Below are 114,346 nucleotides of genomic sequence, written 5' to 3' on the forward strand. Positions count from 1 at the left end.
CCCCACCCTTTGAGCAGGACCCTGGGGTAGGGGGGTGGGCGCTGCTGTTTCAAGCTCATTCGCCCAAGTACACCTTTCTACCTACCTTCCCTATCAGCTGAGAGGTGACCTGACCCCAGCACGTGCGAGCTTGTCAGGTTGAGTAAATTCCAGAACCTTTTGGAGCCAGGATTCTCGGATGGGATCTGCGAGGCTCCAAGCGCAGGGGAAATGGGGGCGTGTTCCTTTAAGGCGGAACCAGGCGGGGAGTGGGGCGTCCCCCGCGGGCACAGCCCGAGCCGCACCTGGGGCCCAATTAGCCTGGAGCGCGGCGGGGTGTGTTGAACGTAGCAACCGCGGGCGGCGGGTGGCGGGCGTCTGGGGCGGGCGGCGGCCGCGCCTCCCGGGGCTCCTGGCCCTTCGGCCCTCGGGGGTCTCGCGGCGCTGGGACGAGGCGGCGCTGCTCCCCGCAGCCGGGGCGCTCGGCGGGCGGACCCGGACCGGGGAAGGGCGACCCCAGCGGCGCGGAGCTGAGCGCCCTGGGCGGTTCCTCGGGGAGGAGACGGAGGCGGAGGCCTCCGGGGCTCCGGGTGTGGGGACCCCAGGCTCCTCGCCCCCGCCCGGGCCGCCTCGGCCGGATCCCCGCGGTCTGGACTCTCGGGCGGCGGCGAGGACGGCGTGTCCACTGTCGAGGCATGAAGGCTGCTGTGCTGGACCTTGGGTCTCTCTTGGCCAAACTCTTCGAGACCTCGACGGCGCCCCCCGCAGGCCCCTCCTCCAGACCCTCCGGAGGTGCTGCCGCTGCAAGGTCGGGGGGTTCCAGGGCGGGCACCCCGCTGGGCACCGCCCCGACCCCGACGCTCCTCCGCGCCCTTGCTCCGGACTCCCCCTCGGCCTCGCGGCGGGCGCCCGCCCCGCTGCTCCCCGCCTCCTACTCCCGGGGCTCCACCGCCAGCCGCGCCGCGGGAGCAGTGGGGACCCTGCTCTCGTGGCCCAGTAGCCCCAGAGCGACTAAAGCCCCGCCCCAGCCCCCCACTCCCTCCGGCGAGGTCTGCTCCCCTACACCCCTGGTGGTCCCAGCGCGGCCGACCACGGGCCCCGGCGGGGCCTGGGCCGCGCTCCCGCGGAACCCGCGCCAGCTTGGCCCCGGAGAGCGAGAGCCCAGCGCCTACGTGGCCCCCGGGGCTGGCCCCAGAACCCTGTTCCTTACCCTGCCTGACATCGGCGAGGAGGGGGCCTCGGACGGCGACTCCGGGGATGGCGAAGCGTGAGTAGCAGCGTGGTCCGGGCGCGTATACCTTTTGCTGGGACCCCCGACCCCTTCGCCTGCCGCACTCACCTTCGCAGGTACACTTTAGGAAATGAAATATTTGTAGTAACTTCCATTACCCCCAGGCACCCTCCTTGCACGTTTCCTGGATCCTTACTCCTTGGCTTTGCGGGCTTTCAGACATAAGCTGTGACATGCTTTGTCCAACTTTCTGAGAATGAATCCTAAGGGGGCTTGAAGGAAGGGAAAGAATTTTGTTTCTCTTCTACCAGAAGCATTGCTGCTTAGAGCGTTTGTTTGGTTTTCTTAAGGACTTTTTGAAGTCCCTTTCTTTGTCTCAGAATATAGTAGGTATGCAGGGAAACAGAATACACACGTCTGCAGCAAGTATTTTAAGAAATGGTGAGACCTTGTGCTTTCCTGATTTCCAAGGACCAGCCCCTAGTCTTATCCCAAGTGGGATGGGTCTCCTTTGTGTGACATCTAGTTAATTTATATATGCATAATACCATCTGACACAAGTGGAATTGTAATGGCCAGGACATGTCTGATTATTACGTTAGAGCTCCTGAGAACTTGCCACAATGCCCTGAGTTACTGCGGAAACGTTGACTTCATGGGAACATTTTCCACTGGGAATTGGAAGCCACTTCCCTAAACACATACACACCCACACAACACCCCTTTCACTTCCGAGAGTCGTGATAAAAACATTGCTCTTTTAAAATGTGTTTTAGAACTAAAATGAGTTTTAATTTTTAGAGAGTGGAGCATATTGTTATTCTTGAGTGGGTAAATTTTCATCCTGAACGCTGCAAAGAAATAGTGAAATGCAAAGACAAATGAGCCAATTCAGACTGGGGTTTCTGCGTTGTAATCTAGTGAGGCCATTCCCTACTCCCTTCAAAAAATCCTGAGTAATTTTTGCATTCATACTGATCCTGACTCATTCACAATTTAAATAATTACAATTTCACAAAATTGCATGATATTCATGTCAATATGAAAATAAGCGGCCGGGCGCGGTGGCTCACGCCTGTAATCCTAGCACTTTGGGAGGCCGAGGCGGGCAGATCACGAGGTCAGGAGATCGAGACCATCCTAGCTGACACGGTGAAACCCTGTCTCTACTAAAAATACAAAAAATTAGCCGGGCGTGGTGGTGGCGCCTGTAGTCCCAGCTACTCGGGAGGCTGAGGCAGGAGAATGGCGGGAACCCGGGAGGCGGAGCTTGCAGTGAGCCGAGATCGCGCCACTGCACTCCAGCCTGGGCAACAGAGCCAGACTCCTTCTCAAAAAAGAGAATAAGCAGTAAGCAAAAGGTTGTTCCCACTCATTAAAAAATACTATATTATGACATATTTATCGACTGATAGTTTTCCCTAAAACTATCCGTTAATTGCTTTTGGAAAACTCACTGGAATACGTATACCTGAGGAATTAGACCATTGTTATTGGCAACTGGTCCATAACATTTATGCGATTAATGTTTTATGAGCAAACAGATCCACACACTGACCTTAAACTCTAGTCTTAGTGCTTTTAACAAATAGGCAGTGAAATATGCAGCATGGCCAGTGAAAGAACTGGTATTAGTTTCAATTCTTGAACATATTAGCTCATGTTTATATTGTGCAAATATTTGCCATAGACACTTTCTGAATATCACTGCATTTGGCATTATTTACATAAGAGATTATTCTGAATTAACAAATGCAATCAATTTTACGGACAGTGAAGAAATTGAATTTTTAAATTATTATTATTTTTTGAGATGAGGCCTCCCTCTGTCACCCAGGTTGGAGTGCAGTGGTATGATCACTGTTCACTGCAGCCTCAACCTCCCAGGCTCAAGCGATCTGATTCTCCTGTCTCAGACTCTCGAGTAGCTGGGACCACAGGTGTGAGCTGCTAGGCCTGGACAATTTTAAAAATGTTTCTGTGGAGACGGGGTCTTCCTGTGTTGCCCAGGCTGGTCTTGAACTCCTGGCCTCAAGCAATCTTCCCACCTGGGCACAACTGGGATTATAGGCATGAGCCACTGCATCTGGCCATGAAATTGGATTTTAGGTAAGTGCCATGAGAAGTAATATACACAGCTAGGTGCTTTGCAGAATCCTCCTGAGTTTGTGTGCTGCTGCTGTCTGCAGCCGCAGGTAAAGGCACACACAGGCAGGAAGCAGACTGGCCTGTGAGCATATACCATTTTTCCTTTCAGATCCACGGCTACTCACGTTCCCTTCCTCTCATCATACCCCACTCCTTTTTCAATCACTAAAACATAAGAGACGAAGGGGAAGGAAGAAAGTATTAAGGTCACTTCTTTCAGTACGACAGACTGCACCTTGAAGGATTTTTTTTCCCTCCTGGATTTCTGCGGTGGTGATTTATAACACCAAATAAACAAACCTAAGACAATGAATTTAAATTTGCTCCTACCATCTCATCTGTCACTTGGCAAATAGCTGCTGCTGTTAGCCTGCGTGGTTAGTATTAAAATCAAGAATTTAAATTTCAAAAGCCTGGGAACATGGAAAGGGAGAAATGGATAATGTCAGAGAAAAAGAGAAAGAGTGATGAGAGAGAATGTGAACACATATAAAGGAAACGTAAACCTATCTGTAAGAAATGTGGATCTAATTTTAAGGCTGTGGCACTGAATTTGAAAGGAAAGCCCTACTAACAGTTTATACTTTTTTTTTTTTTTGACAATAACGCATACATTTTACATTTGTCTGATTCTGTACTTGGCTTAAAAAAAAAAAAAAAACAACTCAAAGTAGTGAAATTAACTTGAGTAGGAAAATATGCAAACTGTCCTGCAATTTCGAGGCTTTTTTCCCCAAACAAAGGTGCTGAATAGCAGCAGGGGTTTTTAATCTGACCCAAGAATTCTGTAACTGAAAGGCCCATGGAACGGAGGCTGCCCCATTCACTCCACAGGACATACTGGCTGCACATCTGAGCCAGAGGCAGAGGATTCTGAGCTCTCTTACTTCACCTCACTGTGCTGCATCCCTGGATGTGTGATCCAACACCTTTCATCTTCACCTCGGCTTCCCTGTGCACTTCATGTATATATTATGCCTCAGTGTTTTTCGGTCTCACTCACCCCTCTTCATTACCTCTTTTCACACTTCTGGTTTGAACCACACAATACACCTTGTAAAGGTCTTATTCTCTTATTTGTTCTGCAAATCTAAGAATTCTTAGCAATATGTAAGGTGGATAGATTGATAATTGCTGTGTATGAATGTTGGTAGAGTGTAAACTTCTAGTCAGGAAGTATTTATAGCTTGTATAAGTCATAGTTATTAGCAAGCATATACTCCTTTTTTTTTTGAGTGATTGAGTTCCATTGTTAAAATAATATTACTGTGGATACATTGCAGTGGCTGCTTGAATGGCTTGTCAACATGGCTGGCAGTAAAGTGACTGGAGGGACTCATCTTGATTCCTCTGACACTGAGGCAGCCTCGAATGTGATGAAGCCTGTAGACCCAGAAACCAGACAAGGTGGATTCCACCTCAAACCAATTGCTAACTGAGTAATTCTGGGCAGGTTTTTCATTTTTCCTTAGCTGTACTTTTTCTTTCATGATAATATGGAGGCGATAATACTTTCTGCATCGAGGTGCTCCAGAAATTAATTGAAATAATATATTAAGTAACATATGGAGAAATGCTAAAAAAAAGTGTTATCTATGATTACTACCTGCTTCTTGGCACAGAAATGAAAATTGAGAGCCGTGTTTTATTGAAAGAAACATTCTAGGTGAAGGAAAGACTGAGAGAGAAAAATGATTCATTATATTTACCATGTGACTGTAATAAATGGCATCTTTTAGTTCAGTTATTTGGGAGAACAAATTATCGTACATGCCAATCTTTCATCATTACCTTCCCTGCATGACTTACAGAAGATAAGGGTTAGTTTAATTAACATTACCACTGAGCGCTGTGTAACACCCAGAAGGAAATGCATTTACCACTCTGGGATCAAACTTTTAATCTGCAGAATCATCAGTAGCATCACAAATCGTACATTTGGGTAGCCCTTGTCTTTTCCTCCACTGAAACCCTGTGATTTATATTCACATCTTACATCCGTTATCAGACTATAAACTCTTTGTCCTGTGACACTTAAGGGAACACATGCCCCATGAAGGACATTTAGCAAATATTTATTGAATGGATGAAGAAAATATTTTCTTCCTCATATACCCACTGTCTTGGGTTTCTAATCTTACAAGAACCCAGGGGCAGTTTCAATGTCTCTTTCAGAATAATTATTGTCTTGGGTCTCTGTTTCATTGTCTGGAGTTTTTGCAAAGTCAGTGATGCTTTCTGCCGGGACTTAGCCTTTCCTCAGGGATGAACGGGGAGCTCAGCGTACAATTGTCACGTGACCGTTACTTCCATTAAAAGTAATAATGAATTCAACTTGGTTTTCCATATCAAGTATTTGCTTAAACCCGAGAAAACAATTTTGTTCTGTCTTATGCAGTAGACTTTTGCTGTAAATTATCCTCTTTCTTTGTTGTTGTATTTCAATTTTTTTTTTTTTGAGACAGAGTCTCGCACTGTCACCAGCCTGGCTGGAGTGCAGCAGCGCTGTCTCAGCTCACTGTAACCTCCGCCTCCTGGGTTCAACTGATTCTCCTGCCTCAGCCTCCTGAGTAGCTGGGATATATTTACATCTTGAACATTTGAGTTAGCAGTTCTATGTTTTTTTGCTGTGCGTTTAAAGAACACGTTTTGAGTGTTTTCTAATTTCTTTTTTTTGAGACGGAGTCTCGCTCTGTCGCCCGAGTGTTTTCTAATTTCTTATCCAACAAGCATGGCCCTTGACTTGTGCCAAGCTCATAATGACAGTCCTATGGGAGTTGAACGCTTCAGCGTTGCGTAATCATAACAGCTCATGTAAATTAGTATAGTTTTTAAAGCACAGATTGAAGTCAGATTGAATTTGATTCACATCTCATTTTATGATTCTTCTTAGAATGCTAACTAAGCATTCACATTGGGTACTTAACCTCTTTAAGCTTCACCTTCTCATTCATAAAATGGGAATTAATAATGCCTATTCAAAGAGATATTGTAAGGATTAAAAGAGATTATATATACAAACTTGTTTCTGTGGTGGCTGGTACATAAGCACTCAACAAATAACTGTTACTATTACATGATACTCATTATTCTAAATATATTTTTATTTATTACCTACAGTCAGCATCTTTTGTACAAAATAGAGTTTATTGCTATGATCTGTAGTGAAGGCTAATGTATTCACTGTCAACCTGTATTATATCTTTTCCATCTAAGATCCACATGGAGCTAGATTTTTGAGTAATCAGGAAAAGAACTGGAATGGATCTTATCAAAAAGCAGGGAAAATAAGATAAATGATCCAAGAGTGGTTTCAGACACACTGCTGTGAGCACACAGCTAAGAGAGAAGAGGAGGCCCCGAGATGATGCTGAGGGAGGGGAGGTGTCAGAGTCTGAGTTCTAAAGAATATCCAAAAGTGGGGCACATGGACACCTGGGGCTTGGGGGGCACTGTAGGAGACCAAAGCAGTGCGAGCAAATGCATGGAGGCACAGAGTCACGTGGCACGAGGCTTTCCATTTGTTAGGAGCACAGCTTTTGTGAAAAGCATTAAAACTAGGGAGAGCCTTGGATACTGGGCACATTTAGTAAACACTGGAAAAGCCATGGTTTAGGTAGAGAAGTGGCAGGAGCAGGTTGCGCTTTAGAAGGGTTGACCCGATATGCAGGGAGCTAGTAGGAGGCTCCAGGAATAAACACCTGAGAGGTATGGAGCCTAGGAATGAACACGGTGAAAAAGATACCGAACTGACAAATCTCACCAGACCGGCAACACATAGGTGAGACTGAGGAAGCCAGAGGAAGTGCTGAAGATGATGTCGTGTGGCCGGGAGGAGAGCGCCACTCATAAAGGGGGACCACAGAAGATGTGGGTTTGTCACGCAGATGAGGCGTTCCCTCTGGGATACACACCTTGAGTTGAGGTCTAGGAAAACATCTAGAGAAGGGAGCAGGCACGGGGCTGGACATTCATGGTGGAATGTGGCAGGAAGTTAAGGACTGGGAGTATAAACAGGCAGCTTTGCATATACAGGTGATGGTGAACACACACAGTGATCACAAACTACACAATAGATGACATCACACGCCAAGCAAGATAGGAGCGCTCCTTACTGTGGCTGCAGGTGCTTCAAGACCCTCTAAAATGAGGGGTGTCTCCTTTCTCTGCTGGAACAGTGCTTCTCAATGTGTGTACTGTTAGCTACCTGCGAGCAGTTACCAGGTGGCTGCTTGTTCCCTGTCCACGAAGAGGTAAGTACAGAAAGGGAGAATAAGCATTTAGAAATTTCATAGCAATTGGCAGAGGAGCTTTAAGTCTGTTGACTAATAATTAAACATTTGGATTCACATTTGTATATTGTTTTTACCATTTTATTTTTCTATTTTTATTATATTTTAAAAGTATTTACATACAATAAATTGGAAAAATGATCCGACACTACAGATAGTTTGAAGACCACTGAGGTAGACTTTATTAAGATACCTTTAAACCACACTGAGCAAAACATTTCAGGACACCAAGAAAAAAACAGCCAAACGTAACATTATCTTTTACTGTCCTTAAAATACCAGGCTAAGCAATATTCTAATAGTATCCTCTGAAGATGAGATTCTTTAAATTGTTCGATCTGGAGTTGAGGATGTGCCTGGTTCACAGTGTCTTTGAGCACTGCGGTCATTGGATGCAGCCTCCAGCCAAGCACCCACTGTCTGGGAGGAGGCAGTTTCCCACTCTTACTCCTGCTTTACTCCTAGCTTGTCAGTTTTTGTTTTGTTTTGTTTTGTTTTAACATAAAAACCATGGGGAGTAGAATCTATTGCTTTCTCTCAAAATAAACCTTTGGATCATTCACTGTGAGGAGGGACAAAGGAAAGTGAAAATGCTAGGGAAAAAAATACCAGTTAACATTTACAAATACCATGTCACATATCCTGCACATGCAGAGGACCTCTTCCTTCATGGGTGCAGTGCAGATATTTGTTTCATTTTACACAGTCAAACCACCTACCTTTTTGGATATGCAGAATTTTACAATTCATAGGCAAAAATTTCAAAAATCACCTTCACATTTAATGGTGTCACGAGTAGTGTTACACAGACACGTATTTAACAGGACGTGATTTACTAGACAGCATGTACTACGTAGTACTCATCAAGCGAGTGAATAAATACTATTCATTATGTATTGGAAAAAAGTTGCCCCTTTTTGAGAGGTAGAAATAATGAAGATGCCATCTTTTGTAAAGCACAGAAATCAAATAAACGCTTTGTCATGATTCACCATTATGGAACTTTGCAATGATTACATACCGTTTAGAAGCTGGTGGTCCTTGGCAGTGACTAGAAAAACAGCCATGCTAAGACTTTTGCTTCTGTTGTTTAATAAAGAGGTTATTAAGGCAAAGTTGAACTAAATGTTCTTCTCAAATGCACGTATACCTATATAATCTTCTTAGAATCATTGCTTTCTTTATAACCATAACTTGAAATTATTTTTAAATATTGTGGAACTTCTATATAATGTCAGTCATGAGGATGAGGACACAACTCACCTTGGAAGCTCCTGTTCGTATCAGGCTTTTAGTGTTAATAATTCTATTTCAGAGAACGTCACTGGTTGTATAGAAAGGCAAAGTGGGGATGTATTGTAAAATGCAACATTTAATTCAGTTCCCTGATATCAGTGTGAAGACTTGGAAACCGTCCCTGTACACACAGGACTCTTCATAATCCAGCTGACCTAAGAGTCTCCGTCAAATAAAATGAACCCCTCCCCTCAAATAGAAGTTTTGTTGCTAAATTAATGCAAATAATTGAATCCTAGGGAACTACAGTTTCACTATGTGAAGTGCACTTTAAAGAAGCAAGTGATATATTCCCAAGGAAAGGTCTGCCTCAGACCTCTGTTTTCCTTATTGGTTTTAACATTTTTATAAGCATATTTCACAGATTGATGTGATCATTGATCAACTACTTACTATTCCATAAAGCCAGTGTTCTTAGCATTTGAAGTAACAGCTGGTATTTCAGGGTCTACTAGGCACCAAATATAGCATGCATGTTTTATGGACATTACCACAAATCCCCAAAACATACCTACAAGGCAGGAATTTTATTTTCATTTTACGGATGAAGAAATTGAGGCTCAGAATAAGAAATTGTCTAATTCCACCTAGCTGCTATGTGGAAAGTGTAAGATTGAATTCATGGAAATCAATCTATATCTTCCAGGTACTTTTAATGAATTAAGATAGTAATGAGGATTAAAATCTACTTCCAAAGTAGTTCATGGTATTTCCACTAGAACAAAATGACTCGAGAATTATACTCTTTCCAATAAAAATTTAAAAATCATGTTAGTAAGGCCGGGCGTGGTGGCTCACGCCTGTAATCCCAGCACTTTGGGAGGCCGAGGCGGGCGGATCACGAGATCAGGAGTTCGAGACCAACCTAACCAATATGGTGAAACCTCGTCTCTACTAAAAAAACACAAAAATTAGCTGGGCATTGTGTTACGCGTCTGTAGTCCCAGCTACTCAGGAGGCTGAGGCAGGAGAATCGCTGGAACCTGGGAGGCAGAGGTTGCAGTGAGCCAAGATCGCGCCACTGCACTCCAGCCTGGGTGACACAGGAAGACTCCATCTCAAAACAACAAAACAAAAACTCATGTTAGTAATCTAAAAGTATCTCAAAATAATATTCCTATTAGTACTGATAAAGAGACCATAATAGTCCATTTCAAAGTACAGATAAATGCGTTTTGTAATAAAGGCATGACTTCTTAAAGCATTCATTTTGTCAACTCTCTTCCAGATTATTTTTATGTTTCTTGTAAATTATTTTGTGTGGTGATACCAAATATATTTTATTCATACTAGAAAGGCAGTAATGAGCAAGCATTGTCTTACTAGAAAAAATGGAGAAGCAACTAGAGATGGCATTGCCAGGGAAAGGCTGTTCCTGCACGTCAGCATTTTAATTAGATGTTTCACTTAAGGGTTTGGAAGAAGCCTTATAATTAAATATTGACAACTGTAATCCTTGCCAGCCCTGATGTTCATGTTTATCTAGTGAGTATATTTGTTTCATATGACATTGAACATTTTGGATCTTTTTTGACTGTTGATTTCTAACATAAATGATATAATTTTGAGGTTCTATAAAATATAGTTAAAATATATTCTAAAAATGTATTTTTAAAGATTTATTAAAGTGACAATTTAAAACTTAGTCATTAACTTCATTTCTTTACGGTGACATTTCTTTAGTAGAGCATGTCAAAATTACATTGAGAAAATGATAGGACCCTATGGAAGATGTAAGGAGACATTGATGGCAATTGATATTCTGATGTACATAAACGTATTGTGACTGCCCTGACAGGCGCTGTGCACGTTTACCCCACCTAGCGTGGGACTAAAAACAATGAGCGTGGTGGTGCCATCCTATACCCAGCGGCTGTCTGTCTTTGTTCTCGCGTCTGACTGTTGAAGTTCTGCTTCTGGTTCTTTTGTCTTTGTCTTACTTTTGTGGTGAAGTTTAACCTCCGACTTGATGAATACCTTTGGCTCTTGATATAATCCTCACAGCTCCTGAGAATCTGACTCAAGCGCCCCTGTCATTTATCTTCCTGAATTCTCTGTTAACTATGTCAGCCAACCCAGATCCAGCCCCAAGAACTTACCAAGACAGTGACTTCCTGGCTGGCGCCATCCTAGGCCTGTCTGGGAGATCAGAATAGTCAATACCTGTTTTCCTTTCATTAGTTTCTCACTCATCTCAATTATGTCTTTGTATTAAGTGAGAAAATTGCTGACCAAATATAAAGATGTTATGAAGAAGTCTAAAAGAAACTGTTGGTAAAGGAACCAGAAGATAAATATAGACGGTAGGCTGTTCTAAAAGATAACTGGCCTGCTGTCTTTAAAACTGTCAGTGTCAGTGAGGTCTGGGGAAAGGTGGAAGAACAATTTTCTTTCTATATGAAAATAGACTAAAGAGAGGTAAGAACAATTTAAAATATGGAATTTGATTGGCTGCTAGTTTAAAAATATAGCTATAGAAGACACTTGGGAAAATTAGATTTGAATATTAAAGAGAATATTAGAGTGAGTACTAGTTTTAGGAAACTGTCATTGATTTCCTTAGATATGATAACAGTATGGGGATTATGTAGGAGAACATCCTTTTAGGAAATGTATGGTAAGGTAGGGATCAGTAGAGTGTCATGATATTTGCAACTTCCTTTCAAATAATCCAGAATAAAATACGTTTCTGGATTTAAAACAGTATGGTAAAATATTAACCATGGTTGAATCCAGGTGATAGGTATTTTTTTTTTTTTGTATAAATCTTTCAACTCTTCTGTATTTTTAAAAATATGTTATAGTAAGAAGTTGGAAAAACTATTGTCTATAGGAATCATTATTATTCTGACCTCAACAGAAATGTTAAATATTGACTTTTCATGGGAATTGTTCATAAATAATGTACATATTTAGAGAATGAACATCTAAATGATGAAACAAACAAAAGATCATAAGTAAATTCTTGCCTTTTTTTGGAGACTAGGTGGTTTCTTAACATTTGTGAACTCTAGTGTTCCAAATTTCATATTTTCACCTTTCTTGAAAGCATCTGGTAATGGTGACTTTCTTTTGTAGAATTTCAAGCCTTCAGAGAAGAATCTAAAGTTCTGAAGAAGGAAACATGGAAATTATGATAGAGCCTAGAGGGAAAGAAATGAGTATGTTTAATTTTGTTACAAGGGAATAAGCAATAGTGGGGAAGAGAAGATGGAGGAGATACTTTTATTCATAGGCCATGCCTCTGCTTCCAAACGCTGGTCATTCTGATATACAGTCCAGTGTTAATACAAGGAACCAGGACAGCTTGAAAAGGAAATGTCACTATTAGTGAGTTTTCAAAGGATGTTCAAATCTTATTTTTGCAAAACATGGCTGTTTGTATAGTTTATTTTTGGCAAAGTATGGTTGTTAGTTGATGTAGTTAAAAGATTTCTCTTGTCATTGCAAGTTTTCCTGTCTGTACCTTTATGAGATGAGTGAATTTTCTTCTCACAGACATGTGCTGATGTTGGGAGACAGTTCTGCCTGGGCCTTTTGTTTCTGTACGTTCTTGCTGGATATGCAGAAATGCAAGGCCCTTCATGGTTCTTTATTAGGGCCATTTTCCAGGATTGCATTTGCAGTGAGCAGCCTGAAGAGATGAGGGAGAAAGAGCACATGAGCCACCGGCCACTGTGGACCAGGGGGTTTGCAAGCTCAGTGTTTCTTGTGATGCGACCCTCTGCAGGATCCAGGACCAAACGCTTGCCCCGTGGGAAGTGGGGTCCAGGGAACAGACGTGAAATCTGATACTGTGACAACTGCTTTTGCAGCAAGTAAGAAGGTCTTTCATCTCCAATTTAGGATTCTCACGTTTCCTCTAAGCATCCACCAAATTGTGACACACTAATGTGTTAGCTTCTCAGCAGAGTAAAATGCAATCCCAAACCCTTCACAGTCCTTGACAGCCAGCACAGAATAGTTAAGCAGCAAATATTTATGTGACAATCACTTTATCTTAAAGAAAACACACACACACTTTTTGTGCAAAGCAGTGACAGTAGCTGAAATTGCAAAACAAAATTCCATTCTAAAAATTTGCCATCTTAACTAGATAGCTAAAATTTTCTAACATGTAAGAGAAGGAGCTACACACTCACACAGACAATGAGCAACTTGGTACTGGGTGACCACTTCGTTTCCAGGTCATCCACTCCCCAGGGAGGTGTATCCTTGGTCAGAAAAGGATGGACTTAGGATAAGATCCCAAGATACATCTACAGAATAATTCTGTGAGGAGGAAATTCAAAGGCACTATTTTCCTCCAGGGTGGAGGCAGAGGGTGGGTTGACTTTCAGTTTCTTGCCATTTTTATAGAACACAGCATGGTGATGTGTCCACAGCCATACAGGCCAATGACTGGACTGTTGGAAATCCTTGCTGGTGGCGTCTCACAAACCTTTTCCTTTCTCTCAGTACTTTTTCTCTAAGTAATGATGCAGTTCAGGCCCTCAGCTTGTTGTTTTGTAATATGTGCCAGCCACCTGCTTCTCGAACCGTATCTCTCTCACTGGATGAGCACAGAGCTAGGATGCCTGCTACACCCACATCCCCTGCGGAGGTCTCTTGACCATAGTCACTGCCGAGGGAAGCAGCCCTAGGAAACTCCACAAACACAGTAATGACGCTGCCCCTCCCGAGCTGATCAGAGCACGCTGGGAAGCCTGAGGAAGACAGTCCGTTCATCAGCCAGCCAGCAATCAGTGACATGCTCCCAGGGGTGACTATCCAAGCAGGGATGTCAGTGTGGTGAAATGGGTTTCTCACGAGAATTTGCACACGAGGTAGAGGGAGAGTCAGCAACACAGCCTTGTTGCCAGGTTTAAGTGAGATCTTTCCCATAAGGCTCTTAGGAGAGCACTTGGCTGAAATATGGGGCTTAATAACTGTTGGATAATTAACACTACTATTGTGAACAGTTGAAGCTGAAGGGTACTCTGAGAGAAGGCAAAGAACAGAGAGGCCATAGGCAAGCTGGGGACATGAATACCCAACAGTTCGAAAGGGAGGCCAGAAAGAAATATGAGGTAGAGGTGAGATGTTGAAGAAGCAACGTAGGGAGTGGAATCACATGAACGAGCATGGCACGCTCTCTGTGTCCTGCAGACTTGCACTGCCAAGAGCGTGAGGTAACAGCCTGTTCTCCAGCTGCCCGGAGGTAACCCCTAAAGCCTGCCATCTCCTTCCTCCCTTATATTCCTGTTTGGGTGGCGTTTCCCAGACTCCTGTGGGATCTGGACACTTGTTTCCAATATTTGTAAATAATTTCCACAAAATGAATTCCTTTCATTGGTATCATATCACTTGCCCAGTCCATACTACTCATTACTAGGAGTACCTCGAGTAAGCCTCGCACCTTGTTACCAAAAAGGATACATTGATGGACTTGGCCCTTCCCAACTCACCTCTTCCTGAGGTTCCCCTTTCTTGCTGGCTGGATAGAATTTATTCACTCAGCTTTTCTACCGTAGGATGGTGTGATGGTCAATTTTATGTGTCAACTTGACTGAGCTAAGAGACATCCGGATAGCTGATAAAACGTTATTTTTGGATGTGTCTGTGAGGGTATTTCCGGAAGAGATTAGCATTTTCATCAGTAGACGCATTGGAATCTACCCTCACCAACGAGAGTAGATCTACCCTCATCTAATCCCTTAAGGGTCCAAATAGAACAAAAAGGCAGAGGAAGGGCGAATTCTCTTCTTGATCTCGGACATCCAACTCTCCTGCCTTCAGACCAATATCGAAGGGCCTGGTGCTTGGGTCTTTAGACTCCAGGACTCCACCCTCAAATTCTCAGGTCTTTGACTTTGGACTGGGGGGAGTCACACCATCGTCACCCCATCGACCCCCCTGGTTCTCAGGTCTTCACACTCGGGCTGGATCACACCACCGGCTTTCCTGGTTCTTCAGCTCGCAGATGGCAGATGATGCGACTTCTCAGCCTCCGTGATTGCATGAGCCTGTTTCCCTAATATATCTCCTGGTATATATCTCTGCATCTTATTGGTTCTCTTTCTCTGGAGAACCCCAATACAGGGGGAGGAAGAGACGCTTGCTCTTTATAAATGGGCAGTATGTCACAGTTCTGTGGGGATTTTGAGCTAATTTTCTGCTTTGGAACCACTGAAGAGGCTTCTTGAAGAATGGAATGGCATTTTGTAATGGTAGAGCTGTCGCGCGTGCCAATTACAAATGTTGTGGGCAGGACAGTTATTTCACAGGCAGAAGAAGTGTCTGTGTGATTCTCCGAGAAGCCGTGCCTTCCCGCCAGGCGGAAGGTGCTGGAGCTGACGGCACGGGCCGACAGGAGCAACCGTACACCTCTCGCCAACTCCACCCTGAGAGGCCTCACGTTGGGTGTTTGAAATCAGCCAAGGAGGAACTCTTTTCACCCCGCATGCCCACAGAACCTCAACTCAGAGCTTCGGTTTCTTCCAGAGAGTTAGTCTACCAGCACACTGCTGCTAAGAAGTATAAGATGTATGTTTACTTCACAGTAAACACCTTTCAATCTACCCGATTCCACAGGTAGATTGAAACAAGGGGATGCTTTTGACAAAAGGCTTTGAGATTACTGCTTCTGTCATAAGAACACTCAGAAGAGATGTCAAGAGGCTGGCCTCTCCAAAGTCACACAGTGGAAGTGTGGGTACCAGGTTCTGTCTAGTGGCTTTCAACATTTGTTTTCTGTCTTACAGCATCCATCAGAGGATGACATGTACCTGCAAGAAACAGTTTCATGAGCATTTGTTAACATAATCACTGCAATTATATCCCTTACTCTTCAGACAAGCAAGAATAAGGGAATGTACGTGAAAGGGGTAGTCTGAAATATTGTTTTTTTGTTTTTTTTTTGAGATGGAATTACGCTCTTGTCGCCCAGGTTGGAGTGCAATGGCACGATCTCTGCTCCCTGCAATCTCTGCCTCCCAAGTTCAAGCAATTCTCCTGCCTCAGCCTCTCAAGTAGCTGGAATTACAGGCATGAGACACCATGCCCAGTAGTAGAGACAGGGTTTCACCATGTTGGCCAGGCTGGTCTCAAACTCCTGACTTCAGTTGATCCTCCCACCTCGGCTTCCCAAAGTGCTGGAATTACAGGCGTGAGCCACCATGCCCAGCCTCTTTCTTTCTTTCTTTCTTTTCTTTCTTTTCTTTCTTTTCTTTCTTTTCTGTTTCTTTTCTTTCTTTTCTTTCTTTCATTTTTTTTTTTTTTGAGATGGAGTTTCTCTTTTGTTGCCCAGGCTGGAGTGCAATGGTGCAGTCTCGGCTCACTGCAACCTCCACCTCCAGGTTCAAGTGATTCTCCTGCCTCAGCCTCCCGAGTAGTTGTGACAACAGGCACACGCCACCATGCCCCACTAATTTTTGTATTTTAGTAGAGAGAGGGCTTCACCATGTTGACCAGGCTAGTCTTGAAATCCCTGCCTCAGGTGATCCAGCCACCTCTGCCTCCCAAAATTCTGAGATTACAGGCGTGAGTCACTGTGTCTGGCCAATATTCTGTTTTTTAATGCAAATTATTGATAAAATTAGTCCTACATTTTTGTGGTCACAGCTTACGACTGACACTGAGGGTAAGGACCATGAGTTTAGATGATACAAGGGTGAAAGGAAATTGTGCTCTGCAGGGGCCTCGTGTGGCAATTGTCTGTCTTCGGGAGCCACGCAGCTAAATATTACAAAAACCAAACAAAAAGAACAACGGAACCGTCCCTGGAACACTGTAGCTCACGATGCTTTCTTTCCCCCTTATAAGGACATGTATTGTATGTATTTTTGTTTATTATGGGGAAGGGCTGAGCTCTGCTTAATGGAAATATATCTGGTATATTCCAGAGCTCATGGTTTTTTGAAATTCAAGGTCCATATGAAATTCCGTTTATTTAGAATTAGAATGTTCACCTTTATTATTTAATGTACTTCAGTTGTTGGTTTGGTTAATATTCACACTTTTTAATATTCACACTTTGAGCTTAGCATTGTGTGTCTGTGTACATATATGTATGTGTGGATGGATGGATGTCTCTGTGTCTGCATATGTGCATGTGTGTATGGTGTATGTGTCTGTATAGGGGTGTGTGTGTTTCTGCGTGTGAGTGTGTGTGTGCATCTCTGTGTCTGTATGAGTGTCTGTGTATCTGTGTCTATTGGTGTGTGTCCATGTATGAGCCTGTATCTGTGTGTGTGCCTGCATCTCAGTGTGTGTATGAATGTGTGTCTGTGTGTGTATCTGTCACTTTGTGTCCATGTATGTGTCTGTATGGGTGTGTGTGTCTGTGTAGGAGTGTGTGTGTGTGCATCTCTGTATGTGTGTGTGTCTCTGTGTGTATGTGTGTGTATGTGCCTCTGTGTATCTATCAGTGTGTTTGTGTGCATGTGTGTATGTGTCTCTGTGTGTATGAGTGTGTGTGTGTGTGTCTATGTATGTGTGCTCCGAATACACTTCTAATGTGTACCTTCCTGTCCCTGTTAGGAAGCCTCTGTTTTTGCCCCACACTGACCCTGAAGCAAGGATGCTACTCCCCTTTCCCCATAGGGAATTCATGAACTGTAATTGTGTTAAATCATGAGGAAAGACTGTGTATTTCACTAAAGATCCACTTGAAAGATGAATGTGATTCATATCACACACCATACAATATCTCACTTCAAAAGTGCTCTTAATTCCACTTCCAGCAAGGGTGGACTGGATTGTTTCAGACCAGCTACCAGCTGAAAGCAACTAGAGAAGCTGAACACCGAGTTAAAGACCTCAAAGGAGTTAGGGTGACCTACAAATAGAGCAGCGCCGGGGACTGAAACCCAGTTTTAGATCTTCTCAATTCCGGATTGGATTAAGGTGACCTGGGACTGTGAGAGCCCCCAGCACAGTCTGCTGTAAGAAGCAAATACAATCCTCTTTGAACTTAAGCTGCAAGCAGCAACTCTATAGTGTTTACCAGATACCAGTTAAATAGAAGAAGAAAGAAATGTTAAAAATAAATGTACACATCAAGTGTTTGAATTTGCAGATAATCCCAATAAAAGGAAGCTGGTGTATCTTGTATTATATCAGACCAAGTAGACTTCCAAGTAAATAGGAAGCATTGGTGGAAGTAACAAGGGCCATTTCATAAAGTTTAAAGGGCCACTCTATGAGAAGATATAAGAATTCTTAATTTATAGGCACCAATAACATCGTTTCAAAAAGTACATAAAGATGCATCCATTTGACTGACTTGCAGCAGCTGATGTCTGCTGCCAAGGCTTCCGCTCCAGATGCAAGAAAAAGTGTTTTTTGCCATTCCTATCCATCAGCCTGTGGCAGCCAAGATTGAATGGAAGAGTATAGGAAATACAGGTAACTGCTACAACCCAGACATAAACTTGTAAACAGTGCAAAACCTGTTTTACTCCAAAAAAGGAATCTAGGAATCTAAAATTTGACTTTATGAAATCTCTCTCTCTCTCTCTCTCTCTCTCTCTCTCTCTCTCTCTCTGTCTCTCTCTATCTATCGTATCTATATATCTATATCTCTATATATCTTGACAGAACTAAAAGGAGAAATAAATCCAAAATTATAGTGGAAGATTTTAACCGTAATTGTGTATAATTGTTTGTTTGTTTGAGACAGGGTCTCACTCTCACTCCGTCATCCAGACTGGAGTGCAGGGGCGTGATCTCAGCTCACTGCAGCCTCTACCTGCTCGGAGTCAGGTGATCCTCCCACCTCAGCCTCCCCAGTAGCCACCATGCCTGGCAATTTTTTTGTATTTCTGTAGATACGGGGTTTTGCCATGCTGCCCAGGCTGGTCTCAAACTCCTGGACTCAAGCGATTCACCCACCTCGAGTTCCCAAAGTGCTGGGACTACAGGCATGAGCCACCGTGCCTGGCCAATTATGTATAATTTTTTAGAGTCAATTTGTTTCATAAAAAATACCACCAATTTACCTTAGATTCTAACACAGTAATTCCCCTCATATATATGAGAGGAATACATAAATAACACAGTATGTTACTGATACATACTACAGTAAATAAGACAGTATGTTACTGATACAAAGGTAGACAAATAGGCTGGGAGAGTACAGCAGACAAGCCAGAAGCACCTATTTGTACATGGATGTTTGGGTGCTGCAAAGTCGGTGCTGCAGATACTGGTGAAAAGATGGTCGCTATGAAGTGAATGTCTGTGTCTTTCCCCAAATTCGTATATTAAGCCCCTAACTCCTAGTGTGTTGGTATTTGGGGAGTAACTAGGTTTAGATTAGGTCTTGAGGAAAGGCCCCTTCTGACAGGGTTAGTGCCCTTATAAGAAGAGGAAGGGCTGGCGCTGTGACTCACGCCTGTAATCCCAGCACTTTGGGAGGCTGAGGTGGGTGGATCACTTGAGGTCAAGAGTTCGAGACCAGACTGACTGACATAGTAAAACCCCATCTCTACTAAAAATACAAAAATTAGCCAGATGTGGTGGCAAATGCCTGTAATCCCATCTACTCGGGAGGCTGAGGCAGGTGAATCGCTTGAACTCATGAGGCGGAGGTTGCAGTGCACTGAGATCATGCCATTGCACTCCAGCCTGGGTGACAGCAAGACTCCAAATCAAAAAAAAAAGAGAACCTCCTACTCTCCCACTCTCCATGTGCACACAAAGAAGAGGGCATTTGAGCACACAGGGAGTTGGCAGCCTTTGGCAAGCCAGGATGATGCCCTCACAAGAACCAAACCAGCCGGCACCTTGATCTTGGACTTCCAGGCTCCATAACTGTGAGAAGTCAGTGTCTGTGGATTAAGCTGCCCAGGCTGTGGTGTCTTGCCACAGTTGCCTGAGCTGACTGAGGCAATGGTCTTTTCAATAAATAGTGCAGAACCAATTGTATATCCTTACAGAAGTGAAAGACACCTGATACCTCAAGTCACACTACACATACAAAACAATTTCATGCAGACCGTAGATCTGGATATGAAGGTAAAACAATGAGACTTCTAGGAGAGGACGTAGATGCCGATTTTCATGCATCTTATCCTTGAGGATAGGCAAGGATCTCTTTGCTAACAGACAAAATAATTGCTAACCAAAAAGTAAAAGTTACACTATATTAAAATTAAGACCTTCTGTTAATCAAAACAGACCGTTTACTGGATGGTTTTAAATGACCCCAGACAAGCTTTGGAGGGCCAGCTCGCCCTTTAACTGTAATCGATTGTTGGGAAAAAAGTTATTTTGAATTGCTTTTGAATGGGTTTAGCTTCTATTGTAGCTTTCTTTATTATCTCCATAAAAGCAACACGGATAACACATCATTTCCACAACAGAGACTTGGTGATATTAATCATTTGACACATTACCTTGGTACAATATTTTCCAGTTTATGTCACTTTTAAAGAAGGGCAAATTTTTAAAGACCTGTTATCTATTTCTGAAAATGAAGCCATCAGTATTATCAGGAGACAAAATTACAACAAATTTAGTTCAGAAATCTCAGTTGGTTTTATTTGTGATTCTGGAATTGGGCAACGCTTCCGGAAAATAGAATAAATATGCCAAGGGGCAAAGCAGAGGAGGTGAGCGTTATAGACAGGAAACGGTGAAGAAAGCAGAAACAAAGAACAAGGAGTGAGTTGGTCATTTCAATGTTTTTTTTTTTCTTCCTTGTAAGGCAGGGATAGGGAGACAAAACATGTACCCTAGAACTTAAAGTGTAATAATAATAATAATAACAATAATAGGAAGAAAGAAAGAAAACGAACTGATGGGCTAACATTGGGTTACTCCAGGTTAGAGATGAAAACAGGACTTCAGTGTTTTGATGCTGATTGAAACTGGTCTGTTTGGGAACCAGGATGTCTTTCTCTCCTGATTTCTAGAAAGGCTGGATAATCGCTCAGTTTGGGGACCGACTTGGTGGCTCACGCCTGTAATCCCAGCACTTTGGGAGGCTGAGGTGGGCAGGTCACCTGACGTCAGGAGTTCAAAACCAGCCTGACCAACATGGTGAAACCCCATCTCTACTAAAATTACAAAAATTAGCCAGGCATGGTGGTACATGCCTTTAGTCCCAGCTACTCAGGAGACTGAGGCAGGAGAATCGCTTGAACCTGGGAGGTGGAGGTTGCAGTGAGCAGAGATCTGCCACTGCACTCCAGCCTGGGTGACAGAGCAAGACTCTGTCTCAAAAAAAAAAAAAACAAAAAAACAAAAAAAAACCCAACTAACTCAGTTTGGGTTTGGTGAAGTGGAACTTGAGCACGTAACTACATTTTGATTTTTAGTCTTGTCTTTTGGGACCTAGTGCAGGAGCTTAAACCAAAACAGTGGCCTCCTAGAATGTTTAACAGTATTGAAAAAACCTTTTTCCAAGTCGGGAATTACTGAATTTTACTGAATTTGAAATAAGATAGATTATAAGGCACACTGTCATTTTACATTCTACTACAAAGAAAAATGTTACAATACTTTCTCACTGAGAATTTTAATTCTTATTGTAATAGGTTGTTTACATTTAACTGGAGTTTTAAAAATCATAAGTCACTCTTGTGCTGATATAAAAAGGAAAATATAGGCTCAAAAAATTCCTAAAAGTTGTTAACAGAGACCAACTATTGAGAATTTTTTCAGGTCTTTGCTTTTCCACTGGTATTTTTTGTGCCCTTAAAGCACTGGTGAGGCACAGAACGCAGTAATCACTCTCCTAGATATGAAATTGATTTAACAGCCACAGTAAGTAAGACAGCGTGTTATTGATGCAAAGATAAACAGATGGGCCCTGGGAGCGCAGTAGAAAAGCCAGAAACAGACCTATTTGTCGATGGGATTGTTGCAAAGCTGGTGTTGCAGGCATTGGTGAGAAGATGATTGTTACGGGCTGAATGTCTGTGTCTTCTAAGCCAAAAAGTACCTAAGACAGGTCTCAATCAATTTAGAAATTTTGCCAAGGTTAAGAACATGCCAGGGAGACAGGTCTGTGCCTTTTTCCAGAGATGATTTTGAGGGCTTCGGTATGGAAAGGGGAAAAGCAGGCTGGAGGGGATAGAGGGAGGGTATGGTCTCACTACTGAATCCACTGGTTCCAAGACAAAAGGAGCAGGGAGGGGAATGGACAGTTAGGTACTCGTCGAGGCTCTTTACGCAAGATAAGGTGAACATGGAGTGCAAAGATATTTAACCTTTTATCTGTAGCTCTCTGCCTGTCAACAAAAGGAAAGATAGTTTCTTGCATTGGACTCAACTTTTGGCTTAAGTTTTTCCTTTGGGCATCATGAACTGGGGTCCCAAGTTTCTGTTTTCCTTTCACAGTCTTTCCCTAAATTCATACGTTAAGCCCTGAACCCCCAGTGTGATGGTGTTTGGAGATGGATTTTTTAAAGAGACATTGATGCTGGGCTCTTAGACTAGCTCTGCTTACAGAGCTGGCCTGCACTCAGCACTGTTTCGGGAGCGTGAATAAAGGCTTCTGACTCAACATTGCCTCCTCCTTCCTAGGCATTCACCAGTGGGTAAAGGTTACACAGGAGTCACGTATTGTCTCGACTTCTTTCCAGGCTACACACTACGTTCTGCAAGCTGGGAGGTGATTTTTTTTAAATTGTGATAAATATGCATGATATAGAATTCATCATTTTAACAATTTTAAGTGTACCATTTAGTGGCATTAAGTACCACCTTCACAGTGTTGTGCGATCATCACCAGCATCCATCTCCAGACGTTTTTCATCATCTCAAACAAACTCACTACCCATTACCAGTAACTCCCTGTTCCTTCCTCTCCTCAGCACCTGGCAACCACCGTTCTGCTTTCTGTCTGTATGAATTTGACTACTTTAGGGACCTTGTATAACAGGAATCATACAATATTTGGGCTTTTGCGTCTGGCTTATTTCACTTAGCATAAGGATTTTAGGGTTCATCCATGTTACAGCATGAATCAGATTTTCACTCCTTTTTAAGACAGTATTTAATTGCATGTATTGGTCTGTACTACCTTTTGTTTATCCATTCTTCTGTTGATGGACATTTGGGTGGTTTCCCTCTTCAGCTGTGTGAACAATGCTGCTGCTCTGAGCGATTTTTTAAGAGATGGGTTCCTGCTCTGTCACTCAGGCTGGAGTATGGTGGCGTGATCATAGCTCACCACAACCCTGACCTCCTGGGCTCAGGTGATCCTCCTGCCTCAGCCTCCCAGAGTGCCAGGGAGGACAGGCATGTGCCACCACATCTAGCTACTTTTCACATGTTTTGTAGAGACAGGATCTCCCTGTATTGCCCAAGGTGGTCTCGAACTCCTGGCTCAAGTGATCCGCCCACCTCAGCCTCCCAAAGTGTTGGGATTACAGGCATGAGCCACTGCACCTGGCCTGTGCCCCTGCTTTTAATTCTTTCAGTATATACCAAGAAGTGGGACTGCTGGATTGTAGGGTAATTTTACATTTCACTTTCTGAGGAATCACCAAATGATTTTTTCCTAGTAGCTGCACTGTTTTACGTTTCCACTGGTGATTCACGAGGATTCCCATTTCTCTACGTCTTCACCAAAACTTATTTTTTTTTCTTTCTTTTTAAACAGCCACTCTAATGAGTTTGAAATGGAGGACTGATGTTTTTACATTTTTTGGCAAGGGCTTCCAGATAGCACTGTGAGATGCTATTGAAGATAGACGCATCCCAGCCTCAGACATTAAACCTGAGCAATTATGATCTTTATTTTCTTCTGTTGCAACATTTTAGGCTGGTAGCTTCCTGGGTCTCAAATAGGAAGAAAGCCACATGTGAAGCATGTTCATGCCTGACTCTGTACTAAGCACTGCAGCAGGGAGAGGAGGAAGAGCTCTTGCTTTTTTAGGTGCATAAAAAAGACAGCGAGAACACAGTCATCCTGAGAGTGTCTGGCAGCCTGAGTTCTCCTTTCAGCTTTGGTCAGCTGAGAGCCCTGGAGCACCAAGTAAAGAGGAACCTCTGTGCTCTCCCAAGTGTCTTCTTTAGTCAGACCTCAGTTTTCCCTGGGTGTCCTGCACTGCCCTAGAATCTGACCGTTTTGTTGTTTTACATTTAGAAAGGGGGTTCTGCCGGTGTTCCCACCCAAAGACGGAATAGGATTTACTTAGAATTAAGGCTGTCGAGGGAAAGCCTAGCCACCTCGTGTGCTGCATGTTTGCAGGAATCTGGGTTCTGGTCCCTGGTCTTCACCAAGCAGCAGTGGGCCTGCCCTTCTGAGACCTCACATTTTCTCTGGAATATGAAGGCTGCTTTGATTAGTTCCTCTACCCCTTCAAACATCGATTAAAGGTGTGCTGAGGCTGGGGTGACATAATTCAATATGACACAGTTCCTGGGCTCAAGCAGTTTTTTAGGTGGGAATGGGTTGGGAGGATTGAATGTATAACAGAAGAATCAGGGCGGTGGCTCTCGGAGTGCCATCCTGGGCCAGCAGTACCAGCAGCACGTGGGATCCTGAGAAATCCACATTCTCACTGCAGACTTGCTGCACCAGAGACTGGAGTGGGGCCCAGCAACTTGGGTTTTTACGAGCACTGGAGATTCTGCTGCATGTTACCATTTGAGAACCACTGGATTTGATTCTGATCTGGCAAGCAAACTGCAGTGCAAACATAAGACAGCGGGCACCACCCCTTTGCCTCTACACTCACATTTTTTACTTTAGATTGTGTATTAAACATAAAACCCATGCAATCTCCCAATTCTAATGTTCTGAAATTCCGTCTGTATGTCTTAAAATTTAGTAATAGATTTCTGAAGACGTCGTATCGTAATGTCACGTAAATATGAGTGGTGGTAGAGGTAGTCATCAGTTCTCATTATGCCTGGTGGTCATGGTCTATGAAGTCACCAGAAACCATGAGGTAGTGAATACTGAACCATAGCTGTAGACGAAATACACGGTTAGCTTCCTGTGAGTCTCCAGTCTCAACGTTTTTGTCAGCTGATCAATACCTGATCTTGTCTAATGTGTGTTCCTGTTTAAAGACACCTGGTTTAATATATAATGGTGACTTGCTAACATTGAACTCACCGACAGTGCTGTCTATACCTCGTGCCTGAAAGCTGATCAACGTACATATTTCCTTCCCAAGGCACACCACAGCCTTTGGCACTTAGGAACACTCGATAGCTTTAGCACAACACTCCACAGGACCACTTGACACAGCCAGATCACCAACAAAAAGCACGACAGTTTGGAAAACCTGTGACAGCACTGAGTAGACCCACAAAAGCGCACACTTGTTTACAGTGTGAGAGCTGAAACAAGGCAGGGTCGCCTTGTGTGACTGCAGTGGGGAGCACGCAGCTGAAGACACTCAGATGTGTCTTCCTTCTGCACGTGTGCGGAGGGGCACGGAGGCACCAGGCGTGTGGATTTGGGGCTTACAGATCTATTTTAGCAAGTAGGTGAATTTGCAGAGAGTGAACCAGAGAATAAGAAGGATCCATTGCATCTTAGTATTTCAGTTACATAAAATATAACGTACAATAGTGGTCTAGCAATTACTGTGTGAAGTCTTTGTTTTCTGCTGTGCTTTTTTTTTTTTTTTTTTTTGAGATGGAGTCTCGCTCTATCACCCAGGCTGGAGTACAGTGGCCGGATCTCAGCTCACTGCAAGCTCCGCCTCCCGGGTTCACGCCATTCTCCTGCCTCAGCCTCCTGAGTAGCTGGGACTACAGGCGACCGCCACCTCGCCCGGCTAGTTTTTTGTATTTTTTTTAGTAGAGACAGGGTTTCACCGTTTTAGCCAGGATGATCTTGATCTCCTGACCTCGTGATCCGCCCGTCTCAGCCTCCCAAAGTGCTGGGATTACAGGTTTGAGCCACCGCGCCCGGCCTCTGCTGTGCTATTTAAAAGAATAAATCAAACATCAAAAAACACATTTTAGGAAAATTTGGCCTTATTGGTGTTGCAGTTTGCCCAATCAAACCCTTCATGGAATGTATTTGGATAGTTATTTTTATTTTGAAAGACTGTTTAATTATCAAAATTTTTGTAAAACAGTTTTTAGATTATTCTTTTTAAACTTTATACTAACTATAGTAAACAGATGTGTAAAAGTAAGAAAAAAATTGGATATTAATGTCATTGAACCCATTTGTTCAATATATTAGGTTGAAACAATGAAATTTCTGTTTTTCTGGTTCAAAATAGTACAATATGGACAATTTCATATGATTCCGCCTAATAATTACTCTCCGTGATAAATTTGTAGCACTTATTTTAAAAAGTTGGGTTTCAGAACTTAGGTATTTCATTTTGAATAATGTGCTAATTCTATATTCTTCTATAATTTTCTCTAAGCTTGTGGACCTCATTGATTAGGTAGGACTTTCTATGCTTTTTACACTCTTCATATTAAAAGTCTAAGTATTTTTCATCTTCTCTTTCAGATACAACTTCATAGCAATTTTAAAAAGTCCTGATTGTCTTTGCCATGTATCGGAGCTTTAGCGTCTGCGTATGATTTGTAGAGAGCTGTGGGTGTGCCCTGCAGGGCTGGAGGTGGGGTGCTCAACAAACCAGGCCGCCCACAGCCTAAGAAGGTGGCTCTGCCTTTCCGTCTGCTTCTCTGTGCCCGAGTTTTCTCACTGGCAGAATGGCACTAACAGTAGTGCCCCCTTCAAAGAATGATTGTGAAGCTCAAATACACTGATCGATCGATCGATCTCTGTCTGTCTCTCAAGTGCTTAAAACAGGGCCTGGCATGTGGTACATATTCAAGAAATGTTAGTGGATACTATGGTAGAACGTATTTGTTGGTTTAAAATAGACCAATAATGAAAGGAACTTTAACAGAAATCAGCAAATTGGATTTGAGATGAATCTTTGAAAGCTAAACTTCTAAAGCCAGACTGGACTGATCTGGATAAAGCCGTGTACCTTTGGGAGTTTACTGTATGTTGCTGACCCTCTTGGGGTTTTTTTTCTGTATAAAAGGGTAGTACCTTTCAGGTGGCTGAAGGTTTTGTTCATGTGGTGGTTGTGAGGTTTGCGAGTGAGGTGCATTGGTCTCTGGCCTAAGTGCTTGTCAGAGCAAAAGCATCCCCTATGCCTCGTGCTCCTTCACATCATGGCACTTTCTGTTGGCTGCGCGCACCAGCTCCTGTTCGCTGAAATGGCAACTTCTGATTTAAACAGGATTCCTCCTTTATTCTGGAATGAAAATTCAGCAAACCCTAAATCTTGGGGGGGGGGGGGGAAGACCCATAAAGTATTAAAATCTGGGCAAGGATTTTTTTTTTTTTTTTAAATAGTGATGAAAGAGGGGAAATGTTGACCTCTGGTGGCTGTCTGGCAATATTGCATGCCAACATTTCAATATTGCATGCAGCCTTTCAGTCACCATCTAGAGCTATATCTTGGTTTACATAGGCTGTTCCTAGAACATTCTCATAAAAGAAAAATTCTGTTATCATTTAATATCATATTTATTTATTGCAATTTCCTGGACTCATTTAAAACAATGTACTTATAAATATCACCACTGAGGTAATTTTTAAACATTAAATCATCTATATTTTTCTATAATTTTATGTAAGCTGTGGACTTCATAGTTTACTTAGCACTTTCTAAGATTTTTATACTCTTCCCATTAAAATAATAAAACATGCTATTGTTTTATTAGTCTTCTCTGAAGCAAGTTATTAACTTGTAAAATATGTTTAAATGTATAGAGGAGGTTAATGCACGCATTTTTAAAACAGACTTTTTATTTTAGAGCGTGTTAGATTTACAGAAAATCAGCTCCTATTATTCTGGTACACATGCCAGAACTAAGGAACCGGTATCAATCTGTGACCGTTAACTAAACTCCACATTTATTCTCATTTCACCAGAGTACTGTCAGGGTTTTTCAGAGAAGCAGATCAGACAGGATGAGTTGATGAGTGAGAGTGTGTGTGTGTGTGTGTTTGCGTGTGTGAAGAGGGAGAGAGATTTTTTACAAATTGGCTTACGTGATTGTGGAGGCTTGGTAAGTCCAAAATCTGCAGAGGTGACATTATTTTGGGGGTTACAATTATATTTTAGCAAATAGGTGAATTTGCAGATAATGAAGCAGAGGATTGCAGAGATTGGATGAGGTCCACCCACATGATGGAGGGTCATCTCCTTCACGCAGAGTCCACTAAACTAGTATTAACCGTCACCACCAGTTTTCCTCAGTGCCGTTCCTCTCCTCCAGGGTCCACTTGGCATTACACGGAGTTGTCACGTCTCCTCAGCGTCCTCTGGTCCGAGACAGTTTCTCAGACTTTCTTGTTTTGATGACCACGACAGTTTAGGGGAGTACTGGTCGTGTGTTTTGTAGAAGGCCGTTCCCCTGGGGTTCACCTTGTGTTTTTATCATGGTGAGACTGGGGGTATGGGTTTGGGGAGGAAGGCCACATAAGGGAAGTGCCGTTCTCATCGCCTCATCGCAAGGGCGCGTGTCATCACAGGTGGTGCCAGCCTTGACCACCTGACTCCGGGAGTGCTTGTCAGGTTGCTCCCCTGGGAAGTCCCCCCCCCCCACTTCCACACTGCACTCTTGGAGTAAGCCCCACTCCAGCTGGGAGAAGAAGGTATGACAGCAGCCTCCTGGAAGGGGAGACGCACACCACTGGGGAGAGTTCTTCTGCGGGAAATTCACCTCTTCTCCCCACTTATTTATTTGTTTATTTCTATCAATACAGGCTCATGGAAGTGTATTTGTACTTTAGTTATAATCCGATAGCACATGATTTATTTGGTACTCAGGTTGTTCCAGCTTTGGCCACTTGGGGCTCTTTCAGGTTGGCTCCTGTGACGTGCTCTCATTCTTCCGTTGTTTTTGTTTTTGTTTTCTGAGTACTTTCCTACCGTCTGGCAGGACAGGATGCTCCAGGTCCATTTTATATTTCCCTGCCTCGGCCCCCAGATCGGCCACTTCTCCAAGGAGCCCTGGTCCCTCTGTTGGGGAACGGTATTTGCTGTGGTCTGAATGTTTGTAACCCCCAAAATTCCTAGGTTGAAATCTATCTCCAATGAACTGGTACTAAAGGTGGGGCCTCTACAAGGGCCTCCTGATTGCAAAGCCCTCATGAACGGGATTTGTGCTCTTATAAAAGAGGCCCTGGGGGCTTCTTCACCCTTGCGGTCATGTGAAGACACAGCTGGAAGGTACCATCTAGGAAGCATGGAGCCAGCACCAGACACTGACTCTGCTGCCACCTTGTTCTGGGACTTCCCAGCCTTCAGACCTGTGGGAAACAGGTCATGGCAAAAACCACAGTTACTTTTGCATCAACCTAATACATTTTTATTGTTGATAAATCACCCAGTCTATGGTATTTTGTGATAGCAGCCCAAATGGACTAGGACAGTGTTAGGGACTAAGATCTAGGCACTGGAGATGCTCATTGCTACTGGAGACAGCTCTGTGGTATAGAGAGATGACATAGTTGTCTGTACATGTATGTATTTGCAAAGCAAGGACACAGTTCTGATATGTACAAGTTTCCGTTTACATGATACCCATGTGAAGCCAGGACTGCTCGTACTGGATAAATGTCAAAGGTTATATGTAACTTTTGTATGTCATAGTGCATAATATTAAAATGAACTGGTTCATACTCTAACTTAAAATTAAGTAACTCAATGCTTTAAATGCTGAAAAAAGGAATTATTTACAATTCGTTATGTATCTATATGCACTTTCCAATCAATGCTTTAAATGCTGAAAAATGGAATAATTTACAATTTATTATGTATCTATATGTACTTTCCAAAATTTGTCTCTAATTCACACAACTCTACAAGAAAGACTAATATTAGCCTTGTTTTAGCTAATTTCTGCTCAAAGCATTAAGTTATCAGCTCAGCATTGCATGGCTAGGGTAAGACAGAGCTAGCATGTGAAATCAGATCAATTTTCAGAGGAGTTAAATGTTACTTATAATTTTTGGAATAATTTTATATCTTATATTACTAATTAAATATTTTCAGAGGGTGATCACATAATCACATACACCACTTTTTATTTTTATTTTTTGAGACAGTGTCTTGCTTTGTCACTCAGGCTGGACTACAGTGGTTTAATCACAGCTTACTGCAGCCTGCATCTCCTGGGCTCTAAGTGATCCCCCCACTTCAGCCTCCCAAGTAGCTGGGACTACAGATCCATGTGAACACACCCAGCTTATTTTTATTTTTATTTTTTTTGTAGAAACAAAGTCTCATTATGTTGCCCAGGCTTGTCTTGAACTCCTGAGCTCAAGAGATCCTCCCACTTTGGTGTCCCAAAGTGCTGAGCCACTGTGCCCGGCCTATACCATTTTATTTTATCCTAATGAATTTGCCAAAGTAGGCTAAGGCAGATCCTATTATTTCAGGAATTGAGGTTTCCCATTTAATGATTATAATTACTGATGCCCCTGGCATTAAAATGTAAAACACTTAAACAGTAAGACAGAAATAGTTATATACTTTTCAATTCTCAACTAGGGTTCAAATAATCAATGAAAGATGGAAAATCATATGGACTAAGTATAGGTAACATTGTATTAGGTTCTCCAGAGAAACAGAAGCAATAGGAGATACATGTCTACATCTATATTTATATATATCTGTATAAAGAGATTTATTACAAGGACTTAGCTCATTGATTATGGAGGCTGACAAGTCACAAGGCCTTCAAGGTGAATGGCCAAGTTGGAGATCCAGGAGAACCAGTGAAGTAGTTCTGATCCAACTTGCCAGCATCTGTTATTTTTGACTTTTTAAGAATAGCCATTCTAACTAATGTGAGATGATATCTCATTGTGGCTTTGATTTGCGTTTCTCTAATGATAAGTGATGTTGAACTTTGTTTTATATGATTGTTGGCCACATGTATGTCTTCTTTTGAAAAGTGTCTGTTCATGTCATTTGCCCACTTGTTTATGGGGTTGTTTTTTTCTTGCAAATATGTTTTTAAGTTCCTTATAGATACTGGATATTAGACCTTGTTGGATGCATGAAATATGTTATCAGTGTAAACTACACACAGGATTTCAAAACTCAGTACAAAAAATTTAAAAATATCTAATTACTAATTTTTATACTGATTACATGTTGAAATGATAATATTTTATATTAGAGTAAATAAAATATATCATTAAAATTGTACCTGTTTCTTTCACTTTATAAATGTGGATAGAAAATTTAAAATTGTATGTATTCACATTATTATTTCTACTGGGCAGTGGTGGTCTAAACCAATCCAAAGTGAAGATTTTATCACTTTAATCTTAAGCAACATAGCTTTAGGTTTTGAAATTTGAGAGAAGAGACAAATGAATTAAGGAACTGTTCAGGTTTGGAACAGAAGTCGTAGGAAATATAAGTCAAGACTTGCTGGGTTTGTGCAACTTTGACCATCACAATCTCTCTGGGCAAAACTGAAAAATGGCCTCTGTGCAAAAATCAAATCCTAGGCAGGGGCAAAGGTGAAATCAAAGGTTTGGCTTATGAAGACATCAGATTTAGGGGTATCTCATAGATCCCCAAGATAAACAATAGGGCTTTAAAAAATCATAAGAGAATTGTCCCCCGGAAGTCTCAGAGGTGGATCAAGGGCCCATCTCGGGAAGGTCAGTGTGATTTGTGACTAATGGATGGGGTGAACTCTGATAAAATTCAAAGAAACCCACAAGGTTCATAAGATAACTACATTGGCAGAGTGATGGAAGCGCCACTGGCTTGAACTAAAAGAGGCGCAGACTTTTGGACTCCCTTCCCCAGCCTTCCCTGGAAGAAAGCAGGCTGAGAGGCTACAAACCTAGGCCATTTCTTTCCCCTGAGGGAGTCTTGGAGGGAAGAAGTGAGAGCCCACAGGACAGAGCTAAGGGCTGGGGAGAAGGTCGGGAGCAGAAGCGAGTCCTTCTCAAGGCAAGGCAGCAGGAGCCTGCTGGAACCCGCAGTGGCTGTTGCCTGACTCCGCCGCCTCTCCTGTTGGACAGGTGCCCATTGGGGCTGTCCTGGCTCTGTCTCACCATTGTGGGTTGGGTGTGGAGAAGGCTGCTGCCTTGTCTCTTTAGTTCGCAGGTCTTCAGATGTAAGGGAAATACCCCAAGAAGAAGCCTCATCTGCACGCGGACACGCTTTAGATGATGAAACTTCCGAACATCTTGAAAGAGCTGAGTGTATCGTGCGTGTGTAAATGACCTGTGGCCAGAGGAGGGTTATGGCAGATTAAAGAGGGCTGTAGGTTCTTCCCATTGAGAGCAGGGGTCTATTTTCCAACTCTTTCATTCTGGGACTGCTTTGACTGTGGAGTACAGTGTAGGTGACACTGCCAGTTGCAGCCTTGAATAGAGCTGACAGCTTCTACCTTGCTTTCTTGAGCCCTAAGCCACCATGTAGAAATTCTGATGACCTCACTGGAGGGACCACTCGGAGAAGTGTTGAGGCTGCATGAGAGAGGGTTCAACCGAGCCCAGGCTTCCAGCCACCACCTACTGCATGGTGTAGACACGTGAGTGAGGCCTTCTTAGAGCCTGCAGACCAGACCACCCTCCACCTGCATGCCACTGAGCGACCCCACATGGAGCAGAAGAAACACTGAACCTGCCGGAATTCCTGAATTCTGTGGATTATGAGCATAACAACATGACTGTTGATTTAATCTGCGTTTGGGGGTAGTTTGTTATGGGGTGACAGATATCTGGGACACATTCACGCACATTCTAGCTGTGTGACCTCGAACATGTTACTTAAGCTCTCTGTCAGTATTTTTATCAAAATTGTAATAGTGCCTGCCTACTATGGGTATTAAATAATACATGTAAAATAATATGTGTAAGAATACATGTAAAATACATAAAAGTAAAAGCAGCTAGCATATGTTTGGATCTTAAATGACTTTGTGTTCGATTTTTACTTTCTTTCTTTTTTTTTTATTCTTTTTTTTTTGAGACAGTCTTGCTCTCTTGCCCAGGCTGGTCTTGAACTCCTGGGCTCTAGTGATCCTCCCATCTTGGCCTCTCAAAACGCTGAGGTTACAGGTGGGAGCCATCACACCAGGCTCCTTTCTTTTGTTTCCCTGGCATGTCCATCCTCCCGCCCCTGGCAATATAAATAATACCAGCAGGTCTGTGTGGACTTAAGATACCGTCAGTTTTCCTGATAGATATGGATACAAATATGCACATATCACATATATATATACATATACATGTATCAGGATTTAAAATGTCATTAATTTTATAATTTATAACCACTTACCACTTTTACAAAAGTGGGGAGGATCCCAGTGTCCTTAGTTCAACAATGGATTACTGTTTTGTTTTTGTTTTTTTGAGACAGAGGCTCCCTCTGTCACCCAGCCTGGAGTGCAGTGGGGTGATCTCCGCCTCCCAGGTTGAAGTGATTCTCGTGCCTCAGCCTCCTGAGTAGCTGGGGCTGCAGGCACGCACCACCACACCCAGCTAATTTTTGTATTTTTGGTAGAGACAGTTTCACCATGTTGGCCAGGCTGCTCTTGAACTCCTGATCTCAAGTGATCCTCCCACCTCAGCCTTCCAAAGTGCTGGGATTACAGGTGTGAGCCACCCTAGCCAGACTAATGTTTTTGTTATTGGTAGTGATTTCTTGTCACCGTGCTAGGGTGGTCCATCAGAAATAAACTGGGCTTTTTACTAAAAACTCGGAAAGATGTGGTTTACCTCTGTAAATGCAGGATACTGGGCAGGAGAAATCGTTTGTACCTGTTGAAATTTAGATGGCCTCAGCTCTCAAAAGAGACTGGCTATGGCAGGACGAGGATGAGTGTTGTACCGGAGGCGGCACCCAGTGCACTAACTGTCATTACTAAAATCCCTGTCGTGGGAAAGGCATGCCTCGTGCAGTGGCCACCCTCTGACACTCAGGTTGGAAAATGTAGTTCACCTCCGCGGTCCTCATCCCTACTTCCCTTAGCATGTGAAAATGACGGTTTAGCAGTTTCACCAGCTCACAGGAGAGAATCCAGCTGCTCTACTCCTGGTATAATCCTGGGCCTCCAACACTGAAAGGAGCACATGTTAACGCAAGCGGCAGGCATGCTCTGGGTGTGCAGGAAATGCACCGGGTTGTGTGAGCCGGCAGGACAGACGTGGAAGGGCCCACGCCTTATTATGCATGCTTAGATCTAGCGTTCCCGTTGATGGTGTAATGGTTCTCGCATGGACTAGATCCGGGGCTTCAGCTCTCAAACCTCATTTGCCCACTCCCCACCCCCGCCCACTGTCCGCACCTTTGAGGGGCGGGGATAGGCGAGATGGGCCAGTGGTTTTCTGCATTCTTCCGGTGGATTAAAATCCGATTCGGAAGAGGGAAGGGCCGCCAGCACCAGTCTGCACAGCCCCCGACCCCGGAGACCCGGGAAGGAGTAGGGACCCCGTGTGGTGCGCGGAGGAGTGACCCGGCCCGGCAGGGAGCGGGGAAGGCGCGCTTTCCTGGAGGTCGGCGCGGGGCCGAGAGCCGGGATGGGCAGGCGCGGCGGGGATTAGCGGGCGGGGCGAGGGCGCAGCGCAGGGAGGAGGAGGGGAGGCGGCGCCAGCGCGGGCTGGGCGGAGGATCTGGAGAGGGAAGGGGCGCGCGAGCCTCGCGGACCCCGGGCGCGCCCGGGCCGCCTGAGCTGGGCCAGCGGCGCGGCGGGCGCGGGCTTGGGCGAGCGGGGAGCCCCGGCCCCGGGGTTGCGGCGGTGGCAGGGTCGCGGGACCGGCTGTCCACGTGGGGCCCGCGCGCGGTGCCTCTGCCTGACCGTGCCCGAGCCTAGCGCGGAGCCCGGCGCGGGGGCCGCGAGCACAGGCCCGGGGCTGATCGTGATCGGGTGAGTCTCATCCGGCAGCGGGGCTCGCCTTCTGGCCGCTCTGCGGGCGATGTGCGCGGTGTTCTCTGCCCTCGGGCTGCGTCTGGCCCGGGCTTCCCTGCCGGCGCTCGGGAAGCGTCAGGCCTGCCCCGGGCATGGCTCACGTGGAGAAGTGTTCCCCGCCAAAGGGACTCCTCCGTCACCGCGGTCGTTCCTGGGACTTGCGGGTCTTGGGTCAGGGCGGTGTGAGTGCTCCATGTTGAGCAGCGGCTTCCCATGGCCACCCTGGAGTGCCCCTGTGTGCCACCCCGTCCTGAAAACCAGCCTGCATTTTAACGTGTTCAGAGTGCAGTGCTTGTGTCAGACAGACCTGTCAACTAGGAATAGACAATTTTGAAAGCTGCTGTCACTGACGTTAGAATTTCTGCAAAGCAGTGTGGCAGAGGTTTGTGGGCTGTCAAGAAGCAACCTACAAGTAACTCCAGATGGTTATTTCCCTGACAGCTGGAATTGAGTCATGGAGATTGGAGCTCACCCTTAGCTCCGTGCACCTGCGAGTGAGTGCAGTCTAGTGTAGTGACTGCACTTCAGTCCACCCTACGAAGACCTGTCCCCGAAGCATCAGCCTTGCTGTATGTAAACAGTATGGACAGGAACTAGTGTAGAACTTACATGTCTGTGTATAGAGGCTTCATAGGCATGCCACCACATTCAAGTTTTAAAACACTTGCAGGATGCATCCTTAAGTTGTGTACACTTTCTTAGACTGTGTAGCACATATAACTAGTCCATCGTTTATGGGGATTAAAGAGGTTCAATGTTATGCATGAAGGACCAGTACAATCCTTGGTTAGAGAACAGAGAAACCAAAGAAACAAAACAAGATGTGAAAGGAAAAAAAAATATGAAAAAGAAAAGAAAGGGATTTTTTAGCCTCTGCTGTTAGTTAATTCATGATGTTAGTAACTTGTAGTTCCGGAGAGACAGGCCGGTCAGTGGCCTGGGTCCTCGGAGAAAGCCCGTCCCCGTCTTCTTTGTGCTCTTGGGCAATCATTGAGTTATGGACTTAAATTCCTGTTCACCTAGTTTTTTTGTGAATTGTGTGGTCAAGTTTGTATGTTATTACACTGAACTCTGAAGCTCAAGAAATTGCTCGAAAGGAGACACGGAGGGGAAGGGCAGAGAAGAAAAAAGGATAAATGGCGTCGAGTAGAGGAGTTTTAAGGCATCTAATTCCTACTAATTGGTGTGACTGTTACCCAGCTTCCCATTTCCTTCTGCCCTGCATCCCAGGACCTCCTGGCCTCAGCTCTGCGTCCAAGACAGTGGGAAGCCTGGTCCTGGAAAGGATATGGTGTGATGTGAAGAGACACGAGTTCCTCTGTTTTGTAAATAATTTTCTTCTTAATTTGAAAAGACCTTCCACCTTTTCCCCTGAAAAAGAGGGAATTTCCTAGAGGAAGAAATTATTCATTGAAACAAACTCGCATGCATCTCTTTCTGAATTTGGCTTTGAAGTTGCACAAAAGGCGGAGGAGGAGCTCGAAGCGGGACAGGTGGTCTTGAGCAGAGCAGACGCTCCATTTGGAGGTGAAAACTGTTTGGGGGAACATCAGCTGCTCAAAGAAGAGCTGTGACTTTTTAATGAGTGAAACGTTATCCAATAATGTCCTGAATTTGGGGAACATTTTCATGTCAGGTCACAGTGTAATCCTGTGTTTCAGGCATTAGCATTCAGAGTAATTCTGTAGTGAAATGAGTTCTGCATTGGAGTTGCTAATTTCATCTTTGCCTGTTGATTCTTTCAACAGAGGGCATTTTTTGTGTGATGAGTGTTATTTCAGGTGCTTCGATTAAAAGATGAATAAGGTGTCAAGGTCACAACAAAAGGTTAAAATGTGAAAAGATCTATATAATACAAAATGCTATGGGAGGTCCAAAGAAACAAGAACACAGCATCTTCATAGAGTAGCATGTGATGATGATAATAGCAGTGAGAGGACAGGTGCGGTGGCTCATGCCTGTAGTCCCAGCAGTTTTGGAGGCCAAGGCAGGAGGATCACTTGAGCCCAAGAGTTCAAGACCAGCCTGGGCAATATAGTGAGACCCCATCTCTACAAAACATTAAAAAGTTAGCCAAGCATGGTGGTAGACACCTGTAGTCCTAGCTACTAGGGAGGCTGAAGGTGAGAGGATAGCTTGAGGCCCAGAGGTCGAGATTACAGTGAGCTGTGATCCTGCCACTGCACTCTAGCCTGTGGAGCAGAGCAACACCCTGTATCAAATAATAATAATAATAACATAATAATAGCAGTGAGCAGGTAAACCTGATTTATCTAGCACTGATTAGACACTTCATATACTTTATGTACAGATGTGGACACTGAATTGAGGAGAGGAAAAGTAACTTGCTTGAAGCCTCAGTGGCAGAGCAAATTTGAACCCCCTATTATTATTCTGTAGATATGTATCATAAAAGAGCAGTGTTTTAGTTAATTCATTATGCTGGGTTTTAAAATTATTTCTCAGTCATATATTAACTCATATACCAGTATGTTTTTTTTAGTGTTCAAAACAAATCTATTTGATGTCATTTTTAGTTGTTATTTTCTGTTATTAGTATTTGTATATTTACCTAAAAAGTTATTGAGTCACATGTAAACAAGAATTAATTAATGGCTTGAAAGCAACTGAAGAGAGCTAAAGGTAAAGCAGTTTGTCAGCCTAAAGCATGTCCTTCATTCTTTTCTCTGGTGGCCCTTTCTTTAATACCTTTATCCTCGGAGTTACCTGGTTGTCCGTAAGATACATAAGCAACAAAGAGAATAAAAAAATATCATATAATTCGGCCGGGCGCAGTGGCTCACGCCTGTAATCCCAGCACTTTGGGAGGCTGAGGCGGGTGGATCACAAGGTCACGAGATCGAGACCATCCTGGCTAACACAGTGAAACCCCATCTCTACTAAAAATACAAAATATTAGCTGGGTGTGGTGGCAGGCGCCTGTAGTCCCAGCTACTTGGGAGACTGAGGCAGGAGAATGGCGTGAACCTGGGAGGCGGAGCTTGCAGTGAGCTGAGACTGCGCCACCATACTTCAGCCTGGGCGACAGAGCAAGACTCCGTCTCAAAAAAAAAAAAAAAAAAAATCATATAATTCTATTATTCTCTCTTGCACGAGACATATCTATGGAAGGTAGATGTTCTTGCTAATCTGTACATGGCAATTAACTTGTTTTAAAAAATTCCCTTTGTTGGCTGGGTATGGTGGCTCATGCCTGTAATCCCAGCACTTTGGGAGGCTGAGGTAGGCAGATCACTTGAGGTTAGGATTTCAAGACCAGTCTGGCTAATATGGTGAAACCCTGTCTCTACTAAAAATACAAAAATTAGCTGGGTGTGGTGGCAGGCGCCTGTAATCCCAGCTACTCAGGAGGCTGAGACAGGAGAATTGCTTGAACCTAGGAGGCGGAGGTTGCAGTGAGCTAAGGTCAATTAGGTAGGCTTATAATTGGAAGCAAAAACAAACTTTTTAAAAATGCATGCTAGAGTGGTGTCCTTATTAGAAATATTGAAAGTTGAAGTTTTTCCTAATTCACTACCGTATCTTATGTTCATATGTATTTTATTTATAAAGAAAAATAAGATTTCTATTGAAAAGCAGAAGTTGTTGATTATTAAACATCAGGAAGATACTTTGACTATAGAGGAAGTAAATGTTTTAAGTGGTTCATTGAAAGGACATTTCAATGATTAACAGGAACTGTGCTACACCAGTTAGGCTTAATAGTTTATTTAACATCTAGATATTTCGTCTGTTTTAGTTCTTCATTAAATTTTAATGTTTTCTAACTCTTGAAAACTCAGTATACCCACAAACAGCAATGCTAAATTAAAGCGAGTTAGATGTCTGTGTGGCTTCTAAGTGAGTCTAAAGAATTTGATGCTTCTTAATATGGGATTAATGATTTTTTGCTGGAGGGCTGGTTGAGTTTTGTAAGTATAAGGGGCCTGGTCAAGGGACAGCTGGGACCTGACATCCCTGAAATAGTGCGAACTGTTTGGGGCAACTTTTACTTCTCTGGCTAAGTCACAAAAAGTTGATGTTGTCTTCAGTTCACATAAAGGTGCATGTAGGTTAATGGCAACCTTGATTTTAAGAAAAATAAAAATGATAAGGTCCTAAGTCTCAGTTTCTTGAGGATGTGGGGGATGTGTGTGTGTGTGTGCGCGCTTATGCACAGGTGAGTTTGGAGAGATGTGGCAGAAGAAGGGGAGCAACTTTATACAAAAAGGAAATTTTAAAAGTCTTAATGAATAAAACTATATTATTACATTAGGGAGACTTTTCATGTTTTATTTTATTTCCAGAAGAGGACTGTCAGAAGGACCTAGAAGGCACAGTTATACTGTGAGAAGCAAAGATCCTTTACCTACACATTTTACAAGAAATGTGCAGAAAGCCATTGATAAATATACCTGGTAAGAATTCGCCTTGTTCATTGCTTCAGGTTACAGAATCACAAACTGCCCATAACAAATGTGGGAAAGGAAATTAGTGACTGGCCACGAATTTCTAAAAGTGAGATGCAGTTTTATTTTTAACCTAGTGTAAACATCACACTGTAAAAATATTTCAACATTAGTATACTGTGAAATTAGTAAATTTATTTAGTGAAAGAGGAAGCAGGCTCAGAGAAGTGAAGCCACTTAGCCGTCCAAGCCCTTCCAGCAAATGTGATTTTTTTTGCCCATGTTTATTCCTGCAGCGAATCATCCTTTTCCTCCAGCGGAAGCCGCACACCCACGGGAGCCCACACCTCTTGGTCTGGGTCGGCCACACAGAGCTCCACCACCGGCTCGTCCACGGAGAGGGGCTCCATTTATTCCTGGAGAGATGACGTATGTCTCAGAATATTTTGGATAATCTTGTAATTACAGTGTATAGTGAAGAATTGCTTCCTTATATTCAAAAATTTTTTTTTTACCAATTATAAAAGCATGACCTATTGCATACATACATGTACACACATGTAAAAGCATGTACATGTTACATGTGAAAGTAATAGATCACGAACTGTGGAGAAAAGTGAAACTCCCTCATGACCTCCTGGCCCCGTCTCAGCGCCGGCAGTGTTCTCCTTTCCACCCTGCAGCCGGCTCTCCCGGTGTGTGCTCCCGGTGACTTCTTGGTGGTATCCATGGCCAGAAATTCAGGACTTGAAGAGGAAAAAAATGTTGGAAAAGTAAAAGCTGTGACAGCCCACTGTGATTAGAGAACTCCCCGCCAGTACTCCCAGTCGGATATTTCACCTTCACCTCCTGTCCCTGGGGGAGCTGTTGCCTCTGAACTGCTTTTGCCTGTGTGAGCCTGGGATTCTGGCTGGGTGAGCTCTGCTTCCACTGCTCCAGTTTGCTCAGGAACTCGCTGGCTCCACAGTCTCCTCCCTCCTCCTCCCTCCGGGGGTCTCTGAGGATCCCCGGACACAGCCTTCCTTTTGTGAGGCCCACCTGGCTACAGCGCCTTGGGTGTTCTGTTTTACCTCATTTATGCTGGTGGTTTCTTTTTCTTTCTTTCTCTCTCTCTCTCTCCGCCTCTTTTTCTCTCTCCCCCTCTTTCTCTCTCTCCCCCTCTCTTTCTCTCTTTTTTTAAGACAGTCTTGCTCTGTCCCCCAAGCTGAAGTGCAGTGCTGCAACCTCGGCTCACTGCAACCTCCGCCTACGAGGTCCAGGCAATTCTCCTGTCTGAGCCTCCCCTTTTAGCTGGGATTACAGGTGCGCAACACCATGCCCAGCTACTTTTTGTATTTTTAGTAGAGATGGTGTTTCACCATATTGGCCAGGCTGGTTTCGAGCTCCTGACCTCGTGATCCACCCGCCTCAGACTCCTAAGGTGTTGGGATTACAGGTGTGAGCCACGGCGCCCGGCCTCTTTGCTTTCTTTAAAAGCGGTTCCCCACTCTCACCGCACACTTGAATCCGCTTCTGTCCGCAGCGGTACAGCCGAGATTCTCAGGGAAGTGGGCAGCGGAGGGAGTCTGGAAGGGACTCAGCTCAGCACTGCTAGGAGGACTTTTCACGCGTGCGGCTCCCTTACTTAGGGGCAGCTGCCTCCTCCCTCAGCCTTATGCCCGCTCACTGCCGCCGCTCAGGCCCGCCTGCCTTGGTAGAAGGCTGAGCACCACTGCTTTACCCTGTCCAAGTTCTAGGATTCTTTTAGTATAACATTTAATGGAATTACCAGGGAAATCCGTATAACTTCCATTTATAGAATTAAAAATACTCCAGACCCTATAATTGCTTTTCATTTTAATTTTTAAGAATGTATTTACGGGCCGGGCACGGTGGCTCAAGCCTGTAATCCCAGCACTTTGGGAGGCCGAGACGGGCGGATCACGAGGTCAGGAGATCGAGACCATCCTGGCTAACACGGTGAAACCCCGTCTCTACTAAAAATACAAAAAACTAGCCGGGCGAGGTGGCGGGCGCCTGTAGTCCCAGCTACTCCGGAGGCTGAGGCAGGAGAATGGCGGGAACCCGGGAGGCGGAGCTTGCAGTGAGCTGAGATCCGGCCACTGCAGTCCAGCCCGGGCTACAGAGCAAGACTCCATCTCAAAAAAAAAAAAAAAAAAAAAAAAAAAAGAATGTATTTACTTTTCGATGGGAAGTATTTGCAAAAGCAACGGAATGCAAAAGATAGAGAAATGAAAGTGAGCCCTCTCCCATGCCCCAGCCACCCAGTCTCCTCCTGGGAGATAAATAATATTATTAGTTTTCCTTTTCTTTGTATTTTAAAAGAAATAATTCAACTCCCCTGTAATCTGGGAATCTGGTTTATTATCAATTTGAGAGAGGAGCTAATGCAGAAAATAACAAATAGCATTCTATGAAAATCAACCTGGACTGACCATCTGGGGACACATGTGTGACTGAATTCACTCTTTGCCCTGGGGACTGTGGAAATTCTGGCGCTCCTGGAAAACCATGCGGTGGGGATCCTGCCTTGGCTCTGAGAGTTCCAGGAGAGTTGCCTCCGAAATGAGACCGTCGAGGAAGGCTGAGAGGTTTTCTCGTCTCTGGTTCACTGCAGCCAAGTGTAAGAATCTCCTAAGGCCAGACGAAAAATTAATACTCGGGCCTCACCCTAATAACCACACTTCTTAGGATAACTGAGGATTAAAAAAAAAAATTTCCCAGTTCATTCATTGAAGGAGGTTAATGGCCTTTTCTACAAAAGTAATTTTCTTTTCTGTGGTATCACCAGAAAAAAAAAAAAATCTTGTATTTTGCAGGTGTGCTTAGGTGTGTCAGGCACAGCTCTGTGAGGGACACGTGGCTACATGTATGTGCAGACATACAGATGTGGGCGTGTGTGCAGATATACAGATGTGGGCGTGTCTGTGCAGATATACAGATGTGGGCGTGTCTGCAGACATACAGATGTGGGCGTGTCTGTGTGCACGCATACAGATGTGGGCGAGTCCGCGTGCCCAGACATACAGATGTGGGCGTGTCTGTGCAGACATACAGATGTGGGCGTGTCTGTGTGCGCAGACATACAGATGTGGGCGTGTCTGTGCAGACATACAGATGTGGGCATGTCTGTGCATACAGATGTGGGCGTGTCTGTGCAGACATACAGATGTGGGCGTGTCCGCGTGCGCGCAGATATACAGATGTGGGCGTGTCCGCGCGCGCGCAGACATACAGATGTGGGCGTGTCCGCGCGCGCAGACATGCAGATGTGGGCGTGTCCGCGCGCGCAGACATGCAGATGTGGGCGTGTCCGCGCGCAGACATGCAGATGTGGGCGTGTCTGTGTGCGGACATGCAGCTGTGGGTGTGTCTGTGTGTCGACGCTGATCTCTATGGCAGTGTGAACACCTCCACCTATACCTGTATCTATGCAAATTCTCGAGTCTCATCACTCCCGTGGTAGAAGTTTTCTCTGTTTAACAGTAAAAGTATCTGAGGCTCAGCGTGAGATGGTATTTCTTTGAAAGGTAACAGCTGGAGCACGGGTGTGTCTGACTGCAGAGCCACCTCCTTTTTACCATGTCATGTACCCTCCTACATGGTGGGTTACGGTAAATGTATAAGTAGCATTGATCCAGAAGCCCGCATTTCTATAACTTTTAGGGTCATAACTAAATGTGCATTTCTGTTTAGGAATTTGACGAAGCCAGTGCACAGACAGTGCAGCGGTTACTGTGGGAGGTGGAGGAAATGTTATTTGAAGAGAAAGTGAACCCTCAGACCCAGAGTCTGCTGGCCGAATGTGGGGAGTGGACAAGAAGATCCCTCCATCTGAGGTGGGACCTTGGTGGTGGAAGTTCTCTGGGGTGGGTTTTCGAAGCGCCCACCCCTGGCCTGCCTCGATATGATCGATACGTTTGGTCTGAAAGCACCTGCCCAGTCGGAATATGGACGCAGAGTACGGTCCTTCACTGAGAGATCATTGTCCTCTTACGGTGTCTGAGGAAATACTGAGACATTCCAGTACCCAAGCGCCTTTTAATTTGCGAGAAGCAAATTCGGCTCGTCCTGAGAAGGGCATTACACATACAATGAATGCAAGAACGGTGGCGGCCACCTCTTACCTTCACATTCACTGTGTGTGAGCAGCACGTGTCTGTCTTCATCACAGAACACAGCGAGGGCGGGCAGTGATGATGTGCAGAATGGCTGGATAGATGGGTCTTCCCATCTCACCCATTCCTTATGTAGGGAGGAGCGTGTGTTACTTTTTACATCAAAGATGGAGAATATGGATGGGGTAAGAAGGCAAGCTTTTCTTTCGATCACTCAGCCAACGTACTGGAGGACAGTTTAGCAAAGTTCCCTGAGTTCCTCTGGATTCTGTCTGGGGAGAATCAATTAGAGCACTCATGTAAATGTGGCTGGATTTCTGGTTACATTCACGAGATAACTTTTACAGAAATCTCGACCAAACTAGAGTTTTTCTTTTTTTTTCTTTTCAATCCTGATAAGTCACCTGCCCTAAAGAGTATGATATGTCCACTAGATACTAGTTGTGGAAACTCACTTTTCTGGGGATGGTCACTCACCAAAAATTTGGGAGCTCAGTCTTATTCTTGTCACTGCTATCTTACATTATTGATAGAAATGGAGGGAAGGTGGGAAAAGAAAAGATTGCCAGGTACATAACCAAGTGTGCATATTTATATGTTTTTATTCTTGTTATGTTTGTGTTTAACTGTGCATTGGTTAGTATCTATGGAGAGCTTCTATGTGCCCAGTGTTGCCTTAGACACCTAAGTCTGTCATATATGATCTCTAAGCCATTCATCAGCCCTGCAAGGTAACCATTATTATCCTGTTTTGCAAGTGAAAGACAAGCAAATGAAATTAGCCTGAGAACCTTGCCTGAGACTGAGCCAGTGGAAGAACAATCTGGCCTAAACTGTCAAAGTCACGCTTCTTCTATGATGCATGATGCTTCCCACGTACCCATACACGCTTCATGTCATACACATGCCTTCAAAATCATTGTTTCCTACTTTTAAAATCCCCAAACCTTTTCCCTTTGTCTGATCAAAAATGTTACTAGCTTCTCTTTGACCTTGCAGAGTATTAGGAAGACAGCTGAGCCTGCCCACTGATGAAGGCGTCCAGCATCTCCAGGGCAGCACTGCGGCCTCCGAGGTCCACAGACCCCCGCTCAGTGCCTGCGGACGCAGCAGCAACATCAGAGAGTATGTTCAGATGAGTGACTCTCAAGAATTATTGTTAGCTGTATTTCAGTTATACTTTTTAATGTTTATCTCATCTACAAGCCTGGGCTCCACCCAGTTTGGAAATTTAGATTCTGATGAAGGGCAGGTACAGAGAACAGTTTTTATAAGAAGCTCTTGATTCTGAATTGATGATAGGCGTATGTGTGTGTCTATAGAGAGATGTGTAATATATGTATATGTGGAACACACATGCTCACACGTGGTAGTTACCTTCCACGTTTGTTCCAAAGACGCTGTGAAAGGTGAACTGGGTGCAGGATGGAAACCGCCTCACTGGGATGGATTACAAGCCTCCAGGCAGTGGCAGCAGGAGAAATGAAGCTCTGTCCTGTCATTTCTGTTCACTAGAGGATTTTGATGACTCTATGCCATTCACACGTATCTGGTGTGCCGTGACACAGTGCAGTCCTTTCACTGCAACCAAAGAGGGTACAAACTCATAGAATAATTTAGGCTTTTAAGAAGCCCTTACGATTTTTAATGAGGCCTGTATTAAAGTGTTTTTAAGGACACGAGTTTTGTCCAATGTAATATTCAATCGTTTTGGGGGGGATTCTGTACTTTAAAGATAAGTTAAAGATCCGCCATGATCATTTAAGCATTGCGTTCTTGGTGTCCTGTAAACTCCCATGTGGAATCTGGTTTTTCCCCATAGGTTGTGCATTTCTGGCTCTCAAATAGTCCCAGCAGCACTCTCAGCCTCTGCCCTTCCAGGCCCCGATGGGACGGGGGTTGCTGACCTCACAGCATGTTCATCTCTGGAAGAAGAGGTTTACCATGTGGATGGAAAGATTGAAGAGTATTTCGCTTTTGACAGAAAAGAGGAGTAAATAGAATCTTATTTGACATTGGCCTCATAAAATAATATTTATTTGACGACATTATTGTTATCGTATGAACATTAAGTGTTTTGTGTATTTTTTACTCACCCAGAAGATTTCTGTTCTTTTGAGAGTAATGTACTCCCAGAGCTTTTGGATTCCTAGCAGGCAGCGCCTGTGCGGGAGCAGTGAAGAGGGTGTTCAGCGCCCTTGTAAAAGCAAACACGGCTCCTCGCAGTCCTGGTGCTGGGGGCTCCAAGTTCCCCATCCCTGGCTGCCCAAAAGGGCCTAAGGAGAGTCCCTGCCTCTGCACTAAATTCATATTTTGTTCTTAATCAAAAACTACAATTATTACATGATAAAAATTTGCCCCACGATTGAAAATTGGCACATTAAAAAGTAACACTGATAAAACCAGTCTTAACAAATTTTAGAAGACTGAAATCAAGCATCTTTTCTGATCTCAGTGGTACGAAACTGAAAGTCAGTAACAGGAAGGAAACTAGAAAACTCCCAAATATGTGTAAACTAAACAACCCGCTCCTCAACAACCAGGCAGTAGGTCAAAGAAGAAATCAAAAGGGAAATCAAAAACATAATGAGACAAATTAAAATGGAAACACAACATATTAAAACCAAACTTATGGGATACAGTAGAAGCAGCTCTAAGAGGGAAGCCTATGGCAATAAATGCCTACATTGAGAAAAAAGAAATATCTGAAATAAACAACCTAACTTTATACTTGAAGGAAATGAGAAAAAGAACAAACTAAGCCCAAACTGAGTAGAAGGAAGGAAATAACAAAGCTCCGAGCCGAAATAAATGAAGAGACTAGAAAAAGAGAAAGATCAGTGAAACCAAGACTTGGTTTCTTGTTTTGTTCCCCCCACCCAGTTTTATCATGTGTAATTGACAAAATATGTATATGTTGAAAAAGAACAATGCTGTTAAACGAAGAATGTTTATTAATATATGTATAAATGTACATACATGAATGTGTGTCGATAGAATTATTTTAACTCTAAGCCTTGATATTTTAGTAATTGGAGTGGGTTTTTATTCTTAGTGATGATGAATGTCTTGAACAAAAACCAGCTCAGCCTGGTAGGAAAAGGCGCAAACTCGGACTTCCTCCTGTTTCCCCTCATGAGTGTGTCAAAGATGCCGTGACAGCAGAAGTGTTTGATCACGTCTGGACAAATATGGTAGAACTTTTGGAAGAGCTCATTAGAAAGCACTGGGAAACTACACTCACAGGTACTTACGTGCAGAATTAATTGGCTTAATGAAAAGAAAAAGTCCCTGTTCCTCAGCCCTGGGCTCCTGCTCCCCAGGAGCCACACCTAGAACATGGTCAGTGAGAAGAAAAGTGGGCGTTCTGACTTTACTCACGAGTGCTCCTTAGTCCCTTCAAAAAGGACGCTATTGTTTTTTGCGTTATAAAAAATAATGCAGGGCTGGCTGGGTGCGGTGGCTGACGCCTGTAATGTCAGCACTTTGGGAGGCCGAGGCAGGTAGATCACCTGAGATCAGGAGTTCAAGACCAGCCTCGCCAACATGATGAAACCCTGTTTCTACTAAAAATACAAAATTAGCCAGGCATGGTGGCACGTGCCTGTAATCCCAGCTACTTGGGAGGCTGAGGCAGTAGAATTGCTTGAACTCAGGAGTTGGAGGTTGCAGTGAGCCGAGATTGTGCCATTGCACTCCAGCCTGGGCAACAAGAATGAAACTCCATCTCAAAAACAACAACAAAAAAAAAGAATACAGGGCAGGCATGGTGACTCAGAACTTTGAGAGACCAAGGCAGGGGAATTACTTGAACCCAGAGGTTCAAGGCTAGCTCAGCTTGGGCAACATAGCAAGACCCTGTCTCTTCAAAAAATACAAATAAAAAGTTAGCCAGGCATGGTGGCAAGTGCCTGTAGGCCCAGCTACTCAGGAGGCTGAGCTGGGAGGACCCCTTGAGCTCAGGAATTCAATATTAAAAGTAAGCTGTGATCGTGCCACTGCATTCCATCCTGGGCAACAATGCGAGACCATCTCCCCCCAAAAAATAACAATGCATACGCGTCTGAAAAACATACAGAAATACACAAGAACAAGGCTAGAAGTCACGTTTTTTGTTATAGTAAAAATAATTTACCTAACTAATTTCTAATAATAAGATATATATTTTTAATTGTTCATGACATTATCTGTAATGTAAAATGTAAACATAGCTAAATGAATAATCCTTTAGTTATCTTACTTCAACATATAAAATATTCTCTAAACATAACATTGAACAAAACAAATCATAAAAAAGTCGGTGATGCACATTAATGACCAGTTTTATTAATCAATTTGTACAATAAGGCAATAATCATGTTAACCTAAATCCTGTTCTTTTTCTAGTATTTAAGGAATTAGTTGGGCTTTGTGATGTGCTGAGAATCTTTATTGCCCACTGTGTAATCCACTTCTCATGCCACTGCAACCACAGTTACAGCAGCCAGTTGCCCCATACGGGTCTCTGCCCTCCGCAGTAATGTGCATAGTGGCCATAGCATGGACTCACGGTAGCTCAAGAACAAATATTTCTTTCAAGAGTGAATTTTAAGTATTTGTATTAGATAATCTGATGTTTCTTATCATATTGATTCTTCTTTTGATACAGAAGGGAAAAAACAGAGAGAAAAATTGAAAGTAGCTGGAAACAGATGTTCACATGCCCTCATTACACACACTGACGCTGATGGAGCCAGTGGCTCCCCGTCCGGAAGCTCCGAGGCTCACAGCATCTCCCTGGCTTCTCGTCTGAACCCGCCCCAGGTCGGTGCTTTCACACCCTTCTCCCTCTCGCTTTCAATCTGTGCGTCTCTCGCCTCAGTTTGTCAGGAGGGCCGTTCTAGTAAGCTGTAGTATTGAGATATTTGGGGCTGCTTGCCATGCTGCCTGCAGAGGGGTCCATGCAGGCTTTCCATGGTAACTTAAAGGGAAACCTTCACAGTGTCACGACGCCTGGAGCCCTTGACGTCCTGCCCATGCAGGACGAGGCTGTCCTCAAGTTCCTTGCAGTAGGAGCCCACGCAGGCGGCACCACCCTTGGCTTCCAGATAGAGCAGTATATCCACAAAAGGAGCAGTGGTGGCATCTCTGTCAGAAATCTGAAGGGACCTGGGAGAAGCTGCTGCTGGCAGCTCATGCCATTGTTGCTGTTGAACCCTGCTGCGGTCCCTGTCATGCTCCAGGAACAGTGGCCGGCGGGCTGTGCTGCCACTGGGGCCACTCCAGCTGCTGGCCGCTTCTCTCCTGGAACCTTCACTCACCAGATCCAGGCCGCCTTCCGGGAAACACGTCTGCTGGTGGCTACTGATCCCCGGGCGATCACCGGCCTCTCAGATAGGCGTCTTGTGCTAACCCACCTCCCATTGCTCTGTGGAACGCAGATTCTCCTCTGCGCTGTGTGGAAGTCGCCATCCCGTGCAACAAGGGAGCTCGCTCAGTGGGCCTGATGGAGTGACTGCTGGCGCAGGGAGTTCTGGGCATGTGTGACACCATCCCCCAGGAACACCCATGGGAGTCCACGCCTGACCTCTGCTTCTGTAGAGACGCTGAAGAGATTGAGAGGGAAGAGCGGCCTCCTGCTGATGCCGCTGTGGCCAAGGGGGAGTTTCAGGGGAACAGACTACCCCAGTGCCTGCTGAGCACTGCCGCCCAGCCTGAGGCTGCAGACCCAGCCCAAGTACACTGCTGCCCAGCCTGAGGCTGCAGACCCAGCCCCTGTGTGCACCGCCACCCAGCCTGGCCTCTGTGTGCACAGCCGCCCAGCCTGAGGGTGCAGACCCAGCCCCTGCGTGCACTGCGCCCAGCCTAAAGGTGCAGACCAGCCCCTGCATGCACTGCCGCCCAGCCTGAAGGTGCAGACCAGCCCCTGCATGCACTGCTGCTCAGTGTGAGGCTGCAGACTGCTCTGAAGGTGCAGGTGCCCCCTCTGCCTATTCAGCAAGTCCCTACTACAGACTGGAGCACTCAGCCTGCCAGGGAAGCCTGTTCTACAACTCCCAATGCTCAGGCCCCTGAACGAGGAAGATCGACCACTGAGCAGTCTCAAGCTGTTCTTCCACAGGCCACCAGCAAGGTGGAAATAAGGCTGATGGAAAATAAACATCAGTTTCTATTTAAAACAATGATATTCAGGTCTGTTTGCAACGTGATTATTTCATGAAGTTTAACAGAATTACCACATGGCACTGCTTTGAGATGTGAAGCTGTTTTCTATATTTTGGGACATAAAAAATGCTTTCCCCTTAACATTTCCAGCTAGTTTGAAAATTACAAATGTTCTCCCTTCTTTCCACCAAAGTGATGAAAGAATCGGTGAGTATACGCTGGGCTTACTCAGCATTTATTGGTGGTAGTTAAGGCGTTTTGAGGAGATACAGAGGTGAATCCTAGTGATATAAAAGCCGTGACACAGGGTCGGGTGCGATACATTCTGTGAGGGTCGCACAAAAAAACACAAGCAAAAACAAACCTTGTAGAATAATCAAGGAGTGATTTGTTGTGATTACAGGAGGGGATTGGTCTTTTACACTGGAGGTAAAATTTGAGCAGAAACATGAAGGAATGAGCCAGGCTCTTGGGTGAGAGAACTCTGGGTGGGCCATTTCAGGCCAAGCAAAGGCGTGGATGAATACAAGATGGGGCCTGTTTGGGGACCGTGACTGGGCTGAGCTTAGGGGTAAGAAACTGGGAACCGCAGCATGGTGTCAAGAACGGGGATTAGGAATCGAGAGGCCTGTGAGGAGTATTCTTCTGGACGTGGTGTTTAACTTTTCTGAACTTTAGTGTCCTTGGCTTACAATGAGATGATTATCTTGTCCAAGGGATTATCATGAGGATAAAATCATAGAAATACCTGAGAGCTCCTCCCACAGGGGCCAGCACATACTGAGCGCTTAATACATTTTTCTTGAATTGCATTTTTATTGAAGATGTGATCGCAGGTGAGGCTGGAAAGGACACGCTTGTTCACGCGAGGCCTGTCGTGGTGCCCAGGAGGTGTTTCCGCTGCCTGCCTTGTGTGGGGGAGCAGGGTACACGGGTAAGGCAGGATTCCTAGTCCTGAGCTACACAGAATCTGTAGTATAGCTGGAGGGAGTCCAGCCATGCCAAACAACACACACACACCACATACACACACCACACCACTCACACACACACACCACACCACACCACACCACTCACACACACACACACTAGACACACCACACACCACATACACACACCACACCACACCACACCACTCACACACACACACCACACCACACCACTCACACACACACACACACACCACATACACACATCACACCACTCACACACACCACACCACACCACTCACACACACACACACTAGACACACCACACACCACATACACACACCACACCACTCACACACACACACCACACCACATACACACACCACACCACTCACACACACACACCACACCACATACACACATCACACCACTCACACACACACACCACACCACATACACACACCACACCACTCACACACACACACCACACCACATACACACATCACACCACTCACACACACCACATACACACACCACACCACTCACACACACACACACCACATACACACACCACACCACTCACACACACACACACACCACATACACACATCACACCACTCACACACACACACCACACCACACCACTCACACACACACACACATTAGACACACCACACACCACATACACACACCACACCACTCACACACACCACACCACACCACTCACACACACACACACTAGACACACCACACACCACATACACACACCACACCACACCACTCACACACACACACACACTAGACACACCACACACCACATACACACACCACACCACTCACACACACACACCACATACACACATCACACCACTCACACACACACACCACATACACACATCACACCACTCACACACACACACCACATACACACATCACACCACTCACACACACCACACCACACCACTCACACACACACACACTAGACACACCACACACCACATACACACACCACACCACTCACACACACACACCACACCACATACACACATCACACCACTCACACACACACACCACACCACATACACACATCACACCACTCACACACACCACATACACACACCACACCACACCACTCACACACACACACACTAGACACACCACACACCACATACACACACCACACCACACCACTCACACACACACACACACTAGACACACCACACACCACATACACACACCACACCACTCACACACACACACCACATACACACATCACACCACTCACACACACACACCACATACACACATCACACCACTCACACACACACACACCACATACACACATCACACCACTCACACACACCACACCACACCACTCACACACACACACACACTAGACACACCACACACCACATACACACACCACACCACTCACACACACACACACACCACATACACACATCACACCACTCACACACACACACCACACCACACCACTCACACACACACACACACTAGACACACCACACACCACATACACACACCACACCACTCACACACACACACCACATACACACATCACACCACTCACACACACACACCACATACACACATCACACCACTCACACACACCACACCACACCACTCACACACACACACACTAGACACACCACACACCACATACACACACCACACCACTCACACACACACACCACACCACATACACACACCACACCACTCACACACACACACCACACCACATACACACATCACACCACTCACACACACACACCACACCACATACACACACCACACCACTCACACACACACACCACACCACATACACACATCACACCACTCACACACACCACATACACACACCACACCACTCACACACACACACACCACATACACACACCACACCACTCACACACACACACACACCACATACACACATCACACCACTCACACACACACACCACACCACACCACTCACACACACACACACACTAGACACACCACACACCACATACACACACCACACCACTCACACACACACACCACACCACACCACTCACACACACACACACTAGACACACCACACACCACATACACACACCACACCACACCACTCACACACACACACACACTAGACACACCACACACCACATACACACACCACACCACTCACACACACACACCACATACACACATCACACCACTCACACACACACACCACATACACACATCACACCACTCACACACACACACCACATACACACATCACACCACTCACACACACCACACCACACCACTCACACACACACACACTAGACACACCACACACCACATACACACACCACACCACTCACACACACACACCACACCACATACACACATCACACCACTCACACACACACACCACACCACATACACACATCACACCACTCACACACACCACATACACACACCACACCACACCACTCACACACACACACACTAGACACACCACACACCACATACACACACCACACCACACCACTCACACACACACACACACTAGACACACCACACACCACATACACACACCACACCACTCACACACACACACCACATACACACATCACACCACTCACACACACACACCACATACACACATCACACCACTCACACACACACACACCACATACACACATCACACCACTCACACACACCACACCACACCACTCACACACACACACACTAGACACACCACACACCACATACACACACCACACCACACCACTCACACACACACACCACACCACACCACTCACACACACACACACACTAGACACACCACACACCACATACACACACCACACCACTCACACACACACACACACCACATACACACATCACACCACTCACACACACACACCACACCACACCACTCACACACACACACACACTAGACACACCACACACCACATACACACACCACACCACTCACACACACACACCACATACACACATCACACCACTCACACACACACACCACATACACACATCACACCACTCACACACACACACACACTAGACACACCACACACCACATACACACACCACACCACTCACACACACACACACCACACCACACCACTCACACACACACACACTAGACACACCACACACCACATACACACACCACACCACACCACTCACACACACACACACACTAGACACACCACACACCACATACACACACCACACCACTCACACACACACACCACATACACACATCACACCACTCACACACACACACCACATACACACATCACACCACTCACACACACACACACACTAGACACACCACACACCACATACACACACCACACCACTCACACACACACACACCACACCACACCACTCACACACACACACACTAGACACACCACACACCACATACACACACCACACCACACCACTCACACACACACACACACTAGACACACCACACACCACATACACACACCACACCACTCACACACACACACCACATACACACATCACACCACTCACACACACACACCACATACACACATCACACCACTCACACACACACACACCACATACACACACCACACCACTCACACACACACACACACCACATACACACATCACACCACTCACACACACACACCACATACACACATCACACCACTCACACACACACACACACACTAGACACACCACACACCACATACACACACCACACCACTCACACACACACACACACCACATACACACATCACACCACTCACACACACACACCACACCACACCACTCACACACACACACACACTAGACACACCACACACCACATACACACACCACACCACTCACACACACACACCACATACACACATCACACCACTCACACACACACACCACATACACACATCACACCACTCACACACACACACACACTAGACACACCACACACCACATACACACACCACACCACTCACACACACACACCACACCACACCACTCACACACACACACACTAGACACACCACACACCACATACACACACCACACCACACCACTCACACACACACACTAGACACACCACACACCACATACACACACCACACCACTCACACACACACACCACATACACACATCACACCACTCACACACACACACCACATACACACATCACACCACTCACACACACACACACCACATACACACACCACACCACTCACACACACACACACACCACATACACACATCACACCACTCACACACACACACCACACCACACCACTCACACACACACACACACACTAGACACACCACACACCACATACACACACCACACCACTCACACACACACACCACATACACACATCACACCACTCACACACACACACCACATACACACATCACACCACTCACACACACACAAACACTAGACACACCACACACCACATACACCACACCACTCACACACACACACCACACCACACCACTCACACACACACACACTAGACACACCACACACCACATACACACACCACACCACACCACTCACACACACACACACACTAGACACACCACACACCACATACACACACCACACCACTCACACGCACACACACCACATACACACACCACACCACACCACTCACACACACACACACACTAGACACACCACACACCACATACACACACCACACCACTCACACACACACACACCACATACACACACCACACCACTCACACACACACACACACCACATACACACATCACACCACTCACACACACACACCACATACACACACCACACCACACCACTCACACACACACACACACTAGACACACCACACACCACATACACACACACCACTCACACACACACACCACATACACACACCACACCACTCACACACACACACACACCACATACACACATCACACCACTCACACACACACACCACACCACACCACACCACTCACACACACACACACACACACCACACCACTCACACACACACACACACTAGACACACCACACACCACATACACACACCACACCACTCCCACACACACACACCACATACACACACCACACCACTCACACACACACACACACCACATACACACACCACACCACTCACACACACACCACACCACACCACACCACTCACACACACACACACACACACCACACCACTCACACACACACACACACTAGACACACCACACACCACATACACACACCACACCACTCACACACACACACACCACATACACACACCACACCACTCACACACACACACACACCACATACACACATCACACCACTCACACACACACACCACACCACACCACTCACACACACACACACACACACTAGACACACCACACACCACATACACACACCACACCACTCACACACACACACCACATACACACATCACACCACATACACACACCACACCACTCACACACACACACCACATACACACACCACACCACTCACACACACACACACACCACATACACACATCACACCACTCACACACACACACCACACCACACCACTCACACACACACACACACTAGACACACCACACACCACATACACACACCACACCACTCACACACACACACCACATACACACATCACACCACTCACACCACATACACACATCACACCACTCACACACACACACACACTAGACACACCACACACCACATACACACACCACACCACTCACACACACACACCACACCACACCACACACACACACACACTAGACACACCACACACCACATACACACACCACACCACACCACTCACACACACACACACTAGACACACCACACACCACATACACACACCACACCACTCACACACACACACCACACCACACCACTCACACACACACACACTAGACACACCACACACCACATACACACACCACACCACTCACACACACACACACCACATACACACATCACACCACTCACACACACACACACTAGACACACCACACACCACATACACCACACCACACCACACCACTCACACACACACACACTAGACACACCACACACCACATACACACACCACACCACTCACACACACACACACCACATACACACACCACACCACTCACACACACACACCACACCACACCACTCACACACACACTAGACACACCACACCACTCACACACACACACACTAGACACACCACACACCACATACACACACCACACACCACATACACACACCACACACACATGCACACCTCCCCACACGGGAGGCAGTCTAGCTAATAGAGTGAAGCTTGCATATATAGACTACTAGTTCTGAGCTTGATGTCTTTATTTAATACTCCATGATTTTAAATCAATCCCTGTTTCTCAAAACCTCAATTTCCTGATTTATGAGGTAGGAAGCTGTGAGAATTAAAGGAGAGAAAACATTTCGTATAGTGTGTGGTGTAGAGTGGGCATTCAATAAGTGTTACCTTTTATTATAATCAGATGCTAATTATATATTAATAGTATATATAATCCTTCATAATTAGATTTTTGTGTAACTTTAAAATTAGATGTAATACTTTGTAATCAGATTATATATATTTTATAATTAGATGTGTTTTGGATCCTAAGTGCTCTGGGGGTCAGAGGAAAAATATAATTTTCACGGAGTAGGGTAAGATATGAACCGAGCCCTAAATGATAGGTGTGATTTGTTAAAATGAGAAAGGAAGGGAGGCTCTTCAAAGCAAAAGCAAAACTGTGCACCTGGCACAGGAGCACCTAAACCATCGATCTTTGTGAGACTGAAAGGCCACAGGCCTGAACAGAATCCGTGCTTTAGGGGGCAGTGGGGAGAACAGAGCGCCTCAGAGGTTTGTTTCACTCTCTCGTGTGAGGGCTTTACAAGAAGTCTTCTGTGCCTTTCTGTTCTAAAGAAACTTTCAGAATTGCTCCCTGCTTATTGTATTTTTTTGGTCTCTTTAAACTGCTCTGACAAGTTCAATAGAGCATTTCCCACTTTTAAAACAGTAGGCAGCATGAATATCACAAAAAGAGCAGTGGATGAACCTTTTAATATTAGGCAAAATAAACAGACGTGGAAAATACGGAAATTCTAGAAGCTGAGGCATTTTTAAAATAGCTGTTTTGTTTTTATAATTACTCTGTTTGGATAAGTGTTAAAAAATAAATGGACAGCAAAGTTAACAGAGTAAAAATAGAGCCTGTTTTGAAATACTCAAGATGTTCTAGTGGTAATTATGAAAGCTCTTAAGTTATTCCTCTGCGTATGACTGTGGTTGCCACATCTGTTCATGAACTAGAACAGAATTCCAGTCCCAGAAATCCTGTTCTCATGAATCTAAATATTATTCTTTAAAAAAAAATGTTTAATTTTACTTTAAGTTCTGGGATACATGTACAGACTGTGCAGGTTTGTTACACAGGTATACATGTGCCATGGTGGTTTGCTGCACCTGCCAAGCTGTCATCTAGGTAAATGATTTTAAATCCTAGTTGGTCATGTTGTAGGACTGAAGAGGGAGTTGAGAATTACTTAGCCCTTAGCTCACGCTTTCTGTCATCTCATTTAATTCTCACAATAGCTCTGTGAAGTACGTATGATTTTTCCCCAATGTAAAGATGAGGCCATTAAAGCTCTAAGAACAAAGTAAGCTTTCGAGAATTACAAATCAGGAAGCAGTCAGAGCTGGGATTCAGACGGAAGCTTTCCAGGGCCCAGGCCATCTCACTGCTTCTGGGAAGAGAACCCAGGCAAGTATGGAGGGGAGGAGAGGAGAGGTCCAGGCAAGCAGGCTAGCCAGGAGCCGTGATGCCCGGCCTGTGCTGCTCCCAGTTCTCTCTCTGTCTTCCTCACCCTGGAGTTACCAGAGGCTGATACACGTTGACCACACCAGGGCTCCTTGCCCTCCAGCCTCTGGGATCTCAGAGCTTGGGGGGAGACTGAAGCACGGCTCTGCTTCCCTGCAGCCTCCCTGCCAGGTCACCCTGGGCTGGTGGCGTTTCTACCCAGTGCAGCTACCCTCTCCAGGTGCAGGAACCTCTCCCTCACTTCTGGCCACTTTTGGCCAGGTGTGCTGAATGTCCCTACTGTCGGGGAATTAACCAGTTCGTTGTTAATGTCTCAGCCCACATCTCTATAAAATATCTCCGCTTTATTAGGTTTTCCTCCAGTTAGCTGGTGAGTGTGCTGTGTGTTTCCTGCGGATTTCGGACAAGCGTCAGTCATTGGAACGGCACTGGGCGTTTGTAATTTTTTTTTTTTTTTCCTGTTCTCAGATTCATCGCTTCTCCAACAGTTTTTATAGTGACATGGATGGCGTCATGACAATTCACGCAAAGCCGCTTCAGCGGAGACCTACCTGTTTCGCCGACAGAACGCAGTACGTATCAGAATCAGTAGTAGTTACCCAGCCTCTTCCCTGGGCTGCAAACACTGGAGCACTGAAGATCGCAGGGGGCATGAGATCACCAAGGTCCCACTGAATCCCCGGCTTCGGATGTGCCTGAGCACGTCTGGAAACGCAGAAACAGACCCTTCAGTACCAGCCACACGACAGTCACTATCGTGTATTTGGTTGGGAGAGATGGGGAAGGGGAATGTAGTCCTGAAATTCTGAATCTTGTGGGCTTGGCTGTTAGATTACTAACAGTGAAGACCTTAGCTCTCTTCCTGTGGATGATGCTTCTTTGAAACAGAAATGGAAATGATGGGTCTTTTCATTCATGCAGCCAGTGCTTAGGAGTGTGTTCTAGGTGCCAGACTGTTCTAGACAGTCAGTGCTCAGCTGAGCACAGACAGGTGCGTTCCCTGTTATCCCAGCACTTGCAGCTGAGTAGCTCACAGGATTTCCTTCCCAGGAATGAGAAGGAGGACAAAGCCTCGGGTGGAGGGGCAGGTGCTCCCTCCTCCGCACGGCACAGACTGGGACGGGCCTCAGACACTCATGGATTACCACCTTCTGCAAAGCAGACACCTGTGCCCTGGAGGCTGCCTTCTCTTGCTTCAGATTCTCAGAGACTCAAAACCCCCAACATCTATAGTGACGAAGTTCTTCGGGGAACAAAACTGTGAGTCTCGTTTCTCTCGTAGTAAACTAAAGGTCATGCAGGACCTAGACGCTTGTCAGTTAGGGCTCATGGATCATCCCGGACAAATCATCCTCTATCCAGTTTTACATAGACGCTTTTCTAATGAGTTCATTGAGTATTTAACATTCTGCTTGCTCCAGTGGTCTGCTTAAGCTATATACTAGGACACAAGGTCAGGACATCACACAGCTCGTTTCGCCTGTGTGATGGTGGGGTGACCTTGGGTGGATTTCAGTGGACTCATCTGTGAAATGAATAATTAGCTAATGCCTTTCAATTACATAATTAATACTTTTTAAGGGGAGGTTTAAATAAAATAATGTATATAAAATGCTATAAAAATAAAAGGACTATGTCCCTATTGGATTATCTTTAAGGATGCATTTCTGTCTATGTGGGAGTTTCAGTAAAGCTTTCGATCTCAGGGATGCACATCCTGTCATGGCCTCATTAGAAAGGTGTTTGTCCCTTGCCCTCCAGCTAACTTACCAGTATCAGCCAGTACTTAAACATTGATAATAACAGCTAATGTTTATTGATCGCTTTGTTATCAGCACCAGGTAAATGAATTACATTTATGGTCTTATTCCCTACCACAAACCTTTATATGGTTGGGACTCATAGTATGCCAAATCTGAGACAGGAAACAGGCCAAGCCTGCCAGAGATCATCCCTGCCAGGAAGAGGCCCACCCGGACACACCCACAGTCTCTCAGGCTTTAGGGACCACCCCCTGGACCCCTGACCTGCAGGCGAGTGGTTATCGGGAGCTGGGCTCAGGAGCGGGCGGCTGCCAACACTTCCCTGGCCCCCAGACTTTTTCCAGATGCAGTCGCAACCCCCTCCAGCTTTTTAACTGGTGACTGTTTCTTTCACAGTTTGGGACTGATGTTTCCAGCTGTGTTGCGTCTGCTGTGCTGATTCCTTCGAGAGCCCTCTCCCTCCTCTGCCTCGCTTCCCCCCATGCCAGTCAGCAGCACACGGTGCCAGTCAGCAGCACACGGTGCCAGCCAGCAGCACACGGTGCCAGCCAGCAGCACATGGCAGGCTTTGTCCTGCCCCAGCCTACCTGGGCCCCCGTCACACCTTCATCAGATAGAAACCCTTTATGTTTCCTACTGAGATACATTCAGATGCCTCCGATTGTGCCAGTCCCTCTGTGTTCTGACCCCTCCCTCCCTGTGAGCTGGTGATTTTTCAGCTTTCTTTTGATTATTGCCACCCTGAGGAGCCCTTTTAGACCATTCTTCCCAATTGCTCTCCCTACACATGGAATTGTAGTCCCACAGACAGCCTGTTTTTCTGTGTGCACAGCTGTGCTCTACACATACGAGGGAAGCCGTGGCTTCAGAGGGGCCAGTGCCCTCCCCCTTTGGTGATGCTACCTCACCTGTGTCCCCTGGCTTCTCACCTGCCAGAATTCTCACCTGCCAGAATTCTCACCTGCCAGCCTCACTTTCCCTCTGACCCCCCTACACACCAGCTCTGCCTCTTCTCCCCTCCATCCTCTGTCTTCCACTTGTATCGAGATAACATTTTCCCCCAGTTATCAGAGTGCTATAAGTTCCCTGGGGAGCACCAGGATAATACCACAAATAGCAGAAATGAAAGACCTCCTGTGTGCCCATCACACAGAAGCATCAACATCACAGCTGTTGGCAGATTTCCTGTCACTTGCCAGTTATCCATGTACCTGGGTGCTCAGTGACATGATGCTGTGTTGCAGGCCGACTGGCGTGGACCACATGGTTTCGCCGCTGGTTCAGACATCACGGAGCAGGTTCCCCCCGATAGGCGTGGAGACCAGGGAGCAGAATACGGCAGTTCCTGGATGCCGCCTTGTTTCTGTAAGACACATTTCATTGTATGTCACTGGACCATTCAGGTTCTATATTGGAAAACAAACAAAAACAACCTTGGCACTTCCAAGTGAAACTAGTAACATAAGATCTGAGTGGCCATATTCAAATACCTGCATAATCTGTTGCCAGAAAGTAGATGAATGGCTTGTGAGAATTTTCAGGGAGTGAGAGGCTTAATTCACCGTTTTGTGAAATAAAAGCATGTCTTGAACTAAATCAGAAATTCCAGGTGTCAAGGAAATCTCTGACAGGATAGTGGAGCAAAGAAGAGAGCATGAGATTTGGTCAGGAGACAGGCAGGTCCACGTGGATCCCGCCACAGAAACTCTCTTCTATGACTTGGTACAAGTCACTTTAATCTCCCTGAGCCTTAGTGTTCTCTGTAAAAGGGGATTAATGATTCTTACCTCTAAAGAATTCTTAGAAGGACCAAATGAACTCAGAGGTGTTAAATAATTCCTGATGTGAAATTATGAGCTCAGTCAATGATGACCCTGGTATTTTTATCAGGTCTCATTTTTACAGCTAACCTCTGCCATGTCTGTTGCAGTGGAGGGTGATACCTTCTGCAGTGAAGCTCCCCTCAGCCAGGCAGTCGCACAGGTCTGGGGGAGTGTGCTGCTGTCCGTATGCAGAGCCAGGCAGCCCTCAGGTTTACAGCCACCCCTCCCTCCACTCTCACACAAGTCACTTGTCTCTGTTCATTTTATAGAACACAGAAGGACCCCAGTTGTAGGAACATAAAGACATAGTGAGAGGAAAACCCTGCCTGGAGCGAGGTTTCCTCCTGTGTGCCCTGTGCCACCTTGAGCCCAGCACTGGAACCCATTCCCAGAAGGCAAGAGTTGCAAAGTGTTCGTGTTTAACCTTAGAATAACATAATTTTACAAAAGGTGACTGGACGCAGTGGCTCATGCCTGTAATCCCAGCACTTTGGGAAGCCAAGGTGGGTGAATCACGAGGGCAAGAGTTTGAGACCAGCCTGGCCAACATAGTGAAACCTCATCTCTACTAAAAATACAAAAAAATTACTCAGACATGGTGGCGCATGCCTGTAATCCCAGCTACTCAGGAGGCTGAGGCAGGAGGATCGCTTGAACCCAGGAAGCGAGATTGTAGTGAGCCGAGATCACGCCATTGCACTCCAGCCTGGGTGACAGAGGGAGACTCTGTCTCAGGGGAAAAAAAAAAAAAAAGCAAACGTCACCTTGAAAAGCCTGCTACTTTACAAATGCAGAATTACATTTCTATTAAGGTTTTGTATCTCTCTTTCCCTATTATGACACTATCATTTTATCAGGTTTAATAGTGCAGTTACATAATCAAAATATATTTCATCAGGTATTTATCCTTAGGAGACCTGATCCTTAGTAATGTCTAACTAAAAGTTTCCAAATAAATGAGTGAATGATTGAGCATGTGGAGATCTTCTTTTGTGTTTTTAAGGATTGCATTTATTTTAAACAAGAACATATTATCCTTCATTTAGTACAGAGGAAGGCATCTACAAAACCGTGTGTCGAGTGCCGTGCCTGATGGTATAGAACGATCACGTCTTCGAGAAAGAACTGCTACCCTGGAACAGCTGTCAAGGCCCAGCACAACCCATACGTTCCGGGTGGGTTCTCTGTTTACTGTAACTTTAATTTTGAAAAACATTTGAAAAAAATGAGATTTGTCCCTGATTTTATTTTTCTTCCAGCAGTCGGATACGCCTCGAAAAAGTTCACTGACACAAATGGAATTTGCTGCTCACACATGGACAGGTCAAAGTATTCTGACAGGTCAGCTTTTCTCCATATATAAATAAAGTGATGTAATGTGTGAGATTTCAAGTTTCGGAAAGGAAAGTGCAAGATTATCTACCTTGATAAGTCTATTCTGCTCGTGTAGGAGGGAATAGCAAGTGTGTGTGGCCTGTGGCCTGACCTCGGAAACCTCGATCAAGAGCATACCTGCACAGACACGCACTCACTCACCTGCTGTCAGGTCAAGAAGGGGGAAATGTCCAAAAGCTCTCCATGAACTGGGGGCCTCACTCTAAAAAGAATGCTGTCTTGGGAGAAGTCAGTCCCTTGTTTGCTATAGAGTTTTCATGCTCTATTTCTAAGTGGAACTTTAATCTTAGATTCTTTGAAAATCTGATGATAAAAATGCCTGAGAAAATTAACACAGATTTGCTAATTACTTTATAACATAAGGTTTTACAGAGAAATATGTATTCTCAGCCTGGTGTGTTGTTCGCAGGATATTCTAGTTTGAATACGGGCTGGTGATGTTTCCACTTCCAGAACAGTCACCAACGCTTTTTCAGGGCGGTAATGTGGCCTCATCATGAGGTGTGCTGCTCTGGAGTCTGACGTTGGGTTTCCACCCTCGCTCTGCCACCAGCTGTGCAACCCTAGGAATGTCCCAACCTCTCTGGCCCTCAGCTTCCTTTTTTATAAGAAGCTGGGTAGATAAAATAATTATTGAAAATCTGTGAAAAGGACCTAGCTAGATACCAGGCATATATTGCTCAAAAATTATGAAGTATGAACCATTTGTATTATAAATGATCTGAAATTTCAGGGATAATTTATTGTTTTACAGAGAATTTTAAACATACAATCCTAAAAATAAATTTCATACTTTGGGAGGCTGAGACGGGCGGATCACGAGGTCAGGAGATCAAGACCATCCCAGCTAACACAGTGAAACCCCATCTCTACTAAAAAATACAAAAAACTAGCCGGGCGAGGTGGCGGCGCCTGTAGTCCCAGCTACTCGGGAGGCTGAGGCAGGAGAATGGCGGGAACCCGGGAGGCGGAGCTTTCAGTGAGCTGAGATCCGGCCACTGCACTCCAGCCTGGGCGACAGAGCAAGACTCCGTTTCAAAAAAAAAAAAATAATAATAATAATAAATAAAATAAATTTCGTAAAACGTAAGCATTGTGTAACACAGATCTGTCTGTTCCTGTTCTCAGGAGCCGTTCTGTCATCCTGTAGTACAGTGATGTCAGGGATTCTTCAGCTCTTTAAAATTTTGCTCCTGTGATAATAGCTCTGGGCTGCTGTGCCTTTTTGTTGCTTTTCTGGACGTTGTATGTTCCTTAGCAGCATTAGCCGTCATTCTCATGGCAACAGCTCGTTCTCTAAAAAGCAGCCACGCTACATGGTTACGTGTTGCTTTTTTTTTTTTTTTTTTTTTTTTTTTTTTTTTTGAAGACGAAGTCTCGCTGTGATGTCCAGGCTGGAGTGCAATGGTGCAATCTCAGCTCACCGCAACCTCCACCTCCTGGGTTCAAGCGATTCTTCTGCCACAGCCCCGCTCTGAGTAGCTGGGATTACAGGCACATGCCATGATGCCTGGCTAATTTTTGTATTTTTAGTAAAGACAGGGTTTCACCATATTGGCCAGGCTGGTCTCAAACTCCTGACCTCAGGTGATCCACCCATCTCAGCCTCCCAAAGTGCTGGGATTACAGGCATGAGCTACTGCGCCCAGCCCAGGTGTTGCTTTTAACACAATTGTAGATGCTTGGGGGGAAGTAGGCGCCCAAGTTAGCTTATCAATCATGGATGGGGTATCAAGCACTCACTCTGTGCCAAGGTCTGTGCGGAAGGCTGGGATTCAAACAGCAGGGGTGTTTCTGTGCCTCAGGGAGCATTGAGCCTGGCAGGCAAGCTGGAAAAGGCTGTGAGGGGTGAGCAGGACCACCTGACTCCCCTGTCAGGTGGCTGGAGGGTGCCGAGGCTTCCTGGAGGAGATGACCATCGCAAGGGATGTGAGAGAGGGAGTGAGGGCTGACGGACGATTCTGTGGATGGCCAGCGGCGGGTGGTGCTGAGAGAGGGAACTGGAGAGATTCTGACGAGTTCACTTTTGGGGATGCTGACTGTGGCACGCCAAGCGGAGACGTCCAGTAGGTAGTTTGGGCACACATAGTGGAGGTTTGGAGTGGGAATTGGGTTCTGAATTTGTTTTAAATCTTCACTGTTAATCATTGACCAAATGCCATGTCAGTGTATTCTCTTATCAGTAACTTTTTGCTTTGAAATATGCTATTTATTTCTTCTACAATTATAAAAATAATACATTATCAAAATAGACAACTTACAAAACACAAAAATCCACCAAGGGAAACACAGCCAAGGCCCCTGATCTCACCACGTAGAGAGAACGCGGCTCAAAGGTGTGAGCTGCGATGACGGTACGATGAGGCGCGTGCCCCATGCAGACGTCCCCAGGCCCCAGGTGAGGCTGCAGGTGAGGCGCGCGGCCTCACACACAGATTAGAGCTTGGGAGCAGAAGGCCTAAGTCTTGTCCCTCACAAACGAAAAGCTGTTTCTGTCCTCCTAAGCACTCTCAACGTCAGCCCACCACGATCTGCTAGGACATTCGGGAATGAATTAAACACCAGAGTGGATTCATGGTGGCACCTTTGGAATATCACTCACTGCTTCCTGGAAGAGGAGATGGGGGTAGAGCCGGTGTGGGGGGACTGCAGTGACTGGGGGCACCCACAGGAGGTACATTAACACGTGCAGTCACATATGGCTGCTTAACTTATGCAGGACCCAGAAAATGGTCCACACCAGTCATCTGCGCCTCACTGCCTCTTAACTACTGACCCAAGACAAAAGAGCTATTAGAAGGGAGAACACAGTCAACCAAATGCACAGCTCCAAGAGGTTTTGCATCTATAATGACAAGCTAACATTTGGTTCTTTGGTTCAAAATATTTCCCCTCCTTAACCATTTTTTAATGCTGCAAAGCTCATCCCCATTTGGGGAGTGCTAAGGGTATGTCCAGGCGCCCTCAGGATGAGGCTGGCTTTTCTTCCTTTCCACCAGGTGCACAGGCAAACTGGCCACAGGGGACTCCCGGGAGCTCCACGCAGCTCAGCACGGCCTGTGCAGCCCGGAAGGGAGGGCAGAGATGCCCAGGGCTGTGGGTGCCGGCCTGTGCATTCCGTAGGAGGCCATGCCCGGTGGTGGTGAGAGACACAGGCCTTGGCACGCAAGTCGTAGCTCTGCTGCTGGGTGCTGTGGGACCAGGCATTCCCTGTGGGTCTCAGCTTCCGTATCTGTAAAATGGGAGTAACACCTCACTCAAGGACTCCTGAAGGGATTAAATAAAACACGGAGCAGGTAATTCGGTGCCTGGTGCGTAACAAGCCTCAACATATCCAAGGACTCATCCTGATGGCCCATGAGCCTATTGAAGGTCAACCCTGTCTCATGTAAAAAACAAAACAAGACTGTGCATCCGAGTCCTGGTAGGGTGACCCTGTCCAGGGCCAACCCCCACCTAGAACCAGCCAGGCTTGTGCTGCTGGAGAGAACTGGCCAAGCCAATGCACTCGGGACCAGCAGTGAGCAGCCTCCGAGCCCGCAGAGCAGGCAGGGCCCCTGACAGGCAGGCTGTGTGCAGAGGTCCCTGGGGCACCGAGGGGCAGAAAACCTCATGGGGAAAGAGGCCCTTTCACCTGCCCAAGTGGAACCTTCCCCACTGAACACCGGATCTCGCAGCACTGTCAGGCCTTCAGTCACATTTTAAACACTGAACAGAGGGACAGAGGGACCTGTGTTCCTTGATGTTTCATCTTTGTTCATCCATCGGTCGTCTTCCAAATCAAAGTCCAGAAGCTTCTACACTAATTTTGAGGTCAGGCTGAATCTTGAGTCATGAGCAAAACTGTTTCATTTTTCCTCTAACTCTGTATAAGTCTTCGTGGAGCTTATCATAAGCAGGATCCTCATAAGGGAATTTCTGAAACATTTCGATCAGTGATTCTAAGAACCACATCTTTCTGTGGTCCTTCTCAGTGGCACAGCTGTGCGGGAGACATTCCCACGCAAAAGCCAGGCCTTGGTAGCACCTGATCTCAGGCCGGATGTTGGTTCCATGCAGTGTGCGGTGCTGCCTTCCTTCAGTCACGCCCACGCTCGTCTTCCTTCTCCTTCAGTCACACCCACACTCCTGCCTTCCTCCCAGCCTTCCTGACACCGTTCCCCATGTAACCCACATCCGCCTTCATGATGGCATCCAACACGGCCTGGCTCCCAGGGTCAGGCCCAGGTGCACTGCTTCAGAGGAGGCGCTCTTATCAGTAACTCTGAGACAGCTATTATTGATGGTCAAAGGTCATTTCTATACCTGCAAAAGTGATCGAGGGTCCATAAGAGGGATCTTCCTGTCTTTCTGAGGGTTTATTTTCTTTTTCTCTGACAAGCAGGCACATAACCTCCTTGCTAACTTTGCATCCAAGTCAAAAAGCACTGGGAACTACTAACTTATCAACTTTTATTATTTCTGTGATAGAAAAAAAAAAAAGGAGCCAAAGGGGTATCCCAGGTAGTGGGAAGGATCCCTTAAAGTACCTGGCATTGCACCTGCCCCTGGGAAGCAGTAGAACTGCCAGGAAGTAGAGCTCTCTCAGCCTCCTGGGCCAGGACTCGCCTCTGCATAGAAGCTTCTTGCAATTCCACCAGCTCGGGAGGACGCACAGCCTGCACCTCGACTTGGTTTTGGGGGAGCGCCCTTCCTTTTTCTCAGGACCCTAATTGGCATTTTTTGCATATTACTATTTCCTAATTTATACAAAAGTGTATTAATAAAATGTTTTTAATTATTTGCATGGAATGTACAAAAGAGCCATTCTGAGTAGTTGCCTTTGTAACATTTTAATGAGAATTACCTCTTGCTTGCTGTTTCCAGGTTCACAATATGTGCCTAAATCTTTTCAGAGGACAACTTTGACTTTAAAGAAGAGATTCCAAGTGACATCTTGAAACCACCTGACCAGAACCATTGGCACACTCATGGTCTCAGCACACCACTTATCGCTTGAAAACTGGAGGAACAAGTATTCTGTTTATCTGTGTGTCTGACAGTGTGAGATGCTAGACTGAGAAAAATGCAAACAAATAAATCACTTAATTTTGAACACTTTGCATTGTAAAGAGAGTAAAAGTCAAATCCACCAAGCTGCCTTGCTGAAAGCATCTCCAAGGTTCTGTAGGCTTTGCTCAGAAGACCCTGACGTGTGTTTACAATCCGTCAGTTTATCAATGATACACAAACATAATTAGCATGTGTTTGTACTCACTCACTAATTACATATAAGAATATATTATCTAGGAACATGCCATGTATAACTTTGTAGTCTCATGTATAACTTTGTAGTCTGACATATTTTCTAGTCTCATTCTATTAGTAATTCCGTCAAAATCCTAGACACTAGTAGATATTAGTATTTGAGACAATATGTCAGAGTCTGAATAAGACTCAGATTGTTCTAGTCATGCTGACTTTCTCATACATTTTTTAAAAGTGCTTCAGCCATGAACCTTTTTGAGAAATGTCAGTGGTGAAATCTCCCAAGCTAATTTTCTTTTTCTAGTTTCCATCTTCAAATTCAGACAGCTCACGTGAAGTACCCCACATTTATTGATCTTAGGGTTGAATGTAAATATAAATGTAATTAAAAGCTATGGCAGATGATGTCATCTTTATTGTTTACAGTCCAAGCTCCTCCATGGGAGGGGAGCCTCGCACCCTCCACGTGCCATCGGGAGCTGGCCTTTGCTCAGACGCCACCTCTGCAGTGACGCCTTCCCAGAGCCCTCGTCTCTTCTTGCTCTGTCCTCCTGCTCTACTTGGCTTTTCTTCAGAGCATGTATCCCTATCTAACACTACTGTAGAAAATGGAGCAGAGAATGGGAAGAGGAATTAGCAGAGCTGAGGCTCCAGGCATGTCTTTCTCTTGTCCCTCTCCCCACTGTTTCTCTTGATCGTGATTCAGGTCCTTATACTCATTTTTATGTTCTCAGATCTCAACTCAGCTAATTTCTTCTTTTCTGTCAGATAATTGCATTTTGTCTGTCTAATTATTACTAATCCAAACTGTAACTTTATAAGGTTATATATATGAGCATATTTATAAACTTAGATTTATAAACTATATATACACATATGTATCATATAAATGCATAATAAATTATTTTCAGACGATTTCTGGCTGTAAGGTGAAGGGATCATTGCCTACTTGTAGATGTCTGAAATTTTAAAAGATGTGTTCAGACTAACGCTAATGTTGTCCTTTATCACAGAGTGACAAAACAAAAATGACCCCAGAGCCCTGCCTCTGTTTGAATATTTCTCCTTGACCTTGCTGACTCCATTTCTTTTTTGCTTTCTTTTTTTCGAGATGGACTCTCATTCTGTCACCCAGGCTGGAGTGCGGTGGCACGATCTCAGCTCACTACAACCTCCGCCTCCTGGGCTCAAGCGATTCTCCTGCCTCAGCCTCCTGGGTAGCTAGGATTACAGGTGCATGCCATCACACCCAGCTAATTTTTTTGTATTTTTAGTAGAGATGGGGTTTCACCATGTTAGCCAGGCTGGTGGCGAACTCCTGACCTCAGGTCATCTGCCTGCCTCAGCCTCCCAAAGTGCTGGGGTTACAGGCGTGAGCCACTGCGCCCGGCCAGCTGACTCCATTTCTGTAGCAATGAGACACATGAGGCAGCAGCAGCAACAGTGACCACCGGGTCCAGGCCTCTTTTCCATGGTCACAGCTCCATGCATCCGGGGAAGATGGCTAATGCTTAGTTTTCTGCACAAAGCAAACCAAAGCATTTTTGAAAATTTTCTACATTATTCCTAAACATTAGCAATAGAAACTTTTAAGAGCAAATGCCAGTCTTAATTCAGCAGCTCGCACCCTTGAGGAATAGTTAGATATGTGAGTAGCCTGGAGCCCATGTTACAGGGCTGCTGGTTAGGTGCACTCTGGTGCGTCACTACTGCTCAAAGCGTGACCCACTTGTTCTTTCAGAACCACTCAGGGTATTTTATGTCCATTTCCGGGAACCATCCAACTCCTTCCCCACTCAGTCCAAACTTCCTTTTTTTTTTTTTTTTTTTTTTTAAACTTTAAGTCCAGGGGAACATGTGCAGGTTGTTACACAGGCAAACTTGTGTCACGGGAGTTAGTTGTACAGATTACTTTATCACCCAGGTATTAAGCCTAGTGTCCATTAGTTACTTTTCCTGATTCACTCCCTCCTTTCACCCTCCACCCTTTGATAGGCCCCAGTGTGTGCTGTTCCCCTCTGTATCCATGTGTTCTCATCATTTAGTTCCCACTTAGAAGTGAGAACGGATGGCATTTATTTTTCTGTTTCCGCATTAGTTTGCTAAGGATGATGACTTCCAGTTCCAGCCATGCCTCAGCGAAGGACATAATCTTATTTTCTATGAGCTCAAGCTTCGTAATAGGGAAAACACTGGATATTCAGTCTAAACTAACATTAAGGTAGGGTATCCAGGATAAAATGTTTTTTCTTTGAAAACCACTGAATATACTTTATGGTAACTTTATCTTGTTTGGCTTCAGAGGTTTGCAAATAAGAATCTATTATTTATATATAGGTAAAAAACAAAATATTTTTAAAAATAGAACCAGTTCCAGTGATCTTGAGTCTTCTAAACATTTAAATTGGAAGATAAAGTACCATTTTAGAGATTACATAGATACTTGGCCCTGTCATTGATTTTAAAAATGACCTTCTCATTGCACTGATTTTTACCCCTATGTTACAGTTAGTATTTTATTTATACATTACATTAGATTTAGAGATTAGTAAATAATGCTTATATCAAGGATGGTGCTTTTTAAGCTAATTAGGTAAAAATTAGGGCAGTGTTTTTATAATCTACTTTAATAAATGAGTCTTACCTTAGAATTAATCTGTTAAAAATTAGAAAAATTGAACTACATCTGAGATAGATTTTTAAATTCAGATTAGTGACTACATTAATTAAAATGTCTGTTTATCCAAAACCAAAGGAAGAATGAAGAAATTTTAATCTAAGAAAATGTAAAATACCATAGAAAACTGCTAGATTTTGTGAATTTAATATGAAAGGAAGTATCCATATTGATATTATTCTGAACTAGATGAAATTTCTACGCCAATTCAGAAGTACGGTTTTATATTATATATCATTTGGGTATTATATTTTTATTGTTTTCGTATAACTACAGATCATTGTGTAGGATTTTTGATTCCTTAATTTCTAATAAAATATAAAAGTGTCAAAAGAGTTTTCAAAAATGTGTTACATTTATAAAAGTATGTTTAGATTCCCAATTTTTGTATCATTTGGCAAATACCTCTCTATTCTGCATTTTCTAATACAGAGGTATTTATTATTTCTACCTACGTAGCAAACTTTCCCCAGTAAATTCGAAGTATATGTCCATATATATTTGCAAAGGCTTTACATAATTTATGAATACTCCATTGTAATGTTTGTTGCAGAAGGTTATGCTCCTGTGTGGTAATCATCATGGATTTGATTTCATCAGACATTTATTAAGCACTTTCTTGGTGTAAGATTTTGTTCTAAGCGTTATATTGAATAAGACAGTCTTTGGCCTAAAAGTACTTAGATTCTAGTGGAGGAGACAGACTATAAACAATTAAATAAAAACATAATACAGGTCAGGTAGCAATAAGTGCTATGAAGAAATAAAGCGAGGCAAGGTGACGGAGTGAAAGGAGCTGCAACTTTCCATCGAGCGGTTGGGGATGGCTGTGTTGCAGAGGTGATATTTGAGCAAACCCCAAAGAAGATGAGAAAAGAAGCCTTGGAGATATCTGGGGAGAAAGAATTGTAGACAGAGCAAAAGACATGTGCCTAAACCAAGAGTCCACCTGGAATGTTTGAAGAACAGCAGAGAGGCCAGTGCCTGGGATGCAGTTGGCAAGGGAGTGAATAATAGGAGCTTAGTGAGGTAACAGGAGCTGAGGGACTGAGGTCCCTTTTGGACTATGGGAAATCTTAAGTAGTCTGAAATAAGAAGCCACTGGAACAGTTGATTTTTGGGGATAGAATGATATAATCGACAAGAGATGATCATGTTTCAGTCAAATGATAGTGGTGAGAATCCCAGGACTGGGGATGTGTTTTGAAATTTGAGCCAAAAGATTTGCAATTGGATGAGAGTTGGAGTGTGTCTACAAAAAGATCAAGAATGCCTCCAAGGCTTTTGGCTTCACACTTGGAAGGATGGTGCATTCACTGAAATGGGAAAGACTGCAAGGGGAACACGTTTGGCAGCATGAGGGACATGTTATGTGTGAGGTGCCAATGAGATGCCTAAGTGGAGATATTGAGATATTTGGATATCCACACTTGGGTGTGGAGGTGAGGTATAGACTGGAGGTATAAATTTGGGAATTGTAGCATGTAGATGGTATTTAAGAATTGAAACGGATGAGGTAATCAAGAAAATGAGTGTAGAGAAATGGTGGAAAAAGGAGTTCTGAGCCTTGTGCTTTCTAACATCTAAAGGCCTGGGATGTGAAGGAAAACCAACAAAGCAGACTGAGAAAGAATGACTGGTGAAGGGAAATAAGAGTTAGGAGAATATGGCATCCTCAAAGTGTGTGTGTGTGTGTGTGTGTGTGTGTGTGTGTGTGCGCGCGCGCAGGGGAAGTGTTTCAAGGAAGCCATAGGGGCTTAAGTATGTTGAATGCTGTTGATGAGTCAATTAAGATAAGGTCTGAGAATCAGACTAAAGGTTTAGCCACATGGAAGTTACCGGTGGCCTTGACAAGATCTGCTATGTGAATGGACAAGGCGAAAGTCTGCTTGCAGTGGGTTCGGGAGAAAAGGAGAGAAATTGAAGACAGTAGTCATGGGCAAGTCTTGTAGGGAATTTTTCTGTACAGAGAAGTAGAGTAGTTTGTGTGTGTGTGTGTGTGTGTGTGTGTATGCGTGTGCATGCACATGTGTTTCCTAGTAAGGTTCATCTTGATGAATGTCTTCATTATTCAGTATCAAAATGTTGATCCAAAAAGAAAGATAGCTGTAGTGTTCTCTGGAGGACGTGTGGGGTGTATTCCCACTGGAAAATTAAAGAAAAAGCTGACAGAGCTGAGTGAATAGTAAGTTATAATTCAGAAGCAACATTCAGAGAAGGCTACACCTTGTGAAGTATGTCTTCAGAGTTCACAAAAAGAACACTGTGGGGGTGAAAGTTTTAGCTTAGAGGGCAAAATATTTCAAAAATACACAGAATCAAAATGATGTTAAAAATAAACGTGGAGGCATTCCACTACTGTTTATTGAAGAGTAGGTCATGTGAAACTGACCTACTGAGAACAACTATAAAAGCTGTAAATGGACAAGAAACAGCTCTTTGGAGGTACATGTGGACACCCACATCCACACCCACCCAACCCCCCAGCACAAAGCAGCATAACTTCAGGAAGCAAAATGGGAGATAACAGGAATAATACATTGAGGTGAACCCCATATTTGCTACTGTTTTCTTTCCCTGTATCAATATATTTTAGACTAATAATGGGGCATAGAGACCAAGAAAAAGGGATACCCTCAAAATTTGTGACAAGCTCACTAGACTGCCAAAAAGAATGATGTTGGGAAATGTCTCAGACTTTGAATTGATAACCTTGAAGGACTAGACTCCAGGAGTCAGGGCATACTCAGTACAGACGAGTGCTTAAAACACTGGAAGCAGAACCTAGAATCAATGAAACCTCTGTTTACATCCAGGTTATATGCCTGTACTTTATATGACCATACTTTATACTTTATACTTTTAGTTTGCCTGGGTATCACCAGTGGAGCCTGCAAAACCACAAATATTGCAGAATGGCAAATGTTGCTGCCTGAACATTCCTCTGGAAGCTTTGTCTCAGAGGGGCACCCAGCTGTATGAGGTGTCAGTTGGCCCCTACTGGGAGGTGCCTCCCAGTTAGGCTACTCGGGGGTCAGGGACCCACTTGAGGAGGCAGTCTGTCCGTTCTCAGATCTCAAACTCCATGCTGGGAGAAGCACTACTCTCCTCAAAGCTCAGTTGGAAATGCAGAAATCACCCGTCTTCTGCGTCACTCATGCTGGGAGCTGTAGACTGGAGCTGTTCCTATTCAGCCATCTTGGAACTTCTATTTTCGAGTTATTTCTTTCAAGGGAAAAGGGAGCTGGCAAAGCTGAAATTTGTAAAGCAAGCTGGAAGGCTGGAAATTCAGGTAAGAGTTCAGTATTGAGTCTGAAATCCACAGGACAAGGCAAGTAGCCTGGAAATTGTGGTAGGGTCTCTGTGTTGCCATCTTGAGGCCAGATTCTTTCTTCTTCAAAAAACCTCAGTCTTTTTTTTTTTTTTTTTTTCTTTTTTGAGACAGAGTTTTGCTCTTGTCGCCCAGACTGGAGTACAATGGCGCAATCTCGGCTCACTGCAACCTCCACCTCCTGGTTTCAAACGATTCTCCTGCTTCAGCCTCTCAAGTAGCTGGGATTACAGGCATGTGCCACCACACTCAGCTAATTTTGTATTTTTAGTAGAGACGGAGTTTCACCATGTTGGTCAGGCTAGTCTCGAACTCCTGACCTCAACTGATCCACCTGCCTTGGCCTCCCAAAGTGCTGGAATTACAGGCGTGAGCCACTGAGCCTGGCCAAAACCTCAGTCTTTGTTCTTGAGGCCTTCCCTGGTTAGATGTGGCCCACTCACATTCTGGAGGGCAGTCTGCTTTACCCTAAATCTACTGATTTAAATGTTAACCACATCTTAAAAATACCTTGACAGCAACATCCAGATTGGTGTTTGACCATACAACCTGGCCCCATAACCAAATCGGCACACAAAATTATCCATTGTAATAGGTAAGACTTCCTCAAAGAGATCTAGAAAACAACATTTCTGGGAGAAATTAACCAAGACTCAAATCAATGAAGTGATATATCATGTTCGTGGATTGGAAGACTCAGTGCAGGTATCATAAAGATGTCAGTTCTCTTCAAATTGATTTTTGTATTTAATTCAATCACAATTAAAATACCATCAGGGAGTGTGTGTGTGTGTGTGTGTGTGTGTGTGTGTGTGTATTATTCTAAAATTTACAGGGAAATAAAAAGCACCCGCCCAAAATAGCAAGATAGTCTTGATGAATTTGAAAAACAAGTTAAATAACTTATACCAAAAAATAACAAGACTTATAAAATTTTTGATTGAAATTACCTGTTATTGGCACACAAATGGACAAATAACAATAGAACAGAACATATACATGTGTACAATCCCCTGATTTATGACAAGGTGACATTCTGTGCATTGATTAAAAGATGGTCTTTTCATTAAATTGTATTGAATCCATTGGATATTCATATTTTTATTTAGAAGGGTGTTGAACTCCACTATCACATACATACACAAATACATTACAGATGCAAGTTCTTGGATCTAAATTAGAAAGGGAAGATTATGAAGCTTTTAGAAGTTAATATAAGAATATCTGTTTTAGCTTGTGGTAGGCAAACATTTTCTAAGATGCATAAAACATTAACCATAATGAAAAAGATAAATAAATTGGACTTCATTACACTTTAAAACATTCTTATTCATTCAAATACATCAGCAATGGTTTGACTGTGTCCCCCAAAGTTCATGTGTTGGAAACTAATCCCCAATGCAACAGTGGGGAGAGATGGGACCATTAAGAGGTGATTAGGCCATGAGGGCTCTGCCCTCACAAATGGGTTAATACTACTATCGTGGGAGTGGGTTCCTAATTAAATGATGAATTCGGCCCCCTTCTTCTTGCTCTCTCTCATTTACTGTTGTGCCTTTTCACCTTCTGCCATGGGATGATGCAACAGAAGGCCCTCATCAAATGTGGCTCCTCTGTCTTGGACTTCCCAGCCTCCAGAACCATACTGGTCTGTGATATTTGGTTATAGGAGCACAAAATGAACTATGACAACATCATTAAGAGGGTCATAAGGCAAACTACGGAGAGGAAGAAACTTGCACTACATAGCTGGCAAAGGATTTGTATTCATATATAATTTGTTATGTAATAATTGCTCATTCATTATTTATAATTCCTACAAATCACTAAAAATCCAGACAATTACAATGTTAAACATGGGAAAATGATTTAATAAGCACTCTCCGAAATGACGAATAATCTTTTGAAATGATGCTACTGTCCTAGGTCACTAGGAAAATTCATACTAAAATTTCAATGCTCAGCCTAGGCAACATGGTGAAACCCTGTCTCTACTAAAAATACAAAAATTAGCCTGGTGTGGCGGTGTGCTCCTGTTGTCCCAGCTACTCCGAGGGCTGAAGCGGGAGGATTGCTTGAGCCTGGGAAGTTGAGGCTGCAGTGAGCTGAGATCATGCCACTGCACTACAATCTGAGTGAGAGAGAGAGATCCTGTGTCACAAAAATAAATAAATAAAATAAATAATAAATAAACAAACTCAATGCAGTTTTACTACAAGACTTCAGCTAAGACAATACCGAACATTGGCAAGTATATGGAGCCACTGGAACTATCAGAGATTGCTTATGAGTGTGTAAATTGGTACGAATTTGGAAAACTGGCAAGAAGTACTAAGTCTAAATGTATGCATGCCTTATGACCTAACAATTCCATTCCTGGGCATAATTACAGGAAGGAGAAATATGTACATATGTGTATCAAAAGACATCTACAAGAGTGATCATACAAAATTCTTCACAACATAGGTAAACTGGAAACAATTGAAACATCCATTGGCAGTAAAATGAATGATAAATTATATTCCAATAATATACAGCTGTGAAAAATAAGGGAAAATATTACACATGGCAAAATAGTCAATATAGATTGTCATAAATCAGGTAATTGTACACATACATATGATCTATTGCTGTTTTCCATTTGTGTGCCAATTACATGATTTTAATTAATAATTTTATAAGTCTTGATATTTCTTGGTATAAGTTATCTAACTTGTTTTTCAAATTCCTCTAAACTCAGTGTTGAGTTTAAGAAGCCAGGTGTGAAAGAGTGCGTGCTGTATGATTTCACGTTGTATTGCATGATCTAGGTTGTGGTTACAGGGAAGTGATGGCGTCTGTCCATGAAACTGGACCTTTGAGTGTTGTATACTTTATTTGATCCTGGTACTTGTGATTCAAAATTTCACAACAATTTCCTGCTACCCTTTATGATTTGATGTGTGTAAGTAGAGATTGCAGATAATGTAGTTCTATACTGAGCTATGAATTTATCTTTATAGTGTAATTTTTTTTGTATTAAAAATCATTCCGAGTGACAGAAAATTGGGGAAATCAAAGTATTAACATTTATAAAACCATTCTGTTGTTTATAACATATTCTGGTCATGACTTTCAGAAGCACTGGTTTCTAGGGGGAGAGTATCAAAGAAAGACCTTGACTAAAGATAGCTCTTTCAAGTGGGAAGGGCATGATAGAGAATGGATCTTGAGGAGGGCAAGGCAGGAGATGCCTTCCGACTCAGCTGCATTAGCTCATGAAGCTGACAGCCCGCAGGCTTATAAATGTTGTGGGTAGATTGCCTTCACATCGGCCTTGCAATCATCTGCTACACTGACCACCAGTACCTTTCATGGTGGACATTTTGAGGTGTGACACTGTGTACTCTGCTGTTAGGAGGCTTTCCGGGAAGAAGGTCTTGCCAAGGATTTCTTGCACTCCCAGCCACCTGACTGGTTTAGTCTGAAATTTCAGTATTCCGGGCAGTATGAGAAAGGCCCTATCTGGTAACAAGGCATGAGAAAGATGACTAAGGGAACAAAGGGACAAGGTTTTTATTTTGTCCTTCACCCACAGATTGCCTTCAAAATACAGCGTCTGGCCTGGCGGGCTGGCTCACGCCTGGAATCCCAGCACTTTGGGAGGCCGAGGCGGGCGGATCACGAGGTCAGGAGATTGAGACCATCCTGGCTAACACGGTGAAACCCGGTCTCTACTAAAAAATACAAAAAATTAGCCGGGTGCAGTGGCGGCGCCTGTAGTCCCAGCTACTCCGGAGGCTGAGGCAGGAGAATGGCGTGAACCCGGGAGGCAGAACTTGCAGTGAGCTGAGATCGCACCACTGCACTCCAGCCTGGACCACAGGCGAGACTCTGTCTCAAAACAAACAAACAAACAAAAGATAAAAGCGTCTAAGCCTGCCAGTCCAGGTCTCTCTAAGCTGGCTCCACCCTACCCACCCACCTCATCCTGCACCTGTCACTGTGTGGGACCCTGTGCTCCAGGCAGGGGCCCTCACTGCCCCTTGAGCTCATTTTCCCCTCCTGGCTCTACAGCATTTCTGACCATTTCTACTCAGTCCAAGACTCACTGCTGCCCAGAGCAATCTCCCTTCTCTGCTTCTGGAGGGCAAGGGTTGTGTGTTGCCCGCCTTGTTTTGTCCACAGAGGTGAGCAGAGACTGACAGAGACAAACCTTTTTTCTTTCTAATTTTAGATTAAGGGGCACATGTGCAGGTTTGTTAAATTTGCCTGATGCTGAGGTTTGAGTTTCTCTTGATCCCTCAGCTGAATACTGAACACAGTACCCAACAGACAGTTTTCAACCGTTACTCCCCTTCCTTTCTACCCCTATTTTGCAATCTCCAGTGTGATGCAGGCAAATTGCTTACTTTTATAGCTGTAATTAACCTTATTATAGTTCAGCCTCAACCCTTTAGAGAGGAGGAAACTAAAGCCCATGAGATATGCTTAAAAGATACTAAGTGAACATATTTATTTTTAAAAAAGTGTTAAAGTGATTAAACAACGTAAACGTGAATGAAATAAAAAGCGTAAGTTCCCCATCTTCATTCCCACTCCTTAGAGCTGATCAGTATTTTTACTTCCAGACGTTAGTGGAGCCGTAGAGAAAGAAACCTTTTCTCTCAAATAAGGCATTACTTTACACACTCCATTCTGCAACCTGTTTTGTTTTGTTTGTTTGTTTGTTTGAGACGGAGTCTCGCCCTGGCTCCCAGGCTGGAGTGCAGTGGCTCGATCTCGGCTCACTGCAAACTCCGCCTCCCGGGTTCACACCATTCTCCTGCCTCAGCCTCCCGAGTAGCTGGGAATACAGGTGCCCGCCACCACGCCCGGATAATTTGTTGTATTTTTAGTAGAGACAGAATTTCACCGTGTTTGCCAGGATGGTCTCGATCTCCTGACCTTGTGATCTGCCCGCCTTGGCCTCCCAAAGTGCTGGGATTACAGGCATGAGCCACCGTTCTATTTGAAATAGCAACAAATAGAAATTGTTCACTTGCTATTTCACGTCAGCACAGGCAGATGACTTAAATTCAGATGGAGAAAAGCCTGAGGCATGTTCTCTGCACTACAGAGGCGCTGCAGGTGGCTGTGGGCAACCTATGCAGTGGCTTCGAGTAAACGAACGTAATTAGTAATTAAGCAAAGCGGGCATCCAGGACATTCTATTTCATCTTCCTGGCACTTTGGTGCTTAGTAAGGGCCTGGCCTCTTGGAGAGCGACACTCCTCGCCGGGCCTCTTTGTAAGAAGCATCCAGCGTGGAAAAGGGGCTGGGGTCAGCACCGGGGCCCTCTGGCGGGAAGAGAGACTGGCAGCCGGGACACGCGTCTCCCCGGGCTGAAATCGGACCTCTCGCGGTCCTTCCCTCCCTTCCCAGGCTGGGTGGCTAGTCTTGGCTCTTCTGCGAGTCCCCCGCGGCTGCGGTCTCCCGGCACCCGCTGAGCAGCCTCCCCCGCATTCCTCCCCCACCCGCCCCTCCGTGCTCTCCGGGGCTCTGGCTTCCTGGGTCTGGTGCCTGGTGCATATTTTGGAAAATAATTGGCTCACGACCACCTCATTTCGCTCCCAGTGTCCCAGGGGGCCAGCGCACACACACGGGGAGGTGACTTCCCTAAAGTTGCGTCCCCGAGGCCACCCTGGATCCCGGCGCCCGCTGCTCCGTGTGACCCCGCCGGAGCCAGGACGCGCCCCGCCTCCCGGGGCCTGGAGGTCGCGCAGGGAGCGAGCGCTGCGCGGCAGAGCTGGGATCCGAGCCGGGGGCGGATGCGCCTTCCTTTCCCCGCAGAGCAGGCTGCCCGCCCGCGGAACCCCGCACGTCAGAGCGGCCTCGCAGGACCCGCAGACCAGCCCCGCTGGGGCGCGCCGGGCTGCCGCGGTGACCGTTCCGACGCCCCCCGACGTCCCATCCCGAGGCGGCCCGAAGTGTCTGTCGCCGGCCTCCTCCCGGCCCAGCCTCCGGGCCTCGTGCAATCACCACGCCCCGGGGCCCGGAAACCGTTTTCCGGTGTTTCGCTTTCGGCTGGCGCGGAGCGCGGAGGCCGCGGTGCTGCGTAGCTCGGGCCGGGCGCAGGAACAGCCCCGTGGCGCCCTCCCTGGCCGCCGCCCAGGCGGGAAACGTCGTTCCGGGGACCCGGCGACTCCGCAGCGGGGAGCGCGCCAGGCCGGTGAGGGGAAGGGGGCGGTGCGCGGCCGGCACAGCCTCTCATCGCGTCCCCGCGGGCCCGCACGCGCCCGGAGCTCACCCAGCGGTCGCCAGCCAGGGCGATGGCGGGCATCTGGCTGGGGCTCGTGTGGCAGAAGCTGCTGCTGTGGGGCGCGGCGAGTGCCGTGTCCCTGGCCGGCGCCAGTCTGGTCCTGAGCCTGCTGCAGAGGGTGGCGAGCTACGTGAGGAAATGGCAGCAGATGCGGCCCATCCCCACGGTGGCCCGCGCCTACCCACTGGTGGGCCACGCGCTGCTGATGAAGCGGGACGGGCGAGGTAAGGGCCGGCGCCCCTCCTGAAGCGCACCGGGGTCCGCAGCCCCGTCCCCACCCTCCGATCGGCCAGGAACCCGCTGCTTGTGGCGCTGGCCGCAGGAGAGAGGAGCCTGTCACCCTGTGGAGAATGCGCTCCCAGTTCTATTCGTTGCCCCTTGGCACCCGCCGACACGGCTAGTGTCTCATCCCAAAGTGAGCATTTTCTTTGTGTGTAGCACAGGATGCGGTATTTCCAAACCCCGCGCTGAGGCTTTTCCCACCTCCCTGCTGCTCAGCTCTCCAAGCCCTGCCTTTCCTCCCGCCGTGGCTTGGGAAGCCTTAGGAACAGAAGCTCCCTGGGAGCGCAAAGCGCTTGTGAACTGGCCAACACCTTAACGCTTGGAGCCGCCCTCCTCTCGCTCCCACTTGGGAAAATAAGAGACTGGAGATTCATTGCAGGCTTCCTCCCAGCATCACAAGACTTGCCCGCTGCTTCAGTTCCCGCTTGACCTTCATATTTTAGCCCTCTAAAGGAGGTTACAAGTAACAGTTAAGAAACTGTGATTTAAAGGAGGTTACTAATAACTGTTAAGAAACTGTGATTTAAAGGAGGTTACAAATAACTGTTAAAAAACTGTGACTTAAAGGAGGTTACATAATAACAGTTTAGAAACTGACGACAGGGCCATCCGGCAGACTTCTTTGGAGGGTTTCCAACTCCTTGTTTATTAAAGAGTGAATTTTTTAATTAAAATCATGTTTTAAAACAGAGATGAACATTTTATTGATGGAAAAAAATCACTTGAAGTTGGAAAGCTCTCAAAAGTACCTGGTATTTACAGCCCCCCGTCAGGGAGGGTGAACTCGATCTCAGCGCTTCATTTTCATCAGGGGTTAAGTTGAGGTACCCTGAACTGAAAAGATTTGCCCAAAATGACATATTTAAAAATGGGCCCCGACCAGAACCCAGTTCCCTCTGGGTTTATTTGTTAGTAATTGTTTTACAGGCTGAGCATTAACTAACTCCAAAGCTTGAAGGACTTTTTCTCATTTTCACTTGTTTTCTCTAACAAAAATAACGCTGCCATTTCAGCTTCACAAGATGAGGCCTCATGGAAGAGTGTTTACCAGAATATTAAAAATATTTTGACAGAAAAGAATCAAGCGAACTCTTTGCCAACCAAATATCATCATGACTGATGTAACAAGTAATCCAGTCCAGATATGAAAATCACACTGGTAAAAATCATCTCAGTTAATTCTAAAAGCAGAGCTAACCACCCCTTTTGTCCTAAGGCTTTACAGTATTAAAAAAATGATTGTACCAAAATATAGGGGTAAGAGTATCCCTTACACATGGAAATAATATATTTAAGTCTCATCATATTCTTTTGGGGATTCCAGTAATTAAAATCTCTAGTGAATAAGACCTGTTTCAAAACAACCTGTGAGCTGACTGGACTATTTAAAGTAATTCTCCTTGCAGTCACTTTCAGAGTGAAGACAATGACAAATACTATCTTTTACAAAAGGACTTTTTATTCCACCAACAAATTCTGGATTTTGGTGTCAGGAAAACCCTGTTCAATTTCCAACAGTATATCCAAGTTGTTTGAGAAATTATTTAAAACTCTTTAACTTAGAGGGTTTTTTCCGCCTTTACTTGTTAAAGTGACTATATTACAGAGTTACTTTAAGGATTAAATTTATTGCTTGCAAAGTTGCTAGATCACTGTCTAGAAGTTGGTTAGAAGTTGGTTAGAATTGACAACTAAGTTCTTTAGTTGTCAATGAAGCATTTATTGAGGCCCTGCTTTGTGCCCAGTGTTGACCTCAACAAAGTTGGGGATACCAGAATATTCTAAGATATAGTCGTTGTTCTCAAGAATCCTGTCTTTCGTGTACAAGAGGTGTTGCCTTTCATTTCGTGGCTAATGTCCAAACGCTGGCCTCAGCCATTTCACCTTGAAGATTGCAGTTGGCTTCCAACTGGCCTCTAAACTCTAATCTAGCATTTTCCAGTCCATTATGACAATGTCTGCCTTCCCCAGCTACTCCCAACTGTGGGCCCTGCTGCCTTAGAATCACAGATTGAGACTCCCCTGTCCCCTCTGGTAGACCGGACCAGGGCAGGCAGTATGTTAGCATGACTCAGGATGATTGACACTGGTGATCTGACCCAGCTCCTTTCATACCACTTTTGACAGCTGCTTCATCTGACAGACATTTGGAAGTAGCATAGTGTGTGGGGAAGTTCTGGAGTATCGGTGCAAGCCAGGTTCCACCGTTTACTAGCTCTGTGATATTCGGCAGTCGTTAGAAAGAATGCCCATTCTGGGACATCAAAACCTAATAATTATTATTCTCTAATAGCTAACATGCATTATGTATGTTTATTTGCTGTGGCAAATACTATTTTGAAAAAAACTTTAGACTTACAGAAAAGTTGCAATATTACAGACAGTTCACACATGCTCTCTACCTGGCTTCCTCTAACAGTAACACATTACCGAATTAGTATATTTATCAAAATGAGAAAACAAATGTTTGTCCAATATTGGTCACAACATTCTCATCTTGATTGAATTAAAAATTTGATGTTTTTCCCCAGAATTTTTTCAGCAGATCATTCAGTACACAGAGGAATACCGCCACATGCCACTTCTGAAGCTCTGGGTCGGGCCGGTGCCCATGGTGGCCCTTTATAATGCAGAAAATGTGGAGGTGGGTACATGTGAATATGATCATTATTGCACTGTGTATCTTACAGTGTGAGAATCTCATCAGAATCAATATAATGCATCCTTACATTTCAACCATTTCAGTGCAAAAAACATTCCATTAAGTATTTTAGACTATATAGGTGCAATTTAATGTTTTTCAGATGTAGCCTGAATCCTGGGAGATTAACACCCTCCAGATATAAGTGCACAACTGCTATCAGGTCCCGTTATATTTATTCTTTTTTTGAAAGGATATCATTTTTTTAGAAACATAAATAAATTATTCCACAAGGCGAGTACTTGTTATCCACCAGATACCATTTTAAGACTTCAAAAATATATGACTAATAAAATATGTTTTCCTCAAGTTGCTCAGGTCTCATATTATATCAATGATAAACTTATTATTCCAAATTTAAAAGACAAGGTAAATTTGATATTTATGGGATAAATATTACAAACCCATGCTATTGAAATTAGTCCTCCAAAAAACTGTAGTCCTTTTAGTAGTTGAAAGGTCTGGGGAAATCATCTTGTAGTATGGTGAGAAAAGGATTTGGGTGAGGAAACAAAGATGGGGTAAACAGACCGTTGACCAAAATTAAAGGCCAAATTTCCTAGGAAGTAGTGCCAGGACACGTCTTTCTAATTATGGTGAAAATGTTGGAGTTTCTCATACTTCTCCAGAATCCTGGCTCAGAGAAGAGAGCGAGAAGGGCAGACAGGATTTCAGCCACTGTTGGCCTAGTGTTAATAGAAGTTGGTGTGGTGGATGCAGATGGAGAGCTGTCCAGAGTAGGGAACTCGAGCAAGAAGCCTGGTGAGCACTCTGTGCTCAGCCCTAGACCCCATCCCTCCTCCCACTTCATGTGGACTCTTGGTGATCCGATCACACTCACGGCTTCCCTTGCTGCCTCTATGCTGGGGACACTCAAACAGGCATCTCCAGCTCAGGCCGTATCTTGGCTGTCTCATTTGCTTTCAGACCACAGCAACCTGAATGTCTCAAAGTCAACATCGCCTGAAAATACACCCATGATTTCCATCTCCCCAGATGTGCTCACCCTCCAGATTTGCCTCCTCCCCACCTCACTTTCCCCCTCCCCCCATTAAATAACTCCACTTGGTTCCTGGTTTGTGGCGGGAACTAGAGAATCGTCTGGGTCATCTTTCTTTCTCCCAAATGCATTGAGTCCCCAAGACTGAAGGCTAGTTTTATGTTCAAAACTCTAATTGAAAGTCTTTGAGGCACAGGACTGAAAATGAACCACGGAGAAAATAAATGTTGCGAATGTCCTAAACACTAGCTGTATTCTAGCCAGGTATTCCTGTAATTACAGGAAGGCTGTTTGATGTCTGTATGTCTCTAAAATATGTTTTTCTCCTCCTAAGGTAATTTTAACTAGTTCAAAGCAAACTGACAAATCGTCTATGTACAAGTTTTTAGAGCCATGGCTTGGCCTAGGACTTCTTACAAGGTATGCCCGTGTACCTGTGTAAAGCTGTCTGTAGAAATGGTTGCTTCTACCTGCCACTTGTTACTTCAGGAACTGACGCATGGTAGCTTTTCTCTGTAGCAGGACTGTGCTGTCAGAAAGGAGGAGAAAGGCTGGAAAGGAAGGTCCAGCTGGCAGCTGGCCTTTGCCCGCCAAGAGGCCAAGAGTCGAGGTGAACGGTTATCTCCAGCTGTGGTGTTCAATAGTGACTATCGCCAGTGTTCAGGAAGACTCAGAAGTTCCTGATGGACGGGACTGGGCAGGATGGAGGACACAGTAAAGCAAGGAGTGTCTGGAGCAGGGAAATCTTGAAAACCCAATCAAAAAGATAACCCCAGAGAAGTACAGTGAGCTGGTATCTAGAAACAGGGTTCCATCCTCAGAGAGAGGTCCCCACAAGGACAAGGCAGGAGCCTAGTAGGGACTTTGGAGAAGTGGAGCAGGAGAGACATCAAGGTAGAACCATGGAGAGTGAGGATCATCTGAGGACTAAGGTATTGATGGCAGGAGAAAAAAAATGTTGTTAAAAACTTGGAACTCAGAAATTGAGAAAAATTCTTAAATTTTTCAATTTTATGAATGCTATTTTAAACATTAATATTATGGAACAATGTCCAAAATATTCATATTTTGTAACTACAGATGAATATCTTATAGATATGTGTATATCTTTGTCATTCTGCCAAAAGCATTTGAGAACCTGTAGATGAAGGTGTTTCAGGAGAATTTTGTTGACTTGCTATATTTATGCTTTAATCGTTTTGGATGTTACTTTTCTCTTTCTCTCTCTCTATATATGTATGTTTTTTGTAACCACATATTTTATTTCTAGTACTGGAAACAAATGGCGCTCCAGGAGAAAGATGTTAACACCCACTTTCCATTTTACCATTCTGGAAGATTTCTTAGATATCATGAATGAACAAGCAAATATATTGGTTAAGAAACTTGAAAAACATGTTAACCAAGAAGCATTTAACTGCTTTGTTTACATCACTCTTTGTGCCTTAGATATCATCTGTGGTGAGTCTCATCTATCTGTTTCTACATTTATTGCAAAAAGAGAAAATGGCCCAAATAGGAAATCACGCTCCACTGGGAAGGCAAATGGGGGGACTGGAAAGGGTGGTGGGCCCTTCAGAGTGGTTCTCCTGCCATGTTAGCCTTCTGAGGAGCAGCAGCCACGCCCAGGGCTGTGAGCGGGGCAGGCACGGAGCGAATGCCCAGGGTGGCAAAGGGAAGGAAGAACAGGAACAGGGAGTAGAAGTGGCCGGTACAAGAGAAGGGGGTAAAGGGAGGAAGGAGAATTCTGAAAAATACAAGGACAAAGCAGGATGTACGTCTTTAGTGTCTGCCACTGCAAAATAAACACAAGATAACTAACGTGCATGAATTGAATGGTTGCTTCTCACCCATATTTTATAGAAACAGCTATGGGGAAGAATATTGGTGCTCAAAGCAATGATGATTCCGAGTATGTCCGTGCAGTTTATAGGTAAATGGAGTCCTTTCAGTTATTTCAAAAATTATTGATTTGGACTTTAAAAATTATCGCTAACAATTTCTGTGTTGTATCTTTTTATGGTTTCAAAATTAACCATTAAACTAGAAGTTAACCTCATCATGTAAGTATGTGTTAAGCAGTAGAGTAAAGGTTATATAAATTATGGCACATGTAGATTATGCAGTCATTTAAAATGATTATTCTCTAACATTGAGATTACATTATATTGTACGTAATGATGTTTACATTGTGATGCTGAGAAAAGAAAGATATAAACAGTTTTCTGCACTATGATAATTGTTATATTTAAAAATTATTCAAAGAAAAGTAGCAGATACTATAACCAAATGTTAGCCGTGGTTCTCATTGTCTCGTGTATGTGTTTCTCATTCTTGTGCTTTCCTTTTGTTGTTATTCTTCTTTCTCATATTTTCTGCACCCAGTAGGTATTGTTTTAGTCATCGAAACAGTCAATTTGACTCTAAAATTGCTTGCAATTATTCACCTGTTAAGAGGCAGGGCAAGGACTTGAGGAAGTACAGAGAAGTGCATTGAGCTGAGTACCTTTAAGTCTCTTGCTCATTTCACTTCATTTTAACCAACATTTATTAAGCATCTGCGATCTTCCAATCACTGCACAGGGTACTGACTGGTTTTATAGTAGTACACAAAACAGAATAACACAGGAGTCAGGCATTGGACAAAGAGATTCATGAATTGTAATAATTGCTCAGGAAGAGAAGATCAAATTGATATTGGAGAGGAAAACCAGAAAGTATCCTACAGAGTGAGAGGCCAGCAAAGGTCTTTCTGAAGAACCGGTGTCTCAGCTGGTCCTGCAGGAGCTCACGTGGGGGTCTTCTGCTCTATGACTGGACATGAAAGGGAGGAGCCAGAACAGCCAAGTAACAGATGGGTACTTCGAGAGCCCTCGCTTGTAGAAGAGGGCAGCCAGTTGTCTTCTGCCCCTCCAGAGGAGTGGTCAAACCAATGATGGACCTTAAAAGGAGGCTGATTTCATCTCAGCCCTTGGTACAGAGGCCCTAGGCAGAGTGGAAAACTTGCCCTGGAGAAACAGAAGCAGAGGCCAGATGGCTATCTAGTAAGAATGTTTTATAATGGATTCTTCATTCCTTTGAAGAACCCATTATTTTCTGAGGCTTCATGGGATGCATAATAGCCCGTACCTTCACTGTTGAGCATAAAGCATGGAGCTCTTAGTAGCCTCTGAGACAGTCATCGTCATTTCCACGATTGCCTTCATCAAGGCTAGGTACCAAAGAAGTGCTCAAGAAATACACCTTTCTGATACAACAGCTGATGTATTTTTTTCCCATCTATAGAATGAGTGAGATGATATTTCGAAGAATAAAGATGCCGTGGCTTTGGCTTGACCTCTGGTACCTTATGTTTAAAGAAGGATGGGAACACAAAAAGAGCCTTAAGGTCCTACATACTTTTACCAACAATGTAAGTCCCTGACTTTTAAAATTGTGGTAAAATAGACAACACATAAAATTTTCCCTTACAACCATTTGAACTGTACAGTTTGGTGGTGTTAAGTGCATTTACCATGTTGTGCAACGATCCCCACCATCCATTTCCAGAACTTTTGGTGAGTCCATGATGTCGGTGTTTTGTTAACACACGCAGTGTAGGACTATTGAGCGTATATCTCAGAAAATAAAAGTTGAATAATAATAGAAAAAATTATTTAGCATATTTATACTTAAATTATGTATTCGACAAATATTAATTAAGTGCTCGCTAAGTGCCAAACACCATGCCAAATGTTGGAAATTTAGTAATGAGTAGGACATGTGTATATGATCCCTACCTGAAAGGAAGTTATTGTAGTAAGAGAGGTGATCTATCAACACATAATTACAACATGTGATATGAGCTATGAACACTTATTAACAAACAGGGTGCTGTGTAAAAGAATAAAGAAACAAATATCTGTGTATAGGAGTTTTCTGGAAAATGTTTGGATTCGGCAGTCATTTTCAAAGGCAGGGGGCATTGATAGCAGCATCTTAACTTGGAAAACATTAAAATTAACTAGATATTAGTATTTTATTTCCAATTCAAAAATAACCAGAAGATAGTGATGTTGTTTTGAATATAGGGTGTCAATCTTTGTGTTAATAATGTGTTTTGAAAAAGCAAGATTTAATTGAAAATATACATCAAATTATCATTTCAGTGTATTGAAAAAACAGCCTAAATGAATATGTCCTTTCTTTGCTGTAAATTTTGGTTAAAATCTATTGGAATTATGTCCTTGTGGTGAAATATACCCTACCGCAAGAGAGCAAATGATAAATAAATCAGTAGACGCTCCGTGAATGCAGTGTTGGCTGAGCTGGCCACAGTGCAGTGTGATCACCTGGTTAGAGGAGAATAGCCAGCAGGTTATATTTCATAGTTAAATTTTTCCTTAAATTTTGTGCATTAATATTTAATAGCAATAATTAAATGAATTCCTGACTGAATGGACAATATTATTCATTTAATAAACATTGAGAATTGCCTACTGAGGCCTGGGCTGTAAGAATTCCACCAAGAATAAAAGAAGACATGGTGTTTTGCCCTCAAAGAGCCTAGAATCTATTTAGGCCACTTAGTAGCAGGTTTGGTCAATTATCTGGTAGGAAAAGAAGGTTGAAATGTACAACCAAATTAAGTGTATGGGCCTTCATTCTTCTATCCATTCAAGAAATATCTAGTGAGTATTTTTTATTTTTTTTATTTTTATTTTATTTTATTTTTTTGAGACGGAGTCTCGCTCTGTCACCCAGGCTGGAGTGCAGTGGCCGGATCTCAGCTCACTGCAAGCTCCGCCTCCCGGGTTCACGCCATTCTCCTGCCTCAGCCTCCTGAGTAGCTGGGACTACAGGCGCCTGCCACCTCGCCCGGCTAGTTTTTTTGTAGTTTTAGTAGAGACGGGGTTTCACCGTGTTAGCCAGGATGGTCTCGATCTTCTGACCTCGTGATCCGCCCGTCTCGGCCTCCCAAAGTGCTGGGATTACAGGCTTGAGCCACCGCGCCCGGCCTCTAGTGAGTATTTTTTAAATGCCAAGCCATACTCTGTATATCAATGAACAAAGACATGCACAGGCATGGCAGAGTTTGAGTTGGAAGAGAGAGAGGCTAAGTAATAAGTATAACATAAGTATAATATCACATATAGTAATAAGCATATTAGAAGTATCACATAATGTCAGGTGGCAAGGGAAATGGAGAAAAATAAAGCAGTGTTAGGAAGCGTCCTAATGCTAGGGACGGGGGTGGCAAGGATGAGGGAGGTCTCTCTGATCGTGTGACAGTGAGCAGAGATCTGGAAGAAGGGAAGGGGCAGCCATGCAGGCCTCTGAGGAAAGCATTTCAGGCAGCAGGAATTGCAAGCATAGAGGGTGAATTCACTAATCTACTTGCTGTTTCTTTTCTCCCCTACAACATGTAATTAAGTCTGTAATGAGAGTATTGTGTAATGATTGCATTCACTCCACCCCTTAAACTTTTTCTCATTAGCACGATCAAATCTCTAGGGTACTATCTAGTAGACTATGATTCTATTCTTGTGTTGAAAAGACGGCAAAAATAGCACTTGAAAATTAGGAATTTGCGTGACATTACATTTGTTTTTAAAAGTTTCACCAAATAATCCCCAAAATAGTAATGAGGCTTTACTGTGTTTTCACAAGAGCCTATGTTGTCGAAATGTTGAAATAGAAAGGCTTGGAAAAAATAAATGAAAGAAACTAGCATATTTTATAAGAAAACGTGTTACCAGCGTGCATCCAAGTTCAAACAGAAGCATGTGATTATCATTCAAATCGTACAGGTCATCGCTGAACGGGCCAATGAAATGAACGCGGATGAAGACCGTAAAGGTGATGGCAGGGACTCCGCCCCCTCCAAAAATAAACGCAGGGCCTTTCTTGACTTGCTTTTAAGTGTGACTGACGACGAAGGGAACAGGCTAAGTCACGAAGATATTCGAGAAGAAGTTGACACCTTCATGTTTGAGGTATTGCATATTGTTATGTTCAGATATCATTAAACACATTTCAGTTATTGTTAGAATCTGTAGCATTATTTTTTAAAACTTAATCAAATTTTAAAGTCGTTTACTGTAACTGAGGAAGATTCATTATATTTTAACTAGAAATTACAAAATTTAAGAAACTGATTAACTGAACTTCCTTCTTCAGAAAACGATTTTGACTAGTGCTGGGCACAGCAGTAGATGCATTTGTTTTCCCTCAAGAAAACCTAAGACTTGTCAGAGTTTTCCCAAGCAGAAGAGCAGCCAGAGATTGTTGCTCTCGGTTTTCCACGTGGCTTCAGACTTCTTGCCAACCCCCGAGACCCGCAAGTCCCCTTCCTCACCACCTCCTTTCTGAGGTTCCAGCAGATGAGCGCTTGGCTACTGCCATGAGCTGCCCTCCCGAAAGAGGACAGGGAGAGCCCTCCCACAGAGAATCAGCCAGTTCATGATTCTGAAGAGACCTCTGATCTCAAATTCATACATATACATATGAAGTGCTTTTTACAAAGATAGCTTAAATATTAACTACTACAAAGAGAGACTTTCTCTTTATGTGGATTGCAAAATAGATAAAGCGTGGTGTTTAGAAGCCATGTAGTAATATCCTCCACATGGAGCAGAGTGAAAGGCACCTGAGTTGGTTTTTTTTTTTTTTTTTTTGAAACGGAGTCTCGCTCTGTCGCCCAGGCTGGAGTGAGTGGCGCGATCTCAGCTCACTGCAAGCTCCGCCCCCCGGGTTCCCGCCATTCTCCTGCCTCAGCCTCCCGAGTAGCTGGGACTACAGGCGCCGCCACCACGCCCGGCTAGTTTTTTGTATTTTTAGTAGAGACGGGGTTTCACCGTGTTAGCCAGGATGGTCTCGATCTCCTGACCTCGTGATCCGCCCGCCTCGGCCTCCCAAAGTGCTGGGATTACAGGCCTGAGCCACCGCGCCCAGCCAGGCACCTGAGTTTTTAATGGCTCTGCCTGCCACCCACGTGTTAGCTGCTCTGCGGCAGCCTCTGGCAGCAGTGCCAAGCGTGTGCACTCTGGTGTGAGGCTCCACGACACGGTAGAAAAAACTGTGTGAAGGGTCTTTAGATCCGAGTTCCAGTTCAGGCTCTGTGCTGATTAGCCAAATAAGATAGTTCTGATCATTCCAGAGCTCTTTCACAATTTTCCTCTGTGTAAAGAGAGAGATGGGCTACACTGGCAGTTTTAAACTTTTTAAAGCAGAAAACTCTACTGAAAATAAATCTGAAGCAGAAAATGGACATCTAAATTAGCTGAAAAGTAGACAGGTGTTAAGCGTGTGGGCTCTAAGACCACATCCCAGCTAACATGCTGGAACCATGACCTCAAGCACCTCACCCAGCCGTTCTGGGCCTGCATATTCTTATTTTAATAGCACAAGCCTCATGGAATAGTTATGATGATTAGATTTGTAAAGGTGCCCTGAGAATCGTGATTGGCCCATAAGAAGTATGCAGCACATACCAGGTGTCATTTGATGAAGTGGAGAGACCTTCTCACATCTTCACCTTGCCCATGTACACACATGTGCACACACACATGCATACACTCATGTACACCCATGCACAAACACACATGCACACGTCTACACACACACACACATGCTCATGCACATACACATGTACAGACACATGTATATACCCACAAACACACATTCACATATACACACAAACACAAATGCATGCACACACCTACATACACTCATGCACATACACACATACATGCACACACATACACAAACGTGTATATCCACATGCACACACACTTGTATACAAACACACACAAATATACACACACACCCAGATACTCATGCACATACACATGCATGCACACACATACCCACATGCACACATGCATGCATACATATACATGCACACACCACCCCACACACGTGCACACATTCATGTACATTTATGCAAACAATCACACATACAAAAACACACGTACAGACCTACATACACACATGCACATAGACACATACACATACATAGATGCACATATAAATACACATGCACACAGTCAGATGCACAAAGCCATGTATACTCGTGTGTACATAAACACAAATGCACACACAAGCACATGTACATAGCCACGTACACACATGCATATATGCACACACCCCCATACACACATGTACACACATGTGCACACACACATCCATCTCCTACCAGGAACCTCTCAATCTCACGAAAACAACCAGAACCAGACTAATGATTTCTCTTCCAACTCTAATATTCCCTAACATTCTAATTCTTTTCTTCTTTGCATTGAAAGGGAGGCATAGCCGGTGTGAGTGTGATACTGTGGCCTCCTCCACAGGCTGGTCAATTTTTAATGCAGAGGATATGACTTAGAACCACACCTCTACCCCCCCCGGTGCCCGCCATCAACAGGCAAGGCCCACCTGACAGATGGGGGAAGGCAGAGAAGTACAGACCTGACAAGCAGGCTCATGAAAATCAGACTTCGTTCTATTCACAAAGGCCCAGCTCGCCTAGCGCCCGTGCAACGCCCCCTTTGTTAACACAGCACAGGCATGTCCCACCAGTGCACCCCCGTGCGGCGCAGAACTGTCATCTCTAGGCATGAGCCTCCGCTTTTCAGGGACTGTTTCCTTGTTTATCACCGAGGTAAGGTGCTGCACGGAATTCATTTCTTATGTTCTGCAGTCACAGTGCAGCCTTCAAATCTGGAGACAATTCAAAAGACGTTTCTGGTCACTCCCGATCATCGCAGTGTAACTCTGCTTTTTAAGCTACTGTTTTCTCCATTTGTAGGGCCACGACACAACTGCAGCTGCAATGAACTGGTCCTTATACCTGTTGGGGTCTAACCCAGAAGTCCAGAAAAAAGTGGACCATGAACTGGATGACGTGTTTGGTATGTCTGGCCCCTTCCCTGGTTATACTGTGGTACTAAGTCCCCTGCAGAGGTGTCACTGTGTTGTAAACACAGCGTAATGAGCAGGGAGGCTCCCCAGCAGGATCCTTTCCAGTACCATCCCCTTTGCAAGGCCTCGTCCATTCACCCACAGGCCTCTGACAGACGCCTGGACAGTGACCGTACTGGGCTGGATGCTGCAGTGCACAGATGCGTGCTGCCATCCTCAAGGGTCTCACTGCTTCCCAGGCAAAACAGACACCTACGTGAAGCTTTGAGTTATGGGCTGTGCATTTGAATGAAGGTGCTCTTTGGGAGAAATGAGGAGCTGGTGAAACTATCCAGAAGGGTACAGGAAAGCTGTTTCACAGATTGCATCTCACCACAAAGGAGAGAAAAGATGAATTAAGCTACCAGGAGATACATTTCTATTATACAGCAAGCAACCGGAGGAAAAGTCCTGCCAGTAGGATGTCCAGGGTCCCAGACTTGCCCTTTTGCTCCCTGCCATCCCTACCGTCTTGGCTTTTGTTCTCTTGATCGGTGTTCCGAGCATCACATTCATCTTCAAGGCAGGAAGATGGGGTGGGGGTGCCAGGTGTCTTGGTGTCCTGTGGCTGCTGTGACAAATCCATAGACAAGGAGGTTCACAGCAGCGACGTCTGTTCCCTCACAGTTCTGGACACCTGAGTCAAAGATCGGTGTCACTGAGCCCACATGACCGTGTGGGCAGGGCTGAGCTCCTCCTCGCCTCTTCAGCTTCTGGTGGCTGCCAGTGTTCTTGGCTGACAGCCACATCGCTGGCATCTCTGCCAGTCTCTGCATTGCCTTCTCTTTTCTCTGCGTGTGTGTGTGCACACACGTGCATGCGTGTGTGGTGTGTGTGTGCATGTGTGTGTGCTTGTGTGTCTTTCTCTCACAAACATACTTGTGACATACTTGTGATGGCGTTCAGGGCCCACCTGGATCATTGCCCCACTGTAAGATCTTTAATTTAATCAAATCTGCCAAGAATTCTCTTCTTCCAAATAGGGTAACATTTACAGATTGCAGGGATTAAGACCTGATATTTTGGGGCCCATTATCAGCCTGCCACAAAGGGGCTTCCGTCAATTTTATCCTTTTTGAAAATCACGTGTCACATGGCCCCCAATAGCTGCAAGGTGAAAAAGAATAAAGTTGAGTTAGCCGAGCAGCCAGTGGTATCTGATGCAGTTTTATAGCGAGAAGAGGGGAAGGAAAACTACAGGTATAAAGCTGGAGAGAGAAGGTTCTAGAAAGAGAGGAAGCAGATGAACAACAGCACAGAAATGGAAAGGGTTCTGGTCTGGAGGGCAATAGTGGAGAGTGAGAGACCGCGAGAACTCATCTCTCATTCCCTGGGAGATGAGGATGGAAAAGCAGTTTTGTGTGCAGATTGTGCCGGGACTGGAATTTCATATTAAGAGGCAAGCTTTTATTTTGCAGAATGGACACCTTCTAAACCTTTTGGCAACATTTTTGTCATCATTTTATTTTTTTTACACTGATTTTAGTTTTGCTTATATTGCCTTGAGTGGGTAAATTTAGTCTTCTAAAAGCTCACAAGTTCTTTTGGAATAGGCTCCAATCTTTTGTATCCTCTACAATGTTTAGTTCATTGCCAGTTTCACAGAGGTTTTTGGTCCTGCAGAATCGGTGACACAGTCATCATTACTAGAATCTTTGCTCCGTGCTTCTCGTGTTTTCTGCTTATTGTGCCTCACTTTTTCTTCAACCCCCAATCCTAGTTCTAAAATTTTTGAGTAACTAGGCTGGGCATGGTGGCTCACACCTGTAATCCCAGTGCTTCAGGAGGCTGAGGCGGGTGGATCACAAGGTCAGCAGATCGAGACCATCCTGGCTAACATGGTGAAACCCTGTCTCTACTAAAAATACGAAAAATTAGCCAGGCGTGGTGGTGGGCACCTGAAGTCCAGGCTACTCGGGAGGCTGAGGCAGGAGAATGACATGAACCCAGGAGGCGGAACTTGCAGTGAGCCGAGATTGCACTACTGCACTCCAGTCTGGGTGACAGAGCGAGACTCCATCTCAAAAAAAAAAAAAAAAGAAATTTTTTTTGAGCAACTAATCTTTGTGTAGTGAGTTGCAAGTATTAATTCCTTGTGTTATTTTTTTACTGGGGTAAATGTCAACATAATGTAAAATCTGCCATTTAAAAATGTACATTTCAGTGGCATTTAGTACCTTCACCGTGTTGTACAACAGTTACGTCTACCTAATTCCAGAATATTTTCAGCACCTCGAAAGGAAACCTGGTGCGATTAAGCAGTCCCTCTTGATTCCTCCTTCCCCCAGCCCTGGCAGCCTCTGATTTACTTTCTGTCTCTGTGGATTTACGTATTCTGAGTACTACTTATACATGGATTCGTACAATATGTGATCTTTAGTGTCTGTTCATTTTACTTGGCATATTGCCTCATTTTATTTTGATTATGCATAGTGTTAGAAATTCTGCTTTAGCTGTGGGTATTTAGCATCTGGTGCATTGATCTACATGTTCTTCTTTGATGGGTATTTGATGGGTATTTAGCATCCAGTACCTTGATCCACGTGTTCTTCTTTGATGAGTATTTGATGGGTATTTAGCATCCAGTACCTTGATCCATGTGTTCTTCTTTGATGGGTATTGATGGGTGTTTACCATCCAGTACCTTGATCCACGTGTTCTTCTTTGATGGATATTTGATGGGTATTTAGCATCCAGTACCCTGATCCATGTGTTCTTCTTTGATGGATATTTGATGGGTATTTAGCATCCAGTACCCTGATCCATGTGTTCTTCTTTGATGGGTATTTGATGGGTATTTAGTATCCAGTACCCTGATCCACGTGTTCTTCTTTGATGGGTATTTGATGGGTATTTAGCATCCAGTACCTTGATCCACATGTTCTTTGATGGATATTTGATGGGTATTTAGCATCCAGTACCCTGATCCATGTGTTCTTCTTTGATGGATATTTGATGGGTATTTAGCATCCAGTACCCTGATCCATGTGTTCTTCTTTGATGGATATTTGATGGGTATTTGGCATCCAGTACCCTGATCCACGTGTTCTTCTTTGATGGGTATTTGAGGGTGTTTAGCATCCAGTACCCTGATCCACGTGTTCTTCTTTGATGGGTATTTGATGAGTATTTAGCATCCCCTGCCTTGATCCACATGTTCTTCTTTGATGGGTATTAAATGGGTATTTAGCGTCCAGTACCCTGATCCACGTGTTCTTCTTTGATGGGTATTTGATGGGTATTTAGCATCCCCTGCCTTGATCCACATGTTCTTCTTTGATGGGTATTAAATGGGTATTTAGCATCCAGTACCCTGATCCACGTGTTCTTCTTTGATGAGTATTTGATGGGTATTTAGCATCCAGTACCATGATCTACGTGTTCTTCTTTGATGGATATTTGATGGGTATTTAGTATCCAGTACCTTGATCCACGTGTTCTTCTTTGATGGATATTTGATGGGTATTTAGCATCCAGTACCTTGATCCACGTGTTCTTCTTTGATGGATATTTGATGGGTATTTAGCATCCAGTACCATGATCCACGTGTTCTTCTTTGATGGGTATTTGAGGGTGTTTAGCATCCAGTACCCTGATCCACGTGTTCTTCTTTGATGGGTATTTGATGGGTATTTAGCATACCCTGCCTTGATCCACATGTTCTTCTTTGATGGGTATTTAATGGGTATTTAGCATCCAGTACCCTGATCCACGTGTTCTTCTTTGATGAGTATTTGATGGGTATTTAGCATCTAGTACCTTGATCCACATGTTCTTCTTTGATGGGTATTTGATTGGTGTTTAGCATCCCCTGCCTTGATCCATGTGTTCTTTTTCGATATGTGCACCCCTGGCCCCCACCGCTCTTTCAGGTCATCTTATCTCCTTGCTTTCATCAGGGAGGTCTGACCGTCCGGCTACCGTAGAAGACCTGAAGAAACTTCGGTATCTGGAATGTGTTATTAAGGAGACCCTTCGCCTTTTTCCTTCTGTTCCTTTATTTGCCCGCAGTGTTAGTGAAGATTGTGAAGTGGGTAAGTATGCTATACCTAAAGTAGAAGGGAGAGGGAAACTTTCTAATGTCTGTCTTGCTCTGGTCCCATAACGTATTGACTACTTCTTGACAGCGGGTTACAGAGTTCTGAAAGGCACTGAAGCCGTCATCATTCCCTATGCATTGCACAGAGATCCGAGATACTTCCCCAACCCCGAGGAGTTCCAGCCTGAGCGGTTCTTCCCCGAGAATGCACAAGGGCGCCATCCATATGCCTATGTGCCCTTCTCTGCTGGCCCCAGGAACTGTATAGGTTTGTATCCATCTCAGTTGGTTTGACCTTTCAGGCCCACTTGATAGTGGGTTTCTCACAGTTATTTCTTTGAGATGTGATATGACATTGCCCATATGCAACAGCCTTAAAAAAATAGCTGGTTTCTTTTTTCCCTCACTTACTGTGCTTTGTAGTTTTAAAATATTATGGTCAAAAGGTATATTAGTATATTAGCCTGCGTGGGCTTCCACAGCAAAATACCACAGACTCAGTGGCTTAAACAGCAGAAATTTATCTTCTCACAGTTCTGGAGGCTGGAAGTTCAAGATCAAGGTGTTGGCAGGGCTGGTTTCTCCTGATGCCTCTCTGTGGCTTGTAGATGCCGTCTTCACCTCATGTCTTCACATGGTCTTTCCTCTGTGTAGGTCTGTGTCCTGATCTTCTCTCCAGTCAGACCACTCTAGGGCCTACCCCAATTACCTCACTTTTGCTTACTGACCTCTTTCAATGACCTGTCCCCAAATACAGTCATACTCTAAGGTACAGGGGGCTTAGAATTTGGAGAGAGACACAATTACCCATAGCATAAGATATAATTAGTTTCATGGTAGAGTTTCAAAATGTTGTAGATTTTTAATTACAGTAGAATATCTTTTTGTGGTAAAAACTTTATTTATGATTACTTATGGTTAACCTAATTTTTGTGTTTATTGCTTTTAAGAATTTCATTTTGCAAATCAAAACAGAAAATGCTTGCCATATGGCCAGCTGAAGTACTTAAGCAAAATGAATGCACATCACTGCCCTGCATTATAAACCCTTTGGGTTTTAGTATCTCTAGCATTTTGTCATTTATGTAAATGCAGACCTTGGTAAAATGAGGACAGAATGAAATGGGTGAATCTGAAGCTTATTTGGTGAATCTATAGTAAATTAAACACCCTCTAAGACATAATCTAGAGTAGTGAGTCTCAAGCTTGAATGAGCTCAGGATTTATCTGGATCAGCTGGAGTACAAATTCCCTGATCCTCCCCAGCTATAGATATGCAAGGTGGGAGCAGGGAGAGAAACTCAAGACTCTTCATTTTTAACAAGTGTCCCAAGCCATTCTGATTCTCCTTCCGCCTACTCTGAAAATGTAAAATGGCTTGCTTCCTGTGATAGGACCTCTTGTTTCTCACATTTGGGGTAAATCTATATCTAAAGCGATGGTATCTACATTGATTTGAAGGTCAAAAGTTTGCTGTGATGGAAGAAAAGACCATTCTTTCGTGCATCCTGAGGCACTTTTGGATAGAATCCAACCAGAAAAGAGAAGAACTTGGTCTAGAAGGACAGTTGATTCTTCGTCCAACTAATGGCATCTGGATCAAGTTGAAGAGGAGAAATGCAGATGAACCCTAACTATATTATTGGGTCATGCTTTTATCATGAGAAAGGTCTTTATTTTAAGAGATCCTTGGCATTTACAATTTATAGATCATGAGTTCAATATGCTTGAATCCCCTAGACCTAATTTTTCCTTGATCCCACTGATCTTGACATCAAGTCTAACAAAGAAAGAGTTTTGAGTTTTATATTTTCTTTTCTTTTCTTTTTTTTGGGACCGAGTCTCACTCTGTCACCCAGGCTGAAGGAGTGCAGTGGTGTGATCTCGGCTTATTGCAACCTCCAACTCCCAGGTTCAAGTGATTCTTCTGCCTCCGCCTCCCAAGTAGCTGGGATTACAGGCGCCTGCCACCACACCTGGCTAATTTTTTTGTATTTTTGGTAGAAACAGGGTTTCGCCATGTTGGCCAGACAGGTCTCGAACTCCTGACCTCAAGTGATCCACCCGCCTCAGCCTCCCAAAGTGCTGGGATTACAGTCGTGAGCCACCACGCGCGGCCAGAATTTTGTATTTTCATCACCATCATAGATGTTACAGTTGGCTGTGGTCTCAAAAGTAGAGTTAAGTGTGTCAGTACCCAAATAAACATCTAACAGGTTTCTCAACAGAGGAAGTCCAATTCCACTTCAATTGATAGACCCCCAAAATATAATTTAATCAAAGTTCTAGAATTTTTGTTTGTTTGTTTGAGACGGAGTCTCGCTCGGTTGCCTATGCTGGAATGTAGTGGTGACATCTCGGCTCACTGCAGCCTCCACCTCGCAGGTTTTCCTGCCTCAGCCTTCTGAGTTGCTGGGGCTACAGGCGCATGCCACCACGCCCAGCTAAGTTTTGTATTTTTAGTAGAGATGGGCTTTTATCATGTTGGCCAGGATGGTCTTGATCTCTTGGCCTCGTGATCTGCCTGCCTTGGCCTCCCAAAGTGCTGGGATTAGAGGCGTGAGCCGCTGCGCCTGGCCCAAAGGTCTAGAATTTTTTAAAGGTATTCATGTTAACTCAGGAATACACACACACACACACACACACACACACACACACACACACACAGCATAATTTGAAAGAGGTAAGTACTCTGACTTAGGCTCTCAAGTTTTAAAAATTATATTAGTGGCATCATTTATGACAAGAACAGATTTTATAACCTAGAGCAGATTATTTACAAGTTGATTCGCAGGTTCTGTTACAGTTTCTGTTTTGATTGTCACTTATGGTCTTCATTTCATTCCTCATAGAATCCCAATCACCTATATATATTATTGGAAGAGATTCATCTTCATAATCTCCAATTTTTCACAATGCCTCACAAGGTTAATCATGCCTTTTGGAGCTAGAAGGACTTTAGAATGTGTCTGGTTATGCTCCTTTATAAGTAAGGGAATAGAATCAGTAAGACAGTTTCTGCCCAAAGTCATGTTACCAGTTGGTGATAGAGCCAGAAATACATAGAGATCTATACTCTAAATCTCTCCACTCACATGCTGATATACTTTCTACTACAGTATGCTATATGGAACTCAGGGTGATGATCAGACGTGTCATTAGAACATGAGTCTTCTGCTTCTGATTTAGGCATACTTCTGGGATTCTTCCATCTTTAAAGGAAAAAGGAAGCCATTCCTCTGTTTCTAGTAACCCAGTAATATCTCACTTAGTTTAGGGTTAGACCTTTAGTTAATTCAACCCTACAGATCATACTTATCAAGCTGATAACTGACACATATTCCCTGAATTTTAATTTGATAGGCAATACATCTACCCACTCCATTATTTTTTTAAAACTTAATTTAATAATTTAAACAAGATTGGTTTTGTTTTCAATTTTTATTCATTCTTCATAGAATCACAATTACCTTAATCATATATTTTTGGAAGAGATTCCTCAGTAACTGCCCATCTCTCATAGTGCCTCACAGGGTTGATCAATGGCTTTTGGAACTGGAAGGACCTTAGAACTTTCCTGGTTATGCTCCCAATAGGCAATAGCAGATAGAACCGTGCAATCAAGAGGGTAGGATATGTATTCTTCAATGGATATCAAAGGAAGAGGTTGCAAACCAAAGCCATTTGGCAAGCCCTGTAGCCTGGGCCATTTAAGGCGGGGGCAATCTCAGCCATTGCACCCATTTAACTATCCCAAAGAGCCACAGTGCATAGAACCCAGGCCCTAAATTGATGAGGAAAAAGTCAAGGAAGGAGGTGACGCAATTGGAAATATTCCCGTCAAATGGTTAATCTTATTATCAGGAAAATGGGTATATTAGAAAATTTCCTTCCAAGATGATTTTGGATAATAAAAGTTGTATTTGTGGAAATTGGTCTTATCTCTGTTTTATGCACTTACATTTATCCCTTACATTTTGTTTTTAGTGACACTACATGACATTAAATTTAAAGAAAACATTGCTTAATGTTACCTTTTGGTCTGAGAACTTCATTCAGCTCCAGAATTATTGTTACTCACATTTTAATCAGTAAATCATTTAAGCTGTGACAGAGTAGGAATTGAGAAATTATTTCATGTGCTGCAGTATTGAAATGTGGATGCTGCCTTGTTTTATAAGAAGATGATCAAGTATCTGTTTGTGTGCCCATTACCTTTCTTCTGCTTGAAAGACGTGTCTCAAGAAAAATAAATTATATTTTAGATGCAGGTGCTGCATTTTATTCTAAGAATTGATATCAATTGAAAACATAGAAAGCTGTAAAAGATAAGTCAGTGGGTGACTGATTCATAATGGGTAATAAAAGAAATAGCACTTTTGAGTTGATGTCTTCAGTGACTCTTGGATTTTCTAACGAAAGGTTCCTGTACTGTTGTTGTAGACCGATTGTGAATTTCTCTGACCCTGAAGAATCAACTAGAAGAAGTAGAATAACCAGAACATATTGCTCAGCTGAAAGCACAAAGTAAACTCAGCTACTGGGAATCAGTAAAACCCACAGGCATCACTGGTCCCAGGGATTTAGAGTCCAGAAACCTCTCCAGGTGATGGACAGTTGATCTGGGGCTCTGTGCATTGTCACAGGCAGCTGGGGATGTCCGTTTCTGGACCAAACGACCCAACAAGAGATGGTGGTCATAAAAATCCATTTTTATCTGGAATGTTTCTAGAAGATCAAAACATTTTTCCTTCCAGCATCTAATGCCTGAGTGATACATTTAAACATTTTTAGTCTGCCTAGGCACCCTCTTTTTCTAGGAGCAGCACTCTTTATTTTTGAAATTATCCTACAATGAATTACCGGCTTTTCTTCTGTTCTCATCTTTTTCCTTCTCCAACATACACACACTGTAAACATGTGGTTTCCATTGGAGCTGCCACGGTCTTAGGCAATCCCGCTTTCTCAACTTTTGTTGAGTGACGCAAGCAAGGTTAAGTTCAAGTTCTCCCGCACGAGTTTTCCCAGCTGCAATTGAAGAAGAGAGATAATCTCTGTGGTGGAAACTCCAGGTTGTGAAACTCAAGATCAATCAGCAGTGGAATCTCTGGAGCAGCTGCTGGGTGATGAATAGAGAAGCAGCAGGCAGAAGAAATGACCAGAATCCTGGAGGAATCTGCATCCCACGTGCCAGGTGATGCTGGGGCTCACTGCATGTCTGCCCTGGCCACCGTGCGGTGGCTCTACCCTATGTGGGGACCCAAGAGCCAATATATTGCCATTTGCTTACAAGGACTGTCTTTCATTTATGACCAAAAGCGACTTAGTGTGTGTCAGGTCAGCCGCAGGATGAAGGAAGGGCCCCCATTCTCTGGATATGATCTTAGGTCTTCACCCTATTTTCTTTGTGCTGTTCAATAATTCTGTAGATTGGATTATCAGCATATATGCCCACCAGTCATTTAAATGCAATACCATTTAAGAAAATGCAGAGTTTTCTCCTTTCTAGATAGTAGGAAAATTAAAGTTACAGTGCATTATTTTAGAACACAGCCAGGCTTAACCTAACACATCAGTCCAGTTTTTTGGTTCTGCCTTGATGACTCTCCGGACTAATTAGTCATTTTTCTCCTTCTCTAATTAAACCAGGTTCATTTTCCTGCTGGCTACCTGTATGCCACATTTCAGGGATAAATCTCTCATCTTTAATTACTAAAATGGACTGGTTGCATTCTTGCCTCAGTTTCTTGTCCAGAAGTTCACCAAATGGTTATTTCCTTGGGCCAAATTCAGTTTTGGAATGAACTCCAGTCTTTAGCTGTTGATATTGTTCTCTTTATCCTGGTAGATAAATTTTTGTCACGTTCTTTCTCCTTCCCATCATTATCTCTCCTCTTTACCCATCACTTTCTTTCTGTTGGGGTTTGGATTTGTTGATCTCAGCCTTTCCTGATACTACTCAATTTATGTTTCACAGAAATAAAGGCTATACTTAAATGAAACTCAGATTCCTATATAACAATGTTGTGATAACTTGTTTCCTTCAGTAAGGGTCACACAGATAGTATAGATCTTATCGGGAAGAAAAATTATCACAATATTTAGACACGACTGTCTTCTTTTAAAAATGTTTTCAGTTTACTTTCAGATTCCATATATAGTTTTAAAATACATGTTTTAGTTGAATAGTAAAAAAAAAAGTGTAAGCACAGGAGTGTCATTGGGCACTCCTGGGAAGGAGAGTAGCCTTTTTTTTTCCTTCCTTTCTTCCTTTCTTCCTTCCTTCCTTCCTTCCTTCCTTCCTTCCTTCCTTCCTCCCTCCCTCCCTCCCTCCCTCCCTCCCTTCCGTCCTTCCTTTCTCTCTCTCTCTCCTTTCTTTCTTTCCTTTTTTTTTTCTATATTCTACCTCTAGGCTTTGCCTCCTTGCTTGCTCAAGTCAAGCCCAAGTTTTAAGTTTTATGCTTATGGAAATACAGTAAATTAAGGCATTTATTTATTTATTTATTTATTTATTTATTTATTTTTATTTTTTGAGACAGGGTCTCACTCTATCACCCAGGCTGAGTTGCAGTGATGCAATTGTGGCTCACTGCAACCTTCACCTCCTGGGCTCAATGGATCATCCCACCTCAGTCTGCTGAGTAGCTAGGACTACAGGTGCATGCCACCACGACTGTCTAATTTTTGTATTTTTTCTTGTACAGTTAGGGTTTTGCCATGTTTCCCAGGCTAAATTAAGACATCTAAATCACTCAGGCACTACTAATTTTTTCATATTGCCACATCCTCCTAGGAGTGGGATTGTGCTTCAGTCTTTTCAGCTGTCTATGCCTTAATTGTGACTCCCATCAATAACGCTTGATGTAGCCAGCGTCGGTTTGTTATGACCAAAAGCAATGCTGTTCTGGAAACACAAGGACAGCAATGTCTCATGTGATACAGTTGGACAGAACCTCAAGAGGACATTTGCTCCCACCAAAGGGCATTCAGCAGAACAAGGACCAATCAGAATTCATTCGACAATCATGTTCAGTGTCGTCTGACACCGGCAGGTCACAGCTTACATGTGTGGTTGTGGCTCTCATGTGAGAATGAGATGGTCTGCAACTGTGGGTGAAGGAACCTTCCCGTTCTCAATCTCTTGTTTTTAAAAAATATTTCATTCCTTATTCATGCGCTTATTTATTTATCATTTTACTCTTTCGTTCATGAAAGTCTGCCAAATGCTATTCAGGGAACTAGGGAAAGACAACAAGCAAACCCCAATCCTTCTGGCAAAGTGTTACAGACAGCGGGCATCTGAAGAACAACAGAGAAATGGACAAGGAGGCAATAGAATGGCAGGGAGTGAGAAGCGCGATGCGGAAAGACAAAGAATGGTAAAGAGACAGGAGGTGGAAGAGACGGAAGGTGCCTTTTCAGATGAGATGCTTGCTGGAGGATGGCATCCCAAGCAGATGATGCTTGAGCAGTGGTCTGATTGAAGTGACTCACATGGAGATCTGGGACAAGGGGAGGTGGAGAGGGCTCCATCCTAAAGTGTCTAAGGGGAGGTTCTGGAGAAAACTTCTCTTTCAAGCACGTGCAGTTTGTTGGAATATTCAGAGCTTCTGATGGTAGGGGTGAAATCCCCATGTTCTTTTTGGCTCTGGTCCAGAGATGACTCTCAGGTCCTGCCCCGTGACCCATCTCAAAGCCAGTGCTGGAGCACTACCCTGCTGTCAGTCGCTCTCACGCTCTGAGTCTCTCTGACTTCTCCTTATGCTGACCTCAGAGGAAAACTCTACTTTTAACCGGCTCAAGTGATGAGATTCAGCCCACTCTAATTGACTCCATTTTGATGAGCACAAAGTCAACTGTTTAGTAATCTTAATGCCATCGGCAGAATTGCTTTTCTCATGTAACAATCACGGGCAGATGTGAAATCTCATTTTATTCACTGTCCCCAGGATTTGAGTGGGAGATTTGGGAGAACATTTTAGAATTCTACTGACCACGCCTCCTTTCAATTTAGTTCAGATTTGGTTCACCTGAATCTACAGAGGATTTTTTAGTTTTATTGTATTACTAGAATGTAACATATTTCACTGTAAGAAAACTCCGAACTAAACACAGAAGCATATTTAAATAGGTTAAAAGTCTGTCATTTCACCTTTTAGAGAAACAAACTCTGAGGGTTTCTGCTGTGATTTGCAGGCAGGGTGCTTTTGTCCCAATTGCTTTTTGTTTTTTGTTTTCTGCTGAGCCTGGTAGCAGATGAAATTTAAAATTTAAACTCTTTTCTACTCTGCAGAAAGTGGAGAGATTTGTTGACTACTCTGCTGCACTGCTTGATATCCTAAATCTAAAAGACAGCACAACAGGCATATTTAAATTATGCTACTTCATTCCGCCAGAAAATATTGTATTGGCAACATTATCCTACATTTCTAATAAATGTAGTTCTGCATTCCAGTAGTATACATAAAATATTTATTTAAGAATCGACTCCGAAAACTCTAATTTACTAATCAAGGTGATATACTGTAATTTCAAAGAATAGAAAACAAGGAGATTTAGTGGGCAAGTCATTGTGGTCTTTAAATATTTTAAAAGCAGAAAAAGGGAAATAAATTGTTTTGTGTGGGTCTAGTACGTAAATCTAGGACTGAATGGTAGAAGTTGCAAGGAGGGGTATTTCAGTGTACAAGAAGTTTTTTTCTTTTCTTAAAAATAAAATTAAAATAGAGCTCCCTGAGCTCTGAAATAAAATAAAATTAAACTAGAGCTCCCTGAGTTGGAGCAGACTGCTTAGGAAACCAGTTTCTCCTCAGTGGAAGTATTTTGACAGGAAAATCTAAGGTCTGTGTCAGAAGTGTCATCCAGCAGGTTTCAGCCAAGCTTATCTGTAGAGTCAGACAGTAAGTCTTCTTGGCTTTTGAGGCCATGCTGCCTCTGTAGCAACTTCCTAACTCTGCCATGTGAGGTGAAAGCAGGCAGAGACAGTAAGTGAGTGAATGGCCATGGCTGTTTTTCAATAAAACTTTATTTACAAAAACAGGTGCAAAGCCGAATGTGGTCTGTGAACTGTGGTTTGTCAAGTCTGATATACTGCATTTCCTGAATTGGGTGGGAATAGGACCTAAACAACCCAGTCCCCTCCAAATCTAAGATTTCAGTGTTATGTGATTCTTTGGTAGGGTGTAGGAAACATAGATATTATTTGCTAAATATCCCTCTAGGAGCAGCTATCCATACCCATCCATTATTGACTGTGCCTCCAAGCAACTCTAATAAAAAAAGTTCAGTTAGAAGAGATGCCAATTGCGTGCCACCAAATAACTGGGAATGTTATGAGCATTTTTAAAAATGGAAACTTGTGCATAAACTGTGTGACCCTAAAATGAGATTAAGGTCCTTTTGAGTGCAGCATTTTTCTACCTTTTTTGATGTGTCATTTACAAATGAAAATTATATATATCTTCTGTGTACAACATAGTGTTTTGATATACATGTACATTGTGAAATGATTACCATAGTCAAGCTAATTAGCATGTCCATTATTTTACATAGTTATCATTTGTGTGTGTGTGTATGTGTGTGTGCTGAGAACTCATCAGATCTATTCTCTAGCAAAGTTCATGTATACGATATAGTATTATGAACTATAGTCACCATGTTTGCATTAGTCAGGGTTCTCTAGAAGGACAGAACTAATAGGACAGATGTACATATAAAGGGCAGTTTATTAAGGAGTATTGACTCGACTCACAAGATTGCAAGGTGAAGTTCCACAGTAGTCTGCCTGCAGGCTGAGAAGCAAAGAAGCCAGTCCCAGTTCCAAAACCTCAAAAGCAGGGAAGTGGACAGTGCAGCCTTCGGTCTGTGGTTGAAGATCCAAGAACCCCAGGCAAACCACTGGAGTAACTCCAAGAGTCCAAAAGCTGAAGAACTTTTGTTCAAGGGCAGGAAACATCCAGCACAGGAGAAAGATGAAGGCCAGAAGACTTAGCCAGTCTAGTCCTTCCACGTTCCTCTGCCTGCTTTTATCCTAGCTCTGTTGGCCCCGATTAGATGTTGCCCACCTAGATTGAGGGTGGGTCTGCCTCTCCCAGTCAACTGATTCAAATATTAATTTCCTTTGGCAACACCCTCACAGACACATCCAGGAACCATACTTTGCATCCTTCAATCCAGTCAAGTTGACACTTAGTATTAACCATCACAAGTCTACCCCTTGTTTACTTGAACCCATACGCATCTCCTGAAATCATATATAATCTTCAAATAAAGTCAATAATAAGGTCATAATTATGTTAGGTATACATAATACAGCTATCCTTCATACAACCAGAAATGTACCAATCCCCAAACCAAATGCTATTACATAAAGTTAACAACATTTAAATGCTATATGAAGTAAATAAATCTTATGTCACATGATAAAGGAAAAAGAAAGGAAATAAAATGAAGAAATTTTCTTAGTACAAGTGTATACATACACAAACATGTTCTTAACAAAATAAGGAGGAAATATGACAATTACAGTCCTCGTTTCTGCAACTGGTCATGTGGGCATAGCTGGTATTGATGACTACCTTCTTCTACTACCCATTCTGTATTCCTTTTGCCTTCAGCAAGCATCTTAGCAGGTTGTGGTTTTTTACCTAGTGGAGTGACCCAAACATTCATTCTTAAGGGGTCTGGGCAGTATGTAGCACTGCCTGGATTGAACTATTGTAGTTTCCCATTGACCTTGATCACAGAGCATGTGATCATAGTACTAAGAGCATGGAACTAAGAGGTGCCTGAAGGGATCTCCTGTATTCCTCGCATACTCTTCCTTACCTCCATCGTGGAGTAATAGACTAACTTCATCTTTTTTTTTTTTAAACATAAAGTATTTTTAATGTAGGTGTAAAAATAAAAGAATGGTAAACATAATAAGGTATATTTAATTTTACTTCTTTTTAGGAAGTTTAGAGTACAGACATGTATGCATATTTTGTTTCTTCTATTCAGTACAAGTCTATTTATAAAGTTTCAATATGTGCTATTTCTCTTTGTAGGGAGAAAAAAATGAATACAATGAACAGGTTGAGACAATATTCCTAGAGAGTATATACAGTAACCAAATATAAAAACAACTTGAAGTATGTTCCAAAATTATAAATAAGGCTTACATTCTTAAAGAGTATGGTTAACTATGCAAACTCATTTTCTCATCTCTAATAACAAATGTTTGAAATTTAATTAAATACTATAAAATGCATATTGATGATATATATTTTAATAATGCAAATAGATCAGATTAATATATTGCAAAGGTCAATAGGTTATGCAACACAGGCCAAGTGAGATACTAAATACACATCATGACTTCTGTTTCTTCATCTTGATCGTCCAGGTCAATCATCCCAGCCAACACTGCAACTCCCTTCTTAGCCTGTTGACTTAGAGGTAAAAGGAGCTCAAAGTGTCCAGGTGGCAATCTTAACTTTCAGTTTAATGGAATCCTTGTTGTCTTCTGGTGGCAGCATTTTTGCCTCTGAAACTAACACCTCTAGGCAAGCAGAAAGTAATGTCTTGGGAACAGGAAGCAAAAATTTTGCTACTGGATCACTAGGGGTGATGGTGAGTGGTGCCACTTCCACTTTCACTTCCACCCCTTGATTGCTAGACCTGTGAATCCTGGCTATGGGAGAAACAGTGCCATGTATTGGACGTTGATTCAGAGCATACATAGCCACCCGGAGAATTTTGCCCCAGCCCTGCAAAGTGTTGTCCCCTAGTTGGCATTGTAATTGTGACTTCAAAAGACCATTCACCGTTCTATCAATACAGCTGCTTCAGGATGATGGGAAACAATGTCATACATTAGATCCCCCAACTTATTCACACCGTGTAATTGAAACTTTGGACCCCTTGACCAAAACCACCCCATAGCCGGCACTCCCCATATGCTGGCTACAACTATTCTACTTTCTGTTACCATGACTTTGACTTTTTTAGATTCTGCATGTAGTTGTAAGTGCCTCTCTTCAGATGATCATATGATTTTTATCCATCATGTTGTGAATGTGGTATATAGCATTTATTGAGTTGCATATGTTGAACCATCCTTGCGTCCCAGGCTCGGTTGATCATGATCCTTTTAATGTGTTGTTGAATTTAGTCTGGTTAAGATTTTCTTCAGGATTTTTGGATCTATGTTCATCAGGAATATTGATCTATAATTTTACTTTTGTTTTCTTGTGATGTCCTTGTTTGGCTCTGCTATCAAAGTAATGCTGACCTCATTAAATGAGATTGGAAGTGTTTCCTCCTTTTCAATTATTTGAAAGAGTTTGAGAAGGATTTGTATTAATTCTTCTTTAAATGTTTATAGACTTCACCAATGAAGACATCAGGTCCTGAGCTTTCCCTAGTTAAGAGTTTTTATTTCTGATTCAATCTCCTTACTCATTATTGGCCTGTTCAGATTTTCTGTTTCTTCCTTATTCAGTCTTGGTAGGTTGTATGTTCCTAGGAATTTATCTATTTCTTCTATGTTATTTAATTTGTTGATGTACTGTTTTTCATAGTAGTCTCATGATTTTCTGTATTTCTGTGGTATCCATTGTAATGTTTCCTCCTTCAATTATAATTTTATTTGAGTGTTTTTCTTTTTCTTCTAATTAGGCTAAAGATTTCTTGATTTATCTTTTTGAAAACAACAACAGTGTCACTGATTTTTTCTGTTGTTTTTCTGGTCTCTATTTCATTTATCTCTGCTCTGATCTTTATTATTTTCTTTCTTCCTCTGTCTTTGGGCTTAATGGGTTTTTTTTGTTTTTTTTTTGTTGTTGTTGTTTTTTTGCTTTCTTATTGCTTCAGGTGTAAAGTTAGGATATTTCAGATCTTTCTGTTTTCTTAAGGTAGGCATTTATCACTATAAACTTCCTCCTTAGAACTGTTTTTGTTGCATCCCAAAAATACAGTGCCACAAGTTTTGTTTCTCTTTTCATTTTTCTCAAGATATTTTTTGATTTACCTTTTGATTTTTTCTTTGACTCATTGGTTGTTCAGGAATATGTTCATTTTCGTGTATTTGTGAATTTTCCATTTTTCCTTCTGTTATTAAGTTCTACTTTTATGCCATTATGGTTGGAAAAGATACTTGATATGATTTCAATCTTCTTAAATTTGTTAAGATGTTTTTCATGGCCTAACATACGACCTATCCTGGAAAATGTTCTGTGTGCACTTAAAAAGAATGTGCATTCTGCTGCTTTTGGAAGGAATGTTCTACACATGTCTGTTAGGGCTATTGGTTTATAGTGTTTTGAAGTCCACAGTTTCCTTGTTGATTTTCTGTCTTGGTGATCTAATTCATTGTTGAAAGCATGTTGCTGTTTATTTCTCCTTTAGTTATGTTAATATTTACTTTATAGATTTAGATGCACTGATGTTGGGTACAGATGTACTTACAATTGTTTTATCCTCTTAATGAATTGACCCTTTTACCATTATATAATGACCTTCTCTGTCTCTTGTGACAGTATTTGACTTAAACTCTATCTTGTCTGTTGTAAGGATAGCCAACTCTGCTTTCTTTTGGTTATCATTTTAATGCAATCCTTTTTTCATCCCTTCACTTTCAGCTTATGTCTGTCCTTAAAGCCAAAGTTAATCTCTTATAGCCAAAGTTAAGACCTTACATATAGTTAGGTCTTGTTTTTTATTCACTCATCCACTCTGTCTTTTGATTGGATAATTTAATACATTTACTTCTAAAGCATTTATTGGTAGGTAAAGGCTTACTACTGTCATATTGTTAATTGTTTTCTGATTGTTTTATAGCTCCTTTGTTGCTGCTTTTTGTCTCACTGTCTTCCTTTGTGACTTAATGACTTTTTTGGAGCAATTTGCTTTGATTCCTTTCTCTTTATGTTTTGTGTATCTACTACAAACTTTTTCTTTCTGGTTATCATGAGGTTTACAAAAATATTTCATATTTATAACCATCTATTTTAATCTGGTAACAACTTAGACTGCATTTAGAAATACTGCATTTTAACTTCTCACCCCACATTTTATTATTCGTGCCATAGTTTATATCTTTTGTATGTTGTGTATTCATTAGTAAATTGTTGTAGTTACGGTTATTTTTGAACACTTTTCATTTTTTAACTTTTATACTAGAGTTAAAAGTGACTGTGGCACAATAACAGTATTGGAGAATTCTGTATTTGATTGTATAAGAATACCTTTAGTGGAGTTTTATTCTTTCATATGTTTTCATGTTAGTTAGTGTCCTTTTGTTTAAACTTGACAATTCCCTTTTGCATTTTTTGTAAGGCAAGTTTAATGGTGTTGAAATCCCACAGCTTTTATTTGTCTAGTGATATGATTTGGCGCTGAGCTCCCACCCAAATCTCATCTCGAATTGCAGTCCCCAGGTGTCAAAGGAGGAACCTGTTGGGAGATGATTGGATCATGAGGTGTTTTCCCCAATTATGTTCTCATGATAGTGAGAGTGTTCTCATGAGATCTGATGGTTTAAAAGTGGCCATTACGCCGTGCACATGCTCTCTCTCTCTCCTGCTGCCTTGTGAAGAAGGTACCTGCTTCCCCTTCACCTTTCACCATAATTGTAAGTTTCCTGAGGCTTCCCCAGCCTTGAGGAACTGTTAGTCAATTAGACCTTTTATCTTTTAGCAGTGTGAAGATAAATAATACAGAGAATTGTTACTGACAGAGTGAGGTGTTGCTATAAAGATAACCTGAAAATGCGAAGGCAACTTTGAAACTGGATAACAAGCAGAGGTTGGAACAGTTTGGAGGGCTCAGAAGAAGATAGAAAGATGTGAGAAAGTTTGAAACTTCCTAGAGACTTGTTGAACGGTTTTGACCAAAATACTGATAATCATATTGACAATGAAGTCCAGGCTGAGGTGGTCTCAGATGGAGATGAGGAACTATTGGGAACTGGAGCAAAGGTCATTCTTGCTATGCTTTAGCAGAGACTGGCAGCATTTTGCCCCTGCCCTACAGATCTGTGGAACTTTGAACTTGAGAGAGATGATTTAGGGTATCTGTCAGAAGAAATTTCTAAGCAGAAAAGCATTCAAGATATAACTTGGCTTTTTCTGAAAGCATAGTCATATGCATTCACAAAGAGATAGTATTAAATTGGAAATTATGTTTAAAAGGGAAACAAAGCATAAAAGTTTGGAAAATTTGTAGCCTGACCATGTGGTAGAAAAGAAAAACCAATTTTCTGGGGAGAAATTCAAGCCGGCTGCAGAAATTTACGTAAGTAACCAGGAGCTGAATGTTGACTGCCAAACAATGGGGAAAATGTCACCAGGGCATTTCAGAGGTCTTCAAGGCAGCCCCTCCCATTACAAGCCCAGAGGCCTAGGAGGGAAAAATGGTTTCATGGGCCCTACTGCTGTGTGCAGCCTTGGGACTTGGTGCTCTGTGCCTCAGTCACTCCAGCTCCATCTCCAGCTATGGCTAAAAGGTTCCATAGCTCAGGCTGTTGCTTCAAGAGTACAAGCCCCAAGCCTTGGTGGCTTCCATGTGCTCTTGGGCCTGCAAGTGCACAGAAAACAAGAGTTGAGCTCTGGGAGCTTCCGCCTAGATTTCACAGGCTGCGTGGAAACACCTGGCTGTCCAGGCAGAAGTCTGCTACAGGGACACAGCCCTCATGGAGAACCTCTATTAGGGCCATGCAGAGGTGAAATGTGGGGTTGGAGCCCACACACAGAGTCCCCACTGGGGCACTGCCCAGCGGGCTGTGAAAAGAGTTCCTCCATCTTCCAGACCCCAGAATGGTAGATCTACTGACCACTTTCACCATGTGCCTGGAAAAGTTGCAGGCATTCAGTGCCAGCCGATGAAGGCAGCCATAGGGGCTGTACCCTGCAGAGCCACAGGGACAGAGCTGCCCAAGGCCTTAACAGCCCACCCTTTGCATCAGCATGCCCTGGATGTGAGACAGGGGCTTAAAGGATGTTATTTTGGAGCTTTAAAATTTAATGATTTCCCTGCTAGGTTTTGCACATGCATGGGGCCTCTGGCCCCTTTATTTTGGCCAATTTCTCCCATTTGGAATGGGAACATTTACCCAATTCCTGTACCCCTGTTGTATTTTGGAAGTAACTAACTTGTTTTTTATTTTAAAGGCTCATTGCCTCAGATGAGACTTTGGACTTGGACTTTTGGGTTACTGTGGAATGAGTGAAGACTTTGGGGGACTGTTGGAAAGACATCATTGGTTTTGAAATCTGAAAAGGATATGAGATTTGGGAAAGGCCAGGGGAAGAATGATATGGTTTGGCTCCATGTCCCACCCAAATCTCATCTTGAATTGTAATCCCTGCACATTGAAGGAGGGGCCTGGTGGGAGGTAATAGGATCATTGGGGTGGTTTCCCCTGTGCTGTGATCTCATGATAGTGAGGGATTTAAAAGTGGCTGTTTCCCCTGCACATACACACTCTGTCTCTCCTATCACCTTGTGAAGAAGGTGTCTGCTTCCCCTCTGCCTTCCATCATGATTATAAGTTTCCTGAGGCCTCCCCAGCCATGGGTAACCGTG

The 114,346-nt window shown here is 43.8% G+C and overlaps 2 protein-coding genes and 1 pseudogene across 11 annotated transcripts; 2 read left to right on the forward strand and 1 right to left on the reverse strand.

The window, feature by feature from the left end:
- Positions 1-296: 296 nt before the first annotated feature.
- On the forward strand, positions 297-68,928 carry FAM149A (family with sequence similarity 149 member A). Of its 9 annotated transcripts, none has more exons than XM_073017784.1 (14): positions 297-1,246; positions 39,138-39,248; positions 39,536-39,668; positions 42,936-43,078; positions 44,357-44,482; positions 45,180-45,350; positions 46,413-46,603; positions 48,006-48,160; positions 58,774-58,877; positions 59,356-59,565; positions 61,313-61,433; positions 62,938-63,066; positions 63,154-63,232; positions 68,153-68,928. In XM_073017784.1, the coding sequence occupies exons 1-14, from the start codon at positions 675-677 to the stop codon at positions 68,224-68,226; spliced, it is 2,319 nt and encodes a 772-aa protein (XP_072873885.1). In that variant the 5' UTR covers positions 297-674; the 3' UTR covers positions 68,227-68,928. The 9 variants fall into 9 exon arrangements, with proteins under 9 accessions (XP_072873885.1, XP_072873884.1, XP_072873882.1 ...); XM_073017783.1 differs by having other exon boundaries at positions 566-1,246; positions 63,151-63,232; XM_073017781.1 differs by lacking the exon at positions 68,153-68,928 and adding an exon at positions 64,041-64,366 and having other exon boundaries at positions 566-1,246; positions 63,151-63,232.
- Positions 68,929-72,787: 3,859 nt separating this feature from the next.
- Positions 72,788-80,773, reverse strand: LOC140712135 (uncharacterized; annotated as a pseudogene).
- Positions 80,255-102,050, forward strand: CYP4V2 (cytochrome P450 family 4 subfamily V member 2). Of its 2 annotated transcripts, none has more exons than XM_008000485.3 (11): positions 80,255-81,045; positions 83,635-83,747; positions 85,139-85,224; positions 86,075-86,265; positions 86,668-86,737; positions 88,090-88,216; positions 90,594-90,779; positions 93,590-93,692; positions 97,641-97,775; positions 97,869-98,048; positions 99,242-102,050. In XM_008000485.3, exons 1-11 carry the CDS (start codon positions 80,832-80,834, stop codon positions 99,412-99,414), a joined length of 1,578 nt encoding a protein of 525 aa, XP_007998676.1. In that variant the 5' UTR covers positions 80,255-80,831; the 3' UTR covers positions 99,415-102,050. The 2 variants fall into 2 exon arrangements, with proteins under 2 accessions (XP_007998676.1, XP_007998678.1); XM_008000487.3 differs by lacking the exon at positions 80,255-81,045 and adding an exon at positions 81,054-82,262.
- The last annotated feature ends 12,296 nt before the right edge of the window (positions 102,051-114,346 follow it).

This window comes from Chlorocebus sabaeus, chromosome 7 (genome assembly GCF_047675955.1).
Source record: "Chlorocebus sabaeus isolate Y175 chromosome 7, mChlSab1.0.hap1, whole genome shotgun sequence".
NCBI lineage: Eukaryota > Metazoa > Chordata > Mammalia > Primates > Cercopithecidae > Chlorocebus > Chlorocebus sabaeus.

Excerpts from the sequence above, each read along its gene's own strand:
- CYP4V2 (XM_008000485.3), top strand. The coding sequence starts at position 80,832 with ATGGCGGGCATCTGGCTGGGGCTCGTGTGGCAGAAGCTGCTGCTGTGG. Across the intron at positions 83,748-85,138 it reads ATAATGCAGAAAATGTGGAG|GTAATTTTAACTAGTTCAAA; the intron begins GTGGGTACATGT and ends TCTCCTCCTAAG. Across the intron at positions 93,693-97,640 it reads TGAACTGGATGACGTGTTTG|GGAGGTCTGACCGTCCGGCT; the intron begins GTATGTCTGGCC and ends TGCTTTCATCAG.
- FAM149A (XM_073017781.1), top strand. The coding sequence starts at position 675 with ATGAAGGCTGCTGTGCTGGACCTTGGGTCTCTCTTGGCCAAACTCTTC. Across the intron at positions 39,249-39,535 it reads GCCATTGATAAATATACCTG|CGAATCATCCTTTTCCTCCA; the intron begins GTAAGAATTCGC and ends TTATTCCTGCAG. Across the intron at positions 59,566-61,312 it reads GTTCTTCGGGGAACAAAACT|GCCGACTGGCGTGGACCACA; the intron begins GTGAGTCTCGTT and ends GCTGTGTTGCAG.